The 144,179-nt window shown below is 37.5% G+C and overlaps 1 long non-coding RNA gene across 2 annotated transcripts; it reads left to right on the plus strand.

Annotated features, from left to right (window-relative positions):
• Positions 1 to 55,151: 55,151 nt before the first annotated feature.
• Positions 55,152 to 120,476, plus strand: LOC118657742. Of its 2 annotated transcripts, none has more exons than XR_004968108.1 (4): positions 55,152 to 55,220; positions 72,228 to 72,275; positions 76,529 to 76,588; positions 120,395 to 120,476. It is a non-coding gene; the product is annotated as an uncharacterized LOC118657742 (long non-coding RNA). The 2 variants fall into 2 exon arrangements; XR_004968107.1 differs by lacking the exon at positions 55,152 to 55,220 and adding an exon at positions 70,130 to 70,211.
• Positions 120,477 to 144,179: the final 23,703 nt, after the last annotated feature.

A 144,179-nucleotide genomic window follows, 5' to 3' on the forward strand; every position in this document is an offset into this window, starting at 1 on the left:
TGTTCTCTCCAGCGAAGTTCTTCTGTCTCTAGGTTCTGTGTAGGTTCTGTCTTCTAAGTTCTGTCTTCCAAGTTCTGTGTTGTTACATCTGTATTTATACCAGTTGACTCCAATCCTATCAATCTCTATTACAAAGGTTAGGGCGTTTCTTATCTCCATTCCAGGGAGTAAAGATTATGTAGCTTAAGCATGATTGTTCGTAGTTAAAGTGATTAATTACCCGCCTGGCACTTAGTTAAGAGGTTTTATTCCCTCCCTAACTTCAGGGGAAAATCCCTATCTGGGGAAACAACCTTTCTCAGAGACCTTGGTTAAAACACATAGTGCCAAGAAGGTGAGCAAACATATTAAGAACAGTATGCCATATATGCCAGGTCCCTTGAAACAGCAAGGATGGACTGGCTCCTGGCAGTTCTATGAACATACTTTTATGGTTATTTTAGGGCTCTCTATGGTCAATGCTTACCAGTATAATATGCTGTATTATGTGGTTAAATTCACAGAAGAGTTTATCACTTGTATTCTCAAATCTGCATATCCAATGGCAAAGCTAACTGTTCTGTGTGGTATGTGACTTGAACACTGACATTTTCACTCCTATTGACCCTGTATTAGCAGAAACTACATAATTTTAAAATCGGCTTCCCAAACTAAGTTGCATGTTTGCTAATGCCTTGGTTTCCTGCCCATTATCTTGCTATTCAAGCTTGCAATCAAATCTTAGATTCTGTGTGCTGCTAAGAGCCTTCCTGACCATTTGGGGTTCCATGTTACCTGCTCTGGAGTCCACTTTTTAAGCACATGCATAACCATTTTACCAGGTGTACCAGTTAATAATGCGGATTTTTTTTCAATAGATGGAGCTACACATATGTTGATATATATGTGATTTGATATGTATGCTATTTTGTTGTATTGACAGCAAGCTTCAAAACCTCATATGTCAAATTTTGTGAAGGTGTTAACATCATATATATTTTTATGCTTAAAAATGTTGAATTTCGTGCCAAAAAAAGAGCATTTGTGGGAAGTTTTAATTCATTACTTTGTTTTGAAGAAAAGTGCTGCTGAAAGTTATTGTGTACTTTGGGAAGCTTATGGTGAACATGTTCCATCTCAAGATACTTGTGAACGCTGGTTTAAACACTTTAAAGGTGATGATTTCGATGTGAAAGACAAAGAACATCCAGGTCAACCAAAAAAGTTTGAAGACCAACAATTACAAGCATTATTGGATGAAGATGCGTGTCAGACTCAAAAACAACTTGCAGAAAGATTAAATGTTGCTCAGCAAACAATTTCTGATCGTTTACAAGCAATGGGAAAGATTTTAAAGGAAGGAAAATGGGTGCCACATCAACTGAACGAAAGACAAATGGAAAACCGAAAAGTCATCAGTAAAATGTTGCTTCAACGGTATGAAAGAAAGTCTTTTTTGCATCAATTTGTGACTGGCGATGAAAAGTGGATTTATTTTGAGAATCCCAAACACATAAAATCATGGGTTGACCCAGGTCAACTATCAACATCGACTGCAAGGCCAAATTGCTTCGGAAAGAAGACAATGCTCTGCCTTTGGTGGGAACAGGAAGGTGTGGTGTATTATGAGCTTCTAAAACCAGGTGAAACCATTAATACTGATCGCTACTGATAACAAATAATTAATTTGAACCACGCTTTGATCATGAAACGACCAGAATGTGCCAGAAGACATGGCAAAGTAATTTTGCTTCATGATAATGCACCATCACACACTTCAAAACCAATTAAAAGACATGTTAAAAGATCTTGCCTGAGAAGTATTAACTCACCCTTCGTATTCATCAGACCTTGCTCCTTCAGATTACCACTTGTTCCGATCAATGGCACACGCACTTTCTGAGCAGCACTTCAAAAGGGACGAAGTGGAAAATTGGGTCTCTGAATGGTTTACCTCAAAACAAGAAAAGTTCTATTGGGACGGTATCCACAAATTACCTGAAAGATGGGGGAAATGAGTAGCTAGCGATGGACATTACTTTGAATGAAGCACTTTTGATGTTTCTCTTGAAATTATCATGTTTTCTTTGATTACAAAATCCACATTATTAACAGGTACACCTGGTAGGCTTCTCTCGGTCTCTGGGTCTTGCATGCTCTGTTGGTAATGACACCTTTGTCTTGACAGAAGCCAGGCCAAAATTTGCAAATAAGCCGTCATATATATTTTGAGATCAACCAAATTTTTAAAAGGAGGATGAAAATATAAAAAATTATACTGTTATATTTATTTTGGAATGAATAAGAGTTCAATAGTTATTTACTGGCTGGAATAGTTTTTATATTTGCATATTGACCCAAGAGCTCCATTATACAGTATATATGTCAAATTGTATAAATTGAGTACCACAAATAGATGCGGAGGCAAAGCATAAAAGATGGACAAGAAAAAAATCTGGCATCCCACCCTACTAAGCTGTATCTTTTAATGAATTGCCCCTTTAACCTGTTTCTCTGCCAATTACTGTCACTGAATCATATTAACATAAAGCTCTGTTTCTAAGTTATTTGTTGCTTTAAGGTCATACATCTTCAGTTTTCTTTGCTTTGGCTTAACTATGTGACTTCTAACATAATTTATACATTGCTATAATCAATAAAATATTGAAACAATGGGGTTTATGGTCTCAGTGTTTATGTAATAATCATTTTTATCTTCCAAGTAGAAAATACAGGTCTGAGAATAATAAAATACTAAAAAAGAAGTTATTTATTTCTCTGAAGATTTATGCAAGCGTTTTATTTGAAATTGGCAGTTTAAAAAATATAATTTTGCATTGTTTTGAGCATAAAAAAATGCTTTAAGTTAGATTCTTTTCTTTTAATCATATTTTGTCTGATCTAAGTATGTCTGCTGAACACAAAAATCCCCATGGGAATCTTCTTGTCACCATAGCAACCAGATTGCAGTTTCCAATATCTATGTAATGAAGTGCAGACATGTTTTCAGCACAAAGTGCTAAATTGAGGTTTGCTTCACTAATTTAATTAGCTGGCAAAAATAATCAATTCCTTCATGATTAATGATGTCACAATTTATGCAGTAGACAAATCAGAAAAACTTTCTTAGCTAGTATGTTGTATTTTAGGGGAGATAAAATAATTAAAATCATTTTTTAATTATTTTGGGTAAGTAGTAAGATAAGCTTAGGTTTCTGGGATCCATAATGTGATCCTTGCATTGCTCAGTTTTTAAAATGGTTAGCTTTGTTAACATTTTATGTAATTCAGGATCAAAAGAATGGCCATTAGAGTTTGATGTTTGCTTTGGTGGCAGAGGACAGAGATGGATTGTAAATGTTTCTTAATTTTACTGCCTTCTGAAGTTTACTGGACTTCCAGTAGCCTGTACTTTCTCTTATCTAAATAAACTTCCACCATTAAATGTGTTTTTGATGAATGGGACATCTTGGTTAATTGAGTATATTGCTTAATAGAGATTTATAACTAAGGTGAAGTCCTGGAAATAATTTTTATGAAGCCCTTCCACATATCATATGGACCAATGCCTCTTAATTTAGAGCTTGTGGGAAGAACTACATAACAATTACTAAACTTGGACACCTGTACTTCAGGGACCTACAAGTCACCACGACAGCTGAAACAATGGGTCATCCATTCATTAGGACCACTGGTGGAGTTGCCCTTTCCACTCTGCTCCCTAATCCTCCAGAATGGAAACTTTTTTTTTTTTTTTTTTGTCAGGGCTCCTCAACTCTTTTCCTCTGTCTTACTGTGCTTCTGTAAACACTGCTTTTATTAAAAAATAACAAAACAAAAAACCCCCAAAACATAAAAGTATGGAACAGATTGCCCAATCTCAGAGGGAAGGAAGAGGAGGGTAGGTGGGTGGGAAGAGATAACCAAAGAACTTGTATGCATATATGCATAACCCATGGACACAGACAATAAGGTGGTGGAGGCCTGGGGCAATAGGTGAGGGCGGGCTAGAAGAGGTCAATGGGGAAAAGAATGAGACATATGTAATAACTTTCAGCAATAAAGATTTTTTTTTTTAAAGCTCAGCATTTAGGATCTTGAAATAAAAAGGAGGCATAAGGATAAATGATTTGTGTAGTATTCAAGGGGCAACAATCACATTTTAGTCAAGGAGGTATATTTAGGCTAGCATCTTCTTTAAGTCTTTGTTTCTACTGTGGCATAGGGTAAAAAAAGAACACTGCTCTTTGTATATATCTGAGATAGAATTCTTATACACACTTTTGCACCTAATAAAACATGTAGCACATAATATTTAAAAACTAAAATCTATTGTTAAAAATAATAGTGATCAAGCCCGACTGGCCTGGCTCAGTGATTGAGTATTGACCTATGAATCAGGAGGTCACAGTTTGATTCTTGGTCAGGGTACATGCCCAGGTTGTGGGCTGGATCCTCAGTATGGGGCATGCTGGAGGCAGCCGATCAATGATTCTCTCTTATCATTGATGTTTTTATCTCTCACTCCCTCTCTGTATCTCTCTGAAATCAATAAAAATATATTAAAAATAATAGTGGACATGATAAAATGATATGAGATTAGCTATATATAGTGAAATAACATAAGGCATAGGCAAATGATTGTGGCAGATTGCACATGGTTTAGGAATTCAGAGAAGGACGAAGTTACTTCAAAATGGATAGATTACCTTAATTGTTATAAGGAGGAAGGGCATTTTAATAAGCAGAGGAGAGTTTAGAAGGGATGACCTAGCAAGTTAGAAGTAGGGAATGAGCAAGATTCCTGTGAAAGACAATGTCAAACGAATCAACGGTATGGTCAATATGACATGTTGCATGTAAGGTTGTTTAGGTCATTTCCTTTACTCTGAATAAAAGAGGGCAAGACACAAGGCCAATTTGGCTACAGTATCTTTCATCCAGGTCTGTGTAAGCTATACGGTCCGTCTAGATGGATGGCCTCTTCTTCTATTACTTCCTAGGATTCAGGCCTGAAGCTGTGGTCCTGAAGGAAGAGGATCACCTTACCAAATGCAAAAGAACCATGTTTGGTCAAAGCATATTCTCCAGAACAGGCTATGACCACACCAGTGACCCTTAACTCAGGATTTCCTGGACATGCAGTGGACTGCTCAGGTACTGTTGGGTCTATGAGTTATTGTCAATGTCCTGGACCCCCACTGAAGACCACATATTACACAATGTCAGTAAATATTATAAATGCATAATATTTATAAAACTAAAATCCAACAATTCTTCACTGTAGTTCATATGATCTTAATTATGCAGAGTCAAATAGTTCCTCATGGTTTAAATAATCAATAATACATATAATTTGAAAGGTATTTTACAAACACAGTGTGCATGATCTAGAAAAGGGAAACATAGTGGTAAAATTTGTGGACCATCATTTCCTAATTCATTCCAATCTTTATTCTGCAAAAATTTATGGAGCCACAACTCTGTGCCAGGCACTTTGCCCAACATTGGGAACTCGAATGTGAATATGGGAGAGGGTCTTGTTATCAATGGACTTCGAATCAGCTTTTTCCGACTCTTTATTGTATCTTAAAATCATTCAGCTTTATTTATGCTTATCAAGACTGATACTGACTTGGGGTTGATCTCTGAAGGGAAGGGGAATGAATTGATTGAAAAATATGTCAATAGTCATTCTTTTCAGACACAGTGTTAAGAAGCATTAATATGCATTGTCTGAGTTTCCACTAGCTGATTTATTTAGCCAGCAGCTAGCACTTGTATTTTTTTTCAATAAAAAGACCCCCTCCCAAAGAAATCCAATTGCGCTAAAGGAAGAATTATCATAAATAATTGTGTGTGTGTGTGTGTGTGTGTGTGTGTGTGTGTGTTTGCATGAGCACAGGCATTTCTGTTTATACATTCCTGGGCCTCACAGCTGCTTTGATGTGTTTACTCTAATGAACGAGATAGATTCCTCAGGATGGCTCAGTGGTTGAGCGTCAACCTATGAACCAAGAGGTCACAGTTCGATTCCCAGTCAGGGCACATGCCTGGGTTGCGGACTCGATCCCCAGTGGGGGGGCATGCAGGAGGCAGCCAATCAATGATTCTCCTCATTGATGTTTCTATCGCTCTTTCCTTCTCCCTTTCTCTCTGAAATCAATAAAAATAGATATATTTTTTAAAAAAGAGACAGATGTTGGCTCGGAAAACAAGGCTACAAAAGCCACACGGAAAATTGCTTAGTTGGTCTTCAACTGTACATTGCACCTTGTTTAAAACAGTGCCATGAACCTATCGGAATATGCATTGGAGACCAGCAAATTCTTCAGCTTGAAAAACTCACCCTATTTTCACCTGTGCTTTGTCGTCTCTTCTTTTATCAAAATTAGTGTGACAAGTTCTTAGATGTGAACACTTATAAATACCCTTTATCATTTTAATTAATCTGACTAATTTCAAGAGCAAGTTTTCAAAAATTTAATTGCCTATTGTTATAGCTCTAAGCTGGCAAAATACAAGGAGACATTGAAATGTCTCTGCTTTATGTGGAAGAGAAAGGTCTTACGATAGATTTCTAGTCTACCCCAGGTCACTCTGACATCATATTTCCTGAAGACTTCAGTATCAGATAGAATGCTTTCAAATGCAACTGTTTTAAAACTCCACTAATAATGGCTTTCATATTACTTCCCCTGGTGAAAAGTCTGGTGGCATGTGGTTCCAAAGTTGGTGGTTCTGAGGCAGTTGTTGGTGATTCTCTGGGCCATTCCTTCATGGTTGGAAATTGGTAGCAGTGCTCTGCCTAAGGTCTTCCTGGGACAGATATTCCACAGGAAGTAAGATGGGTACATATCAAAGGGATTTCTCTTGTGTGTTTCTTTTCAATGAGGAAAATATTTTTTTAGGGTGCATAATAGATTCTCCTTACTTTCATTGATCAGAACTGATTTAATCTTTATCCCAAGACCAGTTGCCAGTAAGGGAAAAGTAATTTGCACAGACCAATCATAATTCATTCCCCAGACCTGGGAACATGGTGGCCCACACAAAATTGGAATTCTTTTAGCAAGGAAGAAGGAGAAATGGCAGTTGTATGGGCAACTGAGAGCATCTACTGTTTGGTTCTGATCTAAACAAATCTTTTTCTTTAATTGTCACATCTTTAATTCTTTATATATAATTTTAGGATTATCACATCTTAGCACTATATTCTGTAATGTGGTTAGCTACTTATGGTAGGCTTCTTTGATATATCTATATTTAGGAAGCACCAGAGCAGTAAATCAAACTTAAGAAAGACAATTTTAAAGTATGTAATTTTGGTTGCATATTTTTAAAGGATAAACATATTAAAAATGTTAAAGAAAATTCAACTACTGTATGAATTACAGAATACATAGGGTTCCTTAAGTAAGATATTAAAAATACTCTATGCTCTGAAGACATGTTTCATTTGGTAACTCAGATAATTCTGTGAGACTAGAACAGTGATGGCGAACCTTTTGAGCTCGGCGTGTCAGCATTTTGAAAAACCCTAACTTAACTCTGGTGCTGTGTCACATATAGAAATTTTTTGATATTTGCAACCATAGCAAAACAAAGACTTACATTTTTGATATTTATTTTATATATTTAAATGCCATTTAACAAAGAAAAATCAACCAAAAAAATGAGTTCGCGTTTCACCTCTGACACGCGTGTCATAGGTTCGCCATCACTGGACTAGAAGGTTTTGAATACTCTCCTTTTACTCTATATTCACATACAAACACCTCATATATCTTCTGCACACTAAAAGTAAACCATGTAAACCACCGTATCTTTTATATATCTAAGGTATATATATCCTGGTCCATCATATCATCCTAAAAAAAGGCTAAAAACAGATCACTGTTTGCAAGAATGTTTGTATAGTTGTAGCTTCTAGGAAATAAAGATTAATATAGTTGCATGTTAAGCAATAAGCACTGTCTGGATTGGTATCCATGTCATATTCTTTGTAGAAATTTCAACCCGTCTACTTATTTAGAGAGAAATAAAATCATTATCACACAGATGGAGGAATCTTTTTCTACATGAGAATGGCTCTCCCCCCACCCCCACACACCCATTGCCCAAAGACAGACAGCACAGTACAGTTGATCTGATCAGGCACAGATTTAACCTCAATATTGTAGTTTGTATGATTAACATTTATGATGTGAACATGTGTGGCTTTCCATGGAGATGTGTTTCAGAACTTGAACTCTAGCCACATGGGCCTGGGTTCAAATACCAGCTCTATTAGTTACTAGCTGTGTAACTCTTGGCAGATAACTATTTTTTCTAAGCCTCAGTCACTCCTTTTGTAAAACTGGAGTAATGTGGTGTATGTAACTTTTAAGGTTATTTTGAGAGCAAACTGACATAAAGCAAATACAGTGTCTAGCATGTAAGTTATTGTTAGGGTCTTTTTTGCCACATCTTACTAAGAAAAACAAAAAAATGAGTTTTTTTGAGGAATTGAAGTAGAGTTCTAAGAATTTTCTTTACTTGTTATATTTTCCCTTAACATAAATATGGAGATATCACTTCAATCATTAAGATGCTAAAGAGAAATCAGATATATTACCATGAATGTTATGTTGCTTTGTTATTAGTTTTATAGGAAATATATTTTGTGAAGATGTTAGATTCACAGTTAACCAGTTTGTTACCTGGTCTTATTACAGGATTCAGTTTGTTTACTGAATTAACAGAATATCAACATAAAAAATTCACACTTAGTGAAATGTGAGAAAAATGTGAACACATGCAGAGTAACATGAATATTTGTCAGTGATTTTGAAGAAAATCATTGCATTTATGCATCTAAATAAGCCAATTAAGCCCATAAACACATATTATTATTTCAAGGTTAATCATGGAAGATCTAAAAGAGGATGAGCTAAAGGAGTACCAAATTTTAAATGAAAGCTTTGGAGAACATGCTCATCCCCTCTAATGATGATATCTTGCTTTTATGATACTAGGTGATATGAGGTTAATAATTAGTTTTCTATTTGAGTCAAATTAGAGATTTCGCTAAGCTTCATTTATTTATATAAATCTAGTCCCAAGTACACATAGAGTTTGTCATTCCAAGGGCAGGCACAGTTGACTTCATAGCTCTCAACTAATTTATATTTTTCAATGACTAAACTGTAGAGAGTGGCATTAGCTTGGCAGTTACAACATATTTTTGTCTCTTCTTTCCCTCATGGATCCTACCAAAAGAAACATCTAGAAATCCCATGAGAATGGGAGGAAGAAAAGCAGTGTTATTGTGGTTTGGCTGATGACTGCTGTTTTTAGAGTGCCAGCTCCCATGGGCAAAACACAAAAGGGAAATTATGCATAAGAAATAAAAAAAAAAAAAAAAAAAAAAAAAAAAAAAAAAAAAAGAAATAGTGTTCCACGTGATGTGTGGAAAAGTTTGGAAACCCACTTGGGTCTCATGGGAAATTAAAGAGCAGGAAAAAAACGGACCAAAGAGATTAAGACAATTTTTAGATTATAAACACTTTCTGGGAAAGGATTCAAACCAATTCAAATAAGCAGCACAGAGGAGAACAAGGGAGGATTCAAGGACGACTGGGTAAAACTAAATTGCAGGGTTAGGTTAATTGGTATGGGCGGGAAGGCTTCCTATCAGGTTTAAGCAGTGAGCGTGTCTAAATAATGCTGAGAAAATTGAGTTAGAGTGTATACACAACACTTAGGAACCATGATGATTGCATTTCTGCTTAAACCAGAGATCTAGCTAACGGAAATCATTTTCCTATTTATTCACATATGCAGGAGAGAAAGGACATCTAGAATTAAATCTGAAGGCAGACTCATGAACCTGAGTTGGTTGTATGCACCTCTAATACAATGATGCTGGTTGCAGATCTCTTTAAAGCTACTTTTACTTACTTAGCTCCTTACTTAAGTCAAATAAAATTTAAACAGTGAGAGTACATAAGCTCAATTGTGGAAGGTTATGGATGCAAGCGTAATCAGTTTTCTAAAACTGTATATAATGGTGATGCAGTCAAAATTGATCTTTTAAATATTTGCTTAGGCTTTTCATTTTAAAGGGTATATATTTGCTAAATCAAAGCTTTATATATGCCTGAATTGTTTACTTTAAAAAACTGGGTGATCTTACTTGCGAAAGAGAATACTGAGAAATTTTCATTTAGTCATTTTAATATTTTAAAAAGGAGATGGAAAGGCAGGGGTTTTTCAGGTAATCGGTTAGTGTCTGTAAACATGGCAGTGATACCTTTTGCATGCCTTTCACCCACACATCCAATTACTTTTTCTGAATTTCTGGCACCATTATGAGTAGTCAATACCATCTTTTAAGCCTGAAAAAAATATATGCTGGGGCTTTTGAGTGTTAGTTTCTTTATTGCAAGGAACTGAAACCAATTCTATCTTGAGACAAAACATAAATTTCACATAAAGCTTTTTGAAATTCACAGAGTAGAATAAAGGCTGGAGAACCAGATTTTTAAAGTATATATGTGTGCAGGAGGGGAAGAAAGAAAGCTGGGTAGCAAGCCTATGCCAGTAGATTTGGGACTTTGTATGGTAACGTAGTTTACGTACTCAACTATGGTTTCCAGTAATGTGGCTGGAATAAAGATTAAGGATTCTATAGTGCTTCCCTGTCCCAATTTCCATAGAGGGACACAATGGGAAGTATCTTGCCATATATATTTGCAGTGGAGGGTTTTCCTCAAGGAGGAAGGGCATTGAAAACTAAACTCTGGTTTGGCTCAGTGGAGAGAGCATCTGACTGCAGACTGAAGGGTCCTGGGTAAAAGGCACATACCTTGGTTGTAGGCTCCTCCCAGGCATGGGCCCTGGTAGAGGCATGTGCGAGAGGCATTCAATGCATGTGTTTCTCTCACATCTATATTCCTCTCTGTCTTTCCCTCTTTCTTCCACTCTTTCTAAAATCAATGGGAAAATATCCTTGGGTGAGGTTTTAAAAAATACTGAATACACACACACACACACACACACACACACACACACACACACACATATTGATACCATACACTATAGTTACTGCTCAGGAAATCTGTATTTATTGCAATTAAGATAGGTAGGAGTAAATGAGTTTAATTTAGCAAAACAGCCATCTGAAATGAGTTGCTAATAAAGGTCTGTATAGAGGGAGTTCTGGCATTCTTTTTCTATGAATTTTAAATTGCCACAAAAAAAAATAGTGTTTCTAGTACAAGCTTCTTTTGAAAAGGCTGGGGAAAATCATAATTCACAAAGGTGTCATGCTTTAAAGAATTTTTTTGTATTATCATGATCTTTAAAATTGTATTTAATAACCAGCCAAGTATAAGTCAAGGAAATCATGTCAGTTAGACCCACCAGGTGTATTCAGAACCAGATTTAGTCTTATGGTAGGATAGAGTACAAAATATGTTCCAGGTAACTTTATTATCTAGCCAATATCTAAAATAAAATGAAATTGTATCTGTAAACCATAAATATCGGTGTGTGATTTTTATGTTCTTTCTCTTTTTTTAATTTAATTTTCACTGGCATTCATTTATAAGAAATGTCTATCTCCAGTTTTACTCCTTAGTCAACATTTTGGAGACATTGCCAGCCACTGTTAGGTATTTGGGCTCTGTTTAACTTCATGTGATCTTCAGCAAAAGAAGGAAGAGTGGGAAACAAGGATAAAATATGCATGGCACAGCCAAATGTGTGATTTAGGCCAGGTACAATGTTTATACTGACTTTTTATTGTTGTTCTGTTGCTCTTGTATGAAACTATTTTCAAGGCTTCATGAGAACATGCAAAGTTTAATTTTGTCTTTTAAATTAAACAGTCCATTTTTCATTAAAGGAAAATATGCATGGTATTCCATCTGAGTTACTGTGACTCTGAATTTATTTCACTGGAATGCAATTTAAAAATCATTGCACTAATTTTCTATGCCAGTGTGTCAAAATTTGACAATTTTAGATTTGCTTATAACTCATTGAACACTTAGTCATAGAAAAAAAAAGTGACTTGCAATCAAGACAAAACAAAATAGTAATTAAATTGGCACTTTCCAAACACATAGTTAAAATTTTTCACATGAAAGTTCCTGGCCGAGTGGCAGAGATACATGAGGGACAAGGCTATATTCCATTCTCAGAATCTGAGCCATGGATTGCAGTAAACCAGCCCCCTCTGTGAGGTGCCATTAGCTTCTTCAAAGTCTCCATTAGCACATTTGATGTCTGTTCTACTCAGTGTTCTTGGTTGAAAACAACCAAAGCCAACTCTGGCTGAGTGAACAGAAAAAAAGAGTTTATTATACAGTCATTAGGAATTCATAGAAACCATGTCAAACTAAACCGCAGAGCTAGTTTGTTCATAAAACTGGAATTTTTGCTGGGATCTATTATTTTCAGAAGGGAGAGATCCTCACCATCTTGCTGCTCCGGCTTCTAGCTCTCATGCAATTACCAGGCCGACTCTAGGTCACATGCCTGTGTCATAGCATCAAAACCTAGGGCAAGTGAGTATTTGGCATCTTCCAGCTTTTATGTTAGGATGTACTAATTCATAAGGTGAAGAACTCACCAAACATGGAAAAGAAGTTCAGTTTTCAAAAAACTGGAGTTCAGAATCTATCCTCTGCATACGCATCATATCTGAAACATGGAAAGAGTGAAATAAAGTTTGAGAAAAGAAGTGGAGGAAAAAAGGAGGGAAGAAAGAAGTGAAGAGAGAATAAGAAGGCAGGGAGGAAGGGTATGCTTTTTGTGTGAGAAGAGATCTTACCTTTAGCTTAATCAGAGCCACTTGTACCACTACAGGACAGGACTTAAGAGGTCACAAAGCAATACTGAATGTCACAGTCAATATGAAGTTCAAACCAAGTCTTTGGAAATGAATGCAAAACTAAGAATATTAATATTTTTTTCAGTAATGGGGTATGGTAAATATATATATATATATATATATATATAATGTTGGCTGCATGGACTGTTGGCATATGATTATTGAATGTATGTCTTAAAGGTAGTCTCATATATTTTCTTTTAGCTAGATATCCTTCACAGCAGTTCATGAAGTAATTTTAGTGAAATTACACTTGTAATGCTGATAATTGTGTAATTAATTATAATCTTCTTCGAGTACATTTGCTACTTAGTGGCACCTGTGCAGTCAGCCACACAGCAAGAGAAGGATGGTGATTCATGTACAGCAGTAAATTCAAGTATCCTCCTTCATATTTTCTTCTGAAAAGCTCAGTTGGGTCACTGTTGGTCTTTAGTTTCCGAGACTGTGTAGGCAAAGGGTAAAAGGTCATTTGGGGAAAAGGTCATTGTCAATTCAAGTGCTGCTAAAGCACATGTGAAGAAGTGACTGTCAGTGGAGTAACAGAAAGAAGGAAGCCAAACCTGGAAGAGGAGTGATGTGAACAGCCAGTAGCATTTACAGAGGACAACCATAAAAACTTATCAGAATAATGTAGGAACCATCGGAAAACATCACTAATCAACTTTGGGGCTGGGATCTGGGACATCTGCTTCTAGAGGCTCAGAGGTGGCAGGGTTCCCAACACACAGAAGGCAGACATCCTTAATTTTCCCTCTTTATTCAAGTGACTGGTAAACTCAGAGGCATAAATTATGCAAGCAAAATATTTTTTAAATTTTTCAAAAAAATGTTTCTGTTGGGATAGTAAAAAATGATTTATGTTTATAATATAAAGTCAGCATTCTGTTGTAAAATAGACAACAAAGCTTTGCTGTTTATGAGTAGCCTGTCTTCCAACTGGTCATACATAAATACTCTTTTATACTTATCAATAAACCTGAGTAGCACACAGAGAATATTTTAGTATTTTCATTTTATAGATGAGAAAATTGACAACCAGAGACGAAGATTTTGTAAGGATTTAGGACCAGGTCTACTGACTCTTAACTTCAGCTTTGGGCATTACCTCTTGTTTGATGATTATTTATTTCCTTGCCTTGTGAGGAAGCTATGCTTTTTCAGTTAATCATGTTATATTTTCACAATAAAAATAATTTATGGAATTTTTAAATTTTTGGAATTAACTGTAGAATAAGTGAATATGTTTAACTATGTTATATTGGGTCTATGTATTGATTTTAAGGGCTAAGGCTTGAAATCAATTTTATACAACTTCTACCCTTAGTTCCCCTAGTTGCCTTCTAACACAGAGAGGAGAAATTCTGCATGAAGGTTGTTTTTCATCAGAAATAAGCAATCCTCTCAATTTTGCATGTGTGTCACATCTTGGTGAATATTTTCTTCCTTTGGTCAAAATACATTAGTCAGAATCCCTCAGGTACAAATGCTAAAAACCCAACTCACACAGATCACACAAAGTAAGAAATTTATAGGCTCAGGAAATGGAAGTCTATCGCGGAAAAATCTAAGCTTCTAGAACAGTTGGATCCACATGTTCAAAAATGTCTTTAGGGTCCTTTTCTTTTCTTGTTTCTGCTTTCCTAGAGGTTGACTTGAATCTCTGGTAAGCTGTCCTCTAAGGTAGGAGAAGGATCACCAGATCCAAGCTACCAGTAACCCTTTTGAAAGAAAATTTATTTTTCAGTGCAACCAACCAACCAACCAACCAACCAACCAACCAACAAAACTCATAGGCTTTAGCTCACTGATATGCACTGTATCAGGTTATTTGGCTATATCTAAACCATGATCTATAGCTCTTATTGGCCATATGCTAAAATCACAATCCCTGGGTGAGTCTCAGACCCTTTTAATCACACTGTCTAAGCATGGTAGGGGATGGTACACCAGAATGAAATCAAGGTACTGTTTAGAAGAAGAGAAAAATGAATACTGGACGTTCAAACAATTATGTCACTACCTTAAGATTACATAAAGTGATGGGTTACTTATAGGAAAAGAAGAAAAATGTAATTTTACAAGGTATACTTTCTTGAGAGACAAAAATTGATAATACTTACATGGTATTAATCAGTTATTTGTATTTAATAAGTTGAAATATCAAATATTCGTTGCATAACAATATTGATCACAGTATTCCAAAGCCAAGTCTTCCTTTAAAAAGTTGTAAACAAAGAATAAGTATTAGCAAACTGGTCGATTAGTGTCATGTCCTCATTTAATCCTATACTTAATTTTCAGAAGATATGTATTCCTTGTCAAAATACATACTCAATAAAGTTATGGAAGCTTTTATTTGATTTTTTTTAAATTTTAACTTTTTCTTTCACCATGCTGAGAGGAGATTTCACGAATGGCATGTCTATAAGCGTTGAAATGTTGATATTCCCAGACTGGGACTGTTATACAAACAAAAGAGTTCTGGGTGAAAATTAGTTGCCTGCAATTCAGTCTGGGTACTGGGTACAGGGAGGAGTAATTGAACAGGGCCATCAAATGCAGTGGTTAGGCATTTGGGTTTTAGAATCAAACAGAACTGGGTTGAGCAGCTTCATCACCTACCAGCCATGTGACTTTGAACAACTTACCTCATTTAACTTCCATTTTCTCATCTTTGAAAGGAGGACCAAATGGTCTTCAAAAGATTGTTAGGATTATATGAGATTAAGCAGTTGAAACATTTATTATAGCTCCTGGTGTAAATCAACATTCAGTTAGTCATGCTTTATTTTATTTTTGGAACCTACTATGTAATGACTTATAAACTGTAGTGATTCAGGCCATAAGCTTCCCCAGCTGGCAATTTGAACCATTTTTTTAAAAAAATGTTCTCTGTTGGAGGACTACCTTCTCATTATCGAAGACATTTGGAAATATACCACACAGTCCTTCCTAATAGAAGTGAGTTAGGTTTTTATCAGCTTCAGTGTGCATATGACTATAATTAACAAGTAAAATGAACACAGACCATTTAAAATTCATTAAAGTATGGGAGAAAAAAATGACATTTGATCATAAGTAAAACTCTCTGCATGTTTACTTACTTAGCAGGAGGCATTTGGGGAGAAGTACTTGATTCACTGATGTGTCAGGAGATGGCAAATGAAATTGCTTGTAACCTGCTGCTGCCATCATTGTGGGATGGAGTTAACATTAATTGCAATATCTGAGTGTTTGGCATCACAACCTGTGAACCAGGCATGAAATCTTCTTGCATATTTTATTATGTTTTTTCGCCAGTATGAATATTAGAACATTGGGTTTTCATTCTGTTTTGGATAATTATTGTAGTAGGTGGCATCTCTAAGATGTGCTGAAGAGATACCCATGAGGGAGTTAATACTCCAATCTCTGTGCAGGTGGACACAGGGAATCAGTGTTTGCAACAAAGGCCCCAAACTGGATGCAGTTAATTCTGTCACCAGCCTTAAAGGGAGCGACATTGTGAGACTGAATGGAATCCTATAACGTTCTGAAAAAGGAAAGAAAAAAAGAGGCTGTTCCTATTCACTGGGCATAATGGAGAGAGGGATTTGCTAGTTATTGCAAAGTTAGTTTTTGTACCTGGCTTATATGATGCCTTAAAAAGCCCACAGGGCCTTTTGTGGTAAGTGCTCTGCTGAACTCTACCTGCTCTTACTCTGGATTTGGAATCTAAATTGGTTGGGGAAAGAAATGAGAACAGAGGTGAGAAGGGTCAACAGATCCGAAGTCTATGTGGTTGAGGAATTGGTGATGTCAGGCTATTTGAGGGAAATGAGATTTCAGAGGAACAGTTAGAGAAAAGGGTATTTGGGGCTGGAGCTAGCTATTGGTATGGAAAGGTCTAGAGTAGAGCTTCTTTTTCAACCCTAACTTAAAATTAGAATCCCTGGGAAATTTATTTATTTGTCTCTTTATTTATCCATTCATTGTAAGTATTCCTTCTTTCTTGCCTCTCTGCTGTCCTCTTTTTTTTTTTTAGTATGTTAAAGAACACTGTTGCCTAGCCCCATTCCCTGACATTATGACATTAATTGGTCTGAGCTGTGGAACCAAAACAGAGAAATTAAAATAGGTTCCCAGGTACTATTCATATGGAGAACCAGGGATTTATGACACTGTTTTGCAGCTTTATTTGCATGTTGGAATCACTTGAAGTCATTTGAAGTGAGAAAATTAAATGATTGGTTGCATTGCTTTAACTTGTGAAATCACACATTAATACGACAGGAATAGGAGATGTGAGCAAGTATTTGAGCAAGGTGCTAAAATCCTGAAGGAATGATGTAGATGGCAGCAACAGGTTGGGGAAACATATGCCACAATCTGACACTAAGAGCTGGGGGGTTATGTTGCAGAGAATGGAGGAATAGCAATTTAAATGTGGCCATGTGAGGCAAGGTGAGCAGGATACCACAGTTGAAAACACCACCAATTCAGAGACCCTCAGGGGACCACAAGGGAAACCAGATAATTTGTTGGTTCTAGAAAATGAAGGGAATGTTAGAGAGGTTTCCTGGGGTTTGACAGCCAAACACTATGTAGCATTCAGTGAATGTTTGTTGAGTGAACAAGTACTTTTTATTCAGGTCAGTGTTGTGTGTGTATAACAGTGACCATGTTATGCTGTATTAAAAATAATTATTTGGAAAGTTGTTCATCTTAGGCATTTGATTAGAATTTATCATTTTATTTAATTTTGTATTGAATTTATTGTGGTGACATTGGTAATAAAATGATATAGGCTTCAAGTGCACAATTCTAGAATACTAAATATATTTTAGTAAATATATTTCTATGTCATGGACATGAAAATTACTAAATATATTTTGCTGCCATGAATGTGACGCAATCAGTTTCTGAGTTGAGGGGTTGGGCAGAAACCTATGAAGACTGCTAGTATTTCTTTTTTAAAGCTTTACACTTAATTGGGCAATCCAGTCAATTTACAAAAGCTAAAGAAAATTGTAAATACTATAATTTAGGAAACTTCAAGAAATAGTTCTCAACCCTCTGTTTCATTATGAAAAACAGGAAGTCTTAATTCTTTTAGTGGTTACTTTAGTTATCTCCTTTACTTCAGATACATAGAATAGGCATTTTAATCTTTATGGGCCAGACTGGTAACTTGATTAAAGCTGGCCACTAGAATCCTCATTTCTGTGCAGAAAATTGTTTTCTTCCAGTTATACAGAAATAGGCATACCTTTCATTTTATTACTAATTTTCCCACATTGACAGTGACGAGGGAACAAAGAATGCATCCCATTCCTCTAATTCTAGGACAACAGCAATGCAAGCACAAGGATGACTGTGAACAGACACTTTGTCTCAGTGTTAAGAAGCCAATAGAGAGAGAGTTTGTGATGACCTCAGTATTGTCCTAGTGTAATGGCAGGGAGGGGACCCAGTGGGTAAGAAGGAACTCCCCTCAGCACCTACCAGCTGTGCTCATATGTGAAGTTGACAGTGTTTGGCTTCTACTCTCCCCATGAAGACAGACCAGAAATCAAAATCTTCATCTACAATTTTTTAAAAATATATGTGGTATCAATACTTAATATGAAATTTACACTGTTGAATTTTTAAAGTGTATAATACCACTTAACTACAGGCTGTACAGAAGATCTCCAGAACTTGTTCATCTCACATAACTGAAACTTTATGCTTTGTGAGTAGCAACCCCCATCCCTTCCTCCCACCTCCCAGCCACAGGCAACACCATTTCACTTTCTTTCTCTGAGTTTGACTCTTTTAGATACTTCATATAAGGGAAATCATATTTGTCCCTTTGTGGCTGATTTATTTCATTTACCATAATGTTCGCCAGGTTCATTCATGTTAGTGCAAATGGCAGAATTTGCTTCATTTTAAAGACTGATTAATATTCCATTGAATGTACATGTCACATTTTCTTTATCCATTCATTTGTTGATGAATATTTGGGTTGTTTCTTTATCTTGGCTATTATGAATAAGCTACAATAAACATAGAGTGCATGTGTATCTTTGAGGTCCTGATTTTAATTTCTTAAAATTAACCTCAGAAGTGGGGTTACTAGATCATATAGTAATTCTATTTTTTAAAAAATATATTTTATTGATTTTTTACTGAGAGGAAGGGAGAGGTATAGAGAGTTAGAAACATCGACGAGTGAGAAACATCGACTAGCTGCCACCTGCACACTCCCCACTGGGGATGTGCCTGCAACCCAGGTACATGCCCTTGACTGGAATCGAACCTGGGACCCTTCAGTCCACAGGCCGATGCTCTATCCACTGAGCCAAACTGGTTAGGCCTAGTAATTCTATTTTTAATGTTAAATTGGCTTAATGGGACATGCAGTATTTGATGGTTGGTAAACTCTATGTAGAGTTTTATTCAGGTAGAAAGTGAACTCACCATATTCTAGTTTATCTTGGAGAAAAAAAAATGTTCAACAGGAGGGTGATGAGTTTTTTCCCCCCATGATACATACATTGTATATTACTGAATCAGAACTATCTAATATCCCCAATCAGACAAAAATAATTATGTGCATCCTTATCCTAAAGTGTTAATCATTCCCTATTTTGGTTTTTTAACCAGCTGAATTTAGAGGTTATATTATGTTTGGATAGCTAGATAACTGTTTTCAGCAGCATATGCTTATGATCTAAAAGCTTAAAGGTGGCCCTTAAAAATATCTAGTTTACTTACTTAAGGTAGTTCAAAATGAAAGCTTTTATAAAATTCCCGTTTTTGTCTTCTATGCCTACATTCTACTCCTATTTCTCTTTCCATTGTGGACCTCAATGTTAACATGTTTACTGAGTTTCTTTTTGTTTATATATATTCTTGCTGAATAGGTACCATTGCTTTATAGACGTGATTCTTAAAAATATTTTTAAAATTAATTTTAGAGAGGAAGAAAGAGAGAAAGAGAGTGAGAGAGAAACATTAATGATGAGAGAGAATCACAGATATGCTGCCTCCTGCATGCTCCCCACTGGGGATTGAGCCTAAAACCTGGGCATGTGCCCCAAGTAGGAATCAAACCATGACTTCCTGGTTCATAGGTAGATGCTCAACCACTGAGCAACACCGGCTGGGCTACACATTATTTTTTTTTTAATCACATAAAATTAACTGGGTTTCATAAAAACGTCTATATTGTAAATTACTATATAATCTTCAACTATGTTTATCTGTAAAGTGATAAATTGCAGTTATTTAGGCCAAAAATTTCCACCTAATTGAGATGCAGTGAAGGTTAAACAATAATTTTATGAAAGGTTTTGACAGTTTTTAATAGATTTATGATCTTTAAAGAAAATTTTAATTTCTTCCTTAACTTTTCATTTCCTCATAGCAGCATATTTGAATAGGACCTGAATTTTTAAAAATTAGCAATTTTGCAGTTTTTTTTTCCCATTGATTTTAGGGTGAATATGTTTAGAATGCTAAATGTGTTAAATGTGTATAGTGAGAGTAAAAAAATCACATTAGTTATTTTTTTCCCTTTGAAGTCTCATAAATAGGCCACTCAAATATTTGAAGCTATGTACTAAAATGCCAGGTAACATGTATAAAAATAACATGAAGTTTAAATTTAGTTTTTTCCAGCTCTTAGTTATTAAGCTTATTTCATTTAATAATTCATTTAATAGGTGATAATACATAGACATAAAAATAGAGGTATTATCAGACCATGCTGCATAATGGATAATTATTACTCTGGAGATATAATAAAAGATTTCCCCTGTGTCATTATATGAACATTTTCTCTCAGTGACAACACATTTTCTCTCTTTAGCACTCCATTTCTTGGCTGTCATTTTTGCTGCATCTTTTTTTATTTTTAAATAATCTGTCAATCTTATATTCCCCAAATAGGACCCAATCTTCTAGCTATGGAAAGGATTATAGTAAAACAGGGAAATGTAGCACATTCAAAAATAAGCAAGGCAACATTGAACTATAAAATTGTACAATAAGCTCACTTTTGAATATGGATATAAATATAGTCAATAAGTTATTTTCAAAGTGTATTTAGTTGTTTAAGACATAATTCGTGTGAGTTAGTTGGCTTTATCTCAGGGATGTAAGGTTGGTTTAACATCTGTCTAGGGAATCACTTCAATAAACAGAACAAAATTATCTTGTTTGTTACTCTAGAAGGATTTTTTAAGGTTAATAAGTAGTTTTTATATTAAATAAAATGAAAACATCAAATGTAATAATGAAACATTAGATATATTTCTACTAACATAAGAACTAAAATTAGTTCTTATGTTAGTAGATTCCCTATCATTAACATGTTATGTAATATTGTTTTAAAAATCCTAGCCCATGCAATGAAAGAAGACAATCCCATATAATAAAAGGTTGATATGCAAATCGACTGAACAGCAGAACGACTGGTCGCTATGATGCACACTGACCACCAGGAGGCAGACGCTCAATGCAGGAGCTGCCCCTTGGTGGTCAGTATGCTCCCACAGGGGGAGCACCGCTCAGCAGCAGAAGCCATGCTCCGGGCTGGGTAGAGTAGCGGCGGTGGCAGGAGCCTCTCCCGCCTCCACGGCAGCGCTAAGGATGTCCAACAGCCGGCTTATGCCTGCTCCCCATTAGTCAGACATCCCCCAAGGGCTCCTGGAGTGCAAGAGGGCACAGGCCGGGCTGAGGGGACCTCCCCCACCCCCTGAGTGCACAAATTTCGTGTGCTGGGCCTCTAGTTAAATAATAAACATATTGTGAAAGTTAAAATATCATTAGTTGTTATGATATAATTAGCTTCACTATGATTCTCATCTAGATGAATATACCCTTTCTCAAATGTATTTCTGAGATGATGGCAAGTAAAAGAAAGAGGCAATGAAGAAATGCAACCACATGCTTTTAACCACCAATTTGGCCTAGTCTAGTGGAAAAAATAATTGGAAAATACCCCAAATGCTCACCTTAAAGTTCTTTTATCTTCTTTCTCATATAGTCTCACTCATTTTGAGGAACCAGTTGTTCCTAGATTTCCCCCCATACTTTCCCTCAAGGTGGATCTGAGATGTGGCTCTGTTTCTATTTCTTGCCATGACGATATGGAGTTGGCCAGTGGGTTACTGCAAGGAAAATGTGAATGCATACATTCATCTCAGTCTGAACTTAAAACTTAACTCTATGGTCAAACTCTCTTTGTGTCTTTAGCTTTGCTCATTCTTGTGTTTCAAATAATGCATGCCACTCTCATTTTCTCAAGACGTCTTCCTCCTGTTTTGTTTTCCCTCAAGATTTTGGTAGCATGCACACACCCTCCAGGTTCACAAATTTTACATTCTCTTTCTCTCTCTATTTTTTTTTTTTTTGGTTAATCCTCACTGGAGGATATTTTTCCATTGATTTTTAGAGAGAGAGTGGAAGGGAAGGGAAGAGACAGAGAAATATCGATATGAGAGAGACATTGATTAGTTGCCTCCCGCATGTGCCCCTGGGGATTGAAACTGCAACCAAGGTCCTTGACCGGGATCGAACCTGGCACCGGAGGCCAACGCTCTATTCCCTGAGTCAAACCAGCTAGGGCTACATTCTCTTTTTTCTTTCTGCCTATCCTTGAGAGCTTTCCATTTGCCTTTAAAATAAGTGGCTGTTGAGATTAACTTTGCAGAATCAACAACAAAAAGCCTGCATGTACATGTTATTCACTCCTTTCAAGCCCAGAAATTTCACATTACATTTCCTATTCTTATAGCTTCATAAAACTTTCCTTTCAATATCGTGGCTTTGAACGAAATGAGTAAAGTTATGACTTGACAAAAACATTCAATACAACTCCAGACAAAGTGAAACAGAAATTTCACTTAGTTTTCTAAAGGTGTGGGCAAAATGAATTTTTTAAAAGGCTTTTCTGCAACAAACCAACCTTTCTTAGTTGGCATTGAAAGTATATTATAAGATATATTGCTTCCTTGTCTAAAAATGTTGCTGAAATAGGCTTAAATAGACTTTCTGCACCTGTCCTTGGGGGGGTACATGTGGGGAAAATGGGTGAAGGGGGACAAAGTGTACAAACTTCCAATTATCTATATATATAAAAGCCAAGCGACTGGAATGCTGGAACAATGGAAGAACAGGAACAACCAGTCACTATGATGCGCACTGCTGAGGCCAACCAGCCTGATTGGAGCCCCGATCGCCCCCCTCCCCTCCAACCTCCCGCGGCCCCTCCCCCCAGCTGGCTCAGACCCTGATCGGCTCCACCACCCCTATTGGGGGCAGGGCTTGCAGGCCAACCTCCTGCAGCCCCCCAGCTGGCCCAGCCCCGATTGCCCCCCCCCCATCTCCTCCCCCCTGCCAGCCCAGCCCGATTGGCCCCCATCAGGGAGGGCCAGCTGGCCCCCACCCATGCATGAATTCATGCACCGGGACTCTAGTAGGGTAAACAAGTTCCTAGAATATAATGTACAACAGCATGGGGACTGTAGTTAATAATACTGTATTGGCCGAAACCGGTTTGGCTCAGTGGATAGAGCGTCGGCCTGCGGACTGAAAGGTCCCAGGTTCGATTCCGGTCAAGGGCATGTGCCTGGGTTGCGGGCATATCCCCAGTGGGAGATGTGCAGGAGGCAGCTGATCGGTGTTTCTCTCTCATCGATGTTTCTAACTTTCTATCTCTCTCCCTTCCTCTCTGTAAAAAATCAATAAAATATATTTAAAAAAAATAATACTGTATTGTATATACACATGGAAAAATTGTAACCATGTGAGGTGATGAGAAAAGAGCAATAGGAAGAGTAGCCTGTCAATTTAGCTAACATTGTAATGGGTTTGATAAAAAACACAAACATCCTGCAGGCTTTGCAGACAGGCCCTCTGACTTTGGGGGTGGCCCTTGTGTTTTTCTCCCTGAGACAGCTGTCAGTTTGAATGTGAATGTCACTGACCACTTTCTATTTCAGGCAGTCTCCACAAGAGAGGTTTCCTTGGGCACTTCTGTTCTTAGGCAGGAACAATTCTTTTGTTGTTGTTCTTTTTATTTTTAAGATTGATGAGTTTTTATTTTTTATTTTTTTATATCTCAGAAACAGTTCTTAACATGAAAATAGTTGTGACTTGAAGTGCTCACCTATGCTTCCCTGAGAGAATCAGGAAGTAGACTGCATGAATTGTCTCCTGAATTTCAGCTTTTTTTCCTTCTTTTCCTCAAAACTTCCATAGCCTCCCGGTAGAGAATAATCACTGAAATGTAGCATTATTGTCATTGTGGCTCGACTGTTTTTAATAATTATATCTCAAGACAGATGAACAAGGGTTTGAAAGTAAGAAACTAATTCGAAATCCAGTTGTCCTGAAGTATTAATGTTCTGTGCTGGTGGCCTGAAGCTTTGAGACCATTGTTACTCAGAGATACATTAAAACTAAAATAGAAACTTCACACAAAGAATTGAGTAGCAACAACAACAACAAAAAAGTGCTCATTATTCTAGGTCTTTATTTAGAAGGATTTACAGAGATTAATTTTACTTAGTACTGTGGCATTAGTTTCTTGCAAGAGTTAGTTCTCCCGAACAAGGGTGTTAAGGAGGAAATAGATCCATTAAACCATTAATCTTAAACAGCCAGTGGGACAGCTGTCAGAAATTTTAATTAATCTGGCCTATTAACTGAGACCAAATATTAGGGCATATGCAACTCAGGTTAAATCTGCCGACACAAATTATTTAGACAGATTTAACCAGGTGAGTCAACTTCATCAAAAACAGTCAAATCACCTTTCCAATTGTTTACTAAAGAGTATCAAATACTTTGCATGGAAATGGGGAAACAAAGTTGATAATAGGAATAGCTAGCATTTTTTGAACAAATGCTAAACATTTTGCACATATATCTTATTTAACAGTAGCAATCACGGAAAGATATAGGTTTTCATATCATTCCCATTTGAAAGATGAGAAACTGAAGTTTGGAAAAGCTTCATCAATTGTCTGAGGTCATGTTGTTAGTCAGAAGGAGATATATTTGAGATTCAAACTTTTTTGTATACCATACTATTCCAGATGCACAAAGGAAGAGGGAGAATTACTCAAACATACTACTTTTGTCATCGGTGGATTCTTATGTTCATGACGAAAGCAGATTTTATTTTTCTACTCTATAGTGGTCCCTACGCATTTATAGGCTAGTAAAATTAGTCAGAGACCCAGGGCTAGACCTTCTAATATGACTATTTTCTTCTCTGATTCAACATTTTGTGTTTGCTTCCTATTTTGTTAATGACTTGATATTGCTGATAAGATGTGAAAGTTTTTTCAATGTAGCTATTTCTCTAGGGAAACCTTATATGTAAAAGAGTCTTAATTTTAAATAGTGTAGGTGATTCCTGTAGTGTTTTTATAATAATGGTGATGATAATGTAGTTAGGTAAATGCCACATAATAATGATGATGTGGTATTTAACTAACTACAGTTGAGTTAATTAATGACCACTAGTATTTTTTAATCATTGCTAATAAAATACTGTTTCCAAGTTTGAGTTTTAGTCACCAACTACCATCACTCAGAATGTGAGAAATGTGATGAACTTAGCATACTTGCTCAGCAAACTTTTGAAGTGACTTTGATTTCTCACCGTAGTGGAAAATAACTTACCTCATTGCACCAACTTCATCTCTTGTTAATAATTTATTTTTATCTAAAGCAAATCTTAAGGTCTTTTCTAATCAACGATGAGCACCTCACTTGTACTGACACTGAGCTCTTCAATAGGCACTTTGCAATGTGAAGCTCATTTGCATTCAACCACACATCACTCTGTAAGGTGTAATTTGCATTTCTGATCATGAGTATAATTTTCCATTTACTTTGTTGCAACATAGGACATAAGTACTGGTATTACTTTAACTCTAATCTATTAATTTTAATACATGTCATAATTTTAAAAAAACAATCCAAATTCCTATCTGCGTCTTGTGTACCATTATTTTTACACACTTTTAATTCTATTATTTATTAGCTACAGAATTAGAATAATTTATTATCAAATCAGACAGACCTCTGTTTATATCTCAGTTCTGATGCAAAATGTACTATATTAGGCCAGCTACTGAAATACTCTGCACTTCAGATTTCTTATTTGTAAAAGGAGCAAACCAACAGTCCTCATGGCACAGGAATTTTTTGAGGATAAGATGAAACAATGCATGGAAAATACATTTGTTTTCTCTTTTTTCAGTTATCATCATTGTACTTTTAATTTTTCTCTTGGTTTCTTGATTATCCCTCACTATGAAAGCAAGCTAGATTCAATATATTTTCAAGATAAGATTTGCCATAGATAAGATTTTCCAATAGATATAAGAAGTGTCTTACATTTTTTTCCAGCTTTTCCATCCACCTTAATACATATGACTTTTGTAAACAATAAGACAAACATTCACATGCAAGGTTATTGGCAAAAATTGATATAAATTTACATATAGTTATGTATGGAAGCTTGAACATTATTGTTTAAGATTATGAGGTCTTAGTGATTTCAGATGATGAGGTTGTTAGAAGTGCAGATACTGAAACCAGACTGAGTTTGAACATGGTGCCACCACTCCCTAGCTGTCTGACTTTGGCTCATTTTGTGACTTCTCTGTATCTTAGTTTCATCATTTGCAACATCTGACTTACTTTATAGACTTGCTGAGAGGATTGAGTTAATTCATACAACAGAACTTAGAACAGAACCCAATTGCACTGTAATTACTTAATGTTAGCTACTACATCATTGAGTGAAATGGTGCGAACCATTCCTTACAGTGCTAATTTTTAAATTAATGCCACAATGTGATATGTATTCTATATTTTTAAATTACCCAAATATTTTATCTATTCCTAACATTAGGTCCTTGAACATTGCAGACAGAGGCTCAGGATGTTTTGTTTGGGTTAATAGACACCCACTCGAATGGTCATAATTTGAATCATACCTAGTAAGGACATATATTTGGAGTTTTGTGAGGTTCATTAAAATGAGACTTCTCTTCTAGTTTGCTGAGTAGGTCCTAGACTTTGGAAATTATTTTTAAATATATGATTTACAAATTTTAAGCCATGTCATCATGATGATCAACTTAAGCAATTTATCATTCTGATGACAGTGGCAGGCGAGGTGTTGTGAGGGTGGGTAGTAAGAAACAAAAGAAGAAACTGTAGTCTATGCTGAGATAATCAAGTAACTCTATCACTGAAACTGATGAGAATCCAAACTTACTCCAAAAATGTAGCATGCATTTTTTAAAATAGTCACACAAATAACCCATTTACATACAGTGACCTTTTGGATGGAAATCATATTAAAAATCTGCAAGGAAAATATGTCCTTTTTCTCTTTTTTTGTAGCTTAATTTGCAGATAAAAAATGGCATACATTCAAAAAGTAGGTGCTCCCTGCCTGTTATCCCACTATTTATTTGCAAATAAGAAGAATTATTCTTATAAAAATATTTATTGGGCACTTACCATGGGCTAAGCACCATACTAAATCTCATCTGTTATTAATCATTTAAACTTCTCAATAATGCTATTAATTATGCACTTTTAGCTTCAGTTATCCTCCTGACATTTTGCAACCATGGCTTAAATTAGTTTCTTACCCAAGGTCACACAGATAATATGCGGCAGACCAAGATTGAACCCAGGTCTCCATTCTCAGTCTCTATGTAATATGGCCCAGAAATAGAGTAATGGATAGTGAGAGCTGGCCCAGAGCTCAAGGATCCTCTCATCAGAATATATCTTCTTGATTTGAGTATGTGACACTGAATATTCATAAGAATTGTGTTTAAAATCATTTAATTCTTAGACATGGTGTTCATTAACTAAGAAATAAGTGTACTTCTTGGAATTGAATGAGAAAAAGTCTTTTGAAAACATGTGAACACAAGTGTCATATTATAGTTCTCATATTACTAGAGGCCCGCTACACAAAAATTTGTGCACTCGGGTGGGGGGGGGGGGGCCCTCAGCCCGGCCTGTGCCCTCTTGCAGTCTGGGACCCCTCGGGGGATGACCACCTGCTGGCTTAGGCCTGCTTCCCAGGGGATTGGGCCTAAGATGGCAATCAGACATCCCTCTGGCAGCCCAGGAACCCTCGGGGGATGTCCACTTGCCAGCGGGGAACAGACCTAAGCTGCAATCTGACATCAAATATCTAGTCAAATGATGTATTTGAATTAACGTTTAATTATTATGTAATGAAATAATTTATTTATTTTTCTTGCCAAAAGTCAGTTTAATCATGAATATCTTATATACCCAGAGTCATGGAGGTCCTCAGAACATGACCACATAGCTTTGTCATCAAGTATAAGAAGGATCATGAAAATTAATTTATTTACAGACACTTCTTAGAACAGATATTCTAGGATTCGCTAGGAAAATACTGAATGGTAATGGGCCATGATTTTACATTATTAGTAACAGCAAGTGGTGAAGTAGCTTTCTCAGTTGCTTCTGTTGGGACTATTTCTGGGTGTGTGGAAGTAAATGTTTGAGTTTTATTGAGACTCTAAAATCGATACTAACTTTTTCTGGTTATATATGAAAATTGACCTGACTATGTCAAGACATTTCACCATCTAGATGGATGTTTTTGGTTTGTTTTACTTTACATGAGTGCTTCTTACTGTACTTACAAATCACCTCATATCTGAAGACTTTGTTCAAAGGCAGGCTCTGATTCGGGAAGTCTGGGAGTGCTCTGAGGTTCTGTATTTCAAAGCAGCTCCAAAGTACTGCTCATGTTGTCAACCCACAGAGCACGCTTTGACAAGCATTATATCACCTTAGAAAAAAAGACCTTCCCTAATCTTTCCTTTCAAATTAGTTCTCTCCCTTATATTCCTATTCCACTATCCTGTTTGATTTCTTAACTAGAGGCCTGATGCATGAAACTCATGCAAGGGGCTCAGCCCTCACAGCCCCTGCTTCATCTGGAAGGTCATCCAGACAGTCATTCTGCTGTTTGGTCTAATTAGCATATTAGCTCTTTATTATATAGGATAGCCTTGATGTTATAACTTGAATGATTTTGTTAATGTGATTATTTTTGCTTGTCTATCTTTTCTGGATTATAAACGTCAGGGTCCATGCTATATTGCTCCCAATGTCTCTAGGGCCTGACCCAATTAACAGATAAACAAATGAATGGAAAGCTATCTCTAGATTATACCAGTGTATCAGTGTTACCTAAACCCAGGGTTCTCAAATTTTCTCTTGCATCAGAATCCCCTGAAGGGCTGGTTAACAAATGGGATTACTGAACTCTCTAGTGCAGAGTTTCTGATTCAATAGTAAGTCTGGGTTGGAGCCTGCAACTTTACAAATTTGCAACTTTAAATTCCCAGCTGTTGCTGATGCTGCTGGCTTAGTTTGAGAACTGGCCTATAATAAAAAATATAGTTAAACAATAATCACAAAAAATTATGCTGAAAGGCCGATGCTTTCCCTGAAGAAGTATTTAGCTACCTAATTTATCTACTTATTTAGCACTGATGACTCAGTTTTTAGTATTCATCTAACAATGGTGAATATGGAGTTGATGCATGTGTAATTATGGTTCATTTTATTATCCTAATCATTGTGGATGGAAAGGGGCTGCATGCTAACCTTACAAACTCAGGGAAGGCCTGTGTGGCACCTTGAAAGCCCAGAGACCTAAAGTAACCACAAAGGATGGTCTGAAATTAAAACCTTTTAAGTAAAAGCAGTTTATGGCAGATAGTCATGTCCTAAGCTAGAATCTTACCTGACAAAAGTCAATTTTTATCTTAACTGAGTCTGTCAAAAGTCAATCTTTATCTTAACTGAGTCTGTTTTGTATCTTTAATAACATACCTTTGGAATGTCGTGTTAATTGCTGACTATTAACTATCCTGTACCCACCTATGTAAAAAATGTATCATTTTACTTTTTATCCAATTCCAGAGGTTTCCCCTCTTTGCTTTCTCCTGCCTTCCTAATCTATCACCAATGAATTTCATGTAATCTACTTACATCTCTCTTTTGATTGTAATGTATAAAATAAGGTCCAAACTGCCATTTTCTTGGAGCATTGTCTCAATTTGTTCAGATTTTGCTTCTGGGCAATTTCCACAGTTTGGCTTAAATAAACTCACAAAAATTCTCTATAGGTTTGAATGTTTTTTACATTGACACACACACACACACACACACACACACACACACACACACACACACACACACATCCTTGAAGAAAGGAAAGGGAAGAAGAGCTGTCCCTGACTCAGATCTTCTTGTGGATTGCAGTCACGCCAGCCTCCTTTTAAGTCTCATGTCATGTCCCTCGCTCACTGCCTCCTCCTGACATCTTGCAAGCATCAAGGCTGACCCTAGAGATCATTCACTCTGTTTCACTCCCCAGCTTGGTTTCTTTCACAATAGCTCAGAGCTCAACAGAACTTCTCTTTTTTGTTCTCTTTCTCTCTCTCTCTCTCTCTCTCTTTTTTAATGCAAACAAAGCCTTACCTTCTTGCTCAAATAGTGTTTTCTTCTCTTTCCTTTTTGCAATGATGAAGCATCACTAGAAAATGGAGGAGGCTGAACAATTTCTGCACACACTCTCTAGTGCATGGGAAAACATTGCAGTCATTTTTGTAAAGGGCATTGTGGGTTTTAAGGACTCTGTGATACCTCATTCTTTCTCTAATTTTCCCCAGCAAGTAGTAACTGGGTGATGAGAATTAGAACTTTGGCCACAGGCAATGGCATTTTCATTTAAATATTGATTAATAAAAAGGTATTTTAAAGGGAAATTAAGCTTTTGTTCATTGTAAAAGAAAGTAAATATCAGCAAGCAATTTTTAGGATATGTATCTTAAGAAATGCTGAATCAAAGTTTGGTTTAAAGCTGTCAGAAACATTTCTCTGTGTAAATGCAATTTAAATAAATTCAATGACATGCATTATATTTTCCACACAAAACCCGCAAGAATAATATAGACAACATTAATTTTAGTCGTAAACATAAATTCTTATCATTTTTTAAAATTTCCATGGTATTTTTTTCTCGAAAGTTCTTCACTGCATAAAGGTCTGATGAAGTTCTGATTAAACGTATTGCCTAGATTGGTGCTGGTGGGGAGAAGTCCTCATCCCCACTTGTTGCTCATGGGAGTGGAAGTCCTGTGATGTCCTGAGAAAAAGAATATTCTGAGACTCCCAAGGGAGAACGAGTGATTTTTATTTCTGTGGAATTACCTCCCTGAGTTTCCAAGGTCCCATTTCCCCTTATCCTGCCAAGGAAGAAGTGTAGCTGGGGGTTTGATTGGGCTAGAATCAGAGCCAGTGTCCAGAGTTTCCTTTCCGTATCGGAGCAGTGTCCAGTCCAATGTCAGGCAAGCTGAGCTTATGTTCCCCACTGCAGTCCATCAGTCCATTGAGTGTGGGGTCTGCAGGGCCACATGGCTATGGAGGAAACAGGGTGAATGCAAGAAAGCAGGAGCAAAACCAAAGGAACCAGGGAATCAAGAGGGAATCAAGAGAATGAATTCCTTTGTTTATGGTATTACGTATTCCCAAATTTTTGTGGGCTTGCAATGGCCACACCCATTCTGGCCAATGACTTTTGTTCCCTGGTGGTTACTGATAGGCGCTTTCCCTCTTCACCCCAGCTTCACTGTGCATGGATCTGTTTCCCCTTTGTTGCACCCCTTCTAGGTGATCTGTTGGGAATGGGGTAGTGTTTCCCTGAGGAATGTGAAGTTTCAGATTCCTGGTGAAGCTGCCCAAATGACATGCCTATAATGTCTGGCCTTCCCTTTGCTCCTTGCCTGTTATTAGTAACTAGCTAATTACAATGGTATCAAAATTATACATGAAAGTATTAGAATATTATCAAAATGTAAATATGAAATACTTTATTCTGTTGATTCAGTTGTCTGATCTGTATTTTATTTTGTAGCTAGAAATTCTAGCATTTATTCTGATATAATTTTTGCTGTAGAAAGTAATGCCTTTATAGACTGAGATACATGGATTTTAGAATTTAAGACACAAAATGTCACTTTGAGGAAATAAAAGAGACATATCTTTGGCATTTAATATTTATTATCTTATTTTGGAAAATTTTCATTGCTCTGGAGCAGCCAGTGATATGACAGAAAATGTGAAGTAGAAGTCATAGGTCTGCCATAATATTACAGGTTTGTTTGCACTAATTACAGCATAAATGCCACATTGGTTTTCAGCAATTCATTTGCTGGACAGTTCTTCAAGCAGCCAGTTTCAGCGGCGCTGAGACTCTAATTAAACTCTGGCTGATGTTCCAAGTCCTCTCTTCAGAGCCTGGGGGAATAATAACATTTATTTACAAGGCACCTCTTACCCTAAAGCTATCAGGTATCCTTCCCACAATCAGCATTCCAGTCTGTCCTAGAAAGGAAGGCCAAGCATTCCGTTTGGTTTTACAGCAAGTGCATATACTTTTGTACAAATGGGAATTTTATTGATTAAAATACTCAGTGGAATACTACTCAGAAATAAAAAGGAGTGGAGTATGGTTGCATGCAAAACCATGCATGTATCTCAGAGGCATTATGCTGAGGAACAGATACCAGTCTTAAATGGTTATATAACCAGTGATGTCATTGACAATACTTTCTGGAAGAAAACAAAACTGGTGAAGGAGAATAGGCTGCTAGAGGCTGGGGTGGAGGAAAGGTATGATTGCAAAGAGAGGTAACATAAGGGATTCTTCTGTGTGATAGAACTGTTCTGACGCTTGATTATGATGATGCTTACACAAATATACACTTTGAAATCCATAAAATATAAAACCAAAAGTTAATTTTATTGCATGATAATTTCATTAAAAAAGAATAAAATATCTACACATTGAGACGAATTGAACCACAATTTGGCCTCTGAGTTCTCCATAGGCCAAAGAATATAATAGTGCCCATAGATAAAATCAAGCTCACTACTTAGGGTCACGTCTATTCCTAATAGAATAATATAATACATATGTCTAATATAATAAGAATGTCTCTTTTAATTATGTGCAGTACATATCAGCCAGAAATCATCATTGTACCTCCTGCATGTCTGAACATCTCTCTTTGTCTACTTCATGTCTCTTTTTCCTCTACTTGCCTTAAATTATATGTATTCCCAGATTGTATCTTAAATTTTAATTTCTTCAGCTCAGTAGCCTCTCCAGGGAAAATCTCCTTCAATCAGTGACTTGACCTAAAATCTCCTTGTTGAAGATTACTTCTAAATCTGAACCTGTAGTCCTAATATCCTTTTCTCCCTAATTATAGTTTGTGTGTAATACCTTATTTTGAATATCCAAATAGCCCAAAAAAATCACCACAGCAAAAGCCATTTAATTAGCATTTCTTCTGAAAGCTAAGATTATTATAAAATCACTGACTTCTTGGTCACTAAAGCTAGAAATATTATTTTATTTTACCACCTCCTTATATTCATTCTCCCTCATAAAATTGGCCACTAAATCTAGTTGATTCTTTCAATTTTGCATTTTTTCCCTTATAAAAACCTAAAGTATATCTTGATTATGGTCACTTAGAATATTACAATAGCATTCTCTATGATCTTATTCTCCTGTTATATCTCTATTTGACTTTTATACTTTTGTTACTATTCCTTTGTAAAATCTGATTAATTTCTTCTATCTGACCAGAAATCTTTGTCTCACAGAAAGGAAAATCTAAATTTCATATGGTATTCTGAAACTTTAATATTTGAACCTCCCCCATTGTCTACCATCATGCAGCACAGCAAACACAATTCTATCACTACCTACCAACATACCCTCTTCTTGGACTGTAGCCACTTCATATGTTTTGTTGTTCCTTGAAACCATCCTATTTCACGTGGACAAATTCACTTTACATGGGCAGTGCTTAGTATGTGTGTGTCTCTCCTGTCCATTAGAATCCCATTCATCCTTCATGTCTCTTACACTGTATCTTCCAGGAAGACCCTCTATCCAGCAATTTGGAATTCATCTTTGCCTTCTGTGAACTTCCATAGAACAATTAACTTATTTATTTTTATTTGATTTGTTATGCACACACATCTTTCCCTTCAAAAACTCCAGCCTTCTTAAGAGAAACAATCATATGCTCATCCTACTTCCTTACCTTAAATGCTTTTTGGAATAAGGTGCAGCACAAGCACATATATAAAGAAATAATCTTCACTTTCTTGTTAGATCTGGAATGATGCCTCTCACACATAAGATATGCAGTAGATGTTTGCTCTTTGAATAAATGGATTAATGCATAGCAGACAGACTAAGCAGGCTAGGGAGTGTTGGAAACGTTATGCTATACATTACAATTAGAAGGAGATTATCATTAGCATTAATGTGTTATTAAAAATACCATTCTTCATGATCAGGTAATGTCAACATTTATTTATGGTGCACCTGCACACATCACCCAAGGCCAAATTATATTTTCACCCTATCATTCACCTGCTCAAAATTCAGTGTCTGCCAGGATGTGTTAAAGATTGAATTCAAAGTTTTATTTTCTGCATTTATGGCATTTTTATTATCTTGTGATCTTTATCCAATAAAGCGACACATATATCTGAATATATGAATATTTTACTTGGCGTTTCCTATGATCCTCCCTCCCTCCTACTCATCCAGCCATCCCTCCCCTGGGCCTTGTTGTTTATTTATTTTTTTCTATTCTTGGCTTTCCCTTATTTCTATCTGTTCCTTCTCCTCCCTATATTACCATTATCCCTCCCACTCCACATGTTATATATCTATATATAACATTCTTCTTTCTTCTTTTTCTTTAACATTTCTTGTTGATTACTATGTACTGCATCTGGATCTGAGTTTGCCACACACACCATGAAATAATTATAGCACTTGAGTTCACAGTCTAGGGTGAGTCAGGTCAGTTGTTTTTTAATTGTTGTTGTTTTGTTATTGTTGTACTGTGTATTTGTTTACTGTTCCCAGAATCATACTTATTCACATTGTGGTAAAACCTATCATCACCTTTACTCAGCTTTCACCTGACATGTGCAATAATGTCATCCTGTCCCTGCTTCGTTCATGCCCTCTCTGGAATGGAGAAACCTTTCCTAAGCATCCTCACAGCTGGTGACAGCACCACTCCATTAGCCGCCCTGCATTTCATTTCTTTAGTTGGGAATCATTCTTGCAAAGCCAGCCTGCCATGCACGTTCTTCAGTAGGTTTCTTGTGCATGCTTGTCATGTGTTGCTCAAGGTTATTCTGCAGTTTTTCTGAAAGTCCTCATTGCTTCTAGCATGGGCCCTCATGGGAGATTTGCTTAATCAATTAAATACTTAAGATTATTAAAAAGAACCAATCCAGAAAGAAAGAAAATGCACTTAGATTGTCTGTAAAAACAAAAAGTTACCTTAGGAATTTTGGTGATTTTTTGAAAGTAAAATCATGTGTAGTGAACTCTGGAAGTATAACATCAGATGTCACCAGTGTTTAGCTCTGGGTATAGGATTTGGGTGACTCTTATTCTCTTCTTGGTACATTTCTATATGGCACAGTTATTTTTAAATACATGTGCATTATTTTATTAAAATAAGTAAACTCACTTTAATAAATCATATTATGTTTTATTTTGTGCTGAAATATGTATGCCAAAATAAAAATGTTTCCTAATGGATTTTGAATTTCCAAAACAAACCATGTATGTTTTGCCTTCTAGAAAATACTCTAGGTTATCAATACATATATAGAAGACAGATATATATGGTCACGTTGTAAAAGATATTTCATTCTGTATTTCACCCTGTTCAAGGGCATTATTATTCACTGTTTAACAATAGAGGGCAGTAGAATAATGGTTCATAGACTTTATTTTAGACAAAGCTAACCAAATCCCTCATTCTAACATCAAGAAAAATGATCAAAATAGGTCTCACATTGATAAAAGAAGAAAAGTTAGTGTCATGATTTCTGCTTCTTATTTTCCAAAAAAAAAAAGAAAAGGTTTATTCTGAGGGAGAAAAAGTCAGCCTGGAGGTTTTCAGAACCTGGCAGTCCTCTGACCTTGTATTCACTTTCTTGGGCTTCAAAGTTTCCATCAGAAGATTAATAAGCAATGTTAATGTTTTTCATTGACCTTGTCACATAGGGTATGTCTGTTCACAAATAAATTTAGAGGAAAAGAAAAACAATCAATTTGATCTACTAAGTACTTAATGGTTTTTGACACAATAACACCTTATGTGACTGAATTAAACCTTTTGTGTTCACATGTGCTTAGTCAGAGAGGTTAGGTAAAACTCAACTACTGCGATGTCAGTGTCCTCAGACCTGAGCTAGTGCTGCCAGGGAAATGCTGATGAAAGAGGCGTCTACCATGCCTTAAGAGCTCTATTGGAGCCCAAGGCAAAGGAAAAGTTAGTACTGTGATTCTGCCTTTATTTAGAATTTTTATGTTTTGTTCATCGTGAATTTTTACACTAATTTTTATTGTAAATTTTCATTAAAATATTAGTTATCTTTATTTATTTTTTGGCACTGGCTTAAATCTGTCCCTAAAGTGAATACCTAATTCTCTTCACCCTAATCCAGCTATGATAGTTACACAAACCAAAATATTGGTGAGTCACAGTAGCAAAAGAACAGCTGGGTTGAGGTGGAATGATAGGGTCATAGAAGGTGGGGTCAATACTCAAACTATCATCACTAGAGTGTCCTGCTGTGCTGAGTTCTTGATCTGATACATAGTGAAATATGTCTTAATAAATCATCCTTCAGGCCTTTTAGGAATCCAGCTCTATCTCCTTCAGGAACAGGTATGAACTACTACCTTGATCATACATTTTTCTGTTTACATAGAGTATAGAATGCACTGACTTAATTTCTTATTTCAGAGAAAAAAGAACTAAAGGAGATCATATTGGATCTAAACATAATCCTCAATTCATATCTTCCTTTAGTCATCTTTTGTCCTTTTTGGAACCTGGTTCACCATCTCACATCATGTCTGTCCTAAGAAGAATGACATTAGTGCCAATAATGCTGTACCTTCTGAGAAAACTCTAAACCCTCTAACCTCAAGCAACCTGACTCTGTGTCATCTGCCTTTCTCATAAGTCTTATAAACAGAATAATAAGAAAGAAAGGGAAAAGGAAGAAAATAGAAAATAGTTATTGGTTTAAAATAGATATACTTGGCCCTGGCTGGTGTGGCTCAGAGGTTGAGTGGGGGCCCAGAAACCAAGAGGTTTGATTCCTGGTCAGGGCACATGTCCGGGCTCAATCCCTGGGGGGCGGGGGAGGGAGAGCGTGCAAAAGACAGCTGATCGATGATGTTCTTCTCTTATTGATGTTTCTATCTCCCTCTCCCTCTCCCTTCCTTTCTCTATGAAAATCATTAAACACATATTAAACAAATAAAATAGACTTACTTGTCAGGAATGGCAATTGAGTGAATTCTAACTTGGTAGCTCCTGAGTTTAGATTGCTCATCTTGGAAAAATTAGTTTTCAGTGAACTGACTACAGTGTAATTCTGTGCTCATATAACTTGTGCAATTGCTATGTCCTGTAATTGGAGAAATCATATTAAAGGCTCAGAAAAGTCCTGCAGATATTCCCAAATGGCCTAACCCAGCCTTTTCCAAACAAGTTTGTCACTGAAACTTTTCTTTTAAAATATAACTCTAATATAAGTATTTCAGAATTAGAGTTCTGAGAAATGTCATTAGGGAAATGTTGGTCTTTTCTCAGAATATAGAGGTCTCAATTATATCTTGATAGAGAATTTTGGGATGGTTCTTAATAATATTAGAAATAGTACTGATAATAATAATGAACTCAGTAACTGACATTTGTAAAGTACTGAGTTGTTATTTTCTGGATTGGCACCTTTAGAGAACAGACAGCTCTACCAGCTTCCTTTCTCCTCCCCTCATATTATTCTCTTTCTGTTTTGGACACATGGCAGTTAACTGGTTAAAAAATGTGAAAGTGTTAACTGCCATGTGTCCAAAACAGGACGATATTGGAATTTCTTCCATATGCGCTGGAATATTTATGAATTTAAGCTACCATAATTTTCTTTACAAACCCAGAGATGTCACTAACAAGCCTGATTTTAAAATTGGGCGACCAGAGTTGATATGCGAGGTTTGTGGCTATAGACATGCATGGCATGTGGGGAAGGTCCGCCGCTTGCATCTATAGACACTTATGGCGTGTAAAGGGTTAAAAGGTGCCTACCATAAGTTAGAAAATATTTGACTTATATACCAAGATACAAGTTTGCAAAGTATTTCTGATGGATGTCTGGTGCCTAAGTGGGTATTTCAAAATTAATAGGAACTACCGTCTTCATTACCTACATATATATTTCATTACCTACATATGCACCACTCTTTTAGTTCTGAACATTTATGTCTTCATATCACAGTTGATATCTTTCCAACTAGATGGATAGTTCCATGAAAGCAGGATATTCCTATTTCAAATGCATCACATCATTACTGTTGTATTTTTTGTGGTTCTTCTTAATACCTGATAGAGAATAGGCCTGCAGAATGTACTTACAAATAAAAAAAAATTTCTAGAAACTTGCTTCCTAAAATTGCAGTCATTGTGCTGTCTTTTAGAAGTTAATTTGCTTATTCATTAGATATCTGAGTTGCATTTATTCAAATAGAAACCTGTGATGGAAAAGGATGACTCAGTAAATCTTAAAGTTAGTGTTACATTTAGAAAAAGGAATTTACGTAGGGAGAGATTGTCTACTATTACTTCACTTACCACAGAAAGAGACTGATTTATAACTGATAAATAAAACCTAAAGTTATACATGTTTTGCCACTTCAAAATCTTAGTCTGTACCCCACATTACAAGGGACTATGAAGGGGATACTCAGGCTCTGCCTCAACCATAATTTTTTTTTTTTTCTGAATGAACAGGGAATGTGAGGACATAATGTGATTGCCAGAATATTTATGTATATCTGTCAAAATTCAGTTGTAGGGTTGAAATATGATGGTAAAGATGGTGGAACTTTTTAGTTGGTATGACCTTCTTGAAGCTTTATCTGTAAATACAAAATCTGGTCCAATGAGGGTGGTCACAAATACTCTTTTTTAAAAAAATCTTTATTGTTGAAAGAATTACATATGTCTCCTTTTTTTCCTAATTGACCCCTTCTAGTTTGCCCCTATCCCACACCCCAGGCCTTCACCACCCTATTGTGGTCACAAAGACTCTTGCCAATCAAGTGAAATAATGCTTTTGGGACTCTATATTTACAACTTCAGTGGCTCTCGAGTTGTCCCTTTTCAACTCATTATTGTCATCACCAAATGTCTATCACCTTTGGTGATATTCTCTCTTGATTTGAGAAAGCATAAGCCTTGCGGGGTTTTATAAAAACTTTTTATCCCCTGATAAATGATCTCACCTAACTTAAGGTTAGCTTGTCTGTGTAAATAAACACCACACACACACACACACACACACACACACACACACACGCTCACACGCTCACACACACACACATGCCATCCTACATAATAAAAGGCTAATATGCAAATCGACCAAACAGCAGAAAGATCGGTCACTATGACATGCAGTGACACCAAGGGCAGACGCTCAATGCAGAAGCTGCCCCCTGGTGGTCAGTGCGTTCCCACAGGGGGAGCACTGCTCAGCCAGAAGCCCTGAACTGGGCTCACGACTGGCGAGTGCAGGGACGGTGGTGGGAGCCTCTCCTACCTCCGCAGCAGCACTAAGGATGTTGGACTGCCGGCTTAGGCCCCTCCCTGTGGAGAGCGTGCCTAAGCCCTCAGTCAGACATCCCCTGAGGTCTCCTGGACTGCAAGAGGGCACAGGCCAGGCTGAGGGACATCCCCTCCCCGCTGAGTGCACAAATCACATGCACCATGCCTCTAGTATGTATATATATCTGTAAAATAAACCGACTCATAATTCCACTCATTGTATATTAATCTACTTTGAATATTATTTTCTTGAAAAGAATTCTTGTCCTATTTTCCAGAGGCAATTCAATTGCTTTAATTTATACCTTATTAAATTTTTCTAGAAAGGAGCAAGAGAATCATTAAAAGTATAAACTGACTCATAAATATATTGACCCAACATCTAACAACATTGACCTACTCACAGTGTATATTTAATTAAAATAGTATTAGACAGAACAAAATTAACTTCAGAGACTAACCAAAGCCAATGGCTATAATAAATACAATTACCTGTTACTGTTGTTTTATATTATTGAAAGACTTTTATCAATGTCTTCTGGAAGATAATTACATTTCAAATGTAAAATATTTCCCCATGAGTATTTAATGTTTCCTTATTTTCAGAGTAAGAGTAGATTTTGTTTCTATGCTTATAGAATTATGTATAGGGCAGTGGTTCTAGGACCTATTTTTACCAATTATATCAATCCTGATAGAGAGTTTTACCTATGATCAGAGGATGTTTCTGGCCATGATCAAATTGGTGATTCACAAGTATCTCCTTCTATGGTTTGCTGGGCCAAGTGGACATTGTTAGTCATCCTCCATGTAAACTTAATTGGGTCGTATAGTTTATGATGACCACATTTGAGTTAATGGAACCACCATCCACTCACTTGTTCAGAACAAAACCTGTGGTTTATCTCTAACCACCCCCTTTCTCTAATTGCCCACACTCATTAGCAAGTCATGTCTACTTTACATCCAAAACCTATTCTGGATCTATTTTCTTCATCTCCTCTTCTACCATTCTAGTTATGTCACCATTATCTGGTGGAAATACTGAAACAACCTACTTTCCCCAGTTGATATTGCTGCCACTTTTTGTTGCCTCCTTTAGTCCATTGTCCACAAAGTTGGTTTCATGATTTATTAAAAATAGTAAAACAAAGCAGATCACTTTACTGGTTAAAATACTTCAAATTACTTATTTTTTTAAAAAAAAATGTTTTATTGATTTTCTACAGAGAGGAAGGGAGAGGGATAGAAAGTTAGAAACATCGATGACAGAGAAACACTGATCAGCCGCCTCCTGCACGCCCCTCACTGGGGATGTGCCCGCAACCAAGGTACATGCCCTTGACCGGAATCGAACCCGGGACCCTTGAGTCCACAGGCCGACACTCTACCCACTGAGCCAAACCGGTTCTGGCAAAATGACTTCTTATTACGATTAGAATAAATTATTAGCTTATTACTGTGCCTACGAGGCTCTGCTATCTTCCTTCTATGTATGCCTAAACTCATCCCTTTTCATTGTACTCCTTTCTCCTTGCATTAAAAAAAAAATATTCCTTAAGCACACCAAGGTTATTTCTGCTTCAGAAATTTTGCATTTTACTGTTTTGTCTTCTTGGGATTCTCTGCTCCTATGTCTTTGCACAGGTACTGTTAACTCATCATTTAGTTGTCATCTCAGTCATCACCCCCTCAGAGGACTTTTCACCCTTGTATTAGTCACTTCTCTCCCATTAGCCTTTTTTAATTTCCCCATAGAATTTGTCACTATTTGAAATTACCTTATTTATGTATTTGTTTATTTTATTTCTTACCTTTAACTTATTCAAGCTCCAATAGACTTAAGAGCACCATGGGGTGGTGGCCTTCTCTGCCTTGCGCATTACAGGAGTGTCTGACTTGGAATATGTGCTCAGTAATAATTACTGAATGAATAAACCAGAGTTGGGATTAAAATGAAAGAAACCAGAATAAAAAACTGACTTAAGTCTTTGCTACTATAACTTTTATACATCTATATCTATTGCACTTAGAAACTCAGGGAGTAGATTTTAATTATCTTCACTTAAAAATTAAAATTACTACTTTGGATGTGTGTGTGTGTGTGTGTGTGTGTGTGTGTGTGTGTGTGTGTGTACTTTCTAGGGTAGAGAAATTCAACCCTACTTGCACATTGGCAGTATCCAGGGAGCTTAGACATAGTAACAGTGTGTCTGGGTATCATCTCCATAAAATCTTAACATTTTTGTTTTCTTGTTTTGGTTGGAGTCTAGACATAGTTAAATTTTAAAAAGCTCACTATGGGTTTTCATATTCTTAAGACTGAGAAAAACTGTTTTAGGGAAAAACTATTTTCATTGGCTTTGCAATCCTTAAAACTTTCTCAATGTTGCTAAATTATATTTTTGTATGGCTTATATTGTCAGGGAAATGTTAGAGAGAAATCTCTATAAGACATGCCTATTTCAAACCCCAAATCTATAAACCATGATACAAATTTAGTCCCCAAGGGTGGACGTGAGAGTAGTCTTTTAGTGCATTTGTTTCAATCATTAATACCATATATTAGCATGACAAGATATTGGAACGGAAGTTTCACACAAAATAAACCTTGATTTGACTATGTTGAACAGTCATGTATAAAAGTGGTATTTCCATTTCACAGTTGAGAAACTGAATAGAAAGGATATTGACTAGTGTCTAAAGTTCATCTCTTTAGACCCCACTAGGATTCACTAGATATGCTTCAAGATCGACTTTGCTGGAAAGGAACCAGCTTCATATTGACATAAGCCAATAGGAGAAGCTGATCTTGAGAGCAAATGCAAAATGTTAATTAGTAAGGCAGATGGGTAACACAGAAATTAAATGTCACAAAGCAAAACTTTCTAAGTTTAGAGACAGAAGCATTTACATTTAATATGAGTTCTGCTTCTGCTTCTTAAATACTTCCCCTAATCACTTGTGTCTAAATACCTGATTGCACTTGACTTTTCAGTGCACCTTGGCTGATTAGCAAACTGGCTTCATCAGGAAAAAAATGTGTATGCTTTTCAGAAGAGAGGAGTTGCAAGAGTCTCCAAGAAAAAGAAAATATTGTGGTTGTATTAATTTTCATGACAAGGGTGAATGAGAAACATTGTGGACACAAAATGATCAAATTGCATTTAGGATTTAGTCACCTCCCTCCTGCCATATTCCACTGGGATTCCCAAGGTGTCTCACTGATCTTTTCAATCTATTCTATTGGGATTCTGGTCATCTATGGAAAAATACATAGAATGTAGCTCTCCACTGAGGCAGTAGGAATTCTAATCCAAGTCAAGGTAGACCAAGTTCCTGAAACTCTGCAGAGAAGGAGAGCACCATTCAGGAGGAGGAAAATGAATCTCCCTCAAGACTCCCCAATTTTCCAAAGTTCAATAGGTCTCTTATTGTGTTTTAAATAAGCTCTGCTATTTTATTACTCTTAATTATCAATATGAATTAAAATTTATTTAAAAAGTCACAGAGAGTGCTCTGGAATAGAAGCAAATATTGAAGTTTAATAGGCTGTGAGTTTCTTTATGCACAAAAAATATTGATTTATTACTTCTTTAAAAATACAAGCATTGCTCATACTACATAGTCCAGAAATATATTTTCAAATATTTTATGTGGCTTAACTATGTTGTTTGGCAAACATTCAGGGGCATTGTATAGATGGATTATTTTAGAAAACTCTCAGAGGGTATATTTACATATGGGAAGAGATATCCCTACGTACATGCACACACCGTGATACCACAGGAAGTTTCCTATTACCTTCAATGTTCAAGAAAGTTGATTTTGTTGGTGGTGTTTCTTCCCCCATGCGTTACTAATAAAGTGATCCTCTTTTCTTCATTAGGTAGAGGAAGAATCTGACAAGTAGGAGTGAGTGCACCAGGAATATTATGACAAAAGAAGGTAGCCAGCTTTAAATTTGACTTTATGGTCAACTCACAAACAGCTATTACTTTCCAGTAGTCAACAGCCAGATTGGAAGCAGGGTGGGCCCCCTAACATTTATTTCACTAAACATTTGTGTTCTCTTTTTTATAGAATATTGCAAATTGCTTCATCAAAAATTCCACTAGCCATATGCATCTAACATATTTATTTTTATGCTGTAAACTTATTTGCCTTTCCTATTTATATTACCAGTGTCCTGAGTTCAACAATTTAATTTTCAATTCTCAACATGTATTATAAACTAGAGGCCCGGTGCACAAAATTCGTGCATGAATAGGGTGCCTAGGCCTGGCTGGCAAACAGGGCCAATCGGGCCCCCGGGCTGCTGGCTGGGGCCTTCCTTCGTTCTGCACTGCCCCCTGGTGGTCAGTGCATGTCATAGCGAATGATTGAACTCCCAGTCTCCTGGTTAAACTTCCTAGGCCCGGGGATACTTTGCATATTAGCCTTTTTAAAAAAATATATATACTAGAGGCCCGGTGCACAAAAATTTGTGCACTCAGGGGGGATGGGGGCCTCTCAGCCCGGCCTGTGCCCTCTCGCAGTCTGGGACCCCTCAGGGGATGACCACCTGCTGGCTTAGGCCCACTCCCCAGGGGATTGGGCCTAAGATGGCAATCAGACATCCCTTTGGCAGCCCGACAGCCCTTGGGGGATGTCCATTGCCAGCGGGGAGCAGGCCTAAACTGCAGTCGGACATCCTTAGTGCTGCTGAGGAGGCAGGAGAGGCTCCCACCACCACTGCTGTGCTGGCAGCCATCAGCCTGGCTTGTGGCTGAACAGAGCTCCCCCTGTGGGAGCGCACTGACCACCAGGGGGCAGCTCCTGCATTGAGTGGGTACACTGGCTCTTGGAGGTTACCCAACAGGAACTATGAAGAGAACTGCAGATTCCCCTTCGTTTTTTGTAGTTTGGAGGTGCCCTGATGAGGCCCAGCTGTGAAGCAATGCAAGCTGCTGTGGGGCCTTGGGCCTTCTCTTGGAAGTTCTGGGTCTGTGGCCCAGCTGCAGTTTGTTAGGTAATTTTCAGGTTGCAAAGGGCCAGGGCATTCATATGCAAAAGCCTCTGCCACAGCCTGGGTGGGGCAGGGTCTCAGGGAATCAAAGGGCAGAGCAAGGAACTGTGGCGGATTCTCAGCCCTGCCCTAAGGGGCTGTGCACGTCTCAGTGTCCTGATAATTTAATTGCTGCAAGAACCTCTGAGAGAAAGCCGCCCTCGAGTTCCGAGTTCTGCCCACTGCCAGACAGTCCAGTTTCTCCCCATATGAGTCCTGGGTCCCTAGAGACTTCCCGGAACCGGAGTTCAGAACAGTCGGGAGCTTGTGACTCCCTCCCTATTCAAAAAGACAGCTGCGTCCTCAGGTACCAGCCCCTTTCTGTGCACTCTTGAGCCTCCATACCTTTACACTTTACTTCCGCAGCTCCTGACCCTCAATGTGCTTTTCTCTTTCCTTCTACTTGTAGAATTTCCACTCCGCCAGCCTTCCTGTAAGTTCTGGATGATGTCCGTTTTGTCTTTTTATTGTGTTTTGAAGTTGTTGTAGGAGGCAGCAATTTCGGTGTTTCCCTATGCCGCCATCTTAGTTTCTCCCAAAAAAATCTTTTTGTTTTGCTAATTTGTGAATCTGGCTGATCTGATATTGATGATTTCTTATGTTAGTTGATGTTGAACTTTAATTTCCAGGAAAATTACTACATGTGCTACTGAATGGTACTCTTGCTAATTAAGGCCAAGACTGTTTTTGAACAAGTGTATGATATATGATAAGCTTGGTGAGTTATTTAAAAAAACTCAGCAGCTGAGAGTGGAACCAAAATCTGCTATAGTAGTAAGGTCAAGTCTCCACATTCAAGGCAAAGTGGAAGATGATTGCAATGATTTATATGGTTTGCATAGAACTTATTTTTTAATTATAGGATTTGTGATTTGTATTCTCTGCCTTAATGTGCTATAAGGGATAAAATAAGGCTTAAGTCACTATTGTTCTCCAATTGTAAAGGTAGAGGGTTAGATTAACTCATAAGCAAAAGAAATTTTCATTTTTTCCAAAATGATAGAGTTGTCTATACTTTAATGTTATAATTTTCTTTTTTAAAAATTTATGTTTATTGTTGAAAGCATTATAAATGTCCCACTTTTTTCCCCATTGATCCCTTCTATCCCCTTCCCCTCAAGGCCCTCACCACACCATTGTCTGTGTTCATGGATTATACTTATATGCATATAAGTTCTTTGGTTAATCTCTTTCCACCTACTCACCAACCCACCCCAGCCTTCCCTCTGCAATTCATCAGACTGCTCCATATTTCTATGTCTCTGGATCTATTTTGTTCATCAGTTTATTTTGTTCCCTAGATTCCGTATATAAGTGAGATCATGTGATACTTGTCTTTCTCTGACTGGCTTATTTCACTTAGCATAACAAGTTTCCTGCTTTACCCAGTCTTATTGCTCCATGACCATGCATGGGTAGTTTCATGTATATAGTGTCTCCAAGAATCCAGTGTCATAGAGCAGCCTATAGAGAACATTGGCTGGTTTTGCAATGCCTTTTACACTTGCTTATACTGTTCAATTTACATTCCCTTCAAAGTATGGGGCAATTGTAGTCATCATACAACTGAGTCCACCTGTCCTATGCTGTTCTGATTTTTTTTTATGGCTTCCTTGGCTGCTGAGGCTGGAATATGCCAGGTTCATTTGTTTCTAGGAAGTTCCCAAGTCTTTTTTTTTCTCTCACGCTTGGGAGTTCTTGTTCCTAGACTAGATGGTGTGTCTGATTCGTTTGCCCTAAAGCCAAGCATGATATATTGCATTACCTATCAACGCAATTATACAGTGTTTAAAACCTTACAAAAATATCTTTAAAATATACATGAGAACTATAAATAGGCCGCTTAAAAAGCCCATTTTTTAAAGATGAGCCATTATTTGGTCAATTTGTTAAGGCACAAATTCCATTATGTGGTTGATGGATTGTTGGTGATTATTTCGCTTTCTTTCATCTGTCCAAGGAAAGATACGTGAAGAAGTTAAATATGATCATGTTGCTTCTTAAAATTCTTCATTTTAACTGGGAATATTTATAAATGTACCAAACTGTAAGGTTATTTTCAGATTGCTGCAAGTCCATGTCACTTTTGTTTCCATCTGTCATAAAACGTTATTGGATTGAATGTGGATACTTATGGTCTTAAGCCACATAGTAGCAATATCTTCAGTATTCTTTTTGAGCACTGGTTAAAACAACAGTGGAATGAATAGCTATTCATAAATTAAACATTCATTGTGCACTGTATAATTTTTTGTTGATGAGAATATGAGACAGCTGTATAAAGAACTAATTAATCATCTGCTGAATTTAATCCATCTGTACTTGAAAGCTTTAATTCAGAATTCCCCCCTCCCCTCCCCACAATGCTTTTGCCTAGAGAGTAAAGTATATTTCCAAAATACTTGTATTGCAGAGGACATCTGCCTATTTATATTTTTAATAGAGTAACTTCCCAAATATATTTTCAAAGTTCTGTTGAAGGCTTCACCTCTGGTTGTCTTTCTTTTTGTAACTAAAGTATATTTTATATTCGTTAAAAAATACATTGAGACAGGTTTACCGAAGAAACACAAAGAAATACATATAAAATACAGAGGAATCACAGTAAATTTGCTCAACTGAAAAGAAAATAAGTGGGTGAAAATAGTAGATAGGAAGATGAGGTGAAAAAGAGAATATTTTTGTTTGGTGTGTTTGTGCTTTAATAGTAACTTACGAAGGTGAAAGATCATACAGTTTGGAATACTTGCCTCACTTATTTTCCCATAAAACTGAGATGTGTCTGTTTGTAAATTCTTTAAGTATGATGAGGGAGTGGCATGTCTGCTTACCTAGTCTCTCTTTATTTTCTACTTTTCTTAAGAAGACAGATAAAACTATTTAATGCATGACTGTTTCAATATCTGATTTTAGAATCTTTCAGGAAGTTTGAAGCAAAACATACAAGGAAGGAATAAGCTGTGCTAGAACATTTACATATATGAAGACTCAATATTGCTGATGGCAGTGGTATATTGTATACTTTTCAACACAGAGAAAAAGATATACTAGTTTCCATATATCTCCATCTGTTGATCTCTGTACCTAATTATCTATTAACAATTCCTTTTCTCTCCTAGATCTTAATCTCTCTGTCTGCCAATGTCTTGCTAAAAGAATAATATAAATATGCTCACACATGTATTAACTTTAACAAATATAAAGTCGTAGTTCTATTTATATTTAATTTTCCCAATATAATACCCCTATTAAACCACCAGAATCTTTCATTGTTCTCTTTCTAGGGTCATGTTTCTTCCAAGAATGTCTCTATTCGTTCACCTTTTATTCACCACACACTCAACACAGGGCAATTTGTCTTCTGCACTCACCACTCCATTGAAACTGATCTCAACAAAATTATGAACAATTTTCTAGATGTTAAGTGTCATGACCACTTTTCAGGCCTATTGTACTTGATTTATCTACACTTTTTGTCACTTTTTTTGAGAACAACTAGTTCCTCCTTGAAACATGTTCTTCTCTTGTCTCCTGTGATCATATGAATGATGGTATTGACCTAAGCCTGCCTTTTTTTTTTTTTTTTTTTTTTTTTTTTTTTTTTTTTTGTCTCTGCACTTTCTAAGAAAACTCCTTTGCTCTCGGGGTCTCAAACTGCAAAGATATGCTGATGATTCACATATCTTTCTTTTTGTTGCTGCTGTTAATCCTCTCGACCAAGGGTATTTTTCCATTGATTTTTAGAGAGGAAGAGTGGAAAAGAGAGGGAGAGACAGAGAGAAACATTGATATGAGAGGGATGCATCAATTGGTTGCCTCCTGCATGAACCCTTACCAGGGCCAGGGAACCTGTAACCAAGGTACATGCTGTTGACTGGAATCGATCCCAGAACCCTTCAGTCCACAGGCTAACTCTCTATCCACTGAGCCAAATCAGCTAGGGCGATTTACAAATCTTTATTTCCAGAACTCTGGAGCCAAATACCTAGTATTTATTCTTGGATATTTTAGTACATCATTAATCTTCCGTTACTCCCCCTCCCCCAACCAGCTGCTCTTTCCATGTTTTCTGTCTTAATGAGACTCTCCTATGCATGCAGTTGCCGAGTGTATCTTTGTCCACTTATGAGAACTTCTAGACATCCCTTTGGTCTTATATGCTACCTCCTCTCGGAAGCTTCATAGAGCTCCTGGATTTGAGTTCTGAGCCCTCCTCTATGCTCCTGTGCCCCCACGGCAACACTTGATGTCTATGCCCCTTTATCAGGAAGCATGTTCTGTCTCCCTCACTAAACATAAAACTATGTGAGGGTAAGGACATTTTGGTGTTGTTCACAGACTTATACTACTTGTGATAGCACAAGTCCCTAGCACATAGTAGACTTCAAATATTTCCTCATAGAAGAGAAGATAGGATGTAGACCCTTTGTGGCAAAACCCAAAAGAAAACCAGTCTTATCAATAGCAACGGGTCTCATGATATGTAGTAGGTTGATTTCAGACCCTACCAATACACGTGTCATAAAGAGTCATTGTATTTGCCAGATATTTATATTGCATGCAACTGAAACGCAAATAAAAGAGACTAACACTGAATTCAAACTGGCTTAAACAAAATAGGGAGATTTATTGCTTCAAGTCACTGAACAAGTCTGGGTCATTCAGTAGTAACTGAAATTAGTGATATCAAGAATAATTTCTCTCTCCATCTTTGGACTCTGATTTTATTTTTTATAATATACTAGAAGCCTGGTGCACAAAAATTTGTGCACTCGGGGGGTGGGGTTGGGGTGGTCCCTCAGCCCAGCCTGCGCCTATTTGCAGTCCAGGACCCCTTGGGGGATGTCCACCTGTCGACTTAGGCCCACTCCCTGGGGTATCAGGCCTAAGCTTGCAGTCAGACATCCTTCTGGCAGCCAGGGAGCCCTTGGGGGATGTCCGACTAAAGGCTTATACCCCCAAGGGAGCTGTGATGAGGAAGCTGGGGTGACAGAGGAGCCATGCTGTCCCGCCCCACCGCCCTGGGTGGCAAATAGCAGGCTCGGATGGCGGTGGAGCAGGCGGGATGGCGCTGACCCGTCCTGCCTGCAGTAAGCAAATTAGCCACCATCTTTGTTGGTGGTTAATTTGCATATCACGCTGATTAGCCAATGGGAGGCGTAGCAAAGTTACGGTCAATTACCATGTTTGTCTATTATTAGATAGGATTTTTATTGATTTCAGAGAGGAAGGGAAAGGGAGAGAGATAGAAACATCAGTGATTAGAGAAAACCATCAATCGGCTGCCTCCAGCTGGGCATATGCCCCAACTGGGAATCCAACCATGACTTCCTGGTTCATAGATCAATGCTCAGCCACTGAGCCACTGCGGCCAGGCCAGCTCTGCTTTTCTTGTGTGTGTGTGTGTATGTGTGTTGGCTTCACTCTCAGACAAACCATTCTCCAAGCTCTCACTCTAGCCCAGGGGTGGGCAAACTTTTTGACTCGAGGGCCACAATGGGTTCTTAAACTGGACCGGAGGGCCAGAACAAAAGCATGGATGGAGTGTTTGTGTGAACTAATATAAATTCAAAGTAAACATCATTACATAAAAGGGTACGGTCTTTTTTTTTTTTTTTTGGTTTTATTCATTTCAAACGGGCCAGATCCGGCCCGCGGACTGTAGTTTGCCCATGGCTGGTCTAGCCTCACCTCTCTTCTTTATGCCCACAAATGTCCTGGAATTTAGCTTCATTAGCCTGGGTTGGATTATGTTTCTATGCCCAAACTAATCACATATACAAGGGGGTCGGTGCTCTGATTTCCAGGCCATGGTCACATGCCATCCCCTTGGACAGCGGTACTGTCAGATAAATTAAATCACATGAACTGTGGGTGGGAGAGATGGTTTCCAAATATACTGTGTTCTCTTACCAACCACAGTGGGGTTGGACTCTGTGCAGGCAGAATTGGTAAATCAGACCTGTGCAGAGGGGAGCATCAGCCATCCTCTTGATTGGAATGCCCTGTATGAGGAGCGAATTTTAAAATCTTCTAAAGCTGGTGCTCACTTTTTGTATAAACAAAGAAAATATAAACTGTTGGATGTTTAATGATTTTCCCAATTGTATAACTTTACATCCCGATCCCAGTAAATTCATTATTTCAATGAGGATTTGGCATCTATAATTTCTATCTGAATGATTTAAGAAACAAAGTCTAGCCTTTGTTTAATTAAAAGGTAAAAAGTAAAATTTTAATAACTTTTCCAGCTTGCTGTGGACTGTACCCCTTGAATTCTTCTCCCTTCTCCCAGGGTTTTTCAATTGAGTAGTTATATATCTATAAAAATAATTACTGCAGTTACATAGCTACATGTTGAAAGCATAGTGTTACCTGCAGGTCCACCGAGTAATCATTTCTGAAAGCTGCAAAGCACATAAAGTGAATTTTCCTCTTGGGTGTGGGGTGTCTACATATGTAGCTTAGGAAATGCAAAGCCAGCTACAAGGTATTTCTCCTTCCTCATAGCAAAAGCAATTAGTATGCTAAGAAGCACATGTCCTTCTAGGTCATTTCAGTTGCAAAATTTTTGCTTGAAAAGCTGTCTTTTAAAGATAAACAGGGCTTTCTTGTGAAAAGAGACAGCAACAATCGCTTTCGTTTCTGATATAAACACAGACTTGGAAGTTATAAAAGCAACAAAATTCATAACATTTATGAATCCATTGGATGTCATTTGTACTGAGATATATTTTTCCAAGTAACTATAACTTGATATCCATCTTAGAAGATGTGATTGTGAAACACCATTTTAAAAATGCAACATATTTAGGCTACAATTATGTAGGACATATGGGTTAATGAATACACCGGCAACGGCGGCAAAGCATGCTGTTTAGAAAAAGAATAGATACCTTTATTGTTTTGTCTCTTCATGATTTCCAAGAAAAGGCAAGGCCAGATCAATTTATTGCTGTGCATTTATTACAAAGACACATCAAAAGCAAAGTAGCAAGGCCTTAGCACCTTAACACTTATTCTGGATCTTAGACGTTCCAGCGGGCATAGATGGTCTCATGGAGACGTGGAACCTACCCTCAGCAGTATTCTAAGAATTAGGTCTGAATGCCCGTAGCCTGCTTCTTCCTGTGCACCTGGACTTCATATTTCCCAGAGAGAGGAGCTGGGTAATGTGCCACTTCAGAGAGCAATGACTTTCCTCTTGTCCAATCTTCTCAGAGTGACTTTGGCTTAGGCAGTCTTCACTGGTTTCACCAAACGTAGGCGTGTTTTATTGATGCTGTGCATGTGACATGAGCAAATTCAGGAGGAACCACTTAGAACTGCTTTCTTCCAAGAAGCAAACTGTGCAAAGTTCTAAGCTCTGGCATAAAACTGAACTTCTCTCAAAATGACTCCACTCTTTTACAAAATGGCAGTTCACTAAGATGTGATTGGGAAACACCATTTTAAAAGTGCGACATTTAAATAGTCATTAGGGTAGGCTAGGTTATGTCGTGGCAAGAAATAATACCCACATTTTAGTGGCTTAATTCAACAGAGTTAGTTCTTGCTCATCTAATCTGATGTGGATTGGTGATGACTCCACATGAAGCCAGCATGAGTCAATTTTGTAGCTTCCGGGAAAAGAAAGAGCTTAGCAAACTCTTCACACCCATTGTTAAGTATTTGGAGCAGCACCCATACATGGTTCCTTGTCCAGAGCTGGTCACACAGCCCTGCTTCCTTCAGGTGCATTGGGAATTGGGGGGAAGCATATCCAGTGACTATGCAGTTTTTCTGTCAGCTTACTTATCTGTAAAATGGGCATGATTACAATAATGCAGAGGATTATTACAAATTAGTGCTATGTAGTAATTTAGGACCACTGTAAAACAAATGAAATCATAAATCTAATTTGCTCAGCACATGTTTGTCATATAGAAAGTACTAAGGAGGTAATAGCCTTATTGTTTCTGTCCTCTCAGAAAAAGGAACCATAGGTTTCTGTAGTACTATATAATAGCTTTTAAGATCACTTCAAAAGATTTTCCTGAACTTCAGATACTTTTTTTCTTTCCTCTGTATTTTTTTTTCCTGGTGATTCAACTGTAATCCCATTGAGTGGAATTTCAACAATAGCTTGAAACATTTCAGCATTTGATTCTGTCACAATAACACAGGATATTTTTTATTCAGTATGGAGTTTTGTTCTTCAGGTTCCCATGTGTTAAGATCAGCTTTAGCTATAGGGGGTCAGGGTACATTTAATCAAAGTTCCATGCTCTTTCCATAGTTTTAAGGGGGCTCTATTAAAACCTATTCAGGACAACATGTTTATTTTGTGACATTAATTGTATTATAAGAGCTACAAGAATGACTCAGATATATCTTAGGCTTCAAAAGCTTAAACTACTGATGAATAGGTAGAGCAAACATATGCATAATCATAACACATGTAAATTGAGTTCTAGGTGTCAGCAGGAAGATGATATAACCAGTCAGGCATCCAGGAAGACAACCTGAAAGGTTTTGAGATAACGTCAGTGGGCATGGAGGATTTGAGAACACGGATATGAGAAAAAAGGCAAAATAGAGCGAACGGAAAACATGAGCAAGAACAGAGCAGGCCCTAATCTATAAGCAAAGAATGTTCTGAAGAACAATTTTTAAAAATCAAGCTCATGGAATAGAGAGCATTAAAGGCTATAATCATAATTTTTCTGTCAGTTTTCTTAATGTTAAATGGGAAATATATAATTCTTAACCTGCTAAGTAAAGTGGGTCTGCTGAAGGTTTACTTGTTTTTTCTATATTATAACCAGGTTTCACCTACATAAAATTTGTCATATATTCTCTAGTCACTAGAAGATTTTTCCTGCATTGGGCATCTGTTCCAATAAAAAAAATATGAAACTTTATATCTTTAAAAACCTGTTTGACCTTGTGCTACCACCTTTCTTCCGAAATACTTTTTCAATTAAATTTCAATCCTTTCTAAACCAGATAAAAGAGATGAAACAATGTTCAATATAGATGATAATAGCTGATATGTATATAAGTTAATGGAATTGATCTTCACTTTCCATTCTTAGACTTTTGGAGGTTTTGAAGGTGTGAGAAAAATATTAAATGGAGAAGGATTTAAACAATTTGTCAAGGTTTTCCAAGTAGAAGTTAAAGCTCTTTAAATAAGTGAATTGAAGGCTTGATTCTTTTGCATGTATAAGTACATTTCCAAGAAGATTGCTTTACTTACTGGAAATATCTGATAGAAGAACTATGTGGTTAGTACATTCAGTCTTTGTAATCAGAAAAATAAGAAGATTAATGGAACATGACAATAGTTTGAAATTATATTTGAATGATGAAGTTGATGTGATTAAATTTTATAGAGGAATATTATTAGAAACATTTTTGTTAGAACTGGAGAAATGATAATATAGAAAGAACACTTTTCAAAATAACTATTTAATTACAAATATGCATATATATAAATTTTATTTATATAAATATAATTAAAGTACTTAATTATAAATGTGCTCTTCTTTGTCATCAAGCCACTGGGAAGATATGAGTTATAAATTTAAATAGTATTTAGCTTTTTAAAATAGTTCTAGTTGAATAAATTTTTTAATTAACTTCTGACAGCAGTATCCTGCAACAAACAATAGAGCTTGTGTTTTAAAATAAGTAATAACATAAATTATAAAAAGAAGTCTTGTTATATTTGCATCTGCCAAAATACAGAGCAACATAGGGTAAATATTGTTTTTTTTTTTCTAATCTGTTTACTTGTTCATAGGTGCCTGGAGTGAGTAAGTGCTCAGATGAAAACATTATACCTAAATGTGTCAGGCTTCACATACTGATATGATGCTGTAGGAACATAAGCAAATATAATGAGGGTTTTTTTCCTCTCAATTTTTGTAGTGAATTATTTTCTGCTGTTCATTGGCAGTGGCCTATAACAAACTTGTGTTTTTGGCTTCATTGCAGTTCAAAACTAGAACTAGTGATTGCTTTGGTGCCAGGTAAAGCTATCTTCCTTAGAAACATCATTCTCTTGCCATTTTTTGCGAAAGTATGTCAGAGAATTGAAATGATTCTCAGCTTTCCTGGATATGCAAAAGAATTTCTACTGTTTTGAGCTAAACAACATGAAGTTCAATTTGTACTCAGTGTAAATGCAAAACTAAAGATGGTGTTGTTGATAGATATCAACTGGCTATATATTACTAGGGAATATCTATGGAATGTTTTATTATGATTGACTTCATGATCATAATTTATAAAACTCTTCACCAAATTTAGGGTATATTTATAATCTGAGATGTATTATATTAATAATTGTCAACCTGAGATCAATGCAAACATTTTTTTTTTTCTAAAAGCGATTGTGTAATGAGAAAGGGTATTTCTATCTTTTTGTTTGTTTGGTTCTATAGTGAGGAAATCCAAGCTTCTCAGAATAGAGACGTGACTTCCCAGAATGGAGCTTTGGAGAGAGAGGAAGCCTGAAGAATAAAAGGTAATTGCAAGGGGATGCCCTCAAAGCTATGAACTATTTGGTGAGTTTAAGATGTATAGTTTCAAAATCAGAATAAAAAAAAAATGGAATAAGGACCCACAATTTCCAAGTCTTTCTCAAAGATCATCTTCCAGGGCTTACATCTTTTTGTATCATGTTTGATAATATTTTTAATAATAACAGCCACATAAAGTATGTTTTACCTACCTGATTTCTGATTCTTGAAACAATATATATTAAGTTAAATAATAATTCCTCCATTATTTTCATGCATAATCAGTTCTTTTTCTAGAAACTGTTTTCTATCATTGAGTTGTAGGTCAGTTCTTCCTCAGTGTCATACAGTTTCAATTACTATCTATGATAATAAAAGGGTAATATGCTAATTAGACCAGACATCTTCCTGACATCATTCCAGATGTCCTTCCTGATGAAGCTGGGGCTGGAGGGAAGCCAGCCTGGGTCCCAGGTACCTGTGGTCAGCCCAGGGGAAACCAGCCTGGGTCCTGGGTGCCTGCCGGTGGCCGGAAGAGGGAAGCAGCCCAAGTCCCGGGTGCCTGCTGGCAATTGGAGGAAGGAATCCCGGGTGCCGGAGGGAAGCTGGTGCCAGCAGCCAGGTGAAGGAAGGCCTACTCTTGCATGAGTTTTTGTGCATCAGGCCTCTAGTAGGCTTACAATGTACTTCCTTTTCAGTGAACTTAGGCTATCCTGCATTCTCTCTGTCTCTTTTCTTTGTTTTCATAGAACCTCCTTCACTCACCTGTCCATTACAAAGCCTAAGGTATGGCAAAGGTCTCATATTCACATTAAGTCATTGTGATTTATATATTCCCATTCAGACATCAGATCTGATTGAGTGCCGGGAGCCGGTCCATGCTTGCTGTTTCAAGGGACCTGGCATATATGGCATACTGTTCTTAATATGTTTGCTCACCTTCTTGGCACTATGTGTTTTAACCAAGGTCTCTGAGAAAGGTTGTTTCCCCAGGTAGGGATTTTCCCCTGAAGTTAGGGAGGGAATAAAACCTCTTAACTAAGTGCCAGGCGGGTAATTAATCACTTTAACTACGAACAATCATGCTTAAGCTACATAATCTTTACTCCCTGGAATGGAGATAAGAAACGCCCTAACCTTTGTAATAGAGATTGATAGGATTGGAATCAACTGGTATAAATACAGATTTAAGAACACAGAACTTAGAAGACAGAACCTAGAGACAGAAGAACTTCGCTGGAGAGAACATGGCAAAAGATCCTGGACAGAAACTGGCAACAGAACCTAGAGACAGAACCTAGCGAGAGAACATGGCAAAAGATCCTGGACTGAACCTGACTACAGAAATTGGCAAGAGAACCTGACTAGAACCTGGTGACTGAACCTGGCTGGAGAACCTAGTGAGGGAACATGGACACAGAACCTGGCTGGAGATCCTAACCAGAACTTCGCTGGAGATCCAGACCAGAACTTGGCTGGAAATCCTGGCTAGAGATCCTGGCTAGGCTGCTGATCAACTGAATGCTGTCTCCATGTCATTCCTTCTTCGCCGACTCCGTCTACACCTTTGGGGACCCCTAGACCTGTTGGGGTTGGACCCCAGCAATTGAGTACTGTGAGGAAGCCACATCTTTCCTGATCATCTGCACATTTTAATTCATCATTTCTTATACCTGGTCCAACATTGATGACTCTCACCTAAACCCCTTCCTTCTCCCACAGTTTCTAGCTCAGGATATTCTAATAGGCGTGAGTCATTCATTGAGAGGAATAAAAATTCAATAGGGCTCAGGGATGGCTAGAAAAATGGTAGAGATCAGAAATTATTTTTCCAAGTAATAAGACAACAAACATGAGAAAACAACTCAAAGCAGACCAAGTTTCATGTCTGAATGAATGTCAAATTCATCATTATGGTGTTCATGCTCAATAATTATCATAAAGAATACTGTCAGAACAATTCTGAAATCTCTTTAATGCGTAAATAGAATCTTTTATTTTCATTTAAATGCACTAACTGGTAGATTGCTCATGAAAACCAGCTAGCCAAATATACTTTTCTATCAGATATCATAAACATTTCTTCCTGGTTTTAAAAAAAACAGCATTTTCTTATGAAAGTACATTTGTTGTTGACATATTCTATAACACTTTTTCATAGGAAATGTTATTTGAAAATTTCCTGGTATTCTGCCCCTGGTTTGTTGAATTACCATAGTTGTACCTGTAGGCAACTATTCTGTTCAAAATATTTTCTTCAAAACAATTATTTTCAAAAATGTATTTTCACATTGGCAGTCTCCAGGGAGTTTGATAAAAGCTGGACAAATAGCTCTCTAAACCTAGTGAATCAAATCCCTGGACTGGGGACCATAAGCTGAATTTGTACCCAAATGGACAAGTTTGCTTACCTGAGTATGGAATGCACTGTTCTGAATATTTTCTTGATATGCCCACACCAAACAGATCTTAAACCTGGATAGCTATCAGAATTACCTTGGGAGCTTTTAAATACTTATATTCACGATCTCATCCACAAAAATTTAATTATATAGCTCTGAAGATGAGCAACCAGAATCCATATTTTGCAAAAGGTTCTCAAATGATTCATATAAGGGTCACACTTGGGAATGACTTTTAAAAACATATTAATAGTTTCATTTTCATATTCTGCAGTTTGGGAAAAATCTGAACTTAGCAATTAACTCATTTAAAATAATAAAACAGTTAATTTAAAAATATATATTTAAAATATAAATATTAAAAATTATTTTATTATGTTTCCATCACCTGTACCCTCTCTTCCACCTCTCCCACCCCCAACAATCACCACTAAATGCTTAAACATAGGACAACCCTAATCTACTTAGAGGATCTTTAAAAATGAAGTTATTAGACTCGTGTCTGTTTTTAAATGTGCTAAATTTCCACTGAAACATTCAGTATATCTAAATATCTAAAGTGACTCCCCCTTCCTAGTTAACATATTATCCTGCTCAACCCCTTATCAAATTTATTAAATTTTACTTATTTATATCTCCCTCTGCTGTAACATTAACTCCATAAGGATAAGAACTCTTTAAGCTCTGTTCATCACTGCACTCCTAGGGCCGAGAACAGTGGCTGCTGGTACATAGTAGGTGTTCAATACCCACCTGTTGAATGAAAATTCAGATTCATTAAATATATACATATCCAGGACTACAGGATACATGTACATGATTTATGTATAGATCATTCTATGTGTGCCATATATCTATATATGAGATTGGCATATTATCCAGTCATTCACACATATACACGATGCAAGTGTAATTGCTTATTTGCTAATAAAAGTACATTTTATTAGTTATGAAAGGTGTTCTCTTATAGTCAAAGGCAAAACGAGAGTTTGGTACTCATGAATAGATAGCCTCATCCCTTTTATTTGAAAGGGACCTGGACGCCTTGCTCTGAATTTTTATTAGCATTTCTTTTCAAGAGGAGTCACGCTGCTGCAGCTTAGGTGCTATGAATCACTCCCACTTCATGTACGTGAAAAGCAGCTGAATCATGCTGGAATCAACGTCGCCCATGCTGGAATCAGGAATGTGGCAACTACTTGGCCTTTATTCACATGATAGAAATGCAGTTAATGGCATTGTTATATCATCACATTGGAAAAAAAATTAGAATCAAGTGGCTGAAAATATTCTCTCACTGTGTAAGATAGTGAAGACACTCAAAGCTTACCTTAAAAAATATTTCTAGAAGATGAGGCTTTATAATTGCATCTTTTCTCTCTGGCTAATAGCCTTTTCAAGTGAAGAGTGCAAGAGCAGGATTCACTTTATTTTATCCAAAGAATTTTGCCCAAAAAACAACCAAAGCTAAAACACAAACAAAGGGTCTTTCAATCATTGTCTTCACTGAACATTATGCTAATTAGTAATTTCAGAACATAACCAAGAGTGATGGCTTAGAAACTAATAGGAAAAGAGCCTGAAACTGCTTTTTTCCCCCTCTTTAAAAAATTATTTATTAAAGGAGAGGAGAAAGTACTTTAGTGGTAGTCATCAAAATGTTTGAATTTAATTTTGTTATTTTTAAGTTATGTAGACACTTTTGATCTCATAGTTTTATTGTTATTGAGTGTTGTTGTTTTTTTTTAATTTGCAAATGTCAGCTCACACTTGGTTCAACGGAGCTGTAGAACAGTGTAATATACACAAAACCGCATGTGGAATTACTGCCCTTCTAACTTTTTAGTCAACAACAAACTTTTCTATTTATTACTCTACAGGTATAATTACTCACTCTTGTAAGATTGTGTTCCTCTCTGCCCATCTCCATTCTCAGTACATTTTGTTCTCATTCGGTATTGATTGTGCTGAAGTACCGCACAATCATGAGATCAGGCTTCTAGTCTCCAGCAACGCAAGTGGTTGGTCATGTGCATTGGGCAAAGGTTTTCATTTGGTTTATGTCTAACAGGTAATGGGCAAATTAAAGTCTCTGGGCCTTTACTCCAAGCCAAGGAACTGATGTTTAAACAGAAAATGAATGGAATTGTTCAGGCAATTAGAGCGAAGAACATTCGCAGTGAAAAAGGGAGAGACAGGTGTTCTTGGCAGGGAGAAGAGGCATGTGCAAAGACTCAGAGAATTAAAACTTGATGATCCAACAAACTACTCTTTGTTGTGCAGGCTGCAGTGAAGTATAAATACAGAAGGAACAGAAACAAAGACATCAGTGTCTGTTTTATTCAGAGAAAGAACACAAGAGATAGGAATAGGGTACATTTCTAGCTTTGGCCTCTTCCAGTTCCCATTCCTGTTTCTTTGAGCAAGTGTTGTGTCCTCCTTTTCATGGGACCCAACTTCCCATTAGCCAGATGATTTGAGAAAGAACTAAATCCCTCTGACAACAAGCCTTCCTAGTGTTCTGCTAATTATATCTCCTTTTGTCAAAGTGACTGGTTTAGAAATGGACTTATTACCCAATCAGGGACACAGTGACCTTAATTCCAGAACCTTTTTCTAAATTCTTGGGAAGAAGGTATCACTCTGTCAAATGGAATTGGAGTTGGAACCTTTTAAGGGTGACATGGCAAAGGCTTACCAGAGAGAAAATCCAATAGGGAAGAATACAGAGATTAAATGAAGATGAGAAACTACCAGCACACATAGACATGGTTTGAACCTATGGGCATATTATATCCCAAGCTATAGTACTTTCAGTTACATGAGCCAACAGGTTAATATTTTACATAAAGTAAGCTTGAGTTGAGTTTCTTTTGTTGCAATGAAAATGTCCTGAATAACATAAGATTTACTGGGAAAACTTTTCTTGGTTGAAATCTAAAGCATTTAATATTTCTGGGGCTTCTCAGAGTAAATTCAACAGCACACTACAGGTAGCTTTGATCTTAATGAACCAAGTTGAGAGACTTGCATTATATTTGACTTACCTTCTTTTTTTCAATTTTAGATCTAATAGAAAAGTGTTCCCATTTATTAGCTTTTTAGTTTTTTTTCATCCTAGGACTTGTATTAACTTCAGAGTAAATGTACTGTTATATTGAAGTGTCATTTCTATCTCAAAATCATACATAGTAAACTAAGTTTTAAAAAATTCCTTGTTTGTGAGATATAAAACTAAAACTCATAGATGCAGACAATAGTATGGTGGTTACTAGATGGAAGGGAGTGGAGGGGTAGTAAAGGGGGGGCAAATATATGATGATGGAAGATTATTTGACTTTGGGTGGTAAGTGTACAATGCAAGATACAGATTATGTATTTTAGAAATGTACATTTGAAACCTATATTATCTTATTAACCAATGTCTCCTGAATATATTTAATTTAAAAATTCCTTGCTGGGAAAATTTTTATCTCAGTCTTTATGCTTTCACACAATAGATATTTTATTTTTAGCATTATCTTTTCTTGGTTGTTCTATAGACATTGTTATGTCCTTCAATTGATATTCCAGAATGTCAAGTAATTTTTTTGCACCTTTCTAAAGCCATTGGAGATTTAGCTCCTCAAATGATTGCCCAGAGCCTACATAATCTCCTTTAAGTCTTCCTACTTATTTGATCTGCCATTTCAAATAGTTTCATCAGCAGTTTTATTTCTTTTTTTTTGTATTTTATTGATCTGATAACCTAACTGGAACAGAAGCTGAGATAGTAATGTGATCAAAATGAGGAGGTTTATGAGGCAGCATCTAGATTGGGAGTTAATAAGTATATTTAAGAAGATAAAAAGTGCTGCTGTATCGCATTCAGGATTTCATTTCTAATTCATATACATAATTCATCTAACTTTCCTTAATTTCATGCATAGCTTGAGATATACTAAGGAAGATCTTAAACCCAAATTTTATGTGGAGTTTGTAGAGGTATAATAATAGTATTGGTAAATTTGAAATAATGAGAGATGCTTTGACAAGCCATGCTAACATAGGGTGATTGAAAAAAAGAACTCTGCCTCAAAGACCACTCTATCAAGAAGATCCACGTTCCTGTTTCTTATGGGGACATTTGGACAAATGGCCAAATCAGCAGGCCAAAGTCAGGCTTTGAAAATGATAAGGAAATGTGTCAATTGTTGAAGAAAATGTGGGGATCTGGAGAGTGAAAAAAAGAGTATTTATTAAGAGATAGTGTTTATTAAGTTCATAGTCAAATTTAAATTGAATCTTGAATCCACGCTTACTGAGTGGTCTTGGTCAGGGACTTCACCTTGAACTTGGACAAGTAACATATGGGATCTAATTCTTTCATCCTGGCCAGTGGCTTACCTGTATATAGGTGTCAGTTTCTTCATGTATATAAAAAGTAGTTGTTTAAATGAACATTGCAGAACTTTTGTGAAATGTAATGAGATAATTCATATAGAACTCTTAGCAGAGTACTTGGTATATAATGAGAACTCAGCACATGTTAATTATTATAATGATTATGATTAAGATGGTGGATAGCAAATTTTGATTCAGAATTTGGGGAGTAAAGAGAATAGGAGGAATACAGAATAATATTGAATGCAAACTATAACTGAAAAATAAAAAAATAAATTGATATCACAGAAAAAAATAAAGAGAATCTGGGAATAGAGACCCTGTTGTTCAGGGAAGAACTAACACTTGCATAACTATTATTGGACAGGGCTTGAGGGAAGGGGCTCCTTGACATAATGGTAAAAATTGTTTTGAATTTGACACCAAAAAGCAAAGGCAACAAAAACAGAAATAAACAAGTAGGACTACATCAAAGTAAAAAACTTCTGTATAGCAGAGGAAACCATCAACAAAATGAAAAAGCAACATACAGAATGTGAGAATATATTTATAAATTTTTTATCTGATAAAGAGTTAATATCTAAAATATATAAAGTACTTACACAGCTTAATAGCAAAAAACAACAATAACAAAAAAAACTGAACAAAAACAACAAAAAACAAATTCCCTAATTAAAAAATGGACCAGGGGCACAAATAGACATTTCTTGAACAAAGATATGCACAAGACCAACAGGTCCATGAAAAGATGGTCAACATCACTAGTCATTAGCAAAATGCAAATTAAAATAATGAGATATCACCCCATACCTGTGTCCTTCATATACTAAGAAAGTTGAAACATCTTCTTAGTATTTTTGGAAGACTATAAAGCATCAGAAAATAGATGTTCAAAGTTTGCCAGTGTGAACTTTCACAACCATGCTAGTGTGGAAGTTTAGAAAAGAAAAATGGTTTATATGAGTATAGAGTCGATATAGATTATAAAGTGTAAATGGTTGATATAGAGTATAGATTATAATGTGTATATCAAAGAATTAGTGTCATCTGGGATTCTAATCATAAAAGTTCACTCTTTACATTAATCCATTTCTTGATTCTCATGGTAGCCTTGCTGTTGATGACATTCAAATTTGTGCCATGGGAAAAATCAATGAAAACACATAAAGTAATTTGCAAAAAAAACAGAGTTTAGTTGAGTCAGGTAGGTATCTTTATTTTTCCTTAACATATATTTGCTCATATGTTAAATTACTGAAAAATGGAAGTTAGGCTACTTCAGGTATCAGATACCACAAAGACATCAATGTTTCCTGAGATTTAGGGAAAGCGCCTTTAAGTATATTAGTATACTTTTGCCCTAACCATTTCGGCTCAGTGGATAGTGTTGGCCTGTGGACTGAAGAGTCCAGAGTTTGATTCCTGTCAAAGGCACATACCTCAGTTGCAGGCTCCTCCTGGGCCTGGGTCGTGGTCAAGGCTCTTGCAGGGAGCAACCAGTCGATGTGTTTCTCTCACATTGATATTTCTCTCTGTCTTTCCCTCTCTCTTCTACTTCCTCTTAAAATCAATGGAAAAATACCCTCAGGTGAGGATTATAAATACATACATACATACATACATACATACATACATACATACATACACTTTTATGTAAAACAAAATGAAAACTCTTGAAGTCCTATCACTGGATCACTGTAGGAGATGCAGCACTAGGGCAGGTTCTGCTGCATGGCAAGAGAAAAATTCTGGGATGTCCTAATTAATTACATATAGCATGCCAGAGAATGGGAGAGAGAGAAGGGAGGTTAATCAGGTTGCAGAACCGAGGGCCAAAACTAATGAATGACTATTCATATTCCTGAATGTATGTGAAAGTTTTGAATCAACTTCCAGGCTGCCCTTTCAGTTCTTACCTAGAGAGAATATATGACCACCACATGCCATCACATCTTGGCTGTTGCCCACAACCAATCCAAAAGCAGCAAATACTTCTCCTTCCCCGCCCTCCCATGCACCTATCCCAGAATTTATCTGATTCACATCTCAATCCCCTTATCTATAGTCAGTGTAAATTCTTTCAAATCAATTTAAGTCTTTCTTCCCCAAACTCATTGGATAAAAGAGCTCCAGGACGGTGGATATGTTCGTCTTCATCTAGTCCTGCTGCTGGTGGTTTGGATTGCATGTCCCAGGACCCGGTGCTTATTCTGGCTAACATTTGGCTCAGTAAACCCTTTCAAAAAAAAATTGCAGCCTCAAAGGTCATTGTTTAACAAGCACATGAAGAAGGCAAGGTTTTGAGAACTAAAAAGTCATCTGGCCCAATGACGGTGACTAGATAGATTTTTAGGTCCACTGGCCTTTGTTATTTGACTTCTATAGGCTTTCAATTTATTTATTATTTTTTGGGTAATAAATTTATTATTTGTTTCATTTTTAATACAAAGAGATTTTTTTTGGTTATCTATGATGAGGCTGCTATTGAACTCTTTAAAAAATTTAAGTTGACTTTCAGTTAGATTTTACCCAAATGTTTAACTTGCCTCTTTTTGCTTAAGTTACAGTATGAGCCACTACCACCTCAGAGAACTTCCCATTTATTTGGAGCTCACTTATAAAATAATGGGTACCATCTCTCTAATTGATCATTGTTTAACCAAACCAGCTCTCAAGAGCATGTACCCTATCAGAGGTGAATAAATTAATGCTCCAGTACATTCTTCGCAGTCACTCCTCCCCTGAAACTAATTTAACACCGTTCAAGTGTTACCTTGGAGTTGAATTGTTGGATCATATGGCAACTCTATGTTTAACTTTATGATGAAGTAGCAAACTTTATCATAGCACCTGCACATGTTTCCACCAGCAATGCATGATGGGATTCAGTCTCTCTCCTATTATTGTCCCACTTGTGGATTATAGCCATCCTGATGATTGTAAGGTCTGATCTCAGTGTGGTTTTGGTATGTATTTCCCTAATGTCTACTGATGCTCATTGGGCATCTTTTTGTGTGTTTATTGGCCATTTGTGTTCTTTCTTTGGAGAACTGTCTATTGAAATCGATTGCTCATTAAAAAATTAATAGACCTTAAAAAAAAAACCTAAATGAAAACTAAAGAAATCTAACAATTTAAGCATCCTTGTGAAGATTAATTAATGACTCCCGCAGGAGCAAAACAACAATGACACATGATTTATGAGGGTATATGCATTTCTAATAAATTGTACACTATAGCCAGAGGGTGCAGTGATTGTTGATCTGTGACTCCTTAGAGAATGCTGTTTCCAATGCTCCATATTTTGCAAAACAAACTGTCACCCTCCTTCAGGCAGAGGAAATGTGTAACCTTCCACAGCCACTTACTCTATGTTTTCTCAACTTGAAAATGATAATGTCATAATCAACATGACTTCTGTGTGAGGCAATGGATGTTTTCATCCTCACTTTGAAGATGTTTTATGTAAAGCAGTGTGAGCTCTGCCAAGCATGCCGTTGTATAATGAGAATTTTTTTTTATTTTATTAGAAGTCATAATGAGAGGCTAAGTTAGCTGACTTAGAGCACAAGACATATAGGACTTGGATGTCAGCCTCCAGTCAGGCCTAGGTGAGCAGACACTCATATCCTGTTCCCTGAATATGGGCCTCTTTTCCAATCTCAGAAATTTGTTTTAAATCACATTTGTTTTAATCACATGTTTTAAATGTGATTGTCAGTGGTCAAAAAGAGTGAGAAATAGCAGAGATTTTTAGAAGAACTTCTCAGGGGAAGGTCTTTGAATCACCCTCTACTTTTTTTTCTGCCTTAGCTCTTTGTCATATTTCAGAGCTATGCTCATAGAAAATCTATTTGGAATTCATTATTTATATTTGAAATAATAAAAGAAATCCTTCAAGCTACCACAAAAGATTGTAATATGTTTGACTAATAGTTCACGTTTTCTTCGAGTTTGAGCCCTTTATAAAATGCCCTTAAGGAATGTCAGGCTCTTAATGGAATATTCTGAAGTACTTGATATTCATACAAAATCTGAATTTTATTAAAAAAATACTTTTTATGAAAAAAATTTGTGAAGAACAGATATCCATTTCCATTTGTTGAATTACAGTATTGTGAGTTCTAGGAAATGGGTGAGAATAAACAATCCCTGTTAGTTTGATATCAGAGCTAGTCAACTTGCTAATGATAGATAGGTGGTATGGTACATTGGTCGAGTGACTTTGGTGTCAGTAGGCTTGTGTGACTTTTATTTCTACTTACTTGACAAATTACCAAAGTGTCAGTGTAAATATATGTAATGTGAGGGTATAGTGGACACATATTGTTTCAGTCAGTGTAACATCCATTCAGCTCTCTTCCAGCAACAGCTTCTTGGGTTTTTTTTGGGAACCACCTCCCTTAGACTCGTGCTCATGCTCCCTGCTGCGTGGGCTCAGAGGGAGGCACGTGACCTACGTAAGGCAAAGAGAGCATCAAGGAGCAAGAAACAGTGCTAGGATCTTAGTTGGGATTATTAGAAAATCTATTAGAATGACAAATCTGGAAGGGTGGTTAAATTTTTTTAAGAATTTGCCTCTGATAAAATGGGCATAGTGGAAAACAAAACAAGTATGGAGAATGAGGGAATTCATGCAATATTGTTTAGCCATCTGAATCTGCTATTCTTGAAGCAAAATCACTCCCTTACAATTTTATGAACAAATAGTTCTCACTTTTTTCTTTTTGCAAAAAGAATGCTAAATACACACAGTAATATTAGAATATTTATATTCTTTTTGTAGGAATTTTGTGCATCTCTATAAATAAAAGCCTAAGTGATCACAGACTGTTTGACTGTCTGACCGGTAGCTATGATGTGCAATGACCACCTGAGGGCAGATGCTCTGACAGGTAGCTATGATGTGCAATGACCACCTGAGGGCAGATGCTCAATGCAGGAGCTGCCAGGCTGTGGTGACTTGGCAGCTGTGGTTCTCGGGTAATGCACCCAGAACCAGAGAGGAGGGAGCCCAATTCTGGAGTGCCTCATCTGAGAACTGCCCTCTCACAATGTTTGTCCCCTCGGGGGATATTGGAGAGCCGGTTTCGGCCCAATCCCCCCGCAGGCCAGGCTGAGGGACCCCACCAGTGCATGAATCCGTGCACCAGGCCTCTAGTATAACATATTTGCCATAGTATCTAGAAAGTATGTACTTAAGGGGAATTGTGGGTCTGTTCTCTGTGTCAATCTAAATCAATGGCTGAACCTCATTGACATTGTGACCTAAAGACTGAGGGACCATGACAGTCATCCACAGATTATTTTCCTGCCAGTAAAAAGCAACTTCAGTAAACAGAACAAATTATTTTGAAAAAGTTTGGACCCATCATCCCACAAAACTTTACTGGGATGCATTTATGGAGCACACTCTACATATCAGACATGTATCCATGCTCCTAGGCACCAACCATGCTAAAGCCAGACTCCCCGCTGACAGTATCGGTACCAACTCTGGGACAAACAGCACAGGTTCATAAAATAACATGTACTCATAAAATAACACATAAATAACATTTATCTTTAAAAATCTGCATCACACCAGGACACTCTGAATCACATCTGTCTAAAGGTTTTCACCAGTATCTTTGGAAAGAGGAACTGTAAAAAAATATAATTTATTATTGAAGTCCAGCATATCTTAATAAAAAAAAAAAAACTCCCATCATTTCCAGAAACTTCTGCATTTAGAGTACCTTTAATTTTATTATATTTAGATCTGGACCAGGAGGCAGAGATCCTATCTGACTATTTCAGATCAATGTTCTGGCTCCCAGAGGGGGCACACCTGGGTAAGCAGCACCCTTTGAACAATGTTATATTACAAAGACCCAGCCATCTGCGTCTGTTACACCTTCTGTAGACATTTGCATGTAGAAGTGTATGGACTCATCGGTATCTATCTCAATATTCCTGTACAATACTTATTTAACGTGGAGAATTCAACTTCACAAATGGCATAAAAAACTGCATCTTTGAGAGTCTTATAATAGAGCTGTTAACATATTAGCAATCTGTTAGCAGTCTGGACTGTCATGAGCAAGAACCTACGCACAGTATGAGCCATCGTTTATTTCGGGGCACACCAAGAATGCACAGCATTTATTTTAATAAACTAAGACATAAAAAGGCCACGTTGAGATGCACCAAATGGGGTACTGAGAGACAACAAAAGGATAACTCTTTATAAGGACAGAGGACAGACTGGGAGCCTGCAGTTTGTTTTTAATTATCAAAAAAATAGGCAAGCCTTTCTCTTGGTCACTCAGGAAAAAAAAGTCTCAATCTCTGTGTTACCTTTTCTTAGTGGTGATTGGTTGATGCCATTATTTACAATCCACAGAGATTGTTTTCCAGAGAGATACTCTGTTTGAAACATGGCACCGTATGCTCTTAGCTAGTTGCTAAACACAGTTATTTTTATTCCTCTGTGGTGATAGGGAGGTTAGTCTGCACGCACGAATGCGTGATTCCAGGAAGACATTCTATTTACAGTGAATGTGCATGTGCCAGGGTGAAAACTGGGCATTTCCTGCTGAACATCACTGACGTTATCTGATCTCTGACAGTTGATATTGGGAAGGAGAGAATCCCATAATTCAGTTATGCATACGGCACATAGAACTCTGTGGTACTTGCAAAAGGATTACATATTTTAAGTGGCTTCCTCCAAACTCCAAATGTGATGGAATTTTTCTAAGAGAATGGCCATCACAGATGAGAAGCGATTTCAGGCATAGCGGCTTGCTCCAGAGGCAGGACCAAAGTAAGAGGCATCAATATTACCAAAATCTGCTGAAAATTGTGGAGCAGAGGGCTCCACTGATTTTCACGCAGGAAAAGTAATTTTTCTGTTTGCTTTTCACGGCATTGTAGAAGTAAAAAAGTAAGTTAATTTTTCCCCTTTCTTCTGAGTAGTTTCTGTTTTGCAGAAACCCATAATAAGACATTGCCCACAACCACACCTGACTGTTTTCCCAATAATCACGTATTGATTCCATTTTCTCTGATTGATATGAAATGTGGGTGAACTTTAGGATGAGTCATGAAGAGATGGAGCAGGCAGTGGGAATGCTTTGGTTTGCAAACTGGTCTCCATATACACAGAGGGCAAGGGGAGACTGAAGAAAGAGGCAGACCACCCCAGGTTGGTAGATGGCAGTTTTAATAAGCAAAGGTTTGTCTTGAGTGGCAGTAGATGTGTAGACCTCCACACCTGCCCACCAAAACCTTAAAAGTAGATATAGAGGCATTAAAGGAGTTTAATCATATATGCAGTCCAAATGGTGTCAACGACACCTTACTCTCAAGGTTCCGTCCTGGAAGCAGCTCCAGTGTGGAAAAGCGGGGGAGGATGCGTTGTACATTCCAAGGACAGCAGGGTGAAGAAGCTTCTGGCTGCCCAGGTCCAGTCTGAGAGCCAACCACAGTCATGGCCTCCTAATAACCTCCTCCAACAAGTGTTCCAAGTTCACAAGGCATGAGGAAAAGAACAGAGTTTCATAGATGATAAGGGCTAGAGTTCAAAAGAGTGTACTTGTGAGATTTCAAAATGAGATGCGGGTATCTGGGACTGCCGTCCTACCGAGCTCTGCAGTGACCAGAGAAAGTAATGGTGAGCTCAAATGGTCCGTCCGCTGGTGCGTAACTTCTGGCCTCCAGTCTTTTTCAGGGAGCTGTTGCATGGAAGGGGTAAATTAATTTCAGAAGCATAAGATACAAAGAACACTTAGTCCATGTAAGAGTGCTAGGGACACAGCCGTGGGTAAGGAAACACCATGCTTGTTCATGGAGCTTAAAGACTCAGTCTAGTTCTTATTGATGAGGTATTTGTTTCTCCTAAGAAATGCTGTGGTCATAGAGTTGATCACAGTGGCAATGATATCAGATTTTGTGCTTGTTTTAAATAAGTCAAATGGTCGGCAATAAAGGACTTTATTTTGCTCTTTCACAAATTCATCACGAAAATGTGCTGATCAAACATTTTAGGCAAATGTGTAGATTTTTAGATTATATAAAGTGATTTATTTTCTGGAACTATATTTAATCTTCTGGAAATAAATCGAGAAGATGACTGTTTCGATTGGCAGGACTAGCTGCTCATTCATCTCTGTTGTCAACATTTCAAAAAAGAAGAAAGTAAAGAAAAGAAAGAAAAGACTCCTAGAGGTACTTTGTAGAAATTTATCCCCTTTCCTTAATGTGGTCAATAGCTACAGCTTTATTTAACTGTGGCTATTGGCCTAATTAAACCAATTAAACTACCCTTGTAGTTCTTATTTCTCTAAGAAATTCTTTTCACTTTATATTCCACATTTCTGTAGCATTTTTGCTACTTAGATGAAGTTTTTGGCTTGTTTTTTTTTTTTTTTTTTTTTTTTGACTATTTGAACCTTTTGAAACTACTAATATAGTTCCCAGAGATAACCAGAATTTTTATTATAAAAATATAAATCAGAGAAATATGTACCTGTTTTAAAAGCACACAACAAATAAATGTTTTAAAAACACATTTGTTGTTATATTCTATTATATAATTGTAATTTCTAATTTCAGAATATCAAAAACAATAACTGTTTCTATCATATTAAGTCATGAAGCTTATACAAATAGTGAATTTTGAAACTTGTCAAAATCATTTCTCAGTCTTTCTTTCTATTGGAAAAATTGGTGTTAAACCTTTCCGGGAGAAGCAGGTAGCCCACACAGGCCCTCTTATGTACAGCTGCTTAGCTAGCTTTTTTTTGTTTAGACATCTATGAGGACACTGCTTTAGAAGGAACTAAGAAGAATAATTTAGCAATTATGTGAGAAAATGGAATTAGTCCAGTGAAACTTGTGAAAAAAACAAACAAACAAAAAAACAACAATAAACTTAATTGGAGCCCCAGAAGACAGAAAATAGATATGCCCTGTTACAGTAATATCCCAGCTTTTTTTTTTTGTTTTTTTGTTTGTATTTTTTTTTGTTTGTTTGTTTGTTTTTTGTTAAGGTGTAGGTGTTAATAAAAGAGTCTCCACTGAGTGTAGGGACATCCACTTCATTGAACTGATAATGGCATTCACACTGGCTACAGGGCACAATGTATGAAGATATCTTGCCATTTACCAGCTGCATAATCTTGGTTAAATTACTTAAGTTCTTTTTACTGAATTAATTAAAAATGGGTGTAATAACAAAATCTACTTCATGGGGTTATTATACAGATTAAATAACTTGATATTGTAAAGCACTAAAACATAAACATTTTAGAAGCACCTCATTGTTGTTGTGCTGTACAAAAGTATTACAGAGGCAACAGAATAAAGCAATATAGTGCCTCAGTGCTTAGTGCACACCAGTCTTAATTAAATATTAGGTCCGCACTCCCAATTCCCTTTTCCCATATGAGAAAAGAAATGGCATAGGCAATTTTCTTCAAAATGAATGAATGTGCTCTCTGGTTTTCACACTGCCTAGGATTAAGTCCTGCCTACTGTGCACTCATGTGATCTTAGGCAAGGACCTTACACCGCACTGGGCTTCATTTTCCTCATTGGTAAAATAATAGTACTTTACACAGGGAGTTTACTGTGAGGGTTAAACAAAATAATGGATGATAAGAGCTTAGCCATTACATTGCCACTATAAATTTCTAATGATGTTGTTTTTATTATTGTTGGTATGTTACAAGTAGACAGTTGAATAAAATATTAAGTTCATGTATGACAGAAGGGTAGCTTTTTCACCTTAGTTAGACTGGTTTAATTGTTTTATGTCCTTCTGAGTTAAAGAATGGTTTCCCAACATTTTTCATTGTTGACACACTTATGAATTTAGTGAATAGTGTGGAAGAACTAAGTAAAATGAATGTAAAAACAATCTAAAAAGTAAGAAATGATTTCTTCCCTGCTCCCTAAGGTCTGATATCATTACAGACATACCTCGTTTTATTGCACTTAATAGATGCTGTTTTGATTTTTACAAGTTGAAAGTGAGACCCGCCATGACTTGCTTTTTTGCGATACTCATTTTATTGTGATGGTCTAGAACCAAACCTGCAATATCTCAGAGGTATGCCTGTATATTTAGAAATATACTGATAAAGGGTATTTAATTACCTACGTAATTTTCCTACTGGTTGAAACAAGCACTTTCCATACTATAATATGTATCACAATGAGCTTCTGAAATTTTGCCCTCAGATTACAGAGCTGATGGAGGAAGAGCTGTGAAGACCAAAATGACATCAGGTAAAGATATTTAAGGCATGCAATGTAGCTGGTAAGGGGGCGGGGGAGGGGGGTGGTGCCTAACAAAATCTGGGCTGGAAAAGAGTTTGATTGTTTTACTTTCATGAAAAATGTGGCTTGAAAAGGAATGGAAAATGTGTCCTTCTTCCTTTACTATTTTTTATTTCAGTATTGAAATATCTCAATTCCCTAGATAATAAAATATGGGCACAGATGGTAGATGACTGTCCACAGGCAATATTGCTTTTCAGCACCATTAGCATTTAAGTTTACACTGAAATAGCAGGTGGGATTTTGGCTGAAGGGCACTGCTAAGTCCTGAAAAATGGAGAAGCGCTTTGAAGAACAGCACCCCAAGTTGTACCCCATTATTGAATGATAATGGCAATTACTGTAAGTTAATTCCAAAAATTAAAGAAACACCTGTTTTCTTTCAAGTGTGGCTAGAATATGCAGCATTTTTCAAAGATGCTCCAAGTCCTTTGTTATTTGCCTCAGGTTGTACATGCGCCACTTGCCCGCCCTTTGCAAATTCTGAAGTAGGTCTCTGACATGCAGTCACCGGCATACAACGGTGTGCGTCCACTGCCTAATTGTTCTGTCCTCCAAACCAAAGTGGAGCAGCCTTCTCTAGTGTCCTGGAGTTCTGAAAATTATATGCTTTATTTTAAAAACACAATGAGAATGCCGCTCTTTCTGTATTTCTCTCCACAGGGAGGCCATTTCATTAAGTTTGCTTTGGTGGATGCTTTGAAATGTCTGGTCATTATAATTCAGTCACCCAAAGCCTTTCACTGAAAAATTCTAGTTATGGAATAATGTTGATGCCATAGCAACAAAATTAGGAAAGCTGTTTTTTCTCATTGGGAAATGGAGTAAATGGGTGTGCAACTGGGAAGAGGGAAAGGGCAAGGGAATGAGCCACACTAGGTCATAGTAACTCATTATGCTGTTGATAATATCTTCTTAGTTATGCAGGGGTTATTAATTTTTATTAAGTACTAAAAATGGGACATTGAAATTACTGAACTCCAGTTGTTTGGTGAGTGATATAAAAATTAAAAAGTAACTAACCGTTTTAAAAGGCTGACTGTAAAGGAGAAAAAATAATTTTATTCTACTCTTCTGAGTTCTTAGCTGAGACCCCTGTAATAAAAGAAAGATTAACAAAGACAAACAAACAGAAGTATATTATTTTGTAAACCTCCTTATAGGAGATATCCAGGGGAAAATTAGTAACTCCCCAGGGTGGTCTAGAATTTATTATTTAAAACTTTTTTTAAATTAATCCTCACCTGAGGGTATTTTTCCATTGACTTTTAGAGAGAGAGAGAGAGGAAAGGAGGGGGAGAGACAGAGAAAGGAGGGACAGAGAAAGAAACATGATGTGAGAGAGACACATAAATTGGTTGCCTCCTGCATGTGTCCTGACCAGGGCCAGGGATCAAGCCTGTAGCCAAGGTACATGCTCTTGACTAGAATCGAACCTGGGACCCTCCAGTCTGCAGGCCAACACTCTATCCACCGAGTCAAACCAGCTAGGGCTAGAATTTATTATTAAATAACATCTTAATAGGGAAAGGGAGGAGGAATGTAGGCCTCTTAGGGAAAGAGAGTAAATGATTTTAGGAAAGACTAATGGGCCTTTAGGAGAATAGGTGGGAAGTATAATAGTTTGTGACAGAGTTTTTGTCTGGGTGTGGTGTCAACTTCTAGTCTCCTCCTGTGATAAGAGTTAATCTTCTTTGATTGATGAAATTCCAGGGAGGGGATTTATGAGAGTTGAATTCCTTTTGGAGGCTCTAGAGCAGTGATGGCAAACCTATGACACGCGTGTCAGAGGTGACACACAAACTCATTTTTTTGGTTGATTTTTCTTTGTTAAATGGCATCTAAATATATAAAATAAATATCAAAAATATAAATCTTTGTTTTATTATGGTTTCAAATATCAAAAAATTTCTGTATGTGACACGGCACCAGAGTTAAGTTAGGGTTTTTCAAAATGCTGACACGCCGAGCTCAAAAGGTTTGCCATCACTGCTCTAGAGCATCTTTAGGCAGATAAGGGGAGTTCAGAGAAAACCTATCCCTGTATTTGCTGTTTTTAAAGGATCTACAGCTCAAAGTAATCAATATACCAAAGTGGCATATTTGGGGGTGGCATGGCCTGAATTCCTACAGTTATATTTTGGAGTAGTATATTCTGCTACTCCTCTCTGATCATTGGCAAGATCTTGTGCTTAGGACAGTATTTAATTCCCTTCATTTAATGTTTACAGTTGTCTGTGATGTAGGGTTTTCATGAACATTCAATGGGCTAGTGCCTATAAAATACTTGCAATTAATGGTTTCTGACACATAGTAATTATGCAACAAATGTAGTATTATTCTTTTTCTTGTTTATTGTTATTATGTGAAACTTGAGCACACATGAGCATACTATATATGGTTATAAATACCTGCAATAGTCACAACAATAAAAAATTCAAACATATTTGATAATTGCATTTGAAATATAAATAGACTCCAGGGAAGTATGTTTGACCTGGACCCTTCAGTTGTATCCACTTATTATGTACCAATCACTGTGATTAGAAATAGGAGGACTTTTTTTTTTTTTAAAGTGGTCTTTGACTAGTACGTACTAGTAATTAAATTAATTGGGAAGATGCCCTAAGCTTGCAAAAACAATTACAGAATAATAGCTATTGAAGTATAGCCAAATGCTAAACAATAAGAGATAGGCAATATGACTTAAAGTAGAGTTTAGAAAATTTTCCTTGAAAAAATAATACTTGCTTGGGTCTTCAAGTTCGATGAGAATTTAGGTGATTTCATTTTAAAGGGAAGAAATAAAAAATCGAACTGTAAGCAACTCCCAAAAGTTCTTTTTCTCCACTGTGAATAGTGGGAGATGAGTTCTTAGAGATGCTTAATTCTATCTAAAAATCATTATATAATTTATTGCCAAAAGTACTCTGCAAATGGATGGCTCATCACACATATAATTTCATACATTTCTGGCTTCCCCATGCTTCTCCTCCTTCACCTCCCACTCCCACCCTCTGCCCTCCCCAAAGAAAGATGAAGATGGGATCAAGTACATATATGGCAAATCAAGTACTACTGTATGGACCTCAGTTTTCTCACTTGTACAATCAGGGTAACAATCAGACGTATCTCACTGTTATCAGAAGGATTATATGGCATAATATGTGCAAAAATCTTAAGTGGCTGGAATCCAATAAAATATTAACAATGATTATTATTATTATTATTATATAGTACTTATAAATTTAAGAAAGACAGAGCCTCTGATGTTTGATACGGTGATGCGCCCATAATTTGAAGCTAAAATGTGCCCTATTTTCCTAGAGGTCCTAAAATCGGCAAATGCTGTATCCTACTCCAGTGCAGTCTTGCAGAGCACTCTACTTAATGTTACAGAAAGATGTGCTAAATTTAGCTGCCACAGCTGGATATGTATTAATGTAAGCATTTCATACACACACACTAAGTTTTGTGGAGATCAAAAATGGCATAATGCAATCTATAGCCATTAAAAAGCATTAAATGGCATAAAGCAATCCATAGCCTTTTAGATATATAAAATGATTGATGAATTTTGAGAACAAGACTGTATGTAATAAATTGTGAATTTTGTGCAACAGAAATCTAGAAAATAGCCTGCTAATAACCAAAGTTTACTTTTGAGATTGAAAATGATATTTAAAGTGGCTCAGCAAGAGAGACTAATGGTGGCTAAAATAACCTAAGAAGCCTTCATGAGGAACTGGGTCTAATTTGGGCTTTGATGCACAATTGATAGCAATGGGGGTGGCAATTTCAGAAAGGAGAAATGGTCCCCAATAAGGATTAGAGGAACCATGGCCATACTGAAAAAAAGCGAGACATTGATAATCATCCATCTCCAAGGGGAGCTGGGGAGAGGCGATATCTAGGAATGTTTTCCATTTCTGGAAATTTTGTTCACACTCCCTAACTACCCCAAATAAGAACAGGATGAGCATTCAGTAAATGGCCTGCAAAACTGTGTGCTGTTATCTTTGTCACAACTTTGGCTCTTCAATTTATGGGCACTGTACTTGGACTTTCAGTGAAAGGAAAGCAAGTGAAGTAAAAAAACAAAATAAATTTGGTTTAATCTTAAGCCAACCATGCCTTCTTATGTCTTTTCTGAAGATGTCTAGGGTTCTTTTCTACTAATAGTATATATCTAATTTGTTCAGAAGGTTTGTGCTGGAGAAAACATATTGATGAAGAGTAAAATGCAGATGTTCATTAATTAGGTATGTATTAACTACTTATAGTAGACTACTTGCTGTGCCTCAAGGGATTGAGGGAGAGATTAAAGAGGTTTTATTTTATATCAATATTTCCTGTTTTCTTAAGTTTTAGAATAAGGCCAAGCAATATTATTTTGTAAGTGTTTCAATCTAGGTTGGATAAAACATCATCATTTTCTCAAACTTAGTCATTTTTACTATCCAACTGAAGGCATATATATGGATAGTGTCCTGAAAACCAAGTGAAGAAAGTATTCAATGAGAATGGTTGAAATGTTAAATGTGCAGAAAGCTCAACAATGTTGAAATCTAAGGATTTAACATTCTGTTTGATTAAAAAATGAGTGTCATTGGTTGCTTTGACAATAGCACTTGTAATGAAGAGTTGACAACAAACTGATTGGAGGGGATCAATAGAGAATCTATAAAGAGGCATTGAAAGAGGGAGCTTATAAGACTTTCAGAGAGTTTTGATGTAATGGAGAATACGTTGTTACTTGGAGGGTGAAATGAGGTCAGGATAGGGGTTTTTTGCACGGTGGAAGAAATTACAATGTATATGTAAGCTGAGGAAGATATCTAGAAGAGAGTAGAAATCGTGTTGGAATGATGCGAGGAAATTGCTGGGTCCATGTCCTTGAATAGGCAAAAGAATAGGATCTAGTGCTTAAGGTAGGGTTAGCTTTCATATGAATAGTCAGCTCTTTTGTAATCACAGGAAGAAACAGGAGGAGTGTGTGGGTTCCAGTCGCCTCTGTTCCATGATTGTGAGTCATTCTTCTGTTTTACATGTTATGTAACTTTCAGTGGACTTTTTGTGCTCTCTGTGTCCCAGCGTACCTTCCAAGACACAGATCAAAGTTTCTTCCTTTAGAATCTTTCTTCAGTATGAATAACTCACACTTTTTTGGGAGTCTTTCTTGAATTCTAATAACATATAGTAATTGATACAACATATTTCAGTATTTAACATAAAATAACATCTTGTTTTGTCCTCTGTGTCTAGGTTAAAAACTGAAAAGCACTATCATGTATGCACACAACTACCTTGTAAACTCATACGCATTTTTAAGACCCCACTTATGTTACTGTTTTTCTGAGATGTCTCCTGTGACTTCCCAAGTTAAATCATCCCTTCCTTTGGACTAGCATATTTAGTCCATATTTTTAGAAGACCAAATCCATCGCAGATATTTTTGTTGATCTCCCCTATTGAATCTTTAGGATAGGGATTGTATCTTATTTGTATTTGCATTCCCGGCTGTAAGCAGATCATCTTATACATCAAAGGTACAGAATTTATGAATGAAAAAATAAAACAAAATGCTAGTATTATGTTTAGTATGTGAGTATGTATTGATTGGATCAAAGTAAATTATTGCTCCCTACAATTTGAAATTATGACTAAAAGTAGTGATTTAATTTCCTAAGAAATTATTAGATGGGATTAAGACACAGGAAGGAGGATGATTTTTTTTTAATATATTTTATTGATTTTTTACAGAGAGGAAGGGAGAGGGATAGAGTGTTAGAAACATCGATGAGAGAGAAACATCGATCAGCTGCCTCCTGCACACCTCCTACTGGGGATGTGCCCGCAACCAAGGTACATGCCCTTGACTGGAATCGAACCTGGGACCCTTGAGTCCGCAGACCGACGCTCCATCCACTGAGCCAAACCAGTCAGGGCAGGAAGGAGGATGATTTATCTCTGATATGAAGCAGAGTATTTGTATTCTTGTTTATTATGGTAAATATAAGTTGTTAATGATGGTCTCAGTCTAGGAACATGCCATCTTTGGGCATTTACAAATAGCATTTTATATTCATTGATATTTATGTTTTCTGTTTTCCTATACAGTTCTTTTCTTTACATGGCCCTCCAGTTTCCCTCATTTTAATAGTTGATCCTCTATCTCAATTTTCCTTTGTTAATTTCATTGAATCACACACTTGACAAAAGTTTATTGTTACTGCCTGCGTTATAGTGGTGTCATTATGTTATTTCTGGGCTAATATGTTGCCTATCTCATTTAATCACATGTTAAAAATTTTTAAAGAAATTAGAAAAGGAAAAAAAGGAAATAAAATCACAAGTAGGTACTATCTTGTTTGCCAGTGTAATTCTTCGGATAGAGGATTGTTAGTTGAGAAGATTTGTGAGGCAGCTTCTGCCTCAGTGGGAAAGTTTATTGAGATAATTTATATTCGTCATACAAGACAACTCTAAAAGCCTTCTTTCAGCTCTAATGAACTACACTTTGGAGACTTTTGGAGCCAGCTTCTCTAACTCTTTGCTTTTCTGGAAAAACTTTATTTTAACACTAGGGGCCAGTGCACGAATTTGTGCACCTTGAAAGGAACTGTGGGCTGCGAGGCTGCAGTGGGCACAGGGGTGGGTCTTGGCCCATCCTCTGTGCCCCTGCCCGGCCCCTCCTGCTGCGGCCCCCGGTTCCCTCTCTGCGGGCAGCCCTGCTCCCACTACCACCACTCCCATGTGCTGAAGGTGCCAGCTCCACTCGCACCTACTGATAGCATGGAGTGATTGGGGCCTGCACCAGCAGTGGGTGGGAGCAGGGCCAACACTGTCAGTGGGTGCGAGTGGCGGCTGCTGCCCTGATCGCCCCTCAGGAGCAGGAGGAGGTGGAGAAGCCCTCAGGGGCGATCAGGGTCAGCAGCTACCACTTGCACCCACTGATGGTGCCAAGCAATCGGGACCAGTGCTGGGTGCCAGCAGCAGGTGCAAACAGGGCTGGCGCTGGCAGTGGGTGTGAGAGCTGGGTGGGACTGCGGTGTGCAGGAGTAAAGAATTTTCAGTAACCACCAGAGGCTCGCCCCGATGACAGCAAGTGGTGCCCTGCCTTGGTCTGGCGCCCCTGCTCATCTGCTCCACCATCCTACCACGGCAGACGCCTGCCATGTTCCGCGCACGCCCCCTGGTGGTCAGTGCACAGCATAGTGACTGGTTGTTTGGTTGTTCCGGTTGTTCTGCCGTTTGGTCTATTTGCGTATTAGCCTTTTATTCTATAGGATAGGATATTGGTTCAGATGTCATTAATTAAAATCAAAATTGCAACATCCCTATCCACACTTTTCTCATCCCCACCATTCTGGCTCAATCACCACATTCTTTTAAGATTCCTTTAATAAATAATGAATGGCATTTATTTTTCTGTGCTTAAATAGGATTGATCTAGCTCAGTACTTGGCATAGTTTATACTTTACCCATATTTTTAATGAATGAATAAGTATTGCATGGATGTATGGATAAATGCATGAATGGATAGATGGTGAATATGGATGTATGTGGATGGCTCAGATCCACTATCTTTCACTATGAACTTAACATATGTAAAATTATTAAGTTGTGGGTTTTTTAGAATTAGAATAAAACAGGATACTTATTAGCTTTCATAAAAAATAATTTTAGCCTGGCCAGTGTTGCTCAGTGGTTGAGCATCTACCTGTGAACCAGGAGATCGAGGTTCGATTCTGGTCAGGGCACATGCCCAGGTGTGGCTCCATCCCGAGTGTGGGGTGTGCAGGATTCAGCCGATAAATGATTCTCTCTCATCATTGATGTTTCTATCTCTCTCTCCCTCTCCTTTCTCTCTGAAATAAATAAAAATATTTTAAAAATGGTTTTAACTATTATCAAGGTGTCATTGAATAGATATACCATAGAATCTATACTGTAAGACAAACATGGTAAAGGTGCTTTATCCATGTGTCAATTCTGTTCCTCACAATAGTCATGCAATGTAAATAGTATAATCTTTATTTTGAAATTGGGGAATCTGAGACTTGGTAAAGTCAATCGAGCCTGTTAAGATCCTATAGCTAATGTGAGGGAGAACTGAGCATTAAAGCTAGAACTGTCTGACTCCAATACCATTGTTCTTTCCAGTCACACATGATGCAAAACTGCCTTGCTGCTCTGTGAGTAACTGGTTCTGGTTGCTTATTTTGTGATACTTTCACAAAGTACCTTATTCTTAGAGAATTCTAGCTAGTATATTAGCTGATGAGTTTGAGTTACTGCTTCTTTTGGATAAATTTGTATATGAATCAAAGATCTTTCATACTAAAACAACTTTAAGGAACTAAATGTACACTTTAATTCCCATGACATTGTCTTCATCATAATTTGTGTTGTGTCAAACATTTCAACTCTCCACAGCTGTCAAAAAAATATAGTTTACATTTATATCGAATAATGCCACCATCCTCTGTGACAGGAGAATTTCTCTAGCAGACACCTTGTGAAAAGGTATGTTCTTTACTATGCAAGATTTGGCTATCTATACATACTTACCAGTCCATTCTGGGACTGTGTGGTTTTTTTTTTTATTTTTTATTACAACTGAGCCAATCTGTCAAACCCTCTTCCAATTTGAGATCATTCCTTCATCAATGATGGTGAAAGCTTATTTGATAGAAAATATAAAATGGTATATAGAATACCTAAAAAGAAATGAATACTGTATTGGATACATTTGATATACTAAAAAGAAAATCTTAAAGTATGGATGTGTGTCATTTGAAGGTTTGGAATCTTAGGTTTGAACAATGAAGGGTTTTATTCTTCTTACTATGCAGCTGCTTCTGAAGAAAGCCTGACTGTATTTAAAAACAGCAGCAATGAAATAAGCCAGTTAGAGAAAGACAAATACCATATGGTTTCACTTACATGTGGAAGCTAATAAAAAATAAATTAACAAAATAGAAACAGACTCGTAGATACAGAGAACAGACTGATAACTGTCTGGGGGTGGGGAGTGGGGGCTGGATGAAATAGGTGAAGGGATTAAGACAAACAACAACTCATAGACCCAGACATAAGTATGGTGATTACCAGAGAGATGGGGGAGAGGGGGAAGGTAGGAGAAGGTAAAGGGGAGAATAAATGGTGACGATGACAGAGGAGACTAGACTATAGGTGGTGAGCACAGAATATAGTACACAGCTGATGTATTATAGAATTATACACTTGAAACCTATTTAATTAACCAATATAACCCCAATAAATTCAATTCATAAAAAAGCAACAGAAACAAAAATAGGAATAAGTGTTTTAGATGACATGGATGGTGCCCATAAAAATGTCTATATTTTTTTGATACCTTGGTCCTGCCAGTTTTTAACATTTCATAAATGAGGATTTTGTGTATTTCCATGTTGTTCCCTTTTCACAAACGTGTCTATTTTCTACTTCATATTTTATAATAGGAGCACTGCAGTTGCAATTATTTGGGTAATGGAATGCATTTTAAATGATAGGAAAATTGTGAGCTGAGGAGCTCTTATGTAAGAGCATTTTATATGCTCTTCCACTAAGATTTTGCTTGAGATACACACACAGTCAGGCTTTACAAGGCCCATGAATTCCTCCCAACTCAAATGTCAGTTGCAAGTATAGGTGGAGAGCCTGGTAGCTGGGACACGTAAGGTAGCAGAATAATGAAGTGACTACAGTGTTTCAGGAAGAGACTTTGCATAGAGTTTGAGCTCTGTGAATTGACTGAATCTTTAGAAGGGAGAGGGAGAGATAGAAACATCAATGACAAGAGAGAATCATTGATAGGCTGCCTCCTGCATGCCCCCACTGGGGATCAAAACCACAACCCGGGCGTGTGCCCTGACTGGAATAGAAATGTGACCTCCTGGTTCATAGGTTGATGCTCAACCACTGAGTCACGCCAGCCGGACTCTGAGATTCACTTTCAGTTGGTTCTTTTTAAAAATTATGCCTGGCTCAGTGAATAGAGCAGCAGCCTGCAGGCTGAAAGGTTCCAGGTTTGATTTGAGTCAAGGGCATGTACCTTGGTTGCAGGCCCATTCCCAGTAGCAGGTGTGCAGGAGGCAGCTGATTGATGTTTCTCTCTCATAGATGTTTCTAACTCTCTAGCTCTCTCCCTTCCTCTCTATAAAAAATCAATAAAATATATTTTTAAAAAATTATGCCTGAAACCATTAGGAGGTTCTCAGTGTGAGAACAAAATCATTGAAGAAAGATGTTAATGTAATCTCCATTGGTAGCAAGCGTAATTATTAGGAACCATTGTAAAACTATGCATTAAATTTGCATAACAAAATAACATGAACCAACAATTATATAGTGATTTTTTGCATTTCCTATTATTAGAATTTGTAAACATGCTATTATTTCACCCTTACACAAACTTTGTGAGGTAGGTTAGAGAAGTCCTGTTGCAGACAGACAGTAAAGAAACCAAGGCTTGAGAATTAACAGGGTTAGGCTAGTATTACAGAACTAGTAAGTAGTAGATCAGATATGGTAGATCATACTTACTGACTGTGGGAAGCAACTTAGGATATCACTGTTACCAAGTCTAAGTTTCTTAGGCAAGATATAAGAAGAACTTTGCAACTCAGTCACCTCCAATTTTAATATTAGCATGTTTCTCACTCCACCTTCAACTGACATTTCCTTCAAAAAACAAATAATCAGCGGCATTTGAAATAAAGAGCAGTCATTGTTCTTTATGCTGGACATAATGCTAATTTAATGTTGACATAATGGAGACAGACTAGTGTAGGTTGAACAATTGTCATTGCAAGAGATTCAGAGTATATTTGTGTGTCAAATGAGGCTTCAACTGCATGAGCTTCATGTGGCCACCAATGAGAATAAGCCATGAGATAAACTAATCAAGTGGGAAGATTGTTGCCATGCATTTTATCCATCTTTAATTAGAGGTATTTCTGTGTCATCACCCAGATTTACATGATGACTGTTATTTGCATCCTTCCCACCGATAACCTTTTTGTACATCTGGGAAGAACTGGGTAGAAAATGAATAGGAAAATAAGCCACTCTGTGATATGTGCTTAATCTTGAAGATCCAGGGCACGGAAAGGAAAAGATGATTTGCTTCTCAGCACAGCAAAGACTCTGTTTATCCAGAGTTCCAGACAGCTGACTGGAGATGACTCATAAACTCTGACCATCCCCAAAGGGGAAAAATCAGTTTCAAAGTGACAACTAGATAGGCCATGTGCTCTTCTGCAGTGTGATTTCTCTGCCTGCCATGACTCCTGTTTCCTAATCAAAATCTCTGTGGCTATTGCCCTCTGCTCTGCAAATCCTGGTTCTATTTACATTTATAGGCCATCTACTGAAAGACAGAGATGATAATAATAACAGAAAATCATTAGATAAATCCATGACTGAAAACTCCAGTAACTGTATGGAGGAGGGGATAGAATTTGGATGATAGCATAATATATTATTCCAGTACTTCATAGTGTGGGTAACAGAGGGTTAAAGTTTAGGCTCTGGGTCTGGATCCTTTCTTTTCTGCTCACGGGCTCTGTATCCTTGGACAGCATAACCTCTCAGTTCCTTCAGTTTTCTGATCTCTAAAGTTTCTAATTAGGATGCATAACAAATAAGGATTTTTGAGGATTGAATAAGGTAACATATTTAACATGCATAAAATCATTTTTTATATTAAAAAGGCCATTAGTACATTCTAGCTATTATAATTATAAATATATATTATAATTTCATAACTATGGCTACTCAAATTGTATATGGATGGATAAACTCCCTTTTGATACATTATGTTATACTAGAAGCCTGGTCCATGAAATTCGTCCACGGACGGGCGGGGGGAGGCAGGAGGAGAAGGGGTTCCCTCAGCCCAGCCTGCACCCTCTCACAATCTGCCAGTTTAGGTCCAATTCCGCAGACGTCCAGAAGGTCTTTCAGCTGTTTGATCTAATTAGCATATTGTGCTTTTATTATTATATATTATGCATACATTAGTTATCTTTGCATGAGCTCCACTCTCATTTAATGTTGCACTCAAGTCTCTGTCTCATCTGTCTTTGTATTTCTAAGGGTATAACATAAGGCCTCTTACAGATTAGAAGCTCAGTACTTGTTTGTGGACCATCAGCTGGTTTCTCACTGAATTCCTTTACTGCAATGATTCTAAGTCAGGGCAAGAAGAAATCCACCAGAATTACATGGGAACTTTTTCAAACCTCACACACAATCCTAAAGGATCCCAATTTGTCCTAACATAGTAAGCTGATGGTACTCATGAGAGTATGCTATGCTCAAGTATATTGGTCTTGATACAGTTTGAGAAAAACCGTTCTTGTTAAAACATTATTTGGGGCTTCAGCTGTATCATTATTTTAGATCAGTTACAGCCACGCTACTCAGACTGTCTCCTGTGACCAGTGCCACGCCAACTCTCTGTCATCAATGTAGGAATTGAGAGACAGTGTTTAGAAAGTTTAAGATATATTTGACATTGCCTTAACAGGCTTGTGTTTTTCTTTGCGTTTTGTTTTACTATTCATTCTTTAAAATGTACATGTCATAGTTTAATTCATATACAATGAATTGGATATTAACAATAAACAAGCAGTCTGGCTGGCATGGCTCAGTGGTTGAGCGTTGACCCATGAACCAGGAGGCCACGGTTCAATTCCCAGTCAGGGCACATGCCCAGGTTGAGGGCTGGATTGTGAAGAGTATAGGAGGCAGCCGGTCAATGATTCTCTCTCATCATTGATGTTTCTATCTCTCTCCTTCTCTCAAATCAATAAAAATATATAAAAAATAAACAAGCCAAAAACCTCACTGATATTTTATCATAGATAGTTTAAGAAGTGAAACATAGCATCTTCTTGACATTCAAGATTCTTCTTCTCTTATTAATGTTGCTATGGATGTTTAATAGATGGAATATGCCAAATGTATCCATACTTTGTTTCTCAGAACATGAAGAACAGATTTGGGACAGATTTACGGAATTACATATAATTCTTTGTGGAATAGATTTGGCTATTAATATGTGCTTAGTCATGGTCAGATTTATTTAGTCTGAAAGTGGATCGGACAGGGAAAAGTATGGAATGAAAACTGCCAACAACATTACCCTTATCTACCTCTGTTCCTGATTATCATTTCGAAGGACTACTTTGAAAGGAGGAGCAAATCTGTTCTGTATCAAAATGTTTTAACTTCTTTTTGACATCCACCTGCCAACCTTCCATCATAAACACTGTATGCAGTAGGAGTAAAGATAGCTATATTTCCCAAGAGAGTTCAGAATTCAAGAGAAGAGAGAGAAATATGTTTATCCTACTGATGTAAAGTTCATTTTTAAAATAACGAAATGTAATAGTTGTATAATTACATACATGTATTCAAGCGCCCCCTTTCACATTTCTAATATATAGACAAACTGCCCCTTTCTGAAAGCCAAAATCCTGGGCTAAGATTGTAATTCCTGATCTAAAATTGTGAAAGCCTTTTAGTATAACATAAGCTAATGCACTATATCTAGGAAAGATATTAGGCCAAAAAATGTTAAATGATTTATAATTTTCTCATGTCTATTCTGAACTTAAAAGGCACGGAAAGATGTGAACAGCAACACAAAGCACAAGATAAAATGTTGCTATTGAAAAGATAGTGCAATATCCAAAAGTACAAATAAAAACATAAATAAATAAACACCTGATAGTCTATTTTCCCTCTTAAAGAGGTGGCAGAATGCTTAAAGAAAGGCTTCCCTGGTATATACGCCTTACAGAGTGCTTCCATTCCTCTGTCCCCAGAAACATAATCACCACGTCTTTACAGATGCTGCCAGCGGAACATTAAAAGTCTGTTGAACTACCTGCCAGAAAGATAACTTGGTTTAGACTTTCTGTTTTAACAAAAGTGCATGAGGCATAATGGTAACAATCTCTACTTCCATTTAAAGTGAAAGGAAGGAAAAAAAACCTCACCTTATTCTAAGTCCCTCTGCACATATCAGACTTACTGATAAACTGTGCAGTATGTCTCAGTACTTGCTGTGATTGGAAACAAGAAAAAGAGGGGCGAGGGGGAGGGAGGAAGGGGTGCTGTAAGCTAGGTCACAGTACAAGTGCATGCTGATTAGGAATCAAAGACTTGTTACTAACCAGAGATGTGATTTAAATGGGTCACTTTACATGAACCCCAAATTATTACTTGTCAAGAAAAGCAGACAAATACCTACATCTAAGGGTTTCCGATGTCTGTTGAGGTTTGCAAGCTATTGAGAATTAATTGACAAAAATGTAAGACAAAAGATAAAACCCATGCTCTGTGTTGCATAGCAACAGTGAACTGAGAAAACATCCCCTCACACCTGTCAGTCACCAGTTCCCCCAAAGGCCAAACAGAAGCACAGAACTGTTTGGCACATCTGTAATAATAAAAGCGTAATATGCTAATTAGACCAGACAGCCAAATGACCTTCTGGATGTCCTTCCAGATGACCTTCCAGGAACCAGGACTGCGAGGCATGAGGCAAGCCACCACGGCTGTGAGGGCAGAGCCCCTTGCACGAATTTTGTGCATCGGGCCTCTAGTAGATTATAATCGCACAGAGACTTCTGCTAAAACATGTCCTACCCAAGGAATCATGCCACCAAATTAGGAAAAGCCTTTTGCTCAGGAAGCAGCCATATTTACAGATATAATGCCAATTTGGGAAGCTGATTCACAAATCCATTTTGAAAATATTCATAGGAACATTACCATAGAAATAAGTGGATACAATTCATGTTTTCTTCTTTGTAGACTATTCTGGTCATGTAAATTGAGGTTTGGTGTATTTGCTATTTATTACTGTGTAATAATTTACCCAAAATTTAGTGGATGAAGACAACACAAACTATGATCTCACAGTTCCTTAGGCTCAAGATTCTGGGATGAACTGAATACTTCTGGCTCAGTAGTCCTCATTAGGCTGCAGTCTCTCTCAAAGATCTAGGTTAGGAGACCCACCTCCCGGATCACTCACCTGGCCATTGTCATAAGGCTTCATTTCTTTACCATGTGGGGCTTCCCATAGGGCTGTTCAAGACATAGTTTCTTGCTGAGAATGGGATCTGAGAAGAAGGGAGAGAGGGAGGAAGGAAAGGAGGTAGAGAGGTGGAGGTTATTAGGAAGCAGAAAGCTGCCAACAGAGTTCATGAATGTACAGTGTGAGAATAGAACCGGAGGCCAAAAATGGTATAAAATAGTGCCAGTGAATTTGAAGAATATAAGATTCTATCCTACTTGCAATATAACAAATAAGACTTTCACACTTTTATTTCTTTTTTTTAGAATATGTTTTTATTAATTTCAGAGAGGAAGGGTGAAGGAGAGAGGAAGATATAAACATCATTGATGAGAAAAATGATGGATCGGCTGCCTCCTGCACACCCCTACTGGGGATAGAGCCGGAAACCAGGCATGTGCCCTGACTGGGAATCGAACCATGACCTCCTGGTTCATGGGTCAATGCTCAACCACTGAGCTACACTGGCTGGGCTCAATTTTTAAATGATTCACCCATTGATACTAAAGAAGCCTAGTGTAATCATATGATTGCTGCATGTTAGTAAAGAATTATTAAAATTTTTTTAAAACAGTCCAGTTAAAGTTATAATTTCACTAAAATTAAAAGAAAAATAAATACTTTTCTTCCTGTTTGCCTTTAAGAACTCACTGTGGGGGGAGGCAATTTCAAATATGAAAAAAATGATATGTATTTGGTGGACAGACATTATGTAAACAGAGCAGATGGTAAGAGTAATGTGTAATTTTAACACATTACGGGTTTCTGCAGTATATTAGGTATTAAAATATTGTATCCTCCCATCTTCCTCAAACACATTAACTTTAAGCTTCTTAAATTCTCAACTGTATATAGTATGGTTTTTAATATAAAATAGAAAAGCACTCAGCCTCATGTCCAATTTTAGTCACAAAGACACACAGCCACCTTCTCACTGTAAATGCCTCAGGCAGTGGGTCTGGTGCATCTTAATGCTTTCTGATGTTTTTGTTTAGTGCCCTAGTTTCCTATTTTAAATATTCCTGCTAATTTATGAGCTTACCCTGGAATGCTAAGCGAGTAACAACCACAGAAGCCTCCATATGCCTATTTTGTCAAGAATATCAGGATACCCAAAAGGTTATTTACAAACTATGGAAATTCTACTTTCATTTCCACAGCAGGTGGCAGTTCTGTTTTAAGTGGAGGGTGTTTTATAACCAGAAAGAGAGAGATGGAAGAATTTACATCTTACTTTATATTATTTTGATTTAGAAATGAAAATTTATTTTGATTCTTTCTGATGATCGTTTTACTCCCCTTTCCTTTCTTTTTAGTCTATTTTGTTGAGTTACTATTTTACACCCCTCAGTTGAAATGTTGAGGATTTTTTATTTATTATTTCATTAATTCAATTCAAGTGAAACAATGAAGCTGAAAATAGTAGTTTTAATGACACCAGAAATATATGTTTCTTCCCCCAATTCTTGTTCACCTTTCCCTTTTTTCTGCAGCATGTGTTGGGGGAGAAAACAATCAAATTCTTTCTTTCCCAGTTGCCATGGGTATGTGCCACCTTATACATTAGTGGTTGTAAAGATATGGTGGGGTATTTGCTATCTCCTGCTTTAGGTTTCATCTGTTGAGAATAAGCCTTCAGAGACTATTTGTTTCCTCTTCAATGATCTCACCTTGCCTGCTCTTTCCAGATTCACAGAAAACAGAAATGCCTTAGATAATCCTCTGATCAATAGAATAAAAGCCCTTTCTGTTTATCTACTGGCTAGAGAGTTGCTAACTTTTATAATGGAGAAATTGAAATATTTCTTTCTCTTATAAAACTATGAGGCTTAAAGTTTTAAAGGTATTTTTACTTGGAAAATAAGATAAATAAAGCAAAGGAAAATGATGTTTTCAGAAAGTGTGGATGGAATGAAAGAAAAGCTCCTCCCTGCCACCCATTTCCAATGTTTGATATTTATCAGTGATTTTCAGACAGCTGGTCCACCTTGGGATGCATCAGTGGTACTCCCTGGATGGCAATAGTACCAATCAAAATCTGACCTTTGCTCTGGAACTCTTTTTATTCCACCTGGTCTGTTTGTCAATTCATGAACTTTATCATATTCACTTTCCTCCCACATATGCCATGATCCAAATATCAGTTTGGGATTTAGCCATAATTTGCAGGCTCTGTCTTTGTTTAGTAGAAAGTGCTTTGGAAAGAAAGACCTAGGTTTTCTACTCTAGTGAACTGGCTTTGAAGAAAAAAAAAATGAGTCCAGCCAGCATGGCTCAGTGGTTGAGCACTGACCTATGAATCAGGAGGTTATGATCAGATTCCCAGTCAGGGCACATGCCTGAGTTGCGGGCTCAATCCCCAATGTGGGGCGTGCAAGAGGCAGCCGATTAATGATTCTCTTTCATCATTGATTTTTCTATCTCTCTCTCCCTCTCCCTTCCTCTCTGAAATCTATAAAAATATTTTTTTTAAAAAAAGGAGTTTAAGTCTTTATACATCTACCTTTTTCTTCTCATAGAGAAGAAGGCAATGGTTGCATCTCACAGTAGGTATATGAACTATTCCATGAGGAATCATCAAATTAATGATGATCGTTCAAATTAGAATTTTTAAAGGAATGAAAGAATACAACCATTTAAAAAAATCATGAATATTGTATACCAGCACTCTGAGAAGTAATAGAAAATTATAAGCAACTAAATAGGGATGTTGGCCCTATATTTTTCAGTAACATTGAGGAATGTTCTATATAGCATTTATGTAATAAATAATAGTAATAAGGAACATTTATTGAGTATTTAGTAGTGGTTGATTTATGTCCAGGTGAGGAATAACATTCGGAGTTTTCAAGAGTCAAAGAATGATCACCCTACCCCCAAGAAAATAAGAGGAACACGAGAGGATACTAACCCAGTTATAGAGGCAGGCTCTGGAGAAAAGGGAGACAATCCTAGTTTTAGAATTTTTACAACCAAGGAATCTAATAAAATTAATCTAATAAAAATTTTCTGGAAGGGATTGGGAATTAAAATAGAACCAAAGGTTTCTTTAGCATATATAGATGTAGTTGTTACTGAAATATGTAGTAAATATAAAATATGTAGATGAAGTTAAAATACTTGGTTTGAGAGAAGCAAATTTCTCTTTAGTCCCTACATTTAGTAGGGGCCTGCCGGGAGCCGGTCCATCCTTGCTGTTTCAAGGGACCTGGCATATATGGCATACTGTTCTTAATATGTTTGCTCACCTTCTTGGCACTATGTGTTTTAACCAAGGTCACCTCTCTGAGAAAGGTTGTTTCCCCAAGTAGGGATTTTCCCCTGAAGTTAGGGAGGGAATAAAATCCCTTAACTAAGTGCCAGGTGGGTAATTAATCACTTTAACTATGAACAATGATGCTTAAGCTACATAATCTTTACTCCCTGGAATGGAGATAAGAAACGCCCTAACCTTTGGAATAGAGATTGATAGGATTGGAATCAACTGGTATAAATACAGTCGTAACAAGACAACAGAAGACAGAACTTAGAAGACAGAACCTACACAGAACCTAGAGACAGAAGAACTTCGCTGGAGAGAACATGGCAAAAGATCCTGGACAGAAACTGGCCACAGAACCTAGAGACAGAACCTAGCGAGAGAACCTGGCTGAAGAACCTAGAGACAGAACCTGGCTACAGAACCTGGATAGAACATGGCAAGAGAAACTGACTAGAACCTGGTGACTGAACCTGGCTGGAGAACCTAGTGAGGGAACATGGCTACAGAACCTGGCTGGAGAACCTAGCAAGAGAACATGGACACAGAACCTGGCTGGAGATCCTAACCAGAACTTCGCTGGAGATCCAGACCAGAACTTGGCTGGAGATCCTGGCTAGAGATCCTGGCTAGGCTGCTGATCAACTGAACGCTGTCTCCATGTCATTCCTTCTTCGCCGACTCCATCCACACCTTTGGGGACCCCTGGACCTGTGGGCCCAGTAACATCTGATTTCAATTTACAATCTATAAAGACTTCATCCAATTAGGATAATCACAATATATAGCAGTAGAAACATTTTGCATGCTCTTAAGTTAAGTAAATGCTAGGATCCTACTATCTTAATATTCTTTACCTAAAAAGTGATTTCTGAGACTTAAAAAAAATTTGAAATTTAATATTAAGCATTTAACTCTTTGTATTTAAGAAAAATATATATATTTGAATTAATTACATGTGACATATAGACTTTATAATTACCATTGATTTTATAATAAAATATGAAAAGATTATAGATACATATTTATTTACTCAAAAGGCTTATATCTGGAGTATGAGTGATTTTATTATTTCTTCTACTTTTCTGTATTTCCAAAATATCTACAATTATCACATATTCTGGTTATAATAAACAACAAAATTTATTTTATATCAAAAAATAACAGTAAAGAAAAGAGCTGCTGGGTAGAAAAAATAGAAAATAACGTTAATGACAGAGCAGACATATATTTTTATTTATTTGTTTTCTTCAGCTTCACAAGAGATAAAGAAATCTGAGTTAACTGAATTTCTTATTCTGTAAATTGAAAGTGTCTAAGTGGTTAGTCAGACTTATGGAGATAAATGGGAGTATTCTGTACTGCTTTGGCAGGAAGCCATTTCTTGTATTCCTAAAGTATTTATTTAACCTGAACATTAGGATGGCAGAAATAGAAAAACTTGTACAATGGGCTACCTTATCCAGATAAGTTAAAGCTGTTTATTAATATAAATATTCAAGAAACAGCCCCTCTGGAATCAGAAAGGGGAAATGCATATCCCATGGTCCCTTTTTTACTTTATCATTGAAACAGGGAGACCAAGGTTAGCATATTTGAAACAATTCTAGAAGAGAACAAGACAGGGACATTAAGTATATGACAGTTTATCATAGACTTCTGGAAAATTAGAGATTCAAATAAGAAAAATGCTACTGCTGTCTCTTGGGATGACCATGGAAGGTCTTTTTTTTTTAATTTTTAAATATTTCTTATTGATTTCAGAGAGGAAGGGAAACGGAGAGATAGACAAGAACACCAATGATGAGAGAGAATCATTGATTGGCTGCCTCCTGCATGCCGCCCACTGGCGACTGAGCCTGCAACCCAGGAATCGAATTGTTGACCTCCTGGTTCATAGGTTGATGCTCAACCACTTAGCCACACTGGTCAAGTGATCATGGAAGGTCTTAAAAGGAGATTTGAAGCAAAGTTTTAGATTAATGGAACAGAAGATTATTTTCTGAAAATAGTTTAGAATAGTTCAAAATGTAGCAGGAGAGAATTGGAAGTTTGCTTCAGCCCTAATTGGGGTTGGGAGAACTCATTAGAGTCAAACCATATTTAAATTTATTGATATTGACCTTGAATTTCACTGTTCCTTCTTTCTAGTAAAATATAACCAATCCTTAAGCGCATAGAAGGGGAAATAACAATATACATTCATGATTGGCTTATTCAGTGTCTTCTCCCACTTCCTCTAGTTTACTTATCTGTTCTTAGAGGTTGAAGAGCATCTGAGACAACCAGGTTGTCACTGTGATTTAGCTTCCAACACCGGAAGGGCCATGTGAAATTTGGAAAGTAGAAGTCCAAGACTTTGAGGTGGAGACCACACTATTAGTTTTTCCTGTCAAGTACAGTCTTGGAAACATTTAGTGTGTTTTTTTTTTTCTGAAAAAGCAACAGGAGATGTTTTGTACCAAGTCTCTAGCTGTGACTGCTGAGAGTTAGGACATGGGAATTAATTTTGCTGGCGGCAGCCTCCGGATTTCCAAATCAAAACAAGTTCATGCAGTGCAGCTATCAGAGGTGATGGCTTCTTTATTTCCTGAATCTCTCCTCAAGTGTGTGAGGTCTGTCATATTGTTCTGGTGGGATTCTGAAAACTCTGTCTAAAACTTGTTCGAATCTTATATTAGACTGGAGGCCCAGTGCTGAATTCGTGCATGGGGTCGGGGGTGGGGGGGGTGAGGTACTATGGGAGGTTGGCTGGTTGTGGGAGGGACTGTGGGTTGGCCATGAAGGGAGCTTGCCCTTGGCCCCCTGGGAAAGGGGCTGTGTCTGCCGCTACCCACCACCAGTTCCCCATCCCAGCTCAGGCCCGAAGGCCCCAGCAGGGTCGGGAGAGGAGGTGACAGTCATCGGGCCAGGTGTGGAAGGAACAGATGCCTGACACTGGACTCTGACGCTGCTGTCAGCACCCTGCCACCGTGTGGTTCCCTGACTTCCCCCCTCCTCCTTCCCTCTCAGCAGCACCTATTGTGGTGGGGGGGGGGGGGCGGAAGGGAGGGGGTGGCCCAGGGAAGGAAGAGAATGGGAGTGAGACAAACCCTTGTGTTGAGGGCTGACTTTCAATAGATCACAGCAAGGGAACTGCTCTGATACGTAGGAAACCCTGACCCAGAAGCAGGTCTCTAAAAAAATGGTTTAGCACCAAGGGCTGACGGGGGCTGGCTGGCCAGGGGAAGGAGCCGTGGGAGGTTGGCTGTAGGAGTGCACTGACCACCAGGGGGAAGCTCCTGTGTTGAGCGTGTGCCCCCTGGTGGTCAGTGCGCATCATAGCGACTGGTCAACCAATTGTTCTGGTCGTTCCGGTTGTTCGGATGTAACGGTCCCTTTGGCTTTTATATATAGATTCTTATACTTGAACTATTCAGAATGAATTGTGCTATGTAGAAAAAAACATTGATCAATGCTTGCCACAGTGGGAATTACCAACATGGAAAGAGAGGAAGCAGATGACTAAATCATTTACAACATAATTGTTAAAAATATAGTCTGTATGTGGATTTTGTTAAGGATCTTTTGAGCTGCAGGCTAGATGCTTTGGCACTAATCTCCTTTGTACATAATAATAATATAACCTAATTGATTGCTCTATCTTAGGCTTATGCAATTTAAAAGTAAAATGGATTAGAACAACTCATCTGGGCAAGAAAAATTTCTTTTTAGTTCTCTTCTGTCTCATCGTCAACTCTATAGATTTTATAGTTATCTTGAAGGCGGAAAGATTTAAGGGTTCAAAAGTAAACAGATTTTTGGGGGATGTTCTTTAGATTAGTTTTATCTTGAGCCAAATAATTTCTCTCCCTAAGCTTCATCTTCCTCATCTTTCAAATATCACATCAAGTTCATAAGGCTGTCATAAGAGATAAATGAGTTAATGAATTGGTTCGGGAATTTCCAAGACCTCCCTCAGGCTGAACCATCACTGAAGTACTTATAAGACTCTAATCCTCCTAGAGCAAAATCATGTATTCACCATAAGTCATATTGTTAGGATCAGCTTTTCTGGTCAAATTGGTACAGCGTGGTCTAAAGCCTCTAACCTACAAAAGCATTCTTATCAGACAGCAATATTTCAAGGATTTAGAGATTATCTCCCAGGAAATACTAATGGGTCAAGGGAAGTAGGAGGTTACTGAAATGTGCTAAGATAGGAGACATTCCACAAGAAAAAGAAAAAGCTGTAGAAAATCCTCATTCATCAGATGGTCACTGTTTTCTTCAGCATGAAACTGACTGTACATATTTCCTGCTGTATTGACATTAAATTTTCCCTAAGGGATTTGTTAGGGGTATTAGGGGTAACAATAGAAATAGGATAAGCCCAGATCTATTGAGTGACTATATAGGCATAGGTTGGTACACACGGATAGTAAATATTCAAGTCAATAGAAAAGCAAATTCACTCTTGAGGTAAGGAAGGTAAAATAATAGGAAATGCAAATTTAAGTGAAATTTATCATAAAACAATCAGAATATGTATTATCACTTATACACTTAATTGAGGCAAATGAAGATAGCTATTATTTATTGATTTATTTATATACTCATTGCTACTGAATGCCTATCATTCATTTATTTATTCATCATTTCACTTAACAAATATGTATGGTATATCCAATATTTGATATGCACTGTCCAAGGCACTGAACTCAACCAAGAAAACAAAGACCTGCCCTCTGATAACTTACAATGTACCAGTAACAATGGCATTAAACAAATATAATCATTTCAGCTGGTATTAAATGCTACTAAGAGAAAAACAGTAATTAAAGCAATAAAGCACTAAGTTTTATACAAGCAATCCAAATTTCCCAATTTAATTGAGTATCTGGAAGCCTTAAGGAAAGGTAGAAATGTTATCAGTTCCTAGAAAAACTTACCTATGAGTGTGTTAGTTTCTTTTTCTTTTCTTTTTTTTTGTTATTGATTTCATAGAGGAAGGAGAGGGAGAGAGAAATAGAAACATCAATGATGAGAGAGAATCACTGATTGGCTGCCTCCTGCATGCCCCACATTGGGGATTGAGCCTGCAACCCAGGCATGTGCCCTGACCTGTAATCCAACTGTGGACCTCCTGGTTCATAGGTCGACACTCAACCACTGAGCAACACCGGCAGAGCGAGTGTGTTAATTTCTTATTGAACTGTAACAAAGTATCACAACTTGGTGGCTTAAAACATTTATTATCTTACAGTTCTGGAGATTAGAAGTCTGAAAGGGATCTCAGTGGGCTAAACCCAAGATGTTATGGGTTGTCTTCCTTCTTGAGACTCTAGGGGAAACCTATTTTCTCAACTTTTGCAGCTTTTTAAAAGGCTGCCTGCATTTCTTTGCTCAGTGTTGCTTTTCTTTCTTTCTTTCTTTTTAAATATATATTTTATTGATTTTTTTACAGAGAGGAAGGGAGAAGGATAGAGAGTTAGAAACATCGATGAGAGAGAAACATCAACCAGCTGCCTCCTGCACACTCCCTACTGAAGATATGCCCACAACCAAGGTACGTGCCCTTGACCGGAATTGAACCTGGGACCCTTGAGTCTGCAGGCCGACGCTCTATCCACTGAGCCAAACTGGTTAGGTCATCAGTGCTGCTTTTCATTTTCAAAGCCAGATGGTCAGTAGAGTTTTTTTCATGCTGTATCACTTTAACACTGATTCTTCTGTCTCCCTCTTCTGACTTTTCAGACCCTTGGATTACCTAGAACCCACCTAGATAATCCTATTTTAAGGTCAGCTACTTAGCAACCTTAATTTCATCAGCAACCTTAAATCCCCCTTTCCAGGTAACACTGTATTAAAGGTCTTAGGGATTCAGATACCGATATTTGAAGATCCACATGAGTATGTACACAACTTCACACACCCATGTGGGTCTTCAAAAGATACCTAATTTATAGAGAAAGCAAAGTTCAGGATGGACTTTGCACAGCCATTGTTTACTGCATGCAAGAAATTCAGTATGCAAAGCATTATTATATATGACTCAGATCATAGGTAAAAGTAGTCAGAAATAAGATAGGAATGTCCTCTACAGTACTTATATGATAAAATAGCTAAGGAAAAAAGGCTGCTATACTAGTAATAGCTCCTTCAATTGGAATTAGATATTTTATAGAATACTACTCATGGAGGAGGATAGTGAGGGCAAGTCAAATTTGGTTAATAATTCTCCTTCTTTTATAGCTAGGATTAGGCATTGTTACTGGTAGATATGGCATTCTACCATTCTCCACATATTTATTAATCACAGTAACAATCTGCAATCATTTTTCTTAGAACACTTATCTTTTTCTTACCGTCTAGTTAAAATACAAAATTTGTATAATATGCTTTTCACTTGATCTATTGAGAAGGGAGGACTTGCAAGTATCACTCTTCATGCCAAGTAATTAAATAAAATCAAATTCCATCCAGAAAATTTTCAATATTCATGGGCAGATACAGAAAGTGCATGGAACATATAAAATATATAATTTGAGAATGCCAAGGGAAAACATTTTTTAAAAATATATTTTATTGATTTTTTGCAGAGAGGAAGGGAGAGGGATAGAGAGTTAGAAACATCAATCAGCTGCCTCATGCACACTCCCTACTGAGTATGTGCCTGCAACCAAAGTACATGCCCTTGACCAGGATAGAACCTGGGACCCTTGAGTTCGCAGGCCGACGCTCTATCCATTGAGCCAAACCGGTTAGGGCCAAAAAACATTTTTATTTGGACATTAAGTTCCCACTGATCTCATTTCCCAATCATTCCTGAAAATGCCCATGCTGCCTATAATGGGAGGTGTTTTTCATGGTGATGTGGGTAGAAGATTGTCAGATTTATTCAGGATGCTGGAGGGTCACATATTTGAGTACCTAACCTTGGAGATACAAAGCAAAGACTTATTAGTCAACTAAGCACCTCCAGATCCCTGTTCCTTGAGAGAAAATAGCCATAAAAATCTACCTTTTTCCAGTTGGAGTCACCCTCAATTTTTTCTTTTAGTAAAACAAGTTGGGAGCTTAAAGTTAGCAAAGAATTGTGAGAGATTGTGGGGTTCAACAATATCCTTTTGATTAAAAGTGAGAATATCTATAGCCTAGCTCCACAAATGTGACAAGAATCATGGTGTCACTTCAATCTCAGAAGAAATTGAGGCTGGTTCTATCTTCTCATGTTGCCAGAGGACTCCTGATTTCCCTGGATATGGAATGGTTGTCATATCAGAAGTTATTGCTTTGGACATTATAAAAACTATCTAGGATCCATTCCCCTGTGGCTGTGACCCTTAAGTTCCAATGAAACATGATTTACGACAAATATCATTTGTCTAACAGAATAATAGGAGGGTTTTAAAGCTCATATGATATACTCTATGTCATTGAAACCAAGCAAAATTCAGGTCTTTGTTTAACTCAAAAGAAATACATTTGAAATATTGTATAAACTCTAAAATTACAGTTATGTTTCATATCCCTCAAATCCGTTTCATCTCTCTAAACACAACCCCATAAAAACCCATCTCCTTGAAATGGGGGTGGAAAAATGATGGTTAGTAAAAGAAAACTTAAAGAAAGAATGCTCTTTACAGCACATTATGTGCTCTTTTCTGAAAGAACTTGCCTTTTTAAAAAATACTTTTAAATAGGTCAAGCCCAGACTTTTTGAATGTCTTAATCTGAATAGCAAATACCTCTAATCTTAGAGTTTATGCAGAAGAAAAGGGGGAAGGAGTCACTCTTTACCCCTTTCCCTCTCCTTGTTTATAAAGGACTTTTGCTGAGTCTTAAAGTTGGGAGATTTTTATTAAGGTATTATTTTCACCAAGAATGAAAATAACTAAGAGAAATCATTATCCCCAGGAGGCTTTAGAATTTCTTTAAGTCACTTGCAATATTATTTTAATAGCATTCATAAAGAGCCATTTAGACTAAAATGCCCTGGAGAGATTTACCCATAATGCCATGGAAGCTCTAAGGTGAAAGAACAAAGCCCTGGACCAGAGTGAGAAGACCAGGACTCGAACAAGTGCCTGCTAGTCATTGTGTCTGCCCAGAGCAGTACCTTCTCTCAGGGTCTCGGATGCCTTCTGTCAAAATATAGAGGATTAAAGGCTTTGGGTGACTTAGGAGAGAAGATGGAGCATTATTTTGATCTGATTTACAAATTAAGCTTCCACTTGAGAATACCACTCCTGAATCAGTGCTTGAAAGCTAGATTTTATGATTTTATCTGATGTGCTGGAAAGTTATTTGGTTCTATGAAATAGGGCTTTTACCCATTGGTTTCATTCATTTATTCAATCATATATTCATTGTGAATAAATATGTATTGAAAATATACTCTGTGCCAACTAATATTGGGTAATCAAGTAATAAACAATGGTTCTCTCCCACCTGGCTGCTGTGTTAATTTAATTAGATTCTTGATTACTCCAAGTCTCAGGCATCCTTAAATTTAAATGTTGCTGACTATTGATGTCTGCTTTTGGGGGGGGAGGCGGATAGACATACCTGTGGTGTGTGTGCCTAATCTGAGCAATTCTTGTTAGAACCGATTCCTTCTTAAGTCAGAATCAAAACAATCAGAAATGTTCACAGAAATGTTTTCCTCTATTTAAAATTAAATATTTTGGTTTGAAGAAAGATTATAGTATATATTCAGTATAATTTTAGAATCACATTTTTCAGTGGTCCTTATTCATTGAAATCAACATTTTTTACGTGTTGAATATGATATAGGAATGCAAATTCACTATGTAAGGAAAATAGAGCTTGAATGTCAAGATTTATTTCTATCTAAATATTTACCTTATTTTAGCTCAACTAGAGTTCTAACTGTATTAATAACATGTAATTCAAAATATGTAAGTTGCACAAGTTTTCTAAATTCTATATATTTTAATTTCAAGTGACTTCAAACCCAGAAAAGTAAAAAGAAACTAAAAGTTGAAACTGAAGCCACAAGACAATATTGCCATGGACTGTTTTGATGCCCTTCTAGGGCTGACAGATTTGTGGCACGTGAGACTTGTTCTAACAATAACTTAAGGGGTCAACTGCATGGAATTTTACCTATGAATTTGGGAAGACTAATTGACCCTGGCAATCATTGTCTCAGTGGAGGTGAAGGAAGTTAAAACTAAAACTTCAGTTTCTTAATCACCCCTTTCAGCCAAGTCCCTTGTTGATAGTTTGACAAAAATAATGAAACCTGCTCCATTACCAAAGAACTATCCTGCTAGTGTCAACTCTCAACGTTTCTCATTTGAGAATCAAATTTATTTTAGTTACCTATGTGCTCTGTGCTATCTGCCTGTATTACCATAAATTATTTCCACTAGAAATGTCAAAATGTGAAACAAAAAGCACTGGGTGTTTTCATGCAAGAGAAAGGAATCTTACCCAAAGGAAATAATGTCCCCATTACACCCTGGTGTGCAACCTCGTATATTCAAAATCTTTGTCTATACCTCATGTGGGGGACATGATGCTATTGTAATACAGTTGCTACAAGTGTTTAAACACAATGCTAATCTAATACTAAAGCAAGAGGTCTCTAGATCTCCTATCTCAAAGCATTTAACCAGTATCTTTCAGTGCTAAACATTTTTTTTTTGTTCCATTGAACTTGAATTCAGCATCTATGCTTTGTTTTTCTAAGATTGTCTGTACATTACTTCATAAACACACTGAGCTAATCTTATCTCTAAATTTATTTGCATGTGCAAATAAATATTTAGTATTCAATTCATAATAACTAGATACTGTGTTAGGAGCTTTCCAATCCTGTAATCTTCTATTCTCTGAGCACTTGCTATGGGGCATGCCCTGTGAGAGACACTTGACATGCATCATCTCCTTGAAATCCAACAGTAAACTTACATGAGATATCCTCATCTAATTCCAACAGACAGTGCATTATCCTAGTGGTTATTAATTTCCCATGCAGCTTGCAATTAGTGGAGCAGAGAGGTAAACAGGTGTGCCTCACTCCAAGCCTAGCTCCTCTTTCTCTTCCACAAATCCATCTCTCTCTCTCTGATTCCTTAAGACTCAAACTGAATCCCACATCCATCCATACAGCCTTCACTGACATTCTTTCTGGAGTAGTGCTACTTCTGTGACTTCCATAGAACTTATAGTTGGTACTGTGAACATTATCATACCATTCTTGTTCTGTTTCTGTTACTCCATTTTAGTGTCATCAGTATTACAAAGGTGGCAGCTTGGTGCTTCTTGTGCCTTCACTGCGCCTGGCTCAATGTTGAGTGGCCACATGGGTGTAGGGAGAAAGGCTTATTTAAATGCAGACTAGGTTTTTTAGGTTTTCGTTCTGAGTATGTCTATTTTGGCATGAACCAAAAAAAGAGACCTTCTCACTGCATTGCCCTTTCTATCAAAGAATTAAAATAGTTAGCCATTTAACCTGATTGCCACATATTCTCTACTCCATTGCCTTTTAACATCATTTTCATAAACACAAGTTGAGGTGGAAAATAATAGCAACCTCATCAGGTTAGTGTTGCAACTGTAAAAAACAAAAAGCCCCTCCTAACGGGATACCAACTGTTCACTTTCCCACTTTAGGCATTATCTTTTCTGTTCCAGAAAATACACACAATGTACACTGTGGGTTGTCTTAGTTACTTACATTTTTTAAGTGAGCGCAGAGGACTGTGAGATCCAATTTTATGTAACATTATTTCAATAGATGTACAAATGAGAGTGAATAATAGCTAGTAAAGAAAGATGATAACCATGATTATGAGACTTTTAAATAATTTTAGATGACATTCAGAATATCATTTGAAGTAGGTTCAGTCATTATTCAAATATAAAAGGTTTTTTCTTATATAAATTTATAAGCAAATTTTTCTTTTCCTGCCCTAGCATTTAGGGACTAAGAATGAGCACAGTTCATTTATATATTCTATTGCTATTTATTGCTGCCATTCATTCATTCATTCATTCACTCATACAATATTAACTAGGTTTCATTAATATATAGATATTGTCACAAAACAATGTACCTTGAATCTCAAACCTCTATTGTAATTGATAAATCTAAACACCACTCATGAGTATACATACCTCAACCTGGTTTTGGTATGGGGCAGCAAGGAAATTCCATTGTCTCTGCACACCATTTCACTAGCTTTGTGGAAAGATGAAAATTCAGACATCATTCCTTATGCCTTGTTATCAAGATTCCATGTAGCCAATTTGATGGATCTTTCCCCCGCTTCAGTGACTTGTTTACGACACAAAATTTAAGAACAACAGAACAGTAGCTCCTTTTGTTAATTGCGCACCATATGGCAGACACTGTGGTATGTGGTATGAGTATTATATCTCGTATAATACTCAAGAGAGCTTTATGTGGCAGCCCTTGATTTTATATGTTAAAAAAATAAGGAATCTAAAAGAGGTTGAGATTACATAACTTTCCTCAGGTGGCACGTATGGCCAAACAAGGGGTAGAGTCTGTATTTGATTCCATGTCCAGTGGACACTGAAGTCCATGACCGATTTACAACAGACGAGGTACAATTGAGTCTACTGTGTCTAAATAGCCTTTCCTGCTTTACTTCAATGAAGCCCTATTTTCTTGTTTTTTTCTACCATAGTATTTACTTAACAAGCAGAACAACAAAAAAAACTTGCTTTGCAGTTTTAGAAAGAGGGAGAAAAGATCAACACTACTCTTGCTTTCTAAATTTTAAGTCACGTTGAGGTCACCATGCTCAATCCTCCTCCTCTCTATTTCCACTTTGAGTAATAGGACTATTATTTCTGAAAATCATTAACGTGGTTTTGCTTTCTCACTTCTTCCCGTACCTTTAGCACTTAGCTATAACTACTATGGGAACCAAAGCAGATATTGTCTCTGTTATTTTAAAACTCATAAGTGCATGAAAGGTTCAGTTATTTTTGGTATTGAAGTTGAAGAGATTAGCTTTTGTATTTAACTAAAAATATTAACTTGGGAAGTCAGAAGGTCAATTTTATAATCTAGAACTGGAATAAATTGATGTTGTTGGTGACTTCCTATGCCACAGTTGGAATTTTTCTGCCTACTAAGCACAGCTATTCTCCAGGAGCAGCAATGTTAGCAGTGACTTTACACAGGCAGAAGGGGTTTCACACACAAGTGACGTGTTGAACAGTTCTGTTTCATGTCACAACATACGGGAACCGCAAAGTGTTCACTTCCTAAGAAATGAGTCTCATTCTGGTCTATTGATCTGTCACTGAGATTGCTACCACATGGATCCAAGCCACCATCCTCTCTTGCCTGAGTAATACAGCCTGCTTACTCTTCTGTTTCTACTCTTTTCTGTTTCTTCTCTACTCAGCAGTCAGAGTGATCCTTTTAAAATACACGTCAGAGAAATCATATCAAGCATCTTCTCAGATCACAATGGCATAAAACTAGAAATCAACTACAATAAAAAAAATCCAAAAAAATCAAACATGGAGACTAAATAGCATCTATTAAACAATGACTGGGTTACCAGAGAGATCAAAGAAGAAATAAAAAACATCATGGCAACAAACGACCATGAAAACACAATCCAAAACCTGTGGGACACAGTGAAAGCAGTCTTGAGAGGGAAGTTCATAGCTCTACAAGCCTACTGCAAAAAACAAGAAACAATGATAATAAATTACCTAATTTCTTACCTACAACTCAAAGAGTTAGAAAGAGAGCAACAAGAAAAGCCCAGTGTAAGCAGAAGGAAGGAAATAATAAAGATCAGAGTGGAGATAGATGACATAGAGCATGGGCCTTGGAACCAGATTCACCTCAGCTCAAATCTTGTCTCCACTATGTCTAACATGGCCTCAGATAAGTTACTAAAACCCTCTAGACTTTAGTGTCTTCATTTGTGAAATGGAAATAGTAACATCTAGCCCTTTGGTTTGTTCTAGGGCTTAAGTGAAATGATTAAGGTAAAACATTTAAAAAAAGTTTTTGCTTGTTTAGCTTAGCACATAGGTGGTTTCTAAAGTACCATGTTGAGAAGCTTTCAGAAATGAGGCTTGGGCTCAGCATAGGAGAGCATCTTGATGCATTGGTGATGCTTCTGTGGACATAGGATGGGGAATGAAGTCAAGGTTTGCAGTCTCATATTTCTTACCTTCAAATCTTACTCTGTCAGTGGTGTCTCCAACCCCAGTATGGAGAAAAAAATTAAACAGAGGAAAATATAGTTCTAATACACAATGATTCTTTTACAATAACTGGATTTCAAAAAATATAAGTTTATGATAAAAGGAATTTAAATTTTATGTAATAAGTGATTTCTGATCATTGAATCTAATAACTCTTGGGAATAAAACCCCAAAAGAGGTTTGGAATTATTTAGGAATTTTAAGAGTAAACTAATAAATAGTGATCAACATCTCTAGAGTCTAAGAGAAATTAGTCTGAAATAAAAAGAACTAGACCATTGAGTCTAAATTAAAATGTCCATTTTTTTTTCTGGCATTTTAAGTTATTTTTTTTATTTCACAGTAGCATGCATTTCAGTGAGTTACTATCATTGCTGCAGTTACAATTATTATTAATTCAGCCAGTTAGCAAGTTAGAAATGTTGTGTCTTGGGCACTGAGGATAAGTAAAGGGAGATAGAGGGAGTGAGAAAGAGTGGAAGAGCGAGAGAACAGAGAGAAGACAGAGTTTCTTCAAGAAACTTATAGCCTTGAGGTCCTGCTTTAAAGTTGTTGTTTTTTATTTAGGTAATGATTTAAACATTATTGCAAGTAGCCCTGGCTGGATTGCTCAGTGGTTAGAATGTTGGTCTGCACACCAGAGGGTCAAGAGTTTGATACTTGGTCAAGGGCACGTACCTGGATTGCAGGTTCATTCCCTGCCCCTTAGTCCACGCGCCTGTGGAAGGCACCCAATTGACGTGTCTCTCTCTCACATCAATGCTTCTCTCTCTCTCTCTCTCTCTCTCTCTCTCTCTCTCTCTCTCTCTCTCTCTCTCTCTTTCTCCTATCTCTCCCCTGACTCTCTCCCCCTCCCTTCCACTCTCTAAAAATATTGCAAGTAGCAGAAACATTTTAGATTAGGAAGAAAACTGCCAGTGTACAATATTTGTTTCATAAAATGTAATGTGCATACAAAATCACCTAGTTTGGTACTAAAATGCAGATTCTGACTCAGTCAGGTTGGGGCCCAGATAATCGCTTTCTAACAAGGTCCAAGATGATGTTGGTGCTCTGCCCCTGGAACCACCTTGGAGTGACATGGCATCCTATGGGCCTGGCCTCCCCACCAGTGAGGAGTCCATCCTAAGGCAGGTCAGCTTTGTGTGGAGACCAGAGAATATACTTACAGCAGCAGTTCTGAAATATGGCTGCATATTGGAATCTTCTAAGGAGTTTAAAAAATTCCTGATGTGTGGATCGTGGCCTTTCCCCTTATATCCCCTAGAGATTTTCATGTAATTGATGTGGGGTGTGATGTGGGCTTCAGGATATTTAAAAGGTCCCCCAGTTAACTTTCTGTTGCTTCTGTGACAATCTGCCATAAGCTTAGTGTTTTAAAAAATAAAAATTTACAAATGTATTATCTTAAAGTTCAGTAGATCATAAATCTGCAGAGATCTTGCTGGGCTAAGATTAAGGTGTCAGAACGATGCATTCCTTTCTGGAGTCTCCAGGGGATATCTCATTTCCTTGCCATTTCCAGTTTCTAGAGGCTGCTGCTTTCCCTAACTGATGGCCCACTTCAAAGCTGTAGTAAATCAGACCAAGGCTTCCCTCTGCTGCTGTGGATGATGATAAAGAGCGATGTACGAAACCCGACTAGCTCAGGGGAGGCCTTACAAACTCACAGACCAAAAGTAACCATATAGGATGATCTGAAATTAAAACTCCTTAACTAAAAGCGAGTCGTAGTGGGTAGTAATGTCCTAGACCCCGTATTTTCCTTGGCAAAGGTCAATCTTTATCTTAATGAAGCCTGTTTATTGTCTTTTTGCATCTAAAATAACATACATTTGGAATGGCTGAGTAATTCCATCTGCAACCCTTTCTCCAGACCCCCTCAGGGCACAATCTCCCACCAAAGTGCATGACCAGGGAACCTCTCATTGTTATCTTGTTCCCCCATTTACCATCTCTCTGTGCTATAAATGTTAATTGTTAACTATCCTATACCCACCAATGTAGAAGAAATATTTGTCTCTTCATTTTACTCTTTATCCAATCCCAGAGATTTCCCTGCTTTGCTTTCTCCTGCCTTCCTATTCTGTCATCAGTGAATTTCATGTAACCCTCTTTATACCTCCTCCTTTTTCAAAAATTTATCTTTATATTTTATAAAATATATTTTTATTGATTTCAGAGAGGAGGGGAGAGGGAGAGAGAGATGGAAACATCAATGATGAGAGAAAATTATTGATCAGCTGCCTTCTGAACGCCTTCCACTGGGGATCGAACCCTCAACTCAGGCCTGTGCCCTGACCGGGAATTAAACGTGATCACCTGGTTCATAGGTCAGTGCCCAGCCACTGAGAAACACTGGCCGAGCTATCTTTATTTTTGAATGTATTACAGATGCCCCCCCCCCCGCCCTTTATTCCCCTCATGCCTCCTCCTTTGATTGTAATGTATAAAATAAGGTGCAATGCTGCCATTCTCTGGAGCATTTTCTCAATCCATTAAGATTTTGCTTCCTGGCAATTGTCAGTTTGGCTCAGATGAACTCAATAATTCTTACATGTTTGGATGTTTCTTATGTTGACACTGTCGTCTCTCTGATTGTCTCTTCAGAGTCACTCTTCTGCTTTTAAGGGCTCTTGTGATTACATTGAGCCCACCCATATATTTCAGGATGATCTTCCTATTTCAGTGATGGCGAACCTATGACGCGTGTCAGAGGTGACACGCGAACTCATTTTTTTGGTTAATTTTTCTTTGTTAAATGACATTTAAATATATAAAATAAATATCAAAAATATAAGTCTTTGTTTTACTATGGTTGCAAATATCAAAAAAATTTCTATATGTGACATGGCACCAGAGTTAAGTTAGGGTTTTTCAAAATGCTGACACGCCGAGCTCAAAAGGTTCACCATCACTGCCCTATTTTAATGTTAGCTAATTAGCAATACTTATTCAATCTGCAACCTTAATTTTTCTTTACTGTGCAACCTGTCTTATTCACGGGGTCCAGGGATTAGGATGTAGACATCTTTGGGGGCCATTATGCCTATCACACCATGTAATTCTACTATTCAGCCAGGGATGGAAATCAGAATAGAGCATTAACATCTAACTCAGACCAGAGAGAAATAAAAATGAGCTAGAGGCATTAGGGGGAGGAAGACTTAACCTTTTACACTTGTCAAATATTCTTTAATAAAGTCTGAGTGTTTCTTTGTGCCTGAGAACATAAAATCACCTCTTTAATATGTTCTTACTGTTAGATATACAGGATATAAGGTGGACTGAGAGAGAAAAGGTCCTAAGTAAGGAAAATGGGCAGTGATGAGAGAAACTTCAAATACCAATTCGGTATTTGAGAATTGTTCTCACACTATGGATTGAACCTTTGTATTTTATTCTTTGGGTGTATGATATTCAACCGTTTTTATGCCTCTGGCCACTGCCCAGTTTTAGATGTCTGACAAATCTCTTAAATGCCAATACCCTGGGCACAGAAGACCGTGCTGTGACACCCAAGCTCTAAAGTGACAATTTAAAGTAAAGGTGATGCTAACAGAGTAATGAATCACCTTATTATTAATGTGTACCCTATTGTAATGCAAATAGAGTTCTTTGAGTAGTCTGATCCTTCAAATTTTAAAATAGCGTGGTTTGACAGTTAAATGTGATATGAGAAATAATGACTTTATAACGAAAGTAATCAGCTTCTCAAATCTGCATATTTACATGCAAAATGAGTGAATAAAAATCTTGGGTGGGGGAAAATGGTAAATATTTTAAAATTCCAAATGAAAGGGGCTAAAATTATTTACATAAAAGAGGTAAATGTCTGATATTACATTAGTAGCTTATGAATTTCTTCTTCCTGATTCTTATTTTATAGCAAGTAAAACTTTCTGGATGCTCAAACAATGGGCCCATAGATAATTGACTACTCTTTGTGACCATAGAAAACTAATATATAAAACACCCAAGGAAAACATTATCATAATAATTTCTAGTTTAGAAATTAACTTTTTCCAGAAATACTTTTCTAACCCAAGAAGGTTTTATTAGTCCTCATTTATAATTCTGCCAGAGTCTTTACTAGCCCAGTCAAAGCCTTTGTCATACTACTTGGTAATTTTCTTTTTATTAATCTGCCTCCCCACCAAGTGTTGAGCATAGAAATCTCCTAGTCTTCTTTACCAGTATATCTATTGCACATAGGGATCAGTCAATTAAAATTTAAATGAACAAACAAAGAAATTTATATTCCAAAGCTACTTTAATTGAAGTCACAAAGAAAAGAAAATATTTAGCTTTAGCTTGACAATGATAAAAACATTTTTTTAAAATTCACATTTATTGTTGAGGGCTTATTCTGGTGGCTGGAAATACAAACACCAGTGAGATCAGTCCTTGCTCTTCAGGAGCTCACAGTCTCAGGTAAGAGACAGATACTTAAAAACAGAAAGTATCAATATGTTCTGCTAAGGGCTATGGTGGAGATGAGCACAGCATGCTCTCACTGCAAAAAGGAGAAAAGAAATTCTTCAAGACAGACCTCCTGGAAAAGGTGACATTTAAGATTAACTTTAAAGTACTGTAGGAGCTAGCCGTGTGATGGGTTGAAGGAGTCTATTTCAGACAAAGGAAGAATCACATAATTACTCGAAAGAGGTGAAAGGATAGATATGGTCAAAAGTACAGAAAGGACATAGGGAGTTAGTTGGTTTAATTAACTGAGCTTGCCTAGCAGAATGCCAAGCCAAGCACTGTCAGGGATAAGTCATAGTGGACCCATGTATATTGTAATCATTAATGATAGATCCTCCCTTCCCCCAACTGGTGGTTGGAGTGTGATGTAACCTGCAGCCTGGAAATACCTGAGTACCTAACCAGGCACCTTATATGGACTATACATTGAACCACCAATCAACACCTGCTGGGAGCCGGTCCATGCTTGCTGTTTCAAGGGACCTGGCATATATGGCATACTGTTCTTAATATGTTTGCTCACCTTCTTGGCACTATGTGTTTTAACCAAGGTCTCTGAGAAAGGTTGTTTCCCCAGGTAGGGATTTTCCCCTGAAGTTAGGGAGGGAATAAAACCTCTTAACTAAGTGCCAGGTGGGTAATTAATCACTTTAACTATGAACAATCATGCTTAAGCTACATAATCTTTACTCCCTGGAATGGAGATAAGAAACGCCCTAACCTTTGGAATAGAGATTGATAGGATTGGAATCAACTGGTATAAATACAGATGTAAGAACACAGAACTTAGAATACAGAGCTTAGAACACAGAACTAAGAAGACAGAACCTACACAGAACCTACAGACAGCAGAACTTCGCTGGAGATCCAGACCAGAACTTGGCTGGAGATCCTGGCTAGAGATCCTGGCTAGGCTGCTGATCAACTGAATACTGTCTCCGTGTCCTTCCTTCTTCGCCGACTCCGTCCACACCTTTGGGGACCCCTGGACCTGCTGGGGTTGGGCCCCAGCAAACACCTGCCAAATACCCTAAGCCCTTGCTCCTATATGGACAATACATTAAGCCACCAATCAGCGTGCCCCCATTCCTTCCCATTCCACCCCTCAAAAGGCATGTTCACCTCTGCACGTGCTGCTGTTCTCCCCTTGTGAGACAGCCCGCATGTCCTTCTCCTCTAATATAGCCTGTAGTCCTGGTTTTCGGCCTCTGTCTGATCTTTCAATTTAACATTCAATATAATGTAGTTAGTTCTCTCTCTTAACATTGAACTGTCATAGTTTTCTATCTTGAATTTTGTAAAATAAGACTATACAGAACAACTATTTGCATTATAATAGGCTCTGCATTAAATTTCAGTGAGTGAAATCCTATTAACTTATTTTAAATGTTTCTCTCAAGTGACTGCTCTCAAACCAACCCCACCAGCATCATGTTAGAAATAAAATTTCTTGTGACCCATCCCAGACCTACTGAATAAAAAACCCTAGGGAGGGGTAGGACCCAAAAATCTGTGTTTTAATATAACTTCCTGGTGATGTTGGTATATGCTTAACTTTAACAACTATGTTAAATACACAAAAGAGCAACTTTGTAGGGAATCGGTAGTTTGCTGTTACTCATGCTGTTGTTGGTGGTGGTTGGTAGTGGTGATGGAAGTGGTGGGTACAATGTTATGAGAAGGTTTGATCTTGGAGAGTCTGTCTGGAGTTTGAACATCACTATATTTAAGTGAGTTTTTTGTTTGTTTTGCTTTGTGTTTTTTTTTTCTTCATGCTTTAGAGTAGTGGTTCTCAACCTTCCTAATGCTGCGACCCTTTAATACAGTTCCTCATGTTGTGGTGACCCCCAACCATAAAATTATTTTCATTGCTACTTCATAACTGTAATTTTGCTACTGTTATGAATCATAATGTAAATATCTGATATGCAGGATATATTTTCATTGTTACAAATTGAACATAATTAAAGCATACTGATTAATCACAAAATAATATGTAATTATATATTGTGATATATTTATTTCTAATTAAAATAAATGAGATTTTGTCTTGAAGCATGATGTAGCATGGGTATCAGTCTTAATATAACAACAGTAAAATACATTGCTACATTTTTCGACAGTATGTGTAAAAAGCCAACGTCAGTGCGAAGGTTGAGATTGCTTCTTTCTCACCAGATCAGAAATTCTCGGGGCAGTCTTTGCAAGAGCACAATGAACATCATCTTCCACAACAAGTCTACTTCTATATTTAGACTTGATAACCAACAAGCTGGAAAACCCTGTTTCACAAAGATATGTTGTTGGAAATGGAAGAAGGCACAACACAGTCTTCGACAGAACAGGATATGACTGCAAACACTTGATCCAGAATTTTGTAACTGGCATTGTAGAGAAATCAGTTCTCGCTGCATCATTGTTAATAAGTTCAATGAACTCCTCTTGTGCTGTTTCAGGAACATCTTCAACTTTGACTGTGAATGGGCTTCTGTCAAGTGTAAATGGGGTGTCAGGTAGATTTGGAAAGTGTGATGAAATTTCGTCTGCAAGCATGTGCAAGTGTTCTTTCACAGAAATTATCATCGTAATCCTTTTGTCTGGTTCAATGTCATGTTCTTCAAAGAAAGCAGATAAGGTAGGCAACATGTAAATTTTATTTTCATCCAATTTTTTTTTTGCCAAAGCTGAAGTTTCATTTGGAATGATTGGATCTTTTCAGACAAATCGGGGCATGTTGCATTTGGTCCTTGCAGTGATAAATTTAACTTATTCAAGATGGCAAAGATGTCAACCAAGTAAGCTATTTTCTGCAGTTCACTTTTATCGCCGAAAAGTGCTTCGAACTGCGGTCTTGCTTTCTGATTAAAAAACGTTTTGAGTTCATCACGAAGCTCAAAAACACATTTTCAAATTTTTCCTCTTGACAACCATCTCACTTCAGTGTGAAATAGCAGAGCATTGTTCCGCGCATCCAACTCATTGCGAAAACAGTCGACTGTTTAAAGTGCTTGCCTTTACAAAATTGACACAACTTATGACACTTTTCATTACTTCTTGTAACTCTTGTGGCAGCATCTTCATTGTTAATATTTACCGATGAATCATACAGTGAGTTCCGATGACTTTTGGTGACCCATTCAGTACCAAATGCTGAAATCCAGATCAACATCCTAGCATAGCTGGAGCACCATCTGTGCAAACACCACAAACCTTTTCCCAAGAGATCTTATGCTCTTTCAGAAATGAACCAACTGTGTCAAATACATCACGTGCAGTAGTCATTTCAAGAGGTTTGCAAAAAAGAAACTCATTTTTAAAGTCGCCATCATTAATATACCTCATGTAAACCAGTAACTGTGAACAATTTGCAACATCTGTAGATTCATCAAGCTGGATATTAAATATTGGAAGTGGAGCAGATTTAATTTCCTCGGTTACCTGATCAAGAATGTCAGCATACATGTCATCTGTTCTGTGGACAGTGTCGTTAGATAAGGAAATTGCACTCAATTTTGTAACAAATTCATCTCCGATCATAACTTGAACAATGTCTTTGGCCACTGGCAACAGTAAATCCTCAGCAATAGTATGAGGTTTCATACCTCTTTCGATTTTGAGTGCCACCAAATATGAAGCTTCAACAGCTGCTACGTTTTGTTCATGGTACTTGCCACCAGTGTCAAGTCTGCCTTTCTTGAGTCCATCAGCTTTGCTTCTAAAATAATTGGTATCCTTGCTGGCAAAGCTTGGATGCTTGCTATCAAAATGGCATTTTAGTTTGTTCAGCTTCATGGATTCGGCTGATAGAACTTTACAACAAATAACACATTGCGGTTTCTCAATTCCTGCTGTAATTATTGAGGTAAAACCATACTGTAAAAAATCCTCACTATGTTTTCTTTTCTTAACGTTCTTCTCTACATGATCCATTGCCATAGGATGGTTTGCTAATGAAAATAATATATAACAATAGCTTTAATATTACAAAAGAGGATACATGGCATAGTTCAGTCAATACAGTTCATTAAAGTTTCCTATGATTTACCATTCTCTGTGTTGTTTTTTCTTACATACCTGTTACTATCACAGGGGGGCAGTATTCACATCAACCACAGCTGAATATAGAAAGACCAATCAGCTGTAACCGGTTTGGCTCAGTGGATAGAGCATCGGCCTGTGGACTGAAAGGTCCCAGGTTCAATTCCGGTCAAGGGCATGTACCTTGGTTGTGGACACATCCCCAGTAGGGGGTGTGTAGGAGGCAGCTGATCGATGTTTCTCTCTCATCGATGTTTCTAACTCTCTATCCCCCTCCCTTCCTCTCTGTAAAAAATCAATAAAATACATTAAAAAAAATAAAAAAAATAAAAAAATAAAAAGACCGATCAGCATCCAGATTAAGTTCTCATGGTACAGATATTTTTTTTTGCAGTAGTTGATGATTTTACAGTACATGATTTTACATTTACCCAGTAATTATAATTCATGAAGTGTTATTTTTTACCTCCAATACTGCTGCTTTCAACACAGTAGCTGCTTTTGACAGAGTGGCTGCTTTCAACACAGCAGCTGCTTTCTACACAGTAGCTGCTCTCTACACATGTGTGACTGGTCTGCATAAGTACATTATGGCGCCAACCCTGTCACATACACCTGTATCTGTACGGGGTGTATGTGATGAGGTTGGCATGATGATGTCTTCACGCCGGGTACTCGTATGTGGGCATATCTGCATGGGGGTGGACCCGCCTGGAGACGGATAGAGGGGCGGTGTCTCGGTTCCTAAGACCATTGAAAATATATGTTTTCTGATGGTCTTAGGCGACCTCTGTGAAAGGGTCGTTCGACCCTCAAAGGGGTCGCGACCCACAGGCTTAGGACCACTGCTTTAGAGGATCCATGGCTTTTTCCCTGTATCTCCTTACTTCCTGGAATCATAAAAGGATGAATTCTCAGAAGGTTCAGGGGCTAGAGGAAACTAAATGTTAGACAGTTCAAATTAAGACTGTGTCATATTTTCTTTGAATTTGTGAAATTTTCTCCATCATGACTCTGCAGTTTTGATAAGACAGGAGAAAACCTTAGTTTGATCTAGCCTAGATTCTTTGGAGACTTATTTTGCTGTCTAATAGAAGCTGATTAAATTTTACATTTGAATTATCAGTTTAGTTATTAAGCACTTTAATTAACCAGTTGTTAGAACCACCGTTGGCTTCCTACATTATTGATCAAAGGTTAGTTTTGTAACACCTGTCATTGTCTTCAAAAGTATAGATGTGAAAGAAAATATTTTTCTTTGCTTCTGCTTTTATTCTGCTTAGAAGAATTAGTCAGAGGCAACTTCCCTTTTTATAATGTCTCCTACAAGTTGAGTTGACATTGCAGGAACTCGTGTAGCAGTGGCTTTGAAGATTTATGGTAGATAAAGTTCTGTATTTTCCAAAATACATAATTGGGAGCCCAGCTAGCACAAGTGTGCATAGTGAAACAGAAAATTTTCAGAGAAAATTTCTTTTATCACAGCAGGAATAACTATGCCATAGAAAAGTTTCACTGAATAAACAAGTTAACCAGAAAGTTTTATTGAACATGAAAGTTTTATTTATATTTTCCAACCATTGTGGTTAAATATAGTCTGTGGCAATTCCTATTCCAAACATAAATTTGGAGACAGTTTCAAGAGTTTAATGATTCTAACCACCTACCTCTTATTAAGACTAGCCTGGTACCTTCCCATTAGGATATTGTCCAATGTTCATTATAATGGTACTAGAGGCCCAGTGCATGAAATTCGTGCACTCAGGGTGGGGGTCCCTCAGTCCAGCCTGCACCCTCTCGAAATCAGGAAGCCCTTGGGGGATATCTGACTGATGGCTTAGGCCAGCTCCCTGTGGACATGTGCTGCCGCTCTCCCTCCAACGCCACTGCACTCATCAGCCTTGAGCCCAGCTTCTGGCTGAGCAGCGTTCCCTCTGTGGTAGTGCACTGACCACCAGGGGGCAGCTCCAGTGTTGAGCATCTGCCCTTGGTGGTCAGTGCACGTCATAGCGGCCGGTCGTTCTGTCGCTTAGTCAATTTGCGTATTAGCCTTTTATTATATAGGATAAGTTTGCAATATTCTAAATCATTCCTTTTCAAAGTAAATTTCTTGGAACACTAACACTCCACTTGTGTCTGAGATGGAGGATGGCTGTTGCAATGATTCGAAATCATTCCTTTCCAAAGTACATTTCTCAGAACACTAACACTCCACTTGTGTCTGAGATGGAGGAGGGCTGTTGCAATGATTTGAAATCATTCCTTTCCAAAGTACATGTCTCAGAACACTAACACTCCACTTGTGTCTGAGATGGAGGAGGGCTGGAAGAAGATAGGGGCTGTTCAGAGGTCAAATAATTTTAGTTAATGCACCGTAAAACAGATTCCCTCTTGGAGATACATAAGACATGTTAACATATCAAAGACTTACGTAAATTTTAAATTTTGTTTAAAGGAAATATCCAACCCTTTTTTGAATATGAGTCCTTTAATTTTAAACTAAACTGCTATAAACACACCTTTTAAAATGTTCTACTAAATGATTTTCCATTATAGTTGCTGGTTTCTTCATAGTTATTAATAAAAAAGTCATTACAAATTTGGGCTTAAAGACTAATTAGAAAAATTATTAAGCAGAATATTTATTTTACTTTTCTTCTCCATAAAATACTCCAAAGACATTTTATATAAGATAACCAAAAAACAGCTATTCCCATTCCTTTATATATTTTTTTTTCCTCATATACAGCACTCAATATCAATGTGCCCTTCAATATGAAAGACAGGATTATGCCTTGTTCTAAATAGTAGAAACATACCTGAGAGAGTCTATTGCTGAGAGACCATATTATATTTTAGTCATTTTGGAGCAGTTATAATTTACCCAATTTCCTGTTAGAGTAGGCACTCTATGGTAGAGTCAGATAAATTCTACAGGCTCAGTGACTTATCAGAAAAGCTTATTTCTCACTCCCATTGAAGGTTGAGGCAGGTGATGCTAGAACTCAAGCTATTTAAATCTTATGCTTGTGTCATGTTGAGGCTTCAAGGTCAGGCTAGCGTCATCCACCATCAAGGTTAGGCAGGAAGGTGTGGGGTGGTGCTGGCATTGGGAGGTGAATTGGATGACATTCTAAGGCTAGACCTGAAAGCAGCATATATCACTCTAGCCATGTTCTCTTGGCCTGAACCTAGCCATATAATCTAACTACAAAAGAGACTGGAAATGCAGTCTTTCTCTGTTCCCACAAAGACAAAATGGGACCAATGAGCATCTAGCCAGTGTTTTCAATAGCAAGAAAGATCATCCTCAAGAAATCAGCTCAGCTAATACCATCTAATGATAATAAACTGAATAGGACAAGCACACTGAGTGGGAGCGTGTTTGAGCGTACACACATGCATACAGACGTTCATGCATTTGAGCAAATACTGTGGACTTTAAGTCCTTAGCAGCTGCTCACCTTGTCACTAGCCACCTCTGCAATGTTGTTATTTCAAAAAAGGGAAGCTCAGTTCCAAACAGACATACAGACATGCTTTTCAAAAGTGTTCAACGGCCATAGCTTAAAGCCTTTAGTTACAGTGTTTCACAAAATCATCAGTAACCTTTCTGATGCTTCCCCCTGCCCGAGATTGCCCAGCAGAACTGAGGGTGAGATCACACTCTCTCCACATGGAAATATAAGGCAATGCAATGAAAGAAAGGAGAGAATTCCCAATGACGTCTGCTATGCTCTTGGAGGGCCAGCTATTCTTCTTCTGTTTACTCACAAAGAATAGTCTAGGGCTCTAGGCTGTGGGGGCTTCTTCATGGTCCTTTCTGACAGAAAGCTGCCTTTATTTCTAAAGGTATGTTTCTTTAAAAAAAATTATATAGATATATTGATTTCAGAGAGGAAAGGAGTGGGAGAGAGATAGAAATATCAATGATGAGAATCATTGATCTGCTGTCTCCTGCACACCCCATACTGGGGACCAATTGAGTCATGAATTCCTGGTTTATAGGTCGATGCTCATCACTGAGCCATGCCAGCCAGGCTAAGGAATGTTTCTTTTTAAAATAAAAATAAAAATAAACGATATGTAGCTGTGGCTTTAAAGTTACCAGTTAATAAGTGACGATTAAGTGCCTTTGTCATTCAGCTATTAGTCACATATTTTTCCATGTTTAGCAAAAATGAAATTTTCCCCATTAGTTATTAGTGACATTTAACCAAAATAATTAGCTCCCTTATACAATTGTGTTAGCAGTCGAAAGCTCTATTTTAGCTCTCTTCTGTGAAACCAGCAGAACAGCATCTCAATTTATATGAATCAGATTATCTCAACCTTGCCAAATAGAGCAAATTCATTTGCATTTCCATTAATAAATAAGCACATGTTTTGTTAAGAGCAACATTGTGGGTGGTTCTTTACACCTTCATTTTCTTCTCAACTATGTTAAGCCTTGTAGCTTCCACAGTTCCGAATCACCATGTTAGTGTCCTTTGCTGAGCATAATGACAGTTGAGCAGACCACCCCAAATCAGTTATCACTTGAGTTAATGGTTTAGTTGACAGACCAATCATCGAACCCCAGCTTTGTCTCATACAGAGTCAGAATTACCTTGGATCAGTCTCATTGCCTCCCTGAGCTTAGGTTTTTGTTTTGTTTTTTATAAAATGGGGTTATAATAATATCACACCTGTCATATAATAAGTACTCAGTAATATGAGCTGACATTATTCAACATACATGCTTTCTTTCTAATCTCTTGTAACTCAAGACATATTTAAGACAAAGGTTATTGGAAATAATCACAAAAAACGTTAAATGTGTAAATGTATGCGCTGCAAATAATCACAAATTTAGCAGAGAAAGCTCCTCTCTCTAAACCCTACCATGTTTTTTTTACTTGTTTTCTGCCCAAAATTTCTTATATTGTATATTATACTTTCTATTATGATTATCCCACTGCTGCTGTCTAAGAGTCTGATAATGTTGGGCTTGGAGAAGTCTATTGGCTTACTAAACATAGTAATAATAACAATAATAATAAAAACAATAGTGATTACTCTTAGTGAGTAACAACTGCATGTTCCATTTGGTTCTTACTACTTTTTTACATAACAATCTTACAAGGAGTTGTTCTTACCTTTTATAGACCACATACCTTTAACCCAAGACCACCTAGCCAATATGTTGCAGGAACCAAGATGGGAATACCACTTTAGAGTTTACAAAGCAATTAAATGCATTATTCCAATTAAACCTCAAAACTCCCTGGCATGTAGATAGTCACCAGATCTTGCAGATGAAAGAACTGAGACTCAGAGAGGTAAAGTGATTTGCTCATGGCATATAGTTGAAATGTGGTGGGATGTGCATTTTATTCCAGGTTTGTTTTGAACTACCCCGTGGTTACTCCACAAAGCTGGGTTGGATAGGCTACCTCACTACTGGAAGGTTGTAGTCAACTCTCAGTTTTTATTTCAGTAAGTCAAGCTGGGCATAAAGGTTTAAGTTCTGATCAAAATAGAAGTCTACAGTAAGGTTAAATACTTTTAATGAAAAGGTTTTTTTATTTTAATAAATTCTCATTTAAGAACCAATCCATTATGCCCGTCCACAAAGCCCCTTAATGAGAAGCACATTAAGTTTTCAGTAAGCTGTGTTTTTCCATGGACCAGCGGCAGAGAGAAGAGAAAGTGATTGTGCCAGGCTGTTGGTTGACAAGAGCCAATGGCATCTGGTCTTGTGAAATGGATATTAATGATTCTACACTTTAACGTGGTTGGCTCTTGATGGATTTTCCCCTTCTGAATTAATATCTGTCTACTCTTGATTAATTCAGAGTGATTGTACTGTGAGTCAGTTAATTACATTTTCTTTCTAAAGTCAAATATCATTCATTGTGATGAAAGCAGTCATTTTGATTTCTCACAAAAATAGTCCCTAATAGCTTCAAGTATAGATCATACAAAATTAGCAGGAAAAGTTCTTCTTTATCACAGAAGTCTGCACCAACACCAGATAAGCCTTGTCATAAATCTCATTTAGGATCTTATCCTATAAGTCCTTAGTCAGAGCTATTTGAGGTGCACATGATTTGGTTTGTCTCAAACCAAAGACTTTCCTTAGCTAATGTACAAAATATCTTTAAAAACGTCCTGTAATTTTTTTGCTCCAGGACATGTATTTTAAAGAGTTTTAAACTAATTTAAGTTTTTTCTCAGGAGAAATAAAATAGTATTGTAAAGATAATACTGAATTAAAAGTATGAGAAGTATAGATGTTTCTTCTAATACTAAGTGAATCTGTGATCTAACCTCTTCAATAAATAAAATAGGCATTGTAGTTAGTGTCTGCTCTCCAGTTTTAAACATTGTTGCAAGAATCATGTGACATTTGAAAGAGTATATTATACAATTTAGATGTGTGGTATCATTGTCATTATTTTCTTAGGTTCCTTGTCTATGAAGTAGACATCATATTTTGCTTTAAAAATTATAACTGTTCTCTTCGTCAGAAGAGAACATTTTTATAGGATTCCAAAAAAAAAATGCAGATATTTCAATGACTGACAAAATATTGGTGATTTAGGATTTCAAATTTGTAGTCAGTCAGACCTAGAATCATATCTGAGGTCCTCTGCTATTACATGTAAGTCTTGGGGCAAATCACCTATACTTGCGAGGGTTATGTTTCTAACATGCAAAATGTGGTTAGGAACAGCAACTGCCTCTTCGTATTGTTGAGAGGATTCAATAAAATGATGAATATACAGGACCCATTATAATCCCCTGCCTCACATTTTGCTCAATAACTGATAGTTCTCGTCTTCACATAAATACAGGTAATTTATTTTTGCAGAGAATTACTTTTCAGATAATTTCAGTAAACTGAAACCTCCGAGTTGTCTAAAAGCCAGCTCAGCCTCAGCACTCATTATACTAATAAAAAAAAATGGTGAAAGCATTGGCCTTGCCCTTCTCACTGTAGGATGCCTGTGCCCGCATCTTCCACTTTCCCATTTGTTATGTGCAGCAAGCTCCACTTTACATCATCACCACCTTTGCTCCACGGGGAAAATAAAGCTGTGTTTATTTTTCCCTTTAGATGCCTCAGTATGCCTGGCACTGTCCTCGGTACTTTACAGAACTTACCTCCTTTTATCTTCATAACCATACTGAAAAACAAATACACATTTTTTAAAATGAAGAAAGTAAAAGTTAATAACTTAAGTGATTGTCCAACATCACACAGCTGGTAGGTGGCAGAGTTAGTGTTCAAACTCAAGGCTCTTCAGCCCTGTACAATTTCATTTTTGGGTGCGCATTTAAAACCATCCAACTCCTTAAAGATACAGTTTGTTGAGAGATAGCTGTATGGAAGGACATTTGCCCAAATGTTAACTCTGATTATGGTGTTTGGGAGGCAGGATTTCAAATGAAATTTGCTTTATTCCTTATACTTTTAAAATATGTTAAATGTTCTTTCCAATGGGTGTTCATATATGTTTTGAAAGTAGTGTTTTTTAACGATCTCATAGTGAAGTTTCATCTCATGTCAGATGGTCCACAGGAACAGCAAAAGCTTTGCAGTCACTTGAGCTGGTTTGCAGCCTTACAGACTTTCAAGCTGGGACCCTAACTTGTGTTCATGTAAACAGAATTCTGTTTTCAGAAAGGGTGATATGACAAGGCAACGTGATTTATTGTCCCCACAGTCTGAAAATAAAGATGGAGGGACAATAGAAAGAAGCCACTGGGCAAGCAATTGTTTTGTCTTCAAAATCTAAAAGCTCTCTTGGCTGACATTAACAGTACTTTCCTTTGCTTTTTCAAGTTGACAGTGATTACTTTGTAATTAAAGTATACACTCAAATATCCCCAGTTCCAAGGACTTGTGGGTTCTGTGAAAGCAGATGGTGAAAATGTGTCTCTTCTTTATTCCTTTCTAACAGTAAAGGGTCTCTGGAGATGTCACCTCCTTCCAAGGATCTGCCTATTTCCAAAGTTAGCGCACGGGGAGCCATGAAAAAGAACAGACTTTAGAGTCAGAAGACCAAGGTATGAGGCTTGGCTTTTTCATTAATTCGTAGTGCCTTTAGTCATGTCTCATACTGTCTCTGAACATAAAATAAATTCTTCATCATTTATTTACTCATATAACAGATATTTATTGAATTCATATTACATACCGATTATTTTCCATGTGCTGGGGGTATAAAGCTGATAAAAATCAACATCGTTCATGATCTCTTGCAGTCATTATTCTAGTGGAAAAGACAAGCCTCAGTAAAATAGACTGAGGAACAAAGATCTGAACAGTATAATAAATCTTCTAAAGGAAACATACCTGTAATGGTATTTGTGGATGGGGAGCCTTTTGGGGAGGAGTTTCCTGAGAAAGTGATGCTTAGCTGATATTGCAAGAAAATGAAAATCAACTAGGCAGAGGGGTTGGGGAGAGGGGAAAAGGAATGTGATAGGAAAGAGTATCCCCCACACAGGGGAACATGGCTTATTGAAGAAACCATGTGTAGCTAAGAGCTCAGAGCAGGTTGGAGAGTGGAAGAGGTAAGGATGAACAGGTAAGGAGGCAAGGAAGGGACAGTATTGTTCCTCAAATGTTCATTTACTCATATACACATTCCTGTGAATAATGTTGCATTTGGGCTGAGGGACTTAAAGCTCATGCACAATTTTCATTTGTTCTGTGATGAATGAGGACACCTTGTATTGTATTGGCAATTCCTCCAAAGCTAAGCAGCCTGCATATAGGTCACTGTTTGGAGGACAATTGATCTGAAAGTTTGGTTGAATGGCATTGTGGCAAACTTCGTGTAAATAAAAAAATACAAATTTGCTCTATTAGGACACTGATATGTTGTTTGTTAATAGGTTGTTTGTTAACAACATAGCCTAAGTTGACTATTATAGATGGTGTCAGACGGGGACCTTACAAACCAAACTAATCATTTTTCTGAGACCATGATAAAACAGTGAGCTATTTTAAAAGAGCTTTTCAAATACCTTTCTTTGAAAAAAAGTTTTTCTATGCTAAATGCTCGAAGGAATGATGGGGAAAGCAATATTAAGAGAGTTTTGATAAGTGTAACATAAGAATTGTTACTGCTATTATCATCCTCACAAGAACATTGAAGAGACACAATATGAAAAATTTGGCATTTAGCAAAATACAAAGCATGAAACAAATATTCTGGATTTTTTGACATGAATTATTTTGACAGTTTTTACAATGGATCTATTGTCCCAGCTGTATCTCTCTTTGCCCTAGAAACCAGTATCTTTGATTGATCTGCTGTCCTCTGTGTGGTTGTAATCTGTGTACCAAAAGTACTTCTGTGAAATTGGTTAGGGTAGGCCGTTCTGCCCTGCAGTAAATGGCAATTTGGTGTATATGGATTTAATTGAGGAAAATTGCTTAATGGGAAAATCCTCAAATGTTTTGCGTTCAAGTATTCAATCTGCGCCCTTGTTGAGATGCCAATATGTGTTCTCTTCACTCAATTCGAAATAAGATGTTCTCATTTCTCTGTCTTTTGCTGTTTATTGGAACTTGAACTGATAAATAAGTTTGGGACCTGGTCGGGTAACATAGTAAATTTTAGAAAATTAGTGGGGGTTTTTTAAAATGATATTTTACTTTGATGATATTTCTACAGGGTAAAAAAAGAAAAATTTTGATTCTATGCTCTGTTAATAAAGACATAGGGACATTTACTCAACATGTACAAAAACATAGTAGATACTATGTTTTAGGCACTCTTATCAGGGGGGATATGCTAACCAGAAGCAGACACAGCCTAGTAAGGAGATTGGACAACTTTAGCTATCCTATTTGGTCAAATTTGCTTTTACCAGTGAGGGAAAGGTAACCTAACTTGTTACTGTTTATTAACCACCTGTTACATGATTGGGCTTGTAGTAGGTCACTATCAATCATAATTTAATTTTTAATACTTCCCATTTAATTTTTATAGTAACAACACAAATTGTCCCCTATGAACTAGACAATGTGCTAAGAGATTCATAAACATTATTTCAGTGACTCCTTACTACAGCCCTGATTAAAAAGGGGTTGTCAACAGCATTCTACAGAAGAGGGGATTAAGTCTTAGAGGCATGCCTCAATGTCTCTGAGATTATGTTCTTAGTACATGGTATGTGGCATGCATCCCACCGCCACACTCTTTCTCCTGATACCATGCATAGCATACCTCTAGGATTATCTCATCCAAGATGACTAGATAAGATGACTTTAAACTCATGTCTAAAAATGTACTCAGCACAGTGCTGGATGGCAGAGTGTTACTGGTATTTTAAAAAATACTTCCATGATTTTAAGAGAGTGATAATTGACATCTTCAGGTATTTTTTAATGTGCCTACTAAGTATGAATTGCAATGCTGACCAATCTAGTCCTCTTTTGGAATAAAATTGTCACTTCTGGCAAAAGTACTCTTTTTGGCTTCAAGTAGTTTATAGTAGTTAGTTGGATATATTTTCTATATTTAATTAAATAATGATTTTGCTTATTGTCTAGTTATAAAAGTAATGTATGAGTCTTGTAGCACAAATCATTAGTATTGATAATGCAGTAGCCCATTTTCATAAGTGTACGCTGTATGTTATTGATATGATTTCTTTATTGTTTGATATTTATTTCAACATTAATCTTTGATTTTTGTAAGAATAAACAGTGATGTGATGAACATCTACTGAAAGTAAAAGTATTTGGTCAAAAGGGAAGTATGTTAAAAAATTTTTTTTATAGGTTGGCTAAGGTATATTCCAATATAGATTTTACCAACTTTAAATTTAATCCCGCTGGAATTCATTTAGGTATTTTTTGTAATTCAAGGATCTTATTGTTTTTAGTAGTCAGGAAATTAACCCAGAACTATTGGGAAGTTTATCTTTCCTTCAGCAATCTGAAATGTCACCTTTATAACTAATTTAAATCCTATACTTATTTAAATCTAAATCTCCTATTTTGGTTCATTAATCAACCTGTCTATTATTCTTGTTCTGGTACCACATTGTTTTAATTATTGCAGTTTCAAGCCCACTTGATACTGAATAAATTTCTTTGTACATTAAAATCACATTTAATTGCATTCTTGGTCTGTATCCTTATCCAGATGCTACAGGAGGTCAGAAAGGACATGTTCCATTCACACCTGCTGTTACACTTTCCAAATACAGAAACCTCACTTCCTGAAAGAATTTCACCTGTATTCTAAATGCATGCAGACTACTTTTCATAATGCACAGAAAGTTTAAGCCTTGGCAAAAAGCTTTCTTTAGCCTATTTCTTTCTTTTTTAAACAATTAAATCTTAATTGTTCAGATTATTACAGTTGTTCCTCTTTTTTCCCCCCATAGCTCCCCTCCACCCGGTTCCCACCCCACACTCTGCCCTTACCCCCCCCCCCACTCCTCATCCATAGGTATATGATTTTTTTCCAGTCTCTTCCCACACCCCCCACAACTCTTTCCCCCTGAGAATTGTCAGTCCACTCCCTTTCTATGCTCCTAATTCAATTATATTCACCAGTTTATTATGTTCATCAGATTATTTATTCACTTGATTTTTAGATTCACTTGTTGATAGATATGTATTTGTTGTTCATAATTTTTTTCTTTACCTTTTTCTTCTTCTTCCTCTTCTTAAAGAATACCTTTCAGCATTTCATATAATACTGGTTTGGTGATGATAAACTCCTTTAGCTTTTTCTTATCTGTGAAGCTCTTTATCTGACCTTCAATTCCGAATGATAGCTTTGCTGGGTAAAGTAATCTTGGTTGTAGGTTCTTGCTATTCATCACTGAATATTTCTTGCCACTCCCTTCTGGACTACATAGTTTCTGTTGAGAAATCAGCTGACAGTTCTATGGGTACTCCCTTGTAGGTAACTAACTGTTTTTCTCTTGCTGCTTTTAATATTCTCTCTTTGTCTTTTGCTCTTGGCATTTTAATTATGATGTGTCTTGGTGTGGTCCTCTTTGGATTCCTTTTGTTTGGGGTTCTCTGTGCTTCCTGGACTTGTAAGTCTATTTCTTTCACCAGGTAGGGGAAGTTTTCTGTCATTATTTCTTCAAATAGGTTTTCAATATCTTGCTCTCTCTCTTCTTCTGGCACCCCCATAATTCGGATGTTAGTATGCTTGAAGTTATCCCAGAGGCTCCTTACACTATCTTCATATTTTTGGATTCTTTTTTCTTTTTGTTTTTCTGGTTGGGTGTTTTTTGCTTCTTCGTATTTCAAATCTTTGACATGATTCTTGTGATCCTCTAGTCTGCTGTTGGATCTCTGTATAATATTCTTTATTTCAGTCAGTGTATGCTTAATTTCTAGTTGGTCCTTTTACATATCCTCAAGGGTCTCATTGCCAGCCTTTTCCACACCACCGCAGAGCGCAGACAGTCTAGGGAAGGAAGGCTGGAATCCGGGAAAACTGGGCCGTTTAAATATCCAGCAGGAGAGAAAACACACATTCTTTGTTCTAGTGCTTCAAACAGATGTGCCCCACAGGCAGTGGGAATGGAAGACACAGAAACAGCAGACCTGGGAGGCAGGGCTCACGGGGTGGGAACAGTCTCTGCCACAGTGGAGGGCGGGCCTGCCAATGTCACCGCTGCTCCTGGAGGAGGCTGGTCTTCACTAGAACAGCCAAGGCAGCACTGCTTCCTATGGGCGGGCGTGGCCAGTTGGGACAGTGGCTCTTGTGAAGTGCTGCTCAGCCTCCAAAACCCGGCAGAATCCTCCATCTCTGTGAAGGTGCCACAGGCACTCATTGTTCCTTCAGACCCTCCGCAGAGCACGTGCTGGGAGAAGCCTAGTCTACACCACCAGCAAGTCGGTCTGTAGCACAGTGGGTCAGTGTCAGGCACTGTCACTCACCCTCAGACACTGCAAACCCCCAGGGAGGACAGGGTGTACCCCTCTCCCGTGTGTCCTCCGCCTGCAGTGCCAGACACTCCTGGTGCCTCTGGGAGCCAGGGTCTCCCCCCACACAAATGCTCAGTGGGTCTGGCAGTGAGATAGTTCTTGACGTCTGCAGCACTCGCGCAGTCCCCGAGCACCTCACAAGTATGTCTGACGCCACGTCACTGTCAGTGCCTGGTCTGGTCTGGTTATTCCTGTGTGTGCCTACGATATCCCGGTACAGCCCTCCAACCTCTGCAAAACCAGGCTGGAGAATGGCGGCCCGGCCATGCTGTAAGTGGGTCACAGTGGCTGGAAAGAGAGGCGCCCAAGCACAGAGCGCTCACTCACAAAGACTAAACTAACCTGCCTGGATGGCTGGTGGGTGAACAGAAGCAGGAGCCTCTGCCGATGGCAGCCTAGGAGGTCGTTCACCCTGTGCAGTGCTGTCCATCCCTAGAGCTACCGCCACACTCGGCCCTCAGGGAGGTGCACAGGCCTTCCTAGGCTGAGAATGACGTTCTGCTCAGCTTCCAGGCCGAGCGTACAGTCCGAGGAGGACCTAGTCGCTATACACCTCATTTATCGAGGATCTCACTAAATTTATCAGCGGTTTCTAGAAGATTCTTGAAAAACCTTATAACAGTGGTTTTGAACTCTATATCCAGTAGTTTGCGTTCCTCCATTTCTGTCATTTGTGACCTATTTTTTTGTCTCTGAATTTTGGCTGCTTCCCTGTATTGATAGAGTGACTTTGTGTGCTAGGTGTCCTATGGGGCCCAGTGGCTCAGCCTCCCCAATTACCTGAGGTGGACACTCTTGGTGCACCCCTTTGTGGGCTTTGTGCACAGTCTTGTTGTAGTTAAGCCTTGATTGTTGTAGGTATCACCAGGAGGAATTGACCTCCAGGCCAATTGGCTGTGAGAATCAGCTGTGTCTACAGTGGGAGAACTTCTGTGCTGGAGACACCCTTCTGGGTCAAGACTTGCTTCAGTGGGGCTTTGGTGCTCACTGAGTCTGCCCCCTGGGTGTGTCCCTTATGGATCTGAGGAGTTGTAATCTGGATGGTCCCACTCTGACCACTGGGTACACTGGCTCTTGGATCTCTGAGGAGGTGCTAATTTAGCCTCTGCTTGAGGCTACCCAGCAGGAGCTACAGAGACATCTGCAGATTCCTCTTCTTTGTTTGGGGTTTGGAGGTGCCCAGATGCGGCCCAGCTGTGAAGCAATGCAAGCTGCTGTGGGGCCTTGGGCCTTCTTTTGGAAGTTCTGGGTCTCTCTGACCCAGCTGCAGTTTGTTAGGTAATTTTCAGATTGCAAAGGGCCAGGCCATTCATATGCAAAAGCCTCTGCGCACAGCTTGGGTGGGGTGGAGTCTCAGGGAATCAACAGGGTGGAGCAAACAGCTATGGCTGATCCTCAGCCCTGCCCTAAGAGGCCCTGGGTCTCAGTGTCCCGGTAATCGCTGCAAGCACCTCTGAGAGAAATCCACCCTGGAGTTCTGCCTGCTGCCAGACAGTCCAGTTTCTCCCCGTATGAGTCTGGGTCCCCAGAGACTCACCCGGAACTGGAGTTCAGAGCAGTTGGGAGCTTGTGACTCCCTCCCGATTAAAAAAGACAACTGCGTCCTCAGTTGCCAGCCCTCTCTGTGTGCGCCTCTGTACCTCCACACTTTACTTCCGCACCTCCTCTGAGTCTCAGTGTGCTTTTCTCTTTCCTTCTAGTTGTAGAATTTCCACTCAGCCAGCCTTCCTGTCGTTCTGGATGATGTCCATTTTGTCTTTTAGTTGTATTTTTGAAGTGGTTGTGCCCCACCCCCAGTTCTGCAATTTCTGGTGTTTACCTATGCCACCATCTTGGTTTCTCTCTTTAGTCTGTTTCTTAAAGAAAACAGAAGTGGGAAGAATAGTAAAATCCTATGCAGGTTTTCATCTGATAGCTTTTAATTTTGTTGGAAACATATAGGTTATGGGTGGAGGAGCAGTTGAGTTCCAGTTAAGCCACTTCCTAGAGTGTAAGTTTGCTTAAACTTCTTAACCTTCTGAGCCTCATTTCCCATAAAATAGAGGTATGAATAGTTCTCATCTCACATTGTTTTTCCTAGTAAGCACTCAAGAAAGGCAACTGTTATTGTTATTGCTATGTGCCTTTGAATTCCCACGTTGTCACAGACCAGGAAAACACAGGTGAGAGGAAAGCACCTGGTCTTCTAAACATTTCAGGTGGTTTTGATGGTGATACACTTGTGTCAGGAGAAAGTCAGAAAACAACAACAGTAAGAACATATGGAAACATTTTGGTTTTAAGCTTTACATGCATTTTCTGCTTTTGCAAAATCCATGTATAACTCATTTCACAAGAATGCAACCTTAAAAAACTTAATTATGTCTCTGTATGTGTATTATAACAGAAAAAATTATCGTGGTTTGATGGGGTGCTTGGGAGGAAACAGAATGCTTCGGTGTGGGGAGTGACTGACTGTCCCTGAAGTTTCAATATCAAGAGGTAGACAGTTCTGATACATTTAAAATAAACCTAAACCTTTACATTCAGAATCCCTTGTGCAACTTTTTCAACCACACAGGCATTATTTTTAACAGGGGAGGGGAAAATACATGATGAAAGAAGGACAGAAAGAAGAGGCATTTCTGCATATTTATTTGCTTGGCTGAGTCAGGCTGGCCAGGGTTCCAGAGCAGACCTCAGCTCCTGGTCCAGGCTGCCATATTGATGGAGCCGAGACAGGTGGCCTCTGCCCTACTTTGTCAAGGAGACTTCAAAATCACTGTCTCCTGAGCTTTGGGACAGTAGAGAAGGCAGCTGAGCAGCATGCTCAGTTTGTGGTGTGAAAAATAAACCCTTGGACAAAGGCACACGCTGCGAACTCCCTACTAGCCCCACCCCCAGCTCTTCGGAGCAGCTGTCAGCTTTGATTAGCTTTTCTGGCTCTGAGATTCTGGGCTCTATAAATTGCTCCATCCCCTTAGCCCTCTTTGCTTCTCCTATCCTTGGCTCTGGTACTGTATGATGAGCTGTCACAGCTGGCTGGTCAGACTGCTGCTGCCCAATCAGCTTCTCCTCATACCCAGACCCTTGACTGACCTTGCTTTGTCTTTGCCCATCTTTCTGATCCTCCTGCAGTTGAATCTCTTACTCCTGCTGTCTGAGCCCACTGCTTGTCTAATCAGCCCATTAGACAGTTTGATTAGCTGCCCCTTCCTCTCACCCTGCCAGCTCTTCCTGCTGCTGCCAGCTGTGCTCAGAGCCTGCTAGTAACTCACCATCCATTCCTTCTGACCCTCCATTAGTGCTGCTGGCTGATCAACTTAATACTTTTTCTCAGCAATCCCTGATCTAATGTTGTCTCCTTCCACCATTCTCCTCTTATCAGCCTCTTGTCATCTCCCATTTCTGTCTCCTATGTGATCCTCTTGCTGTAAATTAAACCATTCTGTCGATCTATGGCGGGCACTTTGTCATTAGGCTTTAGGCTGGGATTACCGGGGTGGCTACCTTTGGCACGTAATAATGTTTCAGTGCAAAGTTCAAGTGCTCACTTCACAGCTTCCTCCAAATTTTAATAGCTGGTGTTGCTGTCTGCTATATGTTTACTGAGCTATATCGGTGGTTCTATCCTTCTTCATGGGACTGCCTGACTTCCAGTATTTTGTAACTAGGTTTCAAGGTGTTTCCTGAGCATCCTCTTCCTCCATGGGTAGGGCATTGTCCTGCTCACCAAAAGGTGTCAGGTTTGATTCCCGGTCTAGGTTGTGGGTTTGATCCTCAGTCAGGGCGTGTGTGGGAGGCAACCCATCAATGTTTCCCTCTCACTTCAGTGTTTCTCTCTCTCCTCCTCTCTCTAAAAATCAATAATAATAAAAGAAATAACTAATTGGAAACTAAAGAGTGAATGACGGAATTGACATCATCTCTAAAGCTGATGAACTAATAGGCAACGTACCATGTGTGGTCAAATGTCTTGGACTCAGCTTGTTCAATAAGAGTGCACAAGCTCTTTGAGTGTGGTTTGAAAGAATTGATGAACTCAGGAGAGAAAACATCCTACTACATCTAAAACTGCTAACAGAACCTAGTTTGGATTTCTAGAACTTAAACAGCTGTACTGATACTACTAATCAGTATGAAGAAAGCTATAATAATCCTAATTTCATTTTATACAACATACAAAAATCTTCAGTTTTAGTTGCATTCTTGCTAAATCCTAATAATAAGAAAATAACACTTTAAAAAGGGGGAACTGCCCTGACCGGTTTGGCTCAGTGGATAGAGCGTCGGCCTGTGGACTGAAAGGTCCCAGGTTCGATTCCGGTCAAGGGCATGTACCTTGGTTGCGGGCACATCCCCAGTTGGGGGTGTGCAGGAAGCAGCTGATCGATGTTTCTCTCTCATCGATGTTTCTAACTCTCTATCCCTCTCCCTTCCTCTTTGTAAAAAATCAATAAAATATATTTAAAAAGGGGGGGGGGAACTGATAATATTCTGAGCTAAAAAGCAAAAACTGACATGCTTAAACAAAGCATTCTTCATCAATATTTATTCCATGAATATTTATGAGAGCCCTTATTCACTAAGCAGTGCCATTAGGTTCTTGAGATATAGAGCAGATAAGATGTTTTTTCTGCCCTCACAGAATTTACTTTCCAATAGGACAGATGGATAATAAACCAAAAAGTAACCCAGAAATCCTATTACTAATAGCAATAATTGGTTCTAGGATGAAAAGGATAACATTGTGAAGTGGTTGTGTGACGGGGTTATTTTGGACAAAGCTGGAAAGAAGAACCTCTCTGAGGAAATGGCCTCTGATCAGGATTGGATGAATTGGGGTTTGCTGTGGGAATCTCTGAGAGAGGACCATTCAAGGCAGAGGGGAGGCGGAGGGTGGAGGAGTCCCACAGAGCAATAAGCAAACATTCAATACCTTTCTGATACATTTTTGTCATAGAAGTGATCGTCACTCTTTTCAAATCTTTGTTATTATTTTCTTTGACTCTTATTTCTGAATTAGATGCTAGGAACTTCTCAATGTGAAAGCTCCCCCAAGAAGTCCAGTTTACATGTATCTTGCCAATTCCACTGATAATTAGAAAATTTCTTTTTGAAGCTTGAAACAATTTAAGAGGGACACGGAGGAGCAGCTGCTTCACACTTATTCATGGTCATCACAAGATCATAACTCCAGCACACCGTCCATCAGAGAAAGGAGGTCACAGATTCACTTTCATGGGGATGTAGAGATAAAGCAGCACAATCTGTGTAAAACGCAGTGGGAAGCTGTCCATCTTTCTATCTGACAACAAATATTTGAGGTTGCCAGTAGGCTACAAAATTGTGTTATAAATGGCTCAAAAGCATTAATTTGGGCCAAAAAAATGGGGGAAATAGTATTTTCCACACATCACAGTGTTATTTTATTTATTAATCAATTCATTCAAGAAATATTTATTGGTCACATATATGTTGATTGCAAGTATCTGATCCAGGTGCTCGGTATGAAGCATTAAACAAGAGACAAATTCTGGTTCTTGTGGGACCTATTTTTTAGCCATTGAAAATGACAGTAAGCAAGTTAAATAAATAAATGAATGATATAATCTTAGAAGATAGTTATAAAAGGATCTGTGTGTAGAATGGAGGATAGAATTTTTTACTGCCATGTCTAAGTACAGTGAATATTGTTTTTAAAAATCTACAGTATTCAGTCCTTTCTTCCTATGGAGGAGGAATTCTGCATCTTAAGAAGCTTTAATGAGAAGATGTACTGCATGTTCTAGATCCGAAGCTAGAATGATCAAATCCTCCCTCACTCCAACCCAAGAGCTAGTTATGAAAGGTGAATTAGCTGCTAATTGGATATTCCTATTCAGAATTTTTAATCTTTTAAAAAATATATTTTTATTTATTTTATTTTATTTATTTATTTTTAAATATATTTTATTGATTTTTTACAGAGAGGAAGGGAGAGGGATAGAGAGTTAGAAGCATCGATGAGAGAGAAACATCAATCAGCTGCCTCCTGCACGCCCCCCACTGGGAATGTGCCCGCAACCAAGGTACATGCCCTTGACTGGAATCGAACCCGGGACCCTTCAGTCTACAGGCTGATGCTCTATCCACTGAGCCAAACCGGTTAGGGCTATTTTTATTGATTTTAGAGAGGAAGGGAGAGGGAGATAGAAACATCAATGATGAGAGAGAATCATTGATCGGCTGCCTCCTGCATGCCCATAATGGGGATTGAACCCATGACTTCCTGGTTCATAAGTTGATGCTCAACCACTAAGCCACACTGGCCAGGCCAGAATTTTTAATCTTGATCAAATGCTGTAAAAATGTGGTAGAATACATTTAATAGTCATTCACTGCATCCAAACTTTTCAAAAGTAAGTCTTTGTTTTCTGTTCAGTAGCTATCCATCCTAACATGCATCTTTGCTTCCTAAATCAGGGTCTCTAAACTCCCATCAGCTCAATAAACTCATAATACTGCTCAAATAGATAACCATTCATTAGCCTGCTGCTACCAAAGTTGGTATCTACTGCTTGCCAGTGAATGTATCTTAATGATACACGAGATCAGGTACTTTTACTATTAAAAGTGAATCTCCCACAGACAGAATCCTGATGCTCTGATGGTTGAAATGACCTCCCTTAGTTCTGCTGTATTTCACATAATTGTCTTTTCCCTGAAAGCCCAGGTATTTAATCCAAAGCACTTCCGTTTTCATCTCAAAGAACTCATTTTCTCAGAATGATAATGTAGATAATAGGGAGTTTTTAGTATGGAATTTTGAAGAAATATTTTCATTTTCCTAAAAGGTCATGATGTAATAACGCCTTGCTCTTCTTTCTCTATCCTGCAGTTAAGAAAATAGGCATTTTGTGAATTTATCTGAGAAGTAACTAGGTTTTGTCTGCATCTTCAACAGCTTTTTAAACTATTTGTAAATGAACTGTATACACACAAAATATATTTAGACAATTTCTTAGTATTATCCCAGTACTTAGAACTTTGGATTTTATATTACATTGTCTCATATAATATTGGTATTTAAAATATACTATATAATGTGTAATATTTATATTATTTTAATGATAATATTATTAGCATAAGTATGTTATGTTATTCTACATTAACATTTTAGTATAAGCCTGTAAGGATTGTCACTATTAAGTAGTTTGTGTTCTGTGAACTACAGATACTTTAAATTTTATGTGTAGTTAGTAAATAATAACTGAATAATCCTTTTAATTGTAATCTCTTGTTATCCTTGTTTCCAATATATGTGCTCTAGCAAGAATACCAAAATAAAATAGAAGACTCAGGCAATACCCTAAAGGAATTTAGGTATTTTTCCAGTTATTTTAAAGTCATAGTAGGTGATGTTTCAAAAAGAAGGAACATCTTGCATATAAATCTATGAAGTGTTGACATATATATGTCATGTATATATATATATATATATATATATACACATACATATACCCATTACATACATATAATGTATAACATAGATATTCATATATACCAGCCGTTGGCAAACTATGGCCCGCGGGCCGGATCCGGCCTGTTTGAAATGAATAAAACTAAAAAAAAAAAAAGACCTTACCCTTTTATGTAATGATGTTTACTTTGAATTTATATTAGTTCACACAAACACTCCATCCATGCTTTTGTTCCGGCCCTCCAGTCCAGTTTAAGAACCCATTGCGGCCCTCGAGTCGAAAAGTTTGCCCACCCCTGATATATACATTCACTGATTTGAAACAGTATAACTTTAAAAATGTATGTTGCCCTCTATTCACATTCATCTCTTTTCTTCCATCTATGCGTTAGTGCAACACTTTCATGTTGATGTTTTCTTTGACCTTTTATAAAACAGTATTATAATACCACAATGCATAATTTAGTTTGAAATCATTCATAGGTCATTTGTTGTTGATATTTAAAAGGAAAGGAGAGAAATTCTAGAAAAGAAAAAGCATTTTATAAGATTAAGTAGAAAATCATTAGGATGTTCTTATTACCTAGAATGCTTTCCTTTTATTTTCTGATTTCTTGTCAATTCCTTCATACATGAAAGTGGGAGGGAAATCACAAACTAAAGATGGAAGGATCATCTGCAGAGAAATGTGGTTTTTGTGATTATAGGTAAACAAAAAAGAAAAATTATCTCAGAGGAACTCATCCACTCCATTGGAGCAATTATTATTGAGAGTACAATGAAATGAAGATTGTGGGATGGAATGTGACTGATATACTCCATTGGGTTTATTTTGATTGAAGCCCAAAGAACTGAATAATTGTTGATCTTTGACTTGCCTGTAATTCAGAAACAATACAGACAAATGAAAAATGCTTATGAGTAACTGATTAAACAGCGATAGCAGTTGCCAAATCCAATGAATGTCAAATAAGATTCAATTCTGCTCCATCAAGGGCCTCCCATGGCTAAAAGTAAATGTTTATTCTGGGACTAGATAATTTGAGTCTTCAGTTGTCTAATGTAAGATGTTCTATTGACTCCACCAAATAAGGAAGTTGAATACAATAATTTTATTGTTGGTGTTCTTGTTGCCAGGGACTTATGATCCTCATTAAGTTTTACTTTAATAAGTATTAGTTCAGTGGCTCACGCTTTTAGGCTCTAAACAAATATTTGTTCAATGAATTAGTGAATATTATTAAAATCATTTATATTTTCTGATGATGTATCAAGAGGAACCAGAAATAGAAGGGAAAGTCATCCCTTGAGAAGATAAGAATGTGGGAAAGTTATGTTGGTCTAGTGGGATAATAAAAAATAACATGCAAGTCGATGCTGTATTCTTGAATTCTTGAATTAACTACCTCATCAAAAAATTATTTTTTTATTATACTAGTGAATTCAATCCTAGGGCCAATCTGGGCCTTGTATGTTTTAGAGAATTAAGGTTAAGAAGTACTGGGTTTTTATTCAGGCCCTACTCTGCCCTTTCTGTGTGACATAAGGCCAGACTTTAAACTCTTTGATTGTCAGTAATATGCTGTCATAGGCTTGATAGCTGGAGGGAGACATTAAAAATGGTATTTATAAAAGGGGTCATCACTCAAAATGAGTAAAACCAGCTCCAATTCATATTGGGGGACTTTGAAATGAAGTTAATTCTAGGGCTGTGTCATGCATGTACTCAGCATGTAATCTCAAACTGTCCTTTTAGCAACAGAATTACATAGCACAGGCCAGACACTGTCTGTAAGGGAAAACATTGGAGGGACGTAGAGTCCTGATATTTTTCTCAAGAGTAAAGAAGTTTATATAAAAGAATCATGTAATCAAGGAAATATATTCTGGAAATTTTTAAAAATATATTTTATTGACTTTTTACAGAGAGGAGGGGAGAAGGATAGAGAGTTGGAAACATCGATGAGAGAGAAACATCAATCAGCTACCTCCTGCATACCCCCTACTGGGGATGTGCCCGCAACCAAGGTACATGCCCTAGCCGACGCTCTATCCACTGAGCCAAACCGGCCAGGGCAGGCAATTTTTTTTTTTTTTAATAAAAGAATAACCAATGGGCAGCATCACTCCATATATGTTTTTGTGGTTTTTTTTAAGGTAAAACCAAAGATATCAATAGCTTTAGAACACTGTGAAGTACTGTTTATAATAATAAAAGGGTAATATGCTAATTAGACTGGATGTCTTCCAGATGTCATTCTGGACATCCTTCCTGGTGAATCTGGGGCCTGAGGGAAGCCAGCCCGGGTCCCAGGTGCTGGAGGGAAGCCGGTGCCGGCAGCCACTGGAAGGAAGGCTTACTCTTGCTCGAATTTTCATGCATTGGGCCTCTAGTATACTATATAAAAGAAAACACTTACATATAATTTGCATTTTAATACTTGTGTCCTCATACATTCTAACTAATTTTCAGTAGTCATCTACTAGTATACTAGTAGAGTGGTACTGGTTGTTTATGGCTGTCCAGTGTCTATTGATGATCCTGGTATCATAATAGTTGCTGAATATTTTGAGTATTACTTCTCTTTTCTTCCATCCATGCATTAGTGCAACACTTTCATGTTGATGATTTACTATGTGCAGGCAGTATAATTGGTATTAAAGTTATAGTAGTTAAACAAATAGATACCACACATGGTCCTAGCGGTCTTGGAGATCACAATATGATGTGCCAATAATTGGACAAAGCACTTCACATTTATTAGCTTATTCAGCCCTCTCAATTCCTCTATATCATGTGAACCCTTAGGAGAAAAAAAGGACACCTACTATGTAGGGCTCCTAGTGGCTAATTGGACTCAAATATAAAAGCAGAGCCTAGCAGCCGTTTCTGCACAGGGGCCGCTCACACAATCTGCACTCCACAGAGAAGCCTCTGTTCTGAACTGCCTGCCTGCATTGTGTGTCTACCTACCATCTGAGCCAGCCTTTATTAAGGAGTTTCTGGAATCCTATTTCAACCAATAGGACTAAGACTTTCCCCATTCAATTGGAGATGCACAGCATCGACCAATCAGAGCATTCTATACTGACCAATCAGAATATTTTGGACCGATAAAATTATGAGGATTTGGAGTCCTCATTTGCATGGAGAGTACACTTGACCTTTTCACGGAAGAATGACGACTGTATCTCCCTGGCCAAGCTGAAACCCTGAAGATGTTTCACCAAAGCTGAGTGGAGTACCATTGGGGACTGGAGCAGACTATAACCATACAAATAATCATTTGCTCTTTAATAAATATATTTTATTGATTTTTTACAGAGAGAAAGGGAGAGAGATAGATAGTTAGAAACATCGATGAGAGAGAAACATCGATCAGCTGCCTCCTGCACATCTCCTACTGGGGATGTGCCCGCAACCAAGGTACATGCCCCTGACCGGAATCGAACCCGGGACCCCTCGGTCCGCAGGCCGATGCTCTATCCACTGAGCCAAACTGGTACATTTGCTCTTTAAATGTAAGCGTTATTCAGAAAATTAGCAATTATAAGAAAAATTCCAAACATTTTACTAATTTTATTATTTATTTAATTTTTTTTAAAAAAATTGATTTCAGAGACAAAGGGAGAGGGAGAGAGGAAGGAGGAGAGAGAGAGAGAGAGAGAGAGAGAGAGAGAGAGAGATCAATGATGAGAGAGAATCATTGATTGGCAGCTTTCTGCATTCCCCCCCGCCCCCCGCCCCAATGGTGATGGAGCCAGCAACCTGGGCATATGCCCTTGACGAGAATGGAACCTGGGACTCTTCAGTCCACAGGCAGATGCTCTATCCACTGAGCCAAATCAGCAAGGGCCCTTTTACTAATTTAATGAAAAACACGTTTTAATAAAACATCTGTATAATATACTAAATCTAAAAGCTGAGTATAGTTTCTAAATTACCATCAACAAATTATACTTAATATATTAACTCAAATTCTTAATATAAAATTGTATATATATTCTTAATACAAAAACTCAAGCTCTTAATGCAAATTGAATTTTTATTCTGTGGGAAAATGGCATAAGAGGCTAGCCATTTATTATAATGATAAGTTAGCATTTTGAGTGTTAAGTAATGACCAACAAGATGTTGCAACTGTGAAAATAACAGGAGAGCATTAAAAGTCAAAAGCTGGATTTTTCCATTGGAAATTAACTTTGAAGTTTGATCTAACTCAAATGAATTATATGTGCATATTTCTACACCTGTCTCTGCCAAACCAATTATACAGAGTATTATTACTGGTGCTGTGGGTGTGAAAAAATAAAGTGGGAAGAGTCATCAGGGTTTGGAGTGAGCTTTGTTGGGTTACAACTCAGAAAATTAAGTGCTTCTCAAAGTTTCAGGATCCAGAGGTAAGGCCATTGTCTTAAAGACAGGGAAAATTAAGAATTCTAGCATTGACTGTTGAATTCTATCACAAGCACCACACATGAAGCCTAAGGTTATAAACAACAGGATTTAGGGGAGTATTCAAACTCATTCCCATGGGGAAGACTGGCCACAGAAGAGACCCATGAAGGCAGAGTGTTCAGGAATGGTTGTGGGGGAGACTGACACTGGAGTATGGGTACGTTCACTGGTCCTGGGGAGACAGTCCAGGCCAGGGGCACCTCAGGGGAAAGCACTGAGGCAGGAATTAAGGCAGCACTGTTGGAACAACCAGTGCCGGGGTCCAGCCCCAGCGGGTCCAGGGGTTCCCCAAAGGCATAGACGGAGTCGGCGAAGAAGGAAGGAAGGACACGGAGACAGTGTTCAGTTGATCAGCAGCCTAGCCAGGATCTCCAGCCAGGATCTCCAGCCGAGTTCTGGTCTGGATCTCCAGAGAAGTTCTGCTTAGGATCTCCAGCTAGGTTCTGTGTCCATGTTCTCTTGCTAGGTTCTCCAGCCAGGTTCTGTCCAGGTTCTCCAGCCAGGTTCAGTCACCAGGTTCTAGTCAGGTTCTCTTGCCCATTTCTGTAGTTAGGTTCAGTCCAGGATCTTTTGCCATGTTCTCTCCAGCGAAGTTCTTCTGTCTCTAATTCTGTGTAGGTTCTGTCTTCTTACATCTGTATTTATACCAGTTGATTCCAATCCTATCAATCTCTATTTCAAAGGTTAGGGCGTTTCTTATCTCCATTCCAGGGAGTAAAGATTATGTAGCTTAAGCATCATTGTTCGTAGTTAAAGTGATTAATTACCCACCTGGCACTTAGTTAAGAGGTTTTATTCCTCCCTAACTTCAGGGGAAAATCCCTACCTGGGGAAACAACCTTTCTCAGAGACCTTGGTTAAAACACATAGTGCCAAGAAGGTGAGCAAACATATTAAGAACAGTATGCCATATATGCCAGGTCCCTTGAAACAGCAAGCATGGACCGGCTCCTGGCAAACCAGGAAGCAAGTCATACCAAACTGCAGTCAACTTTGCTTCATAGAAGTGAGAAGTTACATCTTCAGAAGCCAGCAAGCGTTAGTTTGGGTGCCTGCTTTGACTCTTACGAGTTCTGAGAACTTGTGCCAGTTATCTAACCTAACTGAGCCTCAGTTTCTTTATTTGTAAAATGCATATATTGATGATATCTCTACTAAATGTTGTTCCCAGATTCAATTCAGACATAACCACCAATTATTTTTTCATACATAAGGTTAATTATAGGAAGAGGGAGTAAGCCAGTAGAATTCAGAATAAGTCAGAGCACATAACCTACCAATGCTCATGAGTAGATTGAACATAGGAAAAAGGGTTTCTTTTTCTAAGAATTTTTCTTGCCCAAAGATTCCTATGTTGCCTGTCTTAACAATATTTTTATTTCTTCATTTATATGTATATCCATATTTATATACAGTTATGCACATGACTTAGTCTTTCAATTTCTTAAAGTCTCAACTGAAAACACTCCTTATCTGAATGACCTTCCTTGGTCAACCACCCCCTCTTCAATAGGGAATTTAATTCTTTAGCCCCCGCATTCTGATTTATTTTACTTAATAGTATGTGTCAATAATCTGGAAATTATGTGTTTGTTTATCATCACTCTTATCCCACTAAAATGTTAACTCTTTTAGTGTTGCCTGCTTTATTCCCTGGTTTTGTTTGCTGTCACATGCCCATCACTTAGTTACTAGCAAATAACAAGCACTCAAGAAATCTCCATTAGTTCCTAGGGTTTTGAGAAATAAAACTATCATATACTATGTTTTAGAATAAATGAAATAAACATTCAAAATATGTTTTAGTTAATTGGAGTATATGTAGATTAAGCTATTCATTTAGCCAATACTGTGGATAACATTTCCTCTGATAAATATTCTGAAAAATAAATATTAATAACAAGCATATATTGGGCAGAAAAAGATTATGCTTTCCGTTGTTCTACTATTTTTGTGTGAGATAAACAAATCAGCTCCTTAGCATGGAATTTTGCTGCCTGGGGTCAGGTATGCTCATTTCTTTTCTGAGGTGGTAAATATAAATTATGCGCTCTGCCTATCCATTTCTGCACTCCCTGATCTTTGCTTGGCTTATACAACTTTAATGTGCTTCTCTGCGGGCTTCCTAAGTGTAATTTGAATTCAGTTTTATTACTTTTCATACAAAATGAGTAATTTCATATTCATGGTTTATATGTCTCTCTTTCTCATTAATCATATGGAGTTGGAAACAAATGGAAAGCAAATTACAGAACAATATATATAATATAACCTTTCTGTAAATCATAAAAACAAGAAACGATATTATATATTTTTCCTGAAAACAAAAATAGAGTAAAAAGTATGCAAATATGGATTAAATTTATGACAGTAGTCATCCCTGGGAAGAGACGGTTAATAAGGTGACAAGAAGTACATAGAGGATGTCTATCTTATCCTTAATAGTTTATTTCAGATAGATAGCTAGATACATAGACAAACAGGATGTGGCAAAAGTAGGTTTATAGTTGTTCATAAGGAAAATAATACAATATTAATAAATAATAATAATAATACAAGAATAAACTCTGTTTTGCATACTCACAAGAGTAAACCTACTTTTTCTTCACTATGTAGAAATGTATGTGAATCAAATATGGGACACTATATACATTTGATGATGGTTTTACAGATGCTTGTTATTTTATCCTTTGTATTTCTCTGCAACTTAAATGGCTTTTCTAAGCTAAAAATGGAAGTCATATTATTATACTTATTTCTTAAAATATGTTTTTATTGATTTCAGAGAGAGGAAGGAAGAGGGAGAAAGAAATAGAAGTATCAATGATGAGAGAGAATCAAACCATGATTTCCTGGTTCATGGGTTGATGCTCAAACACTGAACCACACCAGCCAGGCGATTATTTTTATACTTATTAAGATACAAAGACAAAGCATAGAAAAGAAGATTTTAGTGCTAAAAGTGACTTCTGTCCATCTCAATCACCTTCTCCTATCAATCACTTCCTGTCGCTATTAAAAAAAGGTAGAAAGGTTTACCAAATATTAATAAAACTATTAATGGAACCATGAAATAGTTTTATTTCCCTATTATAATTGTCCTCTATAAAATATTTGACAATAAAACTATGAAAAGTTATTTTAACATTGCCAAATAATATGAATGCCTTATAAAAATTTTGATACTACACAGCTATAAGTGACTGGCAGGCTGTTATTATGTAAGTATATCCTCCAATATCCAAATATTATATAAAAACACTTGTCTAGAATATGCTTTTATTCTTTCTCATGTCCATTGGTGTCAATTACAATGAAATTGCAAGCTATTTATTTTTGTCTAAACACCAGAGGAAGTATGACCTGTAATCAGGATTTGCTTATGGAAGAAAGATTAGAATTTTGTCCTTTTTTCATTAAAGGCATAATCCTTTAAGCTCTGAAACTTTGAATGAGATTAGTCTAACTTTAGCTCAGACAGAAATTTAAAATTTTTAGAAGTAGATCTTATAGCTAGCTGAACTCACTTTCCATTTTTCTATAACTGAAGGAAAGGAAAAAAAAGACTCTACCTGAGTAATAGTAAATAAAACATTTGTTCTTTGTCATCTTAATACAAACAGGCAAAGAAAGAAATTAATCACTGGCACTAGCACTCTACCAGTTATTCGGAATTTGTGAAAACACGCACACACACACACACACACACACACACACACACACACACACACGGAGCCACCAACACACATCCATTTAGCTTATATAGCAGGCTGAAGATGCTAACCAGGGCTTGATCAGGAAATAAAATTTCATATATAGAGGAATTTCAATAAAACCTTAATTCGTAATTCAAAGAATTGCTCTAAATAGCTTGAAACTTGCTTATCTTCCAAGATATGGGGCAATATAATGTTTAAATTTATGAGAAAATGATTGTGGGGAAATTGGTTAGCTTTTTCATACCTTATCTGTCCACCGTACTGTCTAAATATATGTTTATGTATAAAACAACTGTATGAAAGTACATTTAAAAAACAGTATTGGAGCCTGTATGAATAGATCAGCAAGAGGAACAACTCACTCACTAAGGACTTTAGAACGGCTTTCACATTAAACAATCCATTAGTTAAGGAAGCACTTTCAAATGGCAGAGTAAGGAAATCCAAAAATTGTCAAAATCAACTTTTCAGAACTCTGGAAATTAACCACATACTTGCAGCAATCTGAGAAGTTTGCTTGTTTGTTTGTTTGTTTTTTATGAAAAAACAATCAAATCTTGGTAAGAACAGAGAACTTTGGGACTTTGTGCCTTTTTAACTAGCCCTATTATTACTCCCCTCTCTCCAGATCCATAGTGGCTTTGAAAATCCACACCCTCACACCCCTGGTACCTATGAAAACCTAGAAGCCACTGTGAAGCACAGGCCAGGTGTAGATACTCCAGGAAATCCCACCCCTGAGCATTTTGACTATTTGACCTTCCTGGAAGGTCCCAGGAAAGCTTCATTCTCAGGGCTTGTCTTTATTTGACCTGACTCAGAATGTGCTCTGACCTGGATGGACCTGGAAAACATTATACTGTGTAAAAGAAGCCAGCCACAAAAGTCCACGTGTTGTGTTATTTCATTTTTATGGAAAGTCAACAGTAGAAAAAAAATCCATGCAGATCTTATTTCCATGACAAGATCACATCGATGTTTGTAGCAGAGCTTTGATTCTGGTTCTAGTTTGGGTGACCCTACATTTTCCCAATACTGTCATTGCATTGCTACCACTCAAAATGACTGCAGAGTGTTGCAAACATTTGGACTAATCATGATCACCTTCCAAAGGAGCTTTGTGTTTACAATGATTGAAGGGTATGAGTTAATAAATACTTCCATAGCCAGGGACTTTATGAACTTCCAAAGAATATGAACCAAGGGCCTTGTCCTTGGTTCCACCATTGCAAACAAAGCCCATAGCTTAATCTACAGGGTGCCCAAACACTGGGTTGGAGGTTAAATAATTTAGTTGTTTCAAACCATATAAATAGAAGCAAAATAGTATTTAATGTGCTACTTTCCTAAGATCCGATTTTAATAAATACTCCATGACATACAGTGGGGCCTTGACTTACGAGTGTCCCAACTAACAGGTTTTTCGAGATATGAGCCCTCTCGGCCGATTTTTTGCTTTGAGTTGCGAGCTAAAATTCGGATTACGAGCCAGCTTCAGATACCCCACCGCTAGTTGGCGCAGCGAATGTCACAGTGAACGCCACATCAGCCCAGCATCACGTGTCTCACTTGTTCACTTTATGATTTGACATACGAGTAATTTGAGTTATGAGCTCCGTCATGGAATGAATTAAACTCGTAAGTCAAGGCCCCACTGTATTCCCTATGTTCTGTATGCATAGTAAAGAGAAGCATATTTTGGGGCCCACTTTTAAGAATTTATAGCAACTTCATATCCACTGAAAAATGCCTTTTTTTAAAAAAAATAAATACATTTTTATTTTGTAAATTTCTTGTCCTTTCATATTAAAATACTGTAGAAACTTCACTTTTTCTGCTGATGGTTTTTCCACTGATCATTATTTATTCTTCTAACCTTTCTTTCATATGATTGAAATGACTGCTTGAATGATTAGTTATCTCCCTCAATTTACATACACAAAGGGAGAAAGAGCTTTTTATATAAACCTAATCTGTCCCATGGCACCGGGAATGTCTTAGGAAATACAACTTTAGAAAAAGAAAAAGGACAAGTAGAGACTCTAGACCCAGAGAAGTTTTTACCATATTGCCTGTTACAAAATGATAAACTAATGTAGCACCGTTTTACTTCCCAAGTTTTGCTTTCAGGGAGAGAACCATTCTAAAGACTTAATGGCTTATTTTTGTATATGGGGAATATTTTGAGTCAAGTAATTCTCCTGCAGTAGCATTTAAGTTTGTAATTTACTGTATTTCTAAGGAAGGCATTTTTTACTATTCTCTTTCTCAGAGAGCTCTTTTTTTCTCCCTTTTGCTTTTGTATGCCAATATATGTTGATGTGTATTTATACATACACACTTAATGATATGCAGTTATTTTACTGGTTTTCCATAAAGAAGTAGCTATTGGAAATTATCATAATACTACAGTGTTAGTGGATTATAATTTAACTTTAAAAGGGAACTGTGGACTATCTAAATTGTACTTTGGCTTAAGTCACTGCTTTTCCACACAAGATCTACAGGATAGTTCTGCAAAAATAAGGGGACAGATGGGGGCAATCCCCCTTTCCATTTTCAGCTGGGAATTTTATAAGCTTATATTGAATACATTATTCTATTACCTGAAGTTCTCGTCCTCCATTACCCAAATTCATTGAGATAAAATTTACTGGCCACGCCCACTAAAATCAGAGTAAAAGGAGTCAGAAAGATGGAAAACAAGGTAAAATATTTTCCTGGAGTAGATTGCTAATTGAGTAATGGGCACTTCACATTGACTGAGTAATCATTTCAGCAATCCCAAGGTAAGCACAGTAGTCCCCCTTACCTGCAATTCTGCTTTCTGAGGTTCCAGTTACCTGTGGAAACCTGGCCTGGAAATATTAAATGGAAAATTCTGGAAATAAACAATTCATAAGTTTTAAATTGCACACCGTTCTGAGTAGCGTAATGAAATCTCGTGAGTCTTTCTCCAACTTGCCCTGCACGTGAACCATCCCTTGTCCAGCATTACCATGCTGTATACCCCCCACATTAGTGTAGCCCTTAGTCACCACCTTGTTTATCAGAATGTGGAGGTTTCACAGTACTTTTGTTCAAGTCACCCCAATTTTACTTAATTATGACCCCAAAGTGCAAAAGTAGTGATGCTGTTAAATCAGATATA

The sequence above is a fragment of the Myotis myotis genome, unplaced genomic scaffold (genome assembly GCF_014108235.1).
Source record: "Myotis myotis isolate mMyoMyo1 unplaced genomic scaffold, mMyoMyo1.p scaffold_m19_p_6, whole genome shotgun sequence".
Lineage (NCBI taxonomy): Eukaryota > Metazoa > Chordata > Mammalia > Chiroptera > Vespertilionidae > Myotis > Myotis myotis.